The sequence below is a fragment of the Haliotis cracherodii genome, unplaced genomic scaffold (genome assembly GCF_022045235.1).
Source record: "Haliotis cracherodii isolate W230 unplaced genomic scaffold, xgHalCrac1.p SCAF_15, whole genome shotgun sequence".
Classification (NCBI taxonomy): domain Eukaryota; kingdom Metazoa; phylum Mollusca; class Gastropoda; order Lepetellida; family Haliotidae; genus Haliotis; species Haliotis cracherodii.
This window is the reverse complement of record NW_027266270.1, coordinates 30,980,191-31,110,560: the sequence shown is the minus strand read 5'-3', so window position 1 is coordinate 31,110,560 and position 130,370 is coordinate 30,980,191. Positions and strand designations below refer to the sequence as shown.

At 40.1% G+C, this 130,370-nt stretch overlaps 2 protein-coding genes across 2 annotated transcripts; one reads left to right on the top strand and one right to left on the bottom strand.

Moving 5' to 3' along the window:
• Positions 1-42,993: 42,993 nt before the first annotated feature.
• Positions 42,994-96,857, top strand: LOC139462046 (N-acetylglucosamine-6-sulfatase-like). The gene is made up of 12 exons (XM_071243548.1): positions 42,994-43,140; positions 44,524-44,583; positions 64,032-64,235; positions 65,277-65,342; positions 65,746-65,844; positions 69,817-69,990; positions 71,209-71,291; positions 72,592-72,710; positions 73,406-73,509; positions 74,178-74,390; positions 75,958-76,113; positions 96,693-96,857. Exons 1-12 carry the CDS (start codon positions 42,994-42,996, stop codon positions 96,855-96,857), a joined length of 1,590 nt encoding a protein of 529 aa, XP_071099649.1.
• A 1,905-nt stretch (positions 96,858-98,762) lies between these two features.
• LOC139462045 (nitric oxide synthase 1-like) lies at positions 98,763-120,028 on the bottom strand. Its single transcript, XM_071243547.1, has 26 exons — positions 119,696-120,028; positions 118,716-118,858; positions 117,911-118,073; positions 116,983-117,074; positions 116,650-116,791; positions 114,678-114,817; positions 114,072-114,246; positions 113,059-113,160; positions 112,172-112,366; positions 111,649-111,722; positions 110,293-110,425; positions 109,871-109,975; positions 109,428-109,477; positions 108,625-108,702; positions 107,712-107,886; positions 106,821-106,965; positions 106,588-106,666; positions 105,761-105,954; positions 104,209-104,378; positions 103,472-103,682; positions 103,238-103,319; positions 101,610-101,743; positions 100,941-101,098; positions 100,435-100,626; positions 99,311-99,478; positions 98,763-98,819 (listed from the first exon to the last, which is right to left on the bottom strand). Exons 1-26 carry the CDS (start codon positions 120,026-120,028, stop codon positions 98,763-98,765), a joined length of 3,690 nt encoding a protein of 1,229 aa, XP_071099648.1.
• Between the last annotated feature and the right edge of the window lie 10,342 nt (positions 120,029-130,370).

The following is a 130,370-nucleotide window of genomic DNA, read 5'->3' as shown; positions in this document are numbered from 1 at the left end:
AATCATTCATTATGAATAGTAAAACATTAATAGAATTTATCGGGCATAAATCGAGGTTCTGCATTGGGTTGCCACTGATTTTGACATGTGATGAATTAGGGTGCATAAAAAAGCTACAATGATTTTTTTTATTGAAACCAGGAAGATCCGTGTAGTTATATAATGATCATATTTTTCCAAGCATAATCCTCACTGACAGTGAATGGTCTTTATTTTTAACCCAAGTAATAAAACTGCAAAAAGTACATCACTTGTTAACCAGTTATTTACAACATGATACAGTAATTTGTGTCTGAGTGGGGTATATGTCTTAAACTTAGACATGGTGTCTCAGATTAGTCTTGTTGTCCGGACCAGTCCAATCAGACTCGCACCCACGCACGCTGGCACGCACGCACGCACGCGCGCACATACACTCGCTTACGTACAATAATCTCGAACGCGACGTGAAACTCCATTCTCCACACCTCACCTATATCGGCGATTAACAATTGGCATGAGTTGATATGTTTTCACCTGGCGGACTCTTTCAGGAATCAGTCCGGAATAGTACAAGCAGCCACACAAACACACACACACGTTCATGCAGGTCGCTATATAAGTGCAATAATCTTGGACGCGACGTTAAACTTCATGAAGGCGAGCCTCGTGTTTCTTAATGTTCCCTAATGTGGGCTGATGCTGTATGTCGAGTTGACATGATTCATCGAATTGTTCACAAGTATAAACAAAACATCCTGGAGCTAAGAAGCCGGACCAGTGCTTAGTAAAGGCGTGTCGCCTTGCATAATCAAAAATGTGCTTCAATGCGTGCTGCGTAATTCGGCTGCATAGTCATTTGCTCCTTAAGTAGTTGTTTAATAAATAGCCTTTTGAATAACAAACCTGATGTTGTAGTCTCACCCCACCCCATCACACGCAATCACTACCACCTCCAGCTAAATCTATAACTGTCTGTGGAAACAGTCCTACAAATAATATGTACACAACATGGACTACATACACACTTTTAATCATTAACCCATCCCTCGCTCTTTCACAAGTGTTTTATCCTAACCTGGGAACGGGTTTCTAACGTGTGTCAACCATGCATTTCAACAAAAGTCTTTTAAATACCATTGATATGTTGTAGATACGTGGCACAAAATAGTTTTTACTGCAGTGTGTTCTGTGCTGATTAATACATGAAAACAACAATGTGTGCCACGTGTTAGTCTTAGTCGTGACGCATCAGCTTCAGACTCATGGGTTTTTCTTTGCAACACCTGGAGTTGCAGGTATGTCGACTCGGTCTTGTCATTTGTGTCAGACTGCCTCCGTGGTCTAGTGGTAGAGCGCCCACCTTGAGAGCGGAGGTCCGGGGTTTGATCCCCGGCTGCTTCATACCAAAAGACGTTAAAAGATGGTACTTGTTGTTACCCTGTCTGGTGCTCGGCATTAAGGGGCTAAAACAGTGACTGGTCGGCTCGGAGTCAGTATACTGTCTGAATGGGGTATTCATATTAAATTGCAGCATGGTATCGCAGTGAGCTAGCACTATCAATCAGCATCAGTCCGGACGCACGCACGCACGCACGCACGCTATAATGGTGGTCGGTTAGCCTAGTGGTTAAAGCGTTTGCTCGTCACGCCGAAGACCCGGGTTCGATTCCCGACATGGGTACAATGTGTGGAGCCCATTCTGGTGTCCCCCGTCGTGATATTGCTGGAATATTGGTAAAAGCGGCGTAAAACCATACTCACTCACTCACTTCGCTATAAAAGTGCAATAATCTTGGACGCGACGTTAAACCCCCTTTTCACTTCACCTCACCTCATTTGTGTCACTTCGTTTCACGAACTGTAATACGAACTTCATCTCTCGATCGCCCTTCATCCGCAAGCCGTACCATCGCCCCGTCCCAGCCGTACCAGGATCACATGATCATGTACTGGATCCCTGATTTATTTTGGTTTTCCCCAAAGTATTCAACATCTTAGAGCTGTGGACTTTCCTATCACTTTAAGATGACACCGAGTGATATATATAGCTGAAAAACTGTTCACAGCGGCATTAAGCCACGCTTACTCCTTCAATATTGGGCATTTAATCGCCCCTTATATAAACAGTGTACTCTTGTATCTCGGGCCTACATCAGAGATGTTAAAAGGCTATGCACAACTGGATGCTAAAAATATTGCTGAAATCAATAAGTATATTCAAAAAGCCATTATAAGATTATATATACAAAATATTGAAAACTAATTATGCCACGATTGTAGGAATTACATCAATTTAAAAGAAACACGGTATAAAACGAGTCATATTTACTGGCAGGTTGAGTTTAATACCGCTTTGAAACAATGTTTCATTTAGGCCGTGTCTGCTCAATGTGAGAGCAAAGCATGACGTGATGAAAATTCGTTTCTGCTTTTGGTGAAACCCACAAACACGGGTATAGAGCTGAAAATAATGAAGATATTGTTTAAGGCGAATCTGGGATTCGACCCCAGGACCACTGGTGCCTGACACAACTACGTGACGCAACTCGTCTTGGGCCACAGGGCCACACAGAGAGTGCAGTGGTATATTATGATGCGTGTTAGTTTCCGCCTAACGAATCTGGTCTCACAATACCTTTTCAACGTTTCATTCACGTTAAGTTCGCCGTTCATATGGGTAAATATGCATACATAAAAAGATATCTTCTTGCTTGTCGAGGCTACTCAAAAGCACTCCATTGTATGCATAGCCCGACGCTGACTCACATACCGATATAGCTGTTCTACATGGTGGCCACATGTGGTTAGCTACGTTTGTCCTCAATAATTGAATGATTGCATCCGGAGAAATGACATCATCTTACCACTGTTTACTGAACACACTGCGACGTCATGCATAGATTAGCATATCATTATTAACATCAGGATTCTCAGGAATGAGAAAGTTTATAATGTTATGTGAGAAAGCGCACCCTCAAACAATTAAACCAGCTATGAATTATTGAAGACGTTTAAGTGTTTATGTATGTTCCGAAATACATTTTGATCACAATGTTCAGGGGAACAGAGAGTGTGTTCTTTAAGTGATTCACATTTAACCAGAGATGAATTTCATTATTTATTTAAATGTCCAAACTTACGTAATTCATCCTTTAAAGGCTACAGGGGGCACGGGTGGCCCAGTCGTCTGAGGCGCCGCGGTTCGCTGTGCAGAGTTACGTCTCGTGGACACGCCAGAAACCTTTCATAGTGGGTTCGAATCCCGGTTCGCCCCGATTATGTTTCTAGGTTTGTCAGCACCATACCCGTGCTCGTGGGTTAACTAAATTATCAAAACCGTATTTACCGAAAAGATAAACCTAAATTTATAATGTATAATTAATATTCTACGTATATTAGAAATCAAAACCGTTTTCCCCCGGGGATAGACCTACAGAGTATAATATAATACCTCATTGGAAACCAAAACCGTATTCTCCGAGGTATAAAACCTACAACATATAATATCATACGTAATTGGAAATCAAAACTTGAAAATGTTATGCTACTTGGCCATGGTTACCCAATCACACAATCAGTCTTTTCATTGAACATGTACCACACACAGGTGGAAATGCCATCTGTGTTGTCGAACACATAGGTGAGGTAAAATGCAAGATTATTGCACTTAAATAGCGACGTGCATGTACGTGTGTGTGTGTGTGTGTGTGTGTGTCTGCTTGTACTAGTCCGGACTGATGCCGATTTATAGTGCTAGCCAACTGAGATACCATGTTGCAGTTTAACATGAATACCCCACTCAGACACAGTATACTGTCGACCCGACCCGTCCCGTCCTTGTTTTAGCCGACCACCAGACAGGGTAACAACAAGTACCATCTTTTAACGTCTTTTGGTATGACGTGGCCCGGGATCGAACCCTGGACCTTCCGCTCTCCAGGTGGACGCTGTACCACTAGACCACGGTGACGGCCCGAACACATAGCCAAAACAGGCAGTTCATAACAGTAAACACAAAATAAGGCATATCATACACGTTTACCAATTTAGTTTGACACGGATGTATGATGCCGACAAACCTTTGGCGATTAAAGGACGAATCTGGGATTCGAACCCGCGATCATCGGATCGTGGCATGTCTAAGGGACGCAACTCTACACAACGAATGTCTATGTCCTAGACAGACGACTGAGCTACTCCTGTCACATGTTTGGCCAAGAAGTCAATTGGACAGGCAATACCCGACTCATCAACCATACAAGAAGGGGAGTTATTTGAAACAAATAAAAACTACTCGTTTTAGAATCTCCCAAAACAAGTACATTAAAAGAGGCCTACCAATGAATGTATCTTGGTGACAAATGAATTCATGATCGGTGTGTATCACTTGACCCACCGCCTCAGGCAATAACGATAAACACTTTCAGTCTGATGTGACTCACATGAACTGGTGGCAAAACAATGTTATATCTGGGTCGATTTCTATTAGACTTTAGACTTTGGGGTTAAAGCGGTCGCTCGTCACGTCGAAGGTCACGGCTCCATTGCATTAGGCGAGGACTATATCTGGTGTTCCCCGCTGCAATTTTGCTAATAGCGGCGTAAAACCAAACTCAATCAATCATTTTAAAGGAGAAAATAACTACTTAATTGTGTTTGTTTCATTACGCAACTCGACTGTTGTGAATCGGATGTTATTTAACGCCGTAACTTAAGTCAATCTCTCGCCATTAAGAAGCGTCGACAACGAGAACAAGGATTAAATGCAAATCGCCAAAGATACGGCGCCCCACATCAAAACAAAAAGTGAATTAATTCCAATTTTACGTCAGATCTCGTTTTGATGACGAGTGCATGAGGACGCTTCGTTGCGTGACGTCATACGACGTCATCTATCGAGAGTCGCTGCGCGTTGGACATTGAGAGAAATACTTCAAATATACTTTTATGAAAAACACTTTATACTGTAAGTGATTTCTGTGATATGACTCGACAATAAAGACTAACTAGGGGAGAGTTAATAAGCACAGCACGGTTGGATGCACATTAACCGTCTTCGTTTTTCAATGTACATTCTGATTTAGTCATCTGTATTGAAAGGAACATTGTATATTTATTATTTATTATATGTGTTATATTCCAGTTATATGACGGAGGCCTGTAAATAACCAAGCCTTGACCAGACTGGTGTTTGATATTATGATCAACGTTTACGCCGTCGGGACAAAATGACATGAAATAAACCAAGTCATGGAACCTGGCAAACCAGTCCATTCAGTGGCGTCTTACCAGGAGCAAAGGTTGCTGGGTACCAAGTCTAATCAGGGTCACTCTAGGGAACTTGCAATGGCTTGTTAACAATTTCACACTTGACACATACTCCTAAGACGATCGTCTCAGTATCATACGTGGAGATATGTACTTGGCAAATGTACAAAGTACAAGATGACGTTGTTTTTGTTCACACGCGCACTTGTCTGTATCAACGTCGACACATTGTAAACTGCGGGATTATCATTCCTGAATCACTCCGCCACATCAATGACATGACATTCAGGCGGTGAAGCCGCTGAACTGCAGAGGTCATTGTTGCCAAAACATAGGAATATGTTGTTACGTTGGGGCCTTCTTTATCAGGCTGACACATCAACTCTGGAATTAACAGACCATTTGTTACAATGTCAAAGCGTCGGCTTGTTAGTTTATGTTTCTTAAGAAATCGGTGAACGCAATGTACATTTCCGCCTACTGTTTGAAGTTTGAAGTCCTTATGTTAGAGATGCCGTTGTCCTTACGTTAGAGGAACCGTTGTGTCCCTTGACCTAATGTTAAAGATAACATTGTGTCCGTTGTCCTTATGTTAGAGGCACCGTAGTCCTTATGTTAGAGATACCGTTGTCCTTACGTTAGAAGTACCGTTGTGTCCCTTGCCCTAATGTTAAAGATAACATTGTGTCCGTTGTCCTTATGTTAGGGGTAACATTGTGTCCGTTGTAATGTCAGAGGTAACATCGTGCCCGTTGTCCTAATGTCAGAGGTAACATCGTGTCCGTTGTCCTAATGTCAGAGGTAACATCGTGTCCGTTGTCCTATTGTCAGAGGTAACATCGTGTCTGTTGTCCTTATGTCAGAGGTAACATCGTGTCTGTTGTCCTAATGTCACAGGTAACATTGTGTCCGTTGTCCTAATATCAGAGGCGCCGTTGTGTCCGTTGTCCTAAGGTACCGTTGTGTTCGTTGTCCTAATGTAACATGTACCGTTGTCCTAATGTTAGAGGTACCGTGGGGGCACGGGTGGCCCAGTCGTCTAAGGCGCCGCGATTCGCTGTGCAGAGTTGCGTCCCTTGGGCACGCCAGAAACCTATGATTGTGGGTTCGAATCCCGGTTCGCCCCGATTATGTTTCTAGGTTTGTCAGACCTCCATCACTTCGGGCTTTCATCCCTCCTTTAACTGACACGATATAATTTGAATACAGTTAAAGCGGCGTTGAACTCAACTCACTCAAACAGGAAGTTAGATATATTTTCAGACAAATAAGCATTCAAGCAACATCGACTACAGATCCTTTCCACAATGATTAACACCTAAATGATAAAACAACCCCCTTGAGGAAATGTACTCCACGTAAAGGTTAAAAGTTTGAAAGTTATAGATAGAAAGCAATAACTAGTTAAATGTACATCTTTTTCTGTTTAGTGTACGCCTCATTTATAACAATTCCCTCTACATCTGATGGTGACAATCTACATCTGTACGTGATGGTGACAGTCTACTTCTGTATGTGATGGTGACAGTCTACCTCTGTATATGATGGTGACAGTCTACATCTGTATGTGATGGTGACAGTCTACTTCTGTATGTGATGGTGACAGTCTACTTCTGTATGTGATGGTGACAGTCTACCTCTGTATGTGATGGTGACAGTCTACTTCTGTATGTGATGGTGACAGTCTACGTCTGTATGTGATGGTGACAGTCTACTTCTGTATGTGATGGTGACAGTCTACCTCTGTATGTGATGGTGACAGTCTACCTCTGTATGTGATGGTGACAGTCTACTTCTGTATGTGATGGTGACAGTCTACTTCTGTATGTGATGGTGACAGTCTACCTCTGTATGTGATGGTGACAGTCTACCTCTGTATGTGATGGTGACAGTCTACTTCTGTATATGATGGTGACAGTCTACCTCTGTATGTGATGGCGACAGTCTACCTCTGTATGTGATGGTCACAGTCTACCTCTGTATGTGATGGTGACAGTCTACTTCTGTATATGATGGTGACAGTCTACCTCTGTATGTGATGGTCAGTCTACGTCTGTATGTGATGGACACAGTAATCGACGACGTGGCGATGTGACGACGCGGCGACGTGCCAAATGAGGTAGAAGAGGACTCTTCTACACTGCTGGTGGCGCCAATGCTGGTGCTATGTTGCCCACTGAAGACGTTCCTGGCGATGACGTGGAGTGAGAATGGGTACTCGGTGTGGCCTGTGACAGTGGAGGTGTTTGCTCGTCAAACGTCGACGCACGGTGTCCGCACTGATGTTTCGCCGGTGTGTCCCCATGGTCTGTCGAGCAGTTTCCGCAGCAGTAACAAAGCGATCTTGAAGATGCTGTCGCACAATCTGATGATCCTGACGTCGGGTGGTGACCTCTGATCTTCCACTACGTGGTCAGTCATCTGTAGTGTTGGTGGTCAGGTACCGTTGCTGGATCCTGTATATGGTCCTTACGTGGACTTGAAATGCATTTGCTACTTGCCGGGCGGTTTGTCCAGCTTGCAATCGTCCAAAGGTTTGGTGTCGCTGATTTCTTGTCAATCGTGGCATGTGGTAGCAATTCAATAACGAATGAATGTTATCCGATCTGGGTGGATTTTTATAGGGCAAGAAATGGGGGAACGCATGTGCATTTCAATTTGCACAGAACTCACGTGCATCGGGTTACCATGGCCGTTGCCGTGATGCGTTTGGGAGATCGGTTTTATTGTCATCTGCTTTGTTTTTTTATTATCCAAATTCATTTTCCTGGACAAGGTAATGTTAAATTTTAGAAACTTTGACAAAAATTAACCAGATATTTAAATGGCAACTTTTTATGCAATGTTACTTGGGGTGACGTTTCTTTTGCGGTTCAGTAGCGACGTGAGGATTGTCAGAATATGCGGGAAAGACCAAACACAACCCACCTGTTCGAATTGTCGGACATTTCCGAGGTCGGATTCTAATTAGGGAGCCATCATTATTAAAATTTGGGTAAATATGTATAAAGCTTGTACTTTTTATCAGCCCGTGGTCGCTGTTTATCGTACAATAAAACACTGCAGGGAGAATATACCATCAATGCGCACAAGCTTTTATTCTGTCACGTGAATCATGCGGACGTGACCGGAGTCCACATTTTGCTGAGTCAAGTGTCAGGGTTGATGACGTGTCTACATTGGAGACATTTTAAAGAATACTGAACAGGTCAACATGATCCTATCGCATTTAAACCGGATACCTCATTTGTTTGTACCTGAAGCTAAAAGTAAATATATGACGGGTTTGTTTATAATTGCGCACCCTTATGTGCAAAGACGGAACAGCAGCTTCAGACATCAGAACTGTCAAAGAATTTTACAAACTGTCCGTTTCGCCTGATGAAGGAGTAAGCATTTACTCCGAAACGTTGTGTTCTCATAATAATGAAGTTGACATCCAGAAATTCTCTCCCTTTATATTTATTGTTTTAAACTTTGATGTTGATGAATCATTTTTCTTGATCCTCTTATTAAAAAGCCAATTTCCTGATGTTTGGGGTGGTGTTGGTATTAATGTGTGCCTAGTCTGGAAATGTGTGGAAATGGTGTAGACATACACACATTTACATCGGTGTCTATACTCGTCCATTATCCTGGCAGGTGTGTTAAGCCATATAATTAGGAGCAGGAAGTCACGATACAAATCAAATTAATGATGTTTACATGATTCTGCACAAATTGGTGTAATGATGACAGTTTACAATTCAAACTTTATTTCAAACGTTCGAAATGGAACATTTTCCTTAAATTTCCAGATACAGATATTATTAATAGGAAATTGTACAATTTAAAATGTTTGAAGCACGTTTTGCATATATCAGATTAGATAAGACTGGCACATTTTCGTTTGAAATATTTAGAGAAATACAGGCCGAACCAATAAGCTCCCTATCGTGACTATATACAGGCAACATGGAGAAGATAAAGCCTGAGTTTATTTGTAACATTATCACGGTGAACCATTTGACGAACAAATATTACCACAGATAGACAGAAATAGTTTATAAGTGTCAGAAATCAGGTAAAATATAATATACAGTAGACAAGTTGCCTTAAATGTCAAATAACATCAAGCCATGTATTGGTTTAAGAGACATTGAAATCTCTCAACAGCAAATAAAAATATAATATATAGTTTGTTTGTAACTTTATCACAGTGAACCATTTGACGCAGAAATATTTTGACATAAACGTTGTGCGTTAAATGCAAGTAAACACGAACATTTAAGTGCTTAGTTTTATGAACAACTCAAATATATTCTTAGATAACATTTAACGAGCTTCTTGCTGGTACTTTAACCTTCATAAATTAGTTTTGCCTCAATTATAAGTTAATCATCATAAACGTATGGTCAGTGAAAGATTCAATGAATTAGTTACAGTTTTAGTGAGTGAGTGAGCTTGGTTTTGCGCCGCTTTAAGCAATATTCGAGCAATATCACGACCGGGGACACAAGAAATGGGCTTCACTCATTGAAAACATGTCGGGAATCGAACCCGGTTCCTCGGCGTGACGAGCGAACTATTTAACCACTAGGTTACAGTATTGAATTAGTATTGTAAACCTATAGAAAGTGTGTTCTGTGTTGTGATTGGCTAATTTGGGTCACATGACCAAATGTCAAAGGGTGAAAATATGATTTGCATTCCCTGAAGCAAGCGACCGAATCACTGTGTAGGAAATGGAGATTACTACACGAGTGTATGTCAGAAACTATTGATCTTACAACGAGTTGTTTCAAAACGTATCTAACGAGCGAAAGCTTTCGGGTCTCGAGATGAATTCCAAGATGCAAATGCTCGATAAAATCACGGAAATAGACACACACATAGTATTTATCTTCTAAATATATATACATATGTATGTGCACTACCTACAATACACAACACAAATGAAAAATCACTGGATTGTCAGGTCCAGACTCGATTATTTTACATAGCTGGAATATTGCTGAGTGCGGCGTTAAACAACAAATAAACAAACAAACGATTTCACGCCCCACTACTCCTCTTCATGAACGTGTACATTTTGTGACAGTCACGAAGTTAAGGATGAAAATCACTTTTTGATCAGTTGTGAAATGTATTCAAATATCAGATGTCATCAAATCAGATTTTCTATTACGAAGGCTACCTGAGCGCATACATTGATTTACGAAGGGTGTTCATTTAAGATTTCCCCTGACCCACTTCCGATGAACCTAGTGGAATGAAACTTGGCATAGGTATTAGTCTTTCTCCACATAGGAACCACCAAGAGTTACACACTTCTCCCATCGTTTTATGCAACTATGGATACCTCGCTTGTAAAAGCCCTAATTTTGCGTCTCAAACCAGGACTTGACTTCAGAAATCAGTGCTTCATCAACTGTGAAACGTTTTCCCTTCAAAAATGACTTCACGGTTGGAAAGAGGTGGAGGTCAGATGGTGCAACGTCAGGAGAGTAAGGGGGATGTGGAAGGATTTCATAGCCACGTGACCGCGCTTCTGTCTGGGCAACATGAGAGTTGTGTACTGGAGCATTGTCTTGCAGGAGACGGACACCCTTGGTCAGCATGCCACGCGTCTGAAGCTTGATAGCGTCCGCAATTGCCGCAGCAGTGAAGCATAATAAGCTCCTGTAATTGTGGTACCCTTTGCCAAGAAATCCATCATCACTACTCCGTTGTGATCCCAAAACACCGTGAGCAGAGGGCTGGACACGTGCCTTCTTTGGGGGTGGTGACTCCACATGCTTCCATTGCATCGACTGAACTTTAGTCTCAGGATCGTAGTTTGCCTGTTTTTTTTTGGCACATGTCCAAAAGATCCTTTGAGCAATTTACTCGTTCCTGCTTTTGGAAATGTGTGAGCAGCCTGGGACTCCATCGTGCAGACACCTTATGCATGTTCAAATTGTCATGGATGATTTTTACCACAGATCCTACACTGATTTTGACATCTTGTGCTAACTGGCGAACAGTTATACGTCGGTCTGCCAAAATGGCGGTCTCCACTTGATGGATAGTGTCCTCATCAATGGCTGAATGGGGGCGACCAGGAATGGCAGCTGTTCCCACAGATGTCCGACCACACTTGAATTGGTGATGCCAGTGTTTAACAATGTCATATGATGGGGCATCTTCCCCATAAGTTGCTTTCATTTCATCGAAAGTTTCTTTTGGTGTGCAACCTTTCAAATATAAAAACCTAATCACTTCTCGGTATTCTACTAGCTCCATTGTCACACCCTACTCGATCATAACACCTGTAAAAGATTAATATTTCGGTGCTTCAAATTCAGACATAACCCATAGATACATGTATCATTACACATGTGAAATTTCAACCAAATATGATAACCCTAAGTGGTTAAGGGAAATCTTTAATGAACACCCCTCGTACATCACGATTTATTTTATCATTATTATTTTTTACAATGCATGTGTCCATACCCGTGAAGATTCCGGGGTAGAATAGCAACCCATGCTTGCCGTAAAAGGCGACTATGCTTGTCAGAAAAGGCGACTGACGGGATCGGGCTGTCAGGCTCGCTGACTTGGTTGATGCATGTCATTGATCCCAATTGCGTGGATCGATGCTCATGATATTAATCACTGGATTGTCTGGTCCAGACTCGATTATTTACAGACCGCCGTCGTATAGCTGGAATATTGCTGAGTGCGGCGTTAAACAACAAACCAACCAACCAAACATATACTAATACACACTCAAACTGGCAAAGTGTATCTATATAGCTAGTCCGTCATGGGAGACACTTTCGGAGTGAATGTAAGTGTCTATACACATGCCTTGCTGTATGCTTGCTGCGTTCAGGTATTTCGATACGCATTATTACTATCATAGGGCGGTATTATTGGCATTCAATGACATCGTACTTAAATCATTAAGATGCTACCTCTTTTTCAGGTGATTATTTGCAGTCAATTCGTGTCCCACGCCCAGGGATGACACCAGAGTTTTTTGTGTTTACGTAGGAGAGTATATCGAGTTCTCTTTGAAATGCATAGAATATACGTGACCCCTAAATTTTATATTTGCCCAGTATTTTTCCTTTAGGGTTAATTTTATATATAACCAGAAACCTTTGGAATTTAAAGAATACTTCAGTTGTTTGCGTGACATGGCGTACATGTACATGACAAGTTGACTCTCTGTATACACAAGTAGTATAGTAGTTAAGTAGTTGTTAGAGTAGTATTCGTAATCCTGGACAAGTAGCTGTGTTGTAATGAGACAAGATGAGACCCACGTTATACTGAAATGTCCTCTATATGATGATCTGAGACATGCCATGGAATGTACTGCATATGAGATGAATGAAAGTTATTATGATTTAAATGATGTTGATGAACTATGTTATTTGTTCTCCTCTATTGATTTAGTAATTATTGTTGCCAAAACCACTCATGCAATACTCGAACGCAGGCGTCGTCTTTTATATACAGTAGCACATAGTAATATTTTTATTTTCAGATTAATTATGTTGTATTTATTTAAGATTTAGTCTCTCATAATTCCAAAAGGAATGGTGTGTGTGTATATTTTAAAATGTTTTATCTATGTATTTATGTATGCTTGTACACGCAGTGAGACGTAAATAAAATATCTGTCTGTCTGTCTGTAGTAGTAGCGGATGTGGTAGTGGACGTCATAGTTGTTGATTATTTGTTTGGTGTAAAGTAGATTTCGTTGTTGTAATAGTATGATGTCGTGGTCGTTGTTGTAGTTGTACTGGTAGTTGTAATTATTGTAATAGTATCAGTTGTGATTTAGGCGCATTGGGAACCAAGACGGTCTATTTGACACTAATCAATATGAGTAACATAACCACTAACATCTCTCACTAGATGACCCTCCCAGTTTTAATCAGTTCAATAGTTAGGTGGATTATAAGAATACGTCCAAGGAAGCGGGATATAAGGGATTTATTCTCCCGCTCAGAATGTATTTCCTTCCCAGGCGGGATACATTATGAGTTGGAGCAGGATCAGGATCAGGAGGGGTACATGGGGTTTTATGAGTCCAGCGTTAGGTTTTATACCACGAGCCGGAATTTATCTTACCAACATGTTTTAATGTGACATTGTAAAAGAATTAACACAAATTCAAAATTGATAGAAAACAGCTGATCGATTGAGCTGAGTTAACTTTGCTATGTCACGTGACTTCCATTGACTCGTAAAAAGCGTGCGCCTTTTTGCTTTGAAGTGAGTATAAGGAATTTAATCTGCCTCTCAGAAATCCACGCGGCTGTATTGCTCGTGGCGGGGTATAAGAGATTTATTACCCCGCTGAGAAATGTATTACCCTCCAAGGCGGGTTGCACAGTATTTTTATCAAGATCCCATGGTCCTCCAAGGCGGGTTACACAGTGTTTTATCAAGATCACATGGACCAATTAGATAGCATTATTCTGACATGGAGGTATGATAAAGTATTTTATCAAGATCACGTGAACTAGTCAGACCTCATCATGAAGGAGACTGATATATAATTCATTATAAGTTGTTACAGTGGATTTGTATCAAAGCATGACCTCAGCAGCAGTTTCATTATCATTTCTCATTTTTCATCACTATTTGATAACATTTTTTATTACTTTAAAATAATCCTCTAATTCAAATATTTGTTTAATTTACCTAAAAGAATACCATACAGTAGAATTAACCAATCCTCCCTGTCTATAAGATACATAATTATCCCACAATCGCTGTCTTTGTATAGGTTTGTTAGATTTGTTTATTGTTTAACGCCGCACTCAGCAATATTCCAGCTATATGACGGCGGTCTGTAAATAATCGAGTCTGGACCAGAGAATCCAGTGATTAATATCATGAGTATCGATCAACGCAATTGGGATCGATGACATGCATGAACAAAGTCAGCGAGTCTGACCACCCGATCCCGTTAGTCGCCTCTTACGACAAGCAGAGTCACCTTTTACGGCAAGCATGGGTTGCTGAAGACCTATTCTTCACGGGTTAACACTGACAGGTAATAGCAATGGAAACGGCAATGGACAAATGGATAAATGGACAAAAGGACAAATGGCCAGCTAGATAATTAGCACAGACAATAATCAAAGCAATAAGTCCTAAGCACTGGGAAGATAGGATCCCTGGTCATAGTTCATGGCTTATAACATTTATTCACCTGATGAAGGAGTAAGTATATACTCCGAAACGTTGTGTTCCTCATAATACAGAAGTTGACATCCATAAACTCTCTTTCTTAGCTTATATGTAATTATGACAATTTAATGATTCGAGACACATACATTTCATAACTACACGGTAATTATACTTAGCCTTTGTAATTAAATGTTCATTCAGGCAAAGGTTTTCCCGAAGCTTTTACATCGCTATCAAACAACATATACACCTGCGCTCTGAAATGTGTTCTTGTTGCACCTAAACATGAAGGACTGAGACAAATGTAATATTTGGGATTATTGTGTATTGATGAGTGAGTGAGTTGGGTTTTAACCCCGAAATTTAACAGTATTAGACGTTTATCACTTTGGTGAAACATACGACACGGGTATGGTGCTGACAAACCTAGATACAGAATCGCGGCGAGCGGAATTCGAACCCACGATCATAGGTTTCTGGCATGCCCAAGGGACTCAAATCTGCTCCGTGAAGTGCGGAGCCTTAGACGGCTGGGCCACCCGTGTCCCCAATAACCTTTCAAGACAAATTATATGATCTATGTTGGGTGGAAAGAACTTGACGACTTCTAATATCATATGATGTAAAAAACGCAATTTAAAACTGAACAACATCGTTTGAAACCTCTTTTGCTAAAAAAATACAATATGGTTTTACTCGAATAAGATGCTCATCGCATCCTCTTAAGATTGTTTGTTTGTTGTTTAACGCTATATAACGGCGGTCTGTAAATAATCGATTCTGGACCAGACAATCCAGTGATTGACATCATGAGCATCGATCCACGCAATTTGGATCGATGACATGCTTCAACCAAGTCAGCGAGCCTGACAACAGTCACGATCCCGTTAGTCGCCTTGTACTACAAGCACAGTCGCCTTTTACGGCAAACATGGGTTGCCGAAGACCTATTCTACCCCGGAATCTTCACGGGTCTAGGATGAACAGGGAAGATACACACTTATATTAAAAGAACATAGGGTGTAAGGAAGAGAATTTATGGATGTCAACTTCTTTATTATGAGGAACACAACGTTTCTGAGTATATACTTACCCCTTCATCACTCACCTGATGAAGGAGTAAGTGTATACTCCGAAACGTTGCGTTCCTCATAATAAAGAAGTTGACATCCATAAATTCTCTTCTCAATGCCTTTCAAAGATTTGAACATAGAGTTTGTAAATTGTGCAATAAGCATCAAATAGAAAGTGAGTACCTTATTTTATTTGTATGTCCTGTATACGATCATTTGCGTAATGAATATTTATTGTCATATGTCTACAAGCACCAAATATTTTCAATTTTTGTAATAATGACTTCCTAAAACATAAAAAAAGCGTGTGACATCATATATATTTCCTGCAATGAATGATAGAAAAAAGTATGTTCAAGGATTAATTATTGATGAGCATGTAACATTTCCATGCAATCTGTACTATATTTTTTGTTTGTTTGACGCCGCTCTCAACATTATTCCCGCTATATGACGGCGGTCTGTAAATAACTGAGTCTGGCCAGACAATCCAGTGATAGATATCATAAGCATATATATTTCCGCTGAACATTTTCCCAATTACCGCGGTACGTATGTGGAATAACCGCAGTGTGTTTGTGGAATTAGCGTATCATCCCGTCATATGCTTTCGTTCGTAATCTGTTTTCGGTCAACCATTTTGAATTGACATTCTCGCGATACGCGACGAGATATCACGTTACCACCAAGTCAGTGAAAACCGAAAGAACTCAGTTTATCGCTCAGACTGACAATATCCTGCGATTCAAGTTCACCACGGTAAGCAGATACAAGCATTGGAAGACATTACCTTTTACACGTGTGTATACTAATGCCAAAATATTTAGTCTGAAAAAATGTAATGTTTTACATAATAATTGGTTGAAAATTCCAATGGAACCACTCGTCCGCATGTTTATGCTCAGCAGTAAAAAAATCACATTTTATTACGTGAAGCGGCGCATGGGTCACAAGTATTATTAAGCATGGAAAGTTAGCTGGATTATCTGGTATTTTTGTAAAATTACAAAATGCGCGATTTAAAGAGAAATGTGGGGAATCGAAGCCGGGCTTATGGCGTGACAAGCGAACGCTTTAACCATTAGGCAACCCCACCTCCCCGCGTCACAAAGAACAGGCATCACACAGTGAACTTAGGTGGGGAATCGGCCCCGTCTCCTTCGTGTCGAGCAAATGATGTATACCTATCCACAAGATTTCCCCGCAACCCAGAAATAAAAAGGTAACAACCATGTCACTGCCAAAACAGCTTCATTAAAAAGAATAATATATATCCGTTCTTTGTGATGTTTGTGTTGTGTTGTTTGTTTGTTGTTTAACGCCGCACTCAGAAATAATCCGCAGAATGTATTCCATCTAAAATTGTCACTATTCGACCAAATGACAAACGATGGTTTGATCCACATTTAAGAAAGGAGTGTAGGGTACGTTATAGGTTACGAAAGAAATCAAAAAGAAGTAATAAGGAGACAGATATTATAGCATACAAAAACAACGCAATACAGTCAACAGCATGAAAAGTTTTGCGAAAGAAAAGTTATATTCTAACATCGATGAATTTCTTTCGGAACTATACATAGTGAATAAACAATCATATTGGAAATTACTAAGATATGTCGTCAAAAACTCTGGAACATCTACGAGCATCCCCCCGTTAAGGAAACAAGATACCGATGACTGTCCCACTATATTTTCAGATTTAGAAAAATCACTCATTAGTTGTATTGGTAAAGTGTTTGAGAGAGTTGTATTCAAGCATCTTTATAACTACTTTCATGACAATAAATTGTTATATAAATACCAGTCGGGCTTTCAAAACGGCTATCCACTGTCCATCAATTAATTGAATTGTATAATCAAATTTGTATATCTTTAGATAATAGACAAAAATATTGCATGTTTTTTTGCGATGTGTCAAAAGCATTTGATCGTGTCTGGCATAGAGGGCTTATGTACAAATTAGAAATGTATGGTATAAAAGGGAATTTACTTGAATGGCTGTCTAGTTACATAAGCAATCGTACTCAATCAGTGTTTGTAAGCGGGGCTCTATCCAAGCCAAGGATTTTGAAGGATGGCGTTCCACAGGGATCGCTGTTAGGTCCCTTTTTATTCATTGTATTTGTTAACGACATTGCTGATGAATTAGATTGCATAACAAGACTCTTTGCTGACGATACAGCACTCGGCTTTTCTACACCAGACAATCAACTTGTTGAATCAACTCTAAATTTAAATCTGAGCAAGCTGTGTAACTGGGCAAAACGCTGGTTAATTAAATGTAAAGTTAAGAATGTTCAAAATCATAGACATTTGGGTATAACGTTTGCATCAAACGGAAAATGGTCCTGTCACGTAGATAACATAATTAAGTCAACATCAAAAATTATAAATTCAATGAGAAAATTAAAATTCATATTGAACAGAAATACATTAAATAAAGTATATACAATCTTCATAAGACCCCATTTCGAATATGCGTGTGAAGTGTGGGATGGGTGTAATATAGAATTATCAACTCAGTTAGAAAATCTCCAAATAGAAGCTGCCAGAGTAGTTACTGGGCTCCCAAAGTATACTTCGCACACACATCTGTATTATGAAACAGGATGGGAAACGTTAATAGAACGAAGAAGGAAACTAAGCTATGTTTGTTCTTCAAAATACAAAGTAATATTGCCCCAACTTACCTTAGACATTGTACCAACCACTGTTGGTTCAAATATATCATATAATTTAAGAAATTCAGACAATATTGAGATTCCATACACTAGATTAAAACACTCAACGTGTTCTTTTATTCCATCAACTGTAAGGTTATGGAACACTATTCCTGCAGCAGGTAGAAATTGTACATCTATATCCCAATTCAAGACACACATACAAAGAGAGCAAGTCATTGCACCTCCATATTTTTCCTATGGTGTCAGAAAGTTGAATATTTATCATACTCGATTAAGATACATGAAAAGCCAGTTAAATTATGATTTATACAGAATAGAGATAAAATGTGATCCAATATGTCAATGTGGTGATCCATGTGAAAACGCATATCATTATTTATTAAAGTGTCCATTGTACGTCCACCAAAGAAAAACTATGTTAATAATAATTAGGGACATTTTACAGAACGCCGTGAACAAAAATGTTAAATTAGATTTAAATTTGATGTTAAACGGAAATGAATGTTTGTCCATTATCGAAAATCAACACATCTTTAAAGCAGTGCAAATGTTTATAAGTCATAAACAAAGAGATTTGGGTAACACTTTAATGTACATATACTAGTCTCTCTCTTTTGTACATTTCTTGTTATCTTTACACTCATCTTCGTTTCTGTTTTCCTTGTTTATGATTTACTGTACAAGCTTTGTAAATACCATGGAGAGGGAGTCCTAAGTTGGATAACTTGTTCCCAATACATTTCAATCTGAATAAAATATGTTTAAATCAATAATCCAGAGTTGTGACGGCGGTCTGTAAATAATGGGGGGCACAGGTGGCCCAGTCGTCTGAGGCGACGCGATTCGCTGTACAGAGTGTTAATCAATTTATTCAGCCTAAACAAACAGACAAAAAGAACGGCGGAGCTCATCGATTGTGCTCATTTGGAAATACCCCTGGGCCCCATTCCACAAAGAGATCTTAGTTGATTGTAACTCACTATGTATGCGATCTTAAATTTTTGTTACGATCAGCCGCCCGTTCCACAAAGCAATCTTAACTAAGAGAGTTGTAAGTTAAGATCAAAATGCTAAGTTGCTTCGGACCAACTTAGGATTGCTAAAATCGATCTTAAATATTGTACCATAACGACAAAGATGGCGACTTTTATTATGGTGTGCAAGGAAATACGTCGTCTGCTAAACATGACCAAGGTAGGCCACTCTAAGGGAAACTGTCGTATCTTCATGGCTGAAGATTCCGATCTTTGTTAAGATCGGCTACTTAAGAATTTGTAAAGTAACAATCGCCCTAAGATCGCTTTGTGGAACGGTTGTAAACTTTAGCTAAGACAATTTTAAAATTGACGTAAGTCTCTAAGATCGATTGTAGTTATGATCGCTTTTCGGAACGAGGCCCTGATTGTTATAGTTTAAAAAAAGTATCAATGCAGTGAAAGCATTTTCGGATTTCGGATTGCGTCGATAATGCGATTACTACTCCCTTGTTGTCATCCACGTTTTCTGGTATAACCCTACACTTGTGTATTTGTCGTCATTCACTTGATGCTCAGTTAATGAATTTATTACAGGTATAATTAGTGGAAGCTTCACATTTGGCATTTATTGTGTCTGGGGTAATTATTCAATCTAAATCCAGGTTTGAAGTGAGGTGAAATGTATGTTATGTAATATGCACATGGCAGCCCAGCAAGAGATGGATGATCAGTTGATTTACTTTATTTTGTAAATCAGCGGATCGTTCGTCGTCATCAAAGGATTAACAGAAAATACATTGATTGATTAATCACTGTTATCTTTCACGGTTGATATATCAAAAGTGAGTGTTTATATGTCTAGGTTTACTAAAACAAAGGGAATACACTCATATCCTTGCGTGAAGTGCCGATGTAAAAACAACATATTTTGTTCAAAGGGGTTAACTTATAATACGTTGATACGTTGTCATAATTATACAGATGGGCATATTTTTAGTCAATTTGTAAAATAACTGAATATTCAGGCGTTTAATAAATTTCCTAAGTGAAAATTGTGCACATTTTGACTGTAAAAATATAAACACGATAAAATAAGCAATGCTCAGGAGAAATATTTACTTTGTGTTGTCAAAATAGTGTAAACGAAAATCGCACAATAACCGAGCAAGTGACTTATCAAAACTTCGTCACCATTACCGATGCTACTCACAAAGATACCGACATTTCCTTATTATTTCCAAAACTGTATTTCATTTTGTTGATCAATGTGACCATACGCCCTTATACTATCAATAAAAGTGACAAGTAAGCTTACGAATTGCGCAGCAGAGGTTGCGAACTAGTCTAGGTTTCTGCTATTTTATCCGGGTACTCACGGGAAAAAACAATAACAAAGGCAACAGCCAGTCCCGGGGAATTTCTTTAGATCAGTGCCCCTTTAAGTTTTATCAATCTAAACAAGGCTATAGATCACCAATAACCAAAGCTAGATCACCTTACCGGGGACCATAAGTACCACTGCTTCCTGCAGGAGACCCCAGCAGGGTTATTGTCACTAGTGGTTGTACGTTATGCTACTCAACAAAATACTGCGTGAATAAGTGTCAGTACAGGGATATGATCATTTATCATATAATGGGTAGGTTTCTCGGCAGGATAAAGCCAACGGATAAAAATGATATCTTTTGGGGTCATATGCGGATAGAGATGCAAATATCAAAGGTCAAGTAGGGACTTCTTTCAGTGTTTATAAACAAACATGGCGTCGCCCTTGTCATTCGGCGATCGAGTCAGAATTAACCATCGGGAATCCGGATAAACTACAGGGATAATTGCTATCATTATCAAAAGAATAATCTAATATACCGAAAATGAGAGTCTAACTGTGACGTAGCCTAGGTACTTTAAAAGTTTTGGCAACTTTGGAGATATAAATTTCGAAACAATTTAGCCAAGCCGGATCAGTAGCCATATCTGTGCTTGTAGACCTCTGCGGCTTGAAACCTTTTCCACAAATTAAAATAGCTGGATTTGGCCGAAATATGTTTGAATTTTTACCTTGTTTCATTTTGTCGCTCTGTGTACATCTGACTGCACTTTTTAGCGGTATGACAGGACAACGTCTGAACGTGGCCGTGACGTCTCATAGACTAGTGCTAGAGTAGATTCCCTTTGGCAAAGAGCAGTTAGTCTAGCGGACAGACCGATGGATTGCCGCGAAAGGCAAGTAAAAACAATTGATATTTTGCGTATATGTTGCTTCGCCACTGTATAAGAAACAGATTTCAGTTGGAACTATATTGGCTACTGTCACTTTCCGACTGACACATCACTTACCCTGTGACGTAATAAATATTAATGCGCGCATTCCATGAAAACTCGCAATGTTTCAGTAAAGTTTGTGAGAGAGGGAAAACGATTTTCAAGCACAGCATTAAAGAATGACTTTATATGATTAATATCACGCGTGTTTGGGGAATGGTAAATATCCTGTATTAGGAATAAACACTATGTATTTAGCTCGCCAAGGCTCGCTAAATACAATGTTTATTCCTAATGCAGGATATTTACCATCCCCAAACACACTTGCGTGATAACCTCTATTTCTGAGGCCAATGTCGGGGAGAGATATAGTGTTTTATAAATACAGAACAGGCGCACCTTTCTTTGTGTTCCCTATTCTTGGGCAATGCCGAATGTTTTGTATGTGTGATTCATCATTGAAGGTATATAATTAAACATATGGTTACTTTAAAATATTACGGTAAACATTGCGACCATTGCACATTAACTTTCGTAAGTTTTCTTCATACGAACATTAATCCTCTTCAAAAGAAGAAATAGGGAAACATTTTATTTGAATTAAGATGACTCTGAAACGTATATGATAATACCTAATCATATATACAGAAACGCAAAAACAATTCAGATGGAGAAGAAACGTTAGCCAGTGTCATAATGATATTTATACCACCCAATTTTGTATAATATTGACACTGCTATTTCGGAATGGAAACAATTAAGATTAGCGTTCTAAAACATATCTTACAAAGTATCCGGAGATGTGTTATCTACATGTTTTTTCAAAATGTAAGTTAAATATATTTTACCCTCAATGTAAGAGCAATGTAATGTCACTGTTATGAGACGAATATTTTCATTTAAACATATTTACCCCACAGTGAATAAAAGTGACAATTTCACATTAACAATACTCTGCGCAGTTTACACGGGCAACACTGCTGCCAGCCGCCGACCGTATTACATCAACATTTACAAACCACTCACTAAGTACTGATCACATATTTACCCTTCCGCCAACCTTCAGCCAACCTTCAGCCAACCATAAAGAATTATGCCTTCATAAAGGAGGAAAAGTTGCTGTGTGTTTGTGGTCTTTTCAAAGTGTTTGACACTTGAATTTACCTAGAATGACTGAAGCAGACATTCATCTAATTGTACACACAGTAATCAGCTTTTGTGCGATAGAAGAATATATCATGCTCTTGTTCTAAATATTGGACTCACCAAGGGTGCACATTACGTCCCCATCTATTAAGTATGTTTGAACAAAAAAGTTCAAACATAGCGCATTACAGAATGGAAGAGGCGTTTACATCTTCAGGTCTACGCTGGCTGTGTGCACTGGTGGTTCAGCCAACACTACTGCACTGGCTGACATTATGAGTAAAAATAGTTGGTTGTACAATACATTCCCTTTATAGGTTCAGTTTAGCGATTCGTTGTATCGTGTCCAGGTCCGAATCATTTGGTTCGCGTGAAAGAAGTATAAATGTTATACTGTTAAATCAATACACAGTGTATCTTATGCACATAAGTAGGATAACAATATAATTACACGAGCTAACCATTTCAATTAAGAAGGAGAAGAACTTTTATTTACATGAAGGCCTCGGGCCCATATACAATTACAGTTCACAATATACCAATTGTTCACAGATGCAACGTTAAAGTAACGTGATACATGACTTATGTCATAATTGAATTGTACTACTTGTTCTTTTTGCATAAGCGTAATATAGGAAACGTGATAAACTATTTAAGACTGCTTCATTGTTATTACACAAAATAGATTTGAAATAGTTCAAGCCAGGATATCAGCAAAGTTTTGCCGGTAAGTATTCTTTTCCGAGATCATTATAACAAGAACAAATAAGTAAAAAATGAAATTCATCCTCTATACCATTATTACAGACTGGACATATTCGAAGAGACTTTTCTATCGACAGATATCTGCCTTCATCATTCTTCAATTTTAAAAGACCTGCTCTCAATCTTACAATAATGTTTCTAAATTTTCTTTCATACAAAACTGAAAGATATTTTTCAGGTTCTAAAAGACTTTTAAACTATAAATGATATCTTGAACTTGAGTTTAAGACTGATCTCCAGTTTTGGTAAAACATGTTTAAACAAGTATCCTTAAGTCGTAGAAATGAAAGCTGGTTTCCAACTGTTTGCGATATCCATACAAAACCAAAGCCATGAAAAAAAAGAAGTAAACGAATGTTAGAAGCCCGTGTATGGCGTCCACAGTTATCTAAATACAATAACATATTATAAGCCTTTTTTGACATCTGTCTTCATTCATACGAATTAATTTAAGCCAAAACATAAGTGTTCTAACATAGGAGTTGATGTACAGTGGGAAGCGACCCGTTTCCCCGTAGATTATAGCATTTGGGGTTTGTTGTCCTACTTGCAGGAATTCCTTACAGGCTAATAGATGAACTTTTTCCAATTTGTCATATTGCTGAAATCCCCACACTTCAGAGCCATATAAAAGTATAGGTACGTTGTATTTGCGAATCAAATTTTATATCTTAAAGAACACTGACTTTGAAATAAGATCAATTTTACTTAAAGTTGCAATCAGTTCGACCAAAGCTCTTTTTGCTCTTAGTGCTAGATCATATATACTATTACTGAATTTTCCTGATGAATAAAAAGGTAAAGCAAAATATTTGTAGCTTGACACTACCTCAACCTTTCCCCCTCTATAATACCAAATATCCTTTTTTGAAAGCACCCCACCTCGTCTGAATACAACAACTTTTGTTTTTTCCAGATTTACCGTCAAATTCCATATTTCTAAGTGGGTTTCTAGAATATTTAACTGAGTCTGTAGCCCCGTGACACTATCTGATGTTAAAATAACATCGTCGGCAAATAACAATAACAGTATCTCTATTAAATCAGGGAATAACTGTACACCATGCTTTTCATTAGAAATAACTTCATTTGGTAATTCGCTTATGAAAAGTGAAAACAGTAATGGACTCAAAATACACCCTTGTCGTAGACCTATAGGGCAGTCAAAATAATCTGTGAAACCTTGATCACATTTTACACACGATTTATCACTTTTATATAAACTTCTTAAAGCTTTTAACATTTTACTACTTATACCATAAGACATTAAGAGATTCCACAACTTACTACGGTTAACAAAATCAAAAGCCTTTCTAAAATCTACAAATGCCGCATAAAGTTATGATTTCTTTTTACATAAACATTTCTGAATAATAGCATACAGAGTAAATATGTGGTCAGTGGTTGCATAACCCTTTCTGAAACTGGCCAGTGTTTCAGGTATTCTGTTCTTGATGTTTGCCACATATAGTTATTCGTTTACTTAAGACGTGTAAACTTTAGCTATAACACCGAGAAGTGAAATACCACGATAGTTCTCAGGATTACTTTTCTCTCCTTTTTCATGAACACGAATGATAAAAGCTTTTGACCAAACATCGGGAAAAACACCAGACTCAAATATTCTATCAAATAACACATTCAGAAAGGGCATGACAGCATTTTCAGAGACTTTTAACATTTCAATTACCACATCATCTATACCTGAAGCTTTGCCATCTTTCAAATGAGATATAACATTATGTATCTCTTCACCTGTTTTAGTGGAGTCCAATATATACTCTTCCACATTGTTTACCACATTAGCACAGTTGGGTTCTAAATTTACTTCGTTGTCTACGTTCGATGAGGAGACATTCTGATCACAAAAGATATCAGCATTGAATACATTGCTAAAATGGTTAAACCAAGTATCACTGCTTATATAATTTTGTTTACACGGCTTAGATATACCTCAGAGAAGTTTCCAAAACTGTTTTTGATTGGATATAACTGCTGTCAACGCCTTCGCAGTCTTTGTCTTAAATTCAAATTTTGACTTTCGGCAGACAAATTTATATCAATTCCTCAAAGTACAGTATTGTCTTCTGAATAAGTTTGATTTATATCTCCGAAATAGTCTAAGATGTTTCTTAGCTTTACGCTTAGCTATCCTACACTTATAACTGTAAAATCCATTTCTAACATTTTTAGGGTGAACTATTTTTTTCATACAACTTGCAGCATCTAGCAAAGTGGAAACAAACATATCAAGAGCTGAATTGTTGTTGACATTAACGCTAGCTATGATATTAGCAGAAGTTGCAAAATAGATAATTTAAGGTTTTCAACAAATGTATTGACATTATCCACATTCCACTGGTATTCGGAAGATCTACATTCTGTTGAATCATCTACTTTTACAGTACTAATGGGTGGCCTGTTAAGATATAGCAACAAGGGCATATGTTTTGAATCTAGCCTCTGTTCGACTGTGAAGCGAGTGAAGTATTCAAAAAGAGCAGTAGAGGCAATAAAATACACAACAGCACCACAACCTTGCTCAGATACACAAGTAAATTCACCCTGCTCATCCCCCTTGAACCTCCCATTAAGACATACATGTTGAATGCGAAGCAAAAGATCTAACAACTCTTTACCAAATCTATTCATAAATGTATCCTTTGAAGATCTCTCCCCGACATGCACAGGTGCCTCCTCGGGGAATACACTTGTTTCCTCATCATTACACGGCTCAGGGGGATTATTGTTATTACCAGAATGTGCATTTAAATCACCACATATCAGTACGTGAAAATCTAACAGTTCAGATGAATGTTCAGTCAACCACTGTTCCAGTTGTTCAAAACTTGTTCTTTTTCCTAAGGTATCATAGTAGTTTGATCCATATGGCGGTATGTACATTCCAAATAAAAGAACATCTTTATCCCAACCGAATAGGCATTTAGGCATAATTAAGACCGGAGATCCATGGAGATTCGGGGTAGAATAGATCTTCAGCAACCCATGCTTGTCGTAAAAGGCGACTAACGGAACCGGGTGGTCAGGCTCGCTGACTTGATTGATGCATGTCATCGATCCCACATTGCGAGAGTCGATGCTCATGGTATCAATCACTGGATTGTCTGACTCGATTATTTACAGACCACAGTCATATAGCTGGAATATTACTGAGTGAGGCATAAAACAGCAAACCAACCAACCAACCAACCACTTACCGGGCAAGCTGCTACTAGATAATATGACGTAAAAATTGGACATTTTGTGAGAGAAAGTCATGAGAAAGAAAGGTTAACAACATGTACACCTACGCCAGTTATTTCTCCGAGGTATTGCTTCAATGGTGATTCGGACCAATTGATCCTATTTTTTAAAGTTTTCATAGTGTTATTTTTTCAGAGGAATTTACTTCAAAATGTACCGTGGGGAAGGGAGAAGTATCATGTGAATATAGGTTTAATCTCTCATTGTTTAAAGGGGATCAGCGGATCCTTTTAACAGTATTACAGTTGTATCACGGCGTGTCAGCTTGGTTTGGGAGGGACACAACTGGAAGCAGCTAGAATCGTTACTGGGCTAACAAAATATATCCCGAGCATCATAATATTTCGAAACTGGTTGGGAACCTTGCCAAGCTCGTAGAAGGAAACGAAAACTCTGTCTTTCACGTGCCATATATTTTACAACATAGCCCCCATCTTACTTAGAAGACATTTGACCAAATTCGGTTGCTTCCAAAAACTATTTCCCTTAGAAATTCTGAAAATATCATAATTCCCCCAAACAAGACTAAAACCTATCTGCTGTTAAGCTCTGTAGCGATATACCGTTAAGGGAAAGAACTTGCAATTGATAAACATAACACTTCAAAACACCTATGGATCTAAATCATCCCATGTCCCAATCATACTTCTCTTTTGAACAGAAAAAACATAATAAGATACATACGGAGCCAAGACATATGCATTTGTTTAGTCAGTTAAATTATAATGTATGTAGACTAGGAATTAAGGCCACATGTGAATGTTTGTGTGGTAGTAAATGTGAAAATGCATAGTTACAATTCTTTCTTTGAGTTTGAATGAAGAAAGAGACATTGTACTTGATATAAGCATAATAAGAATACACCCGCTGATCTCAATTTGATTTGAATGGAAGTGGGGATATACAATAACAAGAAAATACAACAAATTTCAATCATGTACAGATTTATATATGTAATACAAAGGAATCTATGTAAACTATATTGTTCTCACTGTTCATTTAACTCATATTCCTTTTCCCCTACAGTTGTGTTCACGTACAGTACAACAAGTAAATCAATGGAGTAAATATCTTGGAGAAGGCGTTGAAGAACCTGTAACCAATCCTATTTACTTTTTGTGAAGAAAATGTACTTAACACAAAGCCCACTATTAAAGACACACCAACACCCATACACACATCGTATGCTTAAAAAAGCCCATTTATATAGATGTATACAGTGATTCTTTCATATAATATCATACAATCGTGATCCAACTGATTAAATAGCTTCCTTCCCTCAGTTTTGGAGAGATTGAGTGACTAATACTTTTACTTTTCATCGGCAATGAGATGAAAAACAAACAAAATAATATAAATGACCTTAGAGCTATTATTGATGGCCTCTTTCTTGCAAGAAGTAAAATAATCTTACCGTAGAGATCTGTTGGTGAAAGTGCGCTTCTTGCAGGGAACAGCAAATATATTTTCACAGACCATAACCGTGGTATAATGGCTGGAGTGCCTGAGGGGATGGAATATCGGGGGTTAGACGATCAAATGGCCGCATCATTCCAAAATACGTCAAATAGTGATAATATCAAGTGTTATCCTGCCCCACTGGTAGCAGCGTTTTGTAGGCTCTACTGCGGCTTTGAATGCTTTAAGCCTGATCAAACAACTTTTGAGCAAGAGTCGTTTGAAAGAAAGAGCATGTTCGATAGCAACTCAGAAGTTGTGAATGTAGACACCAAAGGGCGGAGAAGCTGGAATGTTGCTCGACATAGAAGGGAAAGTTGACGTAGTCTCTCTTGTGATACAGTCTTGTGAATAGTTTATTGTAACTATGAACCTTTATGCATAAGGTTTCACTGGTCTCTATTTTTAGTTTAGGTCGGTAAATCACTGAAGGGAATTGACTATTTGACCATTATTGAACGATATCAGATCATCGATATACCTGAAGCTAAACTTCTTGGCCAGTTTCCCTTGCTTTGATTTTGTTAATCCGAGCAGAACTTCCGATTCATAAAAAACAGCTCAGCAAAGAGCAGAGCACAATTAGTGCCCCTGGGGATGCCTTCTTAAAAGCCTAAATGTCCTATCCCCAAATTTCACATGGAAGTTATCACTTAGGAAGTTCAAAAATATTGTTTTCTCAATAAACTTCAAATGAAATTTAGGGGGCACGGGTGGCCCAGTCGTCTATGGCGCCGCGATTCGCTGTGCAGAGTTGCGTCTCTTGCGGTTCGAATGCCGGTTCGCCCCGATTATGTTTCTAGGTTTGTCAGCACCATACCCGTGCTCGTGGGTTTCACCGAATTGGTAAACGTCTGAGACCTGCATCACTTCGGGCTTTCCTCCCACATTAAGCTGACACGCCGCGATATGACTGGAATACTGTTAAAAGCGGCGTTAAACCCAACTCACTCACTCACTCAAATGAAATTTCATGTTTCACAAATTGTGCTGAACCTTTGAAGATAGACTTGTCTATCATTAGTCACCACGTTTAGTGAATCAAGGACTGAAGTATTCCTTAAGTACGTCGTCGGGGATAGTAGTGTACAGTTGAAAAATCAAATATCTGAACTTTTAGAGAACTTGGTTTTTGTCTCATAATCGAAGCACGCAAGCAAATTCTTTCGTGTATCTATGCTAATGATATCAATCACCGTATTGTCTGTATTTACAGACCGCCGTCATATAGCTGGAATATTGCTGAGTGCGGCGTAAACAACAAACAAGCAAGCATGGTACGATCAACATGTACTTAAGTAACTCGATGGAATCGCTCCATAAATGTACTTATACACAATCATTCTTTCGTTAAGTTATTTCTGTGCAATTTACAAGATACCATCAGAAAATGTTATTAAGTGATGCCTTCCCACGACTGCCACGGGGAAATAAATTTGGAATAAAAGGTAAAGTAAACAGCAAGTTATACAAAATGTGGATAATGGTGAAAGCTCCAGTTATCAATAAGCCAATTACTACACTAACTGTAATGGTGATTCTGGCGATTTCAGTTCATGGACCTTTTACCGTGGTTATAAGAGCGTTGAGCTTTAAGGGCGACCAAGCGGAACAGTAAACACAAAGGAAAAAGTTTTAAAAGAACATTTTAAGAGCTTTAATAAAGGTTACATTACCGATTCTAAAAATGAATGTGATATTATACATATGGCTAATATAACAAATATAAGGAATATAAAGAATAATAATGCATGTGAAGTTATCAATAAATATATAATCGCTGATTAAAATGTTTTATTATTTAACCTCATATTAGCAGCGGGCGTTTTCCCCGACAGCTGGACTGTTTCCAAAGATATATAAAAATAAAGGTGGCTGTCTACAACTATAGGGGCATAATCCTGATAAGTTGTGATGCAAATTTGTTCACAAATAGTTTGTGTTTTTCAGAATTGTGTGTAATTATTTACGGTAAATGGAAAATTTCTTTCGCTTGATATAAAATATGTCTAAGGTATTTTGTGTTAAGAGTGCAAATATTAACTCATATTTTGTCCTTTGTACTATAAGAGTAAGTCAAGGGGGAACCTTTCTTCTACGTTTATTTATCAATGATATGGAATAGTATACGTATAGATTTACACGCAGATGTGAAGGAATATAATTAAGATCAAAATCAATGGATATTGAAACAGATGAATTTCTTCTACTAAAAGTTTTACTTTGCGCAGTTGGCAATATATCACTTGCAATGACAGGAATATAGTTAGTTAAATTTGTTTATGTAAAAATGCAAATATTTGAGAACCTATTTATGTTAGGGGAATTTTTAGAACAAAAGCATTAAAAAATACTGATCTCAAAGCGAATCTGGTATCTCCCTAAAATAATTAAGCCTCAGGTTTTGCCCAAAGACATATAAAATTATTGTTCACTGGTCATGCTGAAAATAAGGTCAGTGTTTTTCAGGGATTTGAAAACAAGATTCGCCCTGATTACGACCCTTGGTCTGTCAGCACCACATTCAATGTGGTAATTTACAGAAAGCTTTAGATACTTTTGGAAATTATTGTCAAGCATGGAAGCTAAAAGTCAATATAAATAAAACAAAGGTTGTGATATTTTCAAAAGGATACGCAAGGAAAAGACTTAAGTTTACACTGCAACGTTGTGAGATTGAGACTGTTAAACAGTATCTCTACTTGGGTGTGTTATTTTCAGGCAATGTGAGGTTTTGTAGCGCTATCAAGTCCCTTAGTGACCAAGCAAGTAGAGCCATGTTTGCAGTTTTTGAACTCATTCGACAACTGGAAATCCCAGTTGATTGTCAGCTGACGATGTTTGATAACTTAATCCTACCAATATTGTTGTATGGCTCTGAAGTTTGGGGCTTTGAGAGTAGAGAGAGTACATGTAAGATATTGTAAATATATCCTAACGTTAAGCAAACAAACCCATATTATATGGTCTATGATAGACATACAATTAGTTTAACAGTCAAAATTAGAATAATATCGTACTGGTGTAAATTAATTACTACAAGGAAATCTCTCCACCAACTTTATATTCTATTATGCTGTCGATGACGTTTAACAGTGAAACCGTCTCCTTTCCGCTAATAAATATGGCAAAGGAAATCCCTCAAGAAACCAGTTTGTATTATATATGGTTATCACAAACTGTACCAAATACATTATGGGTAAAAGAACAAGTTAAGCTCATTTTAGAACCATATTTATTATCACTCCCCTACAATCCGCACTTGGCTAACTCGGTTAAGAACAACAAATCACAGGCTAGCAATTGAAACTGGAAGATAGAAATAATGTACATAGAAATGACAGACTGTGCTCACTTTGTAATACTGCAATTAGGGATGAATTTCACTTTGAATTATGTTAAGTTGTAATGAATTACAGTTTCTCCCAAAATCTTTATTACCCAACTATTTTTGTAAATATCCAACTATAGACAAATATACCTCATGAATTGTCAATATCGGCCATTACTTATAAAGTTTTGTAAATACATTTATATCAAAAGTGGATTGTCCATACAAAAATATATATGAGAGTCAGATTATTTATTATGATGAATGTGTGTATATTTATCAATAATGTTGATTGTTATCTCAATGTGTTCCAGTCAAAATATACATATTCGCTGCCACATGTATGTTAGTACACCGATGTATATATTCAGTACCATATATATTCCACCGTGTATATATTATTTGTATTGGATTCACAGTAAAATACATGTTCTCTACATCACTGAGTTTTTTATGAGAAATAACCACTGCTCTGTTCTGTTCTGTTCTTGTAAACTTTCAGGACCATAATAGCAACAGGACTTCAGTAGATATAAGTCACTCACCTTGATAAAACGGAAACAATGTTCAATCGGCGTTAAGTCCCAACTCATTAAGGTTGATCAGGAGAACAATGAAGCAGAAAAACTCCAAGCGGTGTCCATGGCAAAGGATGTTAGAGGTGTTTAAAACAAGTGTCACCTGCTTGAACTGCAGAGGTGGTTGTGTCGTGCAAAGGTTTTGTCGGTTAAGAAATCCCTACAATTGAATAGCCTCCATAAGTACACGCTAACTCCACCCTCAATGAGTATGACAAACACGTGTCCTTTATACACATGTTCTTGAGGAGTTATAGGTATGGTCCTTTCGCCTACATTACCTTTTGGCCTTCGCAAAACAGAACATACCTTGCAGGAACAGCATTTTTTATCAGGCACGGTATATTTCATGAACCTCATTGACTTTTTTTTATGGTATTACATATTTTGAAAAAACGTCATATCATTTACGAAGAGGAGCTGATGCTTGAAATAGGTTGTAACTCAATTACGGACTAAAAAGACACCAAAATATGAAGTTGATCTGGGTTTTACTCGTGAAGGCAACTTTTTAGTTTCAGGTATCCGCAGGAACCAGATTCGCGGTACTCTTAAATGTTTCTCGTTGTTCCACTTGTGTTTGTTTAAGGGATTATGGTCGAGGTGTGGTGTGAAAAACTAACATACGTTCATCAGTGTTAGCTGCGTGTCCAAAACCTGATCCATGTTCATTTAGAACTAATTACTTCCTTCACGTAGCCTTTATAATAACATTAACATATATATTAGATAAATTCTTGGCTTAAATCATGTGTATCATTTCGAGATTTCTTCACACACCCGAGGTTGCAGTTTTTTTTGTAATGGCGGTTTCATGTATACGATCGGCAAGATAAAGGAGAGGTTTTTTGTAATAGACATACATTACGAAAGAGAAATCGTGACTACCGTTGGTTGGTTGGTTTGTTGTTTCACACCGCACTCAGCAATATCCCAGCTATATTTATTAAATATATTATGTGCCAAATTCATGGTTTGGATCCAGTGTGGTGAATTTTCATTTTTGCATATCATTTAAAGGGCAAGTTCACACGGAAATGAACCATTTTTTTTTGGTACTTTTTCCACATTAAAAGTGTTAACATAGAAGTGTCATAGACAAAAATATAAAAACATCATATTTGATAAACATATTTTTTGCACTAAAACGATTTATATTTTTCACATTTACCAAGTGTTCTATTTCCATAACAAAAACACCATGGCTTATGCCCCTTGCAATATGACGTCATTGGTGCCAATTGATAAACATTATGACGTCATCAGGCTTTGTTAGAGCCGCTTCACGTGGTGTATGTACAGTTTTGTGATTCTAGCATCTCAGATGCCAGCCAGAATTGTGTTATGCTGAGTCACCCTGCGCCGGACTGTGTCGTAGACCATGTTGTTTTACCGCAAACTGGTCCTTGATATCTTTTGCGTTGAGAATAGACAGGGACCCAGTTGAATTGGCACCAATTACGTCATAATCTAAGGGGGATAACTCAGGCCTATTTCGCTCGTAAAACGAAGGCCTCATAACGGCATATCACTTTCACACTATTATGAGCTTCCTACTTTCACTGTGAAAAAAAATGAGTGTATATTTGCAAACACAGATACTAACTAATTCTAAAATTGCGTTTTGTTTAGAAAAAGAAAGAAAGTGATTTTTGCGTGTACACTTCCCCTTTAAGGACTACATAAAACAACGGAAATGAAATATAACCAGGAAAATATATTTAACGCTATTGTCTACTTTTAATACGACCCTACCAATGTTATTCACCTCTCATTGTTTAAGTCAATTGGGCAGGGGATACATTCACGGGAAGGCGACTAGCCACCAGTCTACTATGATGTTACACCCGATAAAAAGTCGCCTTCATGCGAATGAACCACTTGATGATATGTATTTAGCGTTCATAGTTTGCTAAGTGATGGTTAGATAAATACCAATACGCCTTATCCCTCATTCCGCGTTCACTATTTGTTCATGTATGTCCTTTTGATTGCTCTCAAATCGCGACTGTTTCTTTCACGTTGCCCCACTTTATCAACTTTGGATTATCAAAATAAGTTCACCCAAGCGTGAGACAAGTGGGAGACTCCTCGAGGTTATTTTAAAAGAAATATATTTGCATTCATGAATTTTATGTTAAAATTACATTTTTGATTACCTTGACAAAAGTGACAGTTTATTCAGTATGTAAGAGCCCGCATCAGGCAAACCAGATGGAGGTGATGTGCAAAATGCAAGACGGCGCATGTGCATTCTACTCGTTGAAAAGAGAACGTCACAGACGGCTCGGCCTTTTCAACCATCATCAGGCCAAGAGGCTGGCGGCAGGGAATTGTTAATAGGATTAAAGAGTGATGTATTTAGGTCGTGTAGTGTGTGGTCTGTCAATGTATTTAGTTCATTCTGATATAATTGATGGAATTGCAGTATCCAGCTAGGCGTGATGTTGGAGCCTCTGTAAGGGTACAGATGTTCAAACCCATGTTCCGGAACAGGTAGCCGAGGAGCAGGCAATTGCTGTCATTGTGAGGTAATTAATGTGTGTTCATTGACTTTGAATGTACATGTACATGCGTGTTTACGCACGAGTGCAGTTAATTTTCGTCTGTATGTATATGGGTTTGAAGTCGGTTGCGTGTGTGTGCGCGGGAGCTAGCGCTGGCTTGTGGTATTTAATGATATGGGGTGTTGATTTGTTCGTTGGTTTCTGTTTCAGAAACACCCATTTCCTGTGATCCGATAGTTACGTTTAGAGCTGGTGTTTGCTTGAATGTGAGCTGCTGGTGTTCGGGACTGAATCCCGGTGTTTTGGAGATTATGCTCCTGTTCTGAATGAACATTGTTTTGTGTTTATTGACGACTGTGTGGCATGTTAACGAGGCCAGTGTGCCTGGTTATATTGAAGTATGTTCATATGTGTATTTTAACATGCAAGGCATATCTGTTTAGTTCTATGTGGCCCCGAAAATAAGTTCATGCTAATTCACAGACTGTCACAAGTTTAATATTTGCCTGAAAGTTCGTTTCAGTGCTCTTCACATGTTGTGATGCAGAGACGGTTTACTGTAAGAATATTTTGATTACATGTTATTTTCTTGACTCGAGAGGACCTAGTCAAATGGAAGAGACATGACATTCGTTGTTCAGTAGTCTGTAAAACGGAAAACCTCATCACATTGTAACTCATATGGCCAGGTAGTGTAAACTGTCACCAAAAAATTACATTTGTGTACACATTGCTAAATTATAGGTTGCATAACGGGCATGTACCGACGTAGGCGTATCGGGTTCGTCTTCCTTAATTGCCACCTTCAGAATTTGATTTGCAGCTGCCATAATTACTTGTAATATTCACCTCGCACTTGAAGACGCAGGCATGGCGGGTACATCATCCGGCTAGCAAACAAATATCTGTTGTATATTTCCAGGTATCTCCAACGCCTATGTCACCGTAGTTCCAGGAACCCAAACACATCGCGTAGTTAGATTTGTATTGTATACAATAAATAAAATATGTTGTTCCTGAGTACCAGTCACAAGTTGTGACAATTTGTTTTCCTTAAATATTTATAAACAGGAAACATTGCCTCAGATGCTTGAAGCACTAAGGTCTTACAAGCCGTGGACCAGTTTAGTCTTGAGGACATTAATAGTCCCAAATAGTTGTAATAACTAGCAATTTTTAAATGTACATCACCATACATACATTTTTCATGCATCGATACAATTCTACCAATTCTAAAAACAGTAACATTGTTTTTTTTCAATGTTTAATTCTAAACCCAACTTAATACAGAAGGGCTGCAATACAATAAGCTGTTTCTGCAAGCCTACCACAAAGGACACCAGAGCAACATTCCACACAACACAACGTTTCTGAGTGTATACTAATTCCTTAAAAAAATATGTCCTTAAAAGTTCTGAAACTATCTCAATTCCCCAAACAAGACTAAAACCTAAACATGATTCTTTTTCCTATCCGCTGTCAAGCTGTGTAGCGATATATACTGAACCAAATTAAAAACTTCACAATCCTAAAATTTTAACATTTTGACCAGTTATCATTGTGGGCCCTTATTGTGTATTTAAACAGTAATGGTCGCGTATTGTCTTCAGATAACACCCGTTTTTGTGCAGGTGAATCGATCAAAATCATGTGCACAGCACTATAGTGGCAAAAGTGTTTTTTCACGTGCAACTGGTCACGTGGCCATAATACCGCACGTGTTTTCAACCATACTTGTTAGCAGTCATTAACAAAAAAAGAAAAAGCACAAGAAAACAAAATTCTTTACGGCCATTTGTCATGCCACGCCTTTCAAATGTGCAACGTGAACGTGCCATCGGCATGTTGCAGACGGGAACGTCCGTAGCTGAAGCAATCTAATTAAAGTCAGATCTTAGTTCTCGCTACCGCTAAACAAAGATCTGAGGACATTCCATTAGGGGTCACGTCATACCGACCTTGCGCGAACTTTGACCGACCAATGGAATGACCAATCAGAAGGCAGCTTTCTCGTAGCTTTACCGCACTAATTTCAAATTGGCGACTACGCTTCGAAACATATTTTGACAAATTCTCGATTAAAAATTTAAAACCTGAACAAGAGAACATTCTGGAATTGCTAATAGATGGTCTAGATTGGGTAGAATCAGTCGTTTAAGCCCGTAACTATCGTTCGGAATACCCGGTGTTAAAGTTTTCGAGGATGCATCACATTCCGACTGTCACTTTTATGATCTGGTAAGCGACGCTCTGATTGGTCGGATGAAAGGTCGTTCTGACGTGACCCCTACTGGGATATCCTAAGATCTTTGTTTAGCGATAGCGAGAACTAAGGTCTGATTTTAATGAGATTGTAGCTGAAGTCGCAAGGACGATGGGTTGTAGTCGACGGACTGTTTATGATTTACAGACGCGTCTACAGCAAACGGTGTACCACCGCTGATCGCCCTCGGCCAGGTCGACCATGTGACGTCACATGCAGAGGATCGTCAGATTGTCTTACATCACCTCCGTAACCGATTTTTGACGGCTACATCAACCAGAAATAAACTGTTTAGGGGTAGACTGAGTGCGCAAACTGTTCGAAACCGTCTGAGAACTGCTCACCTTCAAGCACGACGGCCATACTGCGGGCCGATTCTAACTCAATTACACAGACGTCAACGTCAATTGTGGGCACAGCGACACTTACGATGGACTCAGAGGAATTGGAATCAAGTCGTCTTCAGTGATGAATCCCGATTTGATCTTCGATTTGCTGATGGTAGGGCGAGGGTGTGGAGGCGCCGTCATGAACATTACGCCCAGTGTTGTGTACAGGAAGTTGACAGATTTCGAGGCGGAAGTGTCATGGTGTGGGGTGCTTTCTGTGGCAATGCGCGTTCCAGGCTTCTTGTCATCCGTGGCAACCTCAACGCTGCTGCTTACCGCGACCAGGTACTGGCACCAGAACTGGTTTGATCTTCAAACACGACAATGCCAGACCCCACACAGCAATTTTGACAAGGAATTTCCTTCAGAATACGGGAGTCAACGTCATGGACTGGCTGTCAAGGTCTCCCGACCTCAATCCCACGAACACGTCTGGGATGCTCTTGGCAGAAGTCTGCGCACTCTCCAGAACCAACCACAGAATTTGCAAGATCTTGGCACCATTTTGCAGCAACAATGGCGTCGTCTTCCCAATCACGTGTTCACAAGCATCACAAGGTCCATGCGGAGGCGTTGTGTGGCAGTTGTCAACGCACATGGTGGCCATACACCCTACTGAACTTGTGTGCTATCAGATTCTCGTGCTTGGGACTTATAATTTCAACTGTTGATGTTATTACCGAATACCGTAGGTGCTTGGAACAAATTATGGTTACCGCCGTTAATGAAAATCCTTCTTTAAAAATTACCTTCTCTGATACAATTGTCCGTTGACAAGATAGACAAATTTTTTATGGATAACAACTTCTTTAATACTGTAAAAGGCGACGTTTCGGTATAGATCCTTATACCGTTGTCAAGCAAGACTGAATGATGGACATAGTGCAGAATATATATAGCAAGTGGATGATTAACAATAGAGGATTAACAGTAACAACAAGGGCATGTTAATCCTCTATTGTTAATCATCCACTTGCTATATATATTCTGCACTAATTCCCCCAAACGAGACTAAAACCTAAACATGATTCTTTTCATATCTGCTATTAAACTGTGTTGCGTTATACCTTTTAGGGAGGGAAGTTGCAATTATCATTAAACATAACACTTCAAAACACTTATAGATCTAAATCATCCCATGTCCCAATCATACTTCTCTTTTGAACAGAGAAAACATAAAACTCAAGACATGAGTTTAGTCGGTTAAATTAAGATGTATGTACACTAGGAATTAAGGCCACATGTGAATGTTTGTGTGGTAGTAAATGTGAAAATGCATACAATTCTTTCTTTGAGTTGAATGAAGAAAGAGACACTGCATAATAAGAATACACCCGCTGATCTCAATTTGATGTAAATAGAAATGGGGATATACAATTACAAGAAAATATAACAAATTTCATTCATGTACAGATTTATATATGTAATACAAAGGAATCTATGTAAACTATATTGTTCTCACTGTTCATTTAACTTTCATATTCCTTTTTTCCCTACAGTTGTGTTCATGTACAGTACAACATGTAAACCAATGGAGTAAATATCTTGGGGAAGGCGTCCTAAGTTAACGAACTTGTAACCAATCCTACTTACATTTAGTACTGACTACTAAATGACTTTATCCCGCGTATCCAAACCATCGGCTAATTACGTCCGTAACCCAATCACCCCCGGGTCACCACTCGGCACCGTGCCCGGGGAATAATCCCGCGCAAGCATCATCCCGCCTTTGTTTACAGTCCATCATTCGCGGCAACGGTAGCATTTTGGTATACACAATTAGCAGTTTAGTAGCCCACAAGTATCTGCACACCCTCGGCCATTTAACCCAATCTCATCTTCTGTTTTTATTATAGGCACGGGCATCCACGGCTCGGTGGCCCGTGCCTCTCCTTGGCATATCGCGGGATAATTACTTTTTGTGAAGAAAATGTGCTTAACACAAAGCCCACTATTAAAGACACACCAACACATACATACACATCGTCTGCTTAAAAAACCCCATTTATATAGATGTATACTGTGATTCTTTCATATAATATCATACAATCGTGATCAAACTGATTAAATAGCTTCCTTCCCTCAGTTTTGGAGAGAGTGAGTGACTAATACTTTTACTTTTCATCGGCAATGAGATGAAAAACAAACAAAATAATATGAATGGCCTTAGAGCTATTATTGATGGCCTCTTTCAATGCGTAAAATAATCGAGCCGTAGAGATCGATTGTGGAAGTGGGCTCCTTGCAAGGAGCAGCAAATATATTTTCACAGACCATCTCCGTGTCTGGAGTGTCTGAGGGGATGGAATGTCGGTGGTTAGACGATCCCATGGCCGCATCATTCCAAAATACGTCAAATAGTGATGATATCAAGTGTTATCCTGCCCCACTGGTAGCAACGTTTTGTAGTCTTTACTCATCTCTGATCAAACAACTTTTGAGCAAGAGTCGTTTGAAAGAAAGAGCATGTTCGATAAAACCTCAAAAGTTTTGAAATGTGGAGTTGCTGAAATGTTGATCGACTTAAACGGTAACCCAGTCGTCGGAGGTGCCACGATTCGCTGTGCAGAGTTGCGTCCCTTGGGCACGCCAGAAACCTATGATTGTGGGTTCGAATCCCGATTATGTTTCTAGGTTTGTCGTCACCATGCCCGTGCTCGTGGGTTTAACCGATGTTACAAACGTCTGAGACTTCAATCACTTCGGGCTTTCCTCCCACTTCAAGCTGACACGCGGTGATATAACTGGAATAATATTAAAAGCGGCGTTAAACCCAACTCACTCACTCACTCTCAATAAACGAAAATAACATTTGCTTTCATGTTTCACAAATTGTACGAAACCTTTAACGATGGAGACGCGTATATTAAGACACGTTTCTTAAGACCGAGAACATTTGAGTTTAATTACCTTTAATAATGTAATTGGTTTCTCAATAGTAGTTAACGTGGACAATAAAAATTGTTAAAATGTTTCAAATCTACATTAAAACTTATTACCTTTACAAATGTAATACAACATGCGCTTGGGCTTCTGTAGACCATGAATGAATACATCATTGACTTTAGTCGGCTCTATTTATGTAACGTAAACAATTATCATACTAATTATTCAAACGTGCCTTTAAATATACTTTAACCCAGCTACGGTTCACTGAACGTCAAAATAAGATCACGTAGGTTTTAGTGTTTAGAGTATTAGACACGATGTGTATACTTAGTTATTTAAAGGCTTTTAAATACAGGGACAAGTTATTAAATATTCCATTTACAAGATACCCGAGATAATGTTAAGAAATATATGCCTTTCTACGACTGCCATGGGAAAGTAAATTGGGCATAAGAGGTTCATGCTGTTTTACAAATTAAATGTCGAGAATGGTTACAGGATACCTTAAAACTGCACTATTTTGTATCTATAATGGTGATTCGGACGAGTTGTGTTTATGTACCTGTTGTCGTGGTTATTTGATTGGGACGTACTTTAAACGGAACAGAATTGTGCAAAGCGTGCAAACAGCTTTTGGTTTGAGAGAGAGTGAAATGCTGCACAAGTATTTACATGCCAGAAATCAACCAAGAAAATTAAATATACACAAGATAAAAGCATCTTCTGAAACACCTTCTGAACTAATCAAATATCCTGAAAAGCACAACATATGTTTGCAAAAGAAGTTTGATTGTCTGGCACTAAACGTTGCTCGTTCTTTTTGGAAAATGCTGAAAATGACAAATGCAGATCCTAAATGTAAGCCGTCTCTAAATGATTTGTTTGAACGTTTTAAGAAACTTATAGCACCATAAATAGGCGTCAGACCAGACTAGTACAAGCAGCCACACACACACGCACACGTGCATGCACGTGCAATATAAGTGCAATAATCTTAGACGCGACGTTAAATCCAATTCCACCTCACCTCATAATAAGCCAAATGTGTTAACATTATACAGTCCGTTTAAAAGTACAAAAGTGTGTGTGTCAAACAAATTAATTAACTTTAATTTAATCACAATGCAAACCTCTCTCTCTCTCTCTCTCTCTCTCTCTCTCTCTCTCTCTCTCTCTCTCTCTCTCTCTCTCTCTCCTCTCTCTCTCTCATACACACGGCGAAGAAGAAAGTAGTTTTCTCTTTTCTCAGCAACTTCAAAGTTTAATTTCTTGGCTGCCAGGGTACTTTTTCTTTTTTTATTGTCCCTTGGTTTGTCAGCACCAAATCAAATGGGGTAATCGTCTACGACCTAAATACAAACACAGGCACCGGTTGATATAAGTCGAATTATGTGTGATAAACGCTATCGATTCCCTCACTTACCTTGATTTAGCTGGAAGACTGTCCAAGGCGGCGTTTAGTCCAAACTCATTAAAGGTTGACCAGGAGAACAATGAAATAGAAGCGGTGTCCATGTTATGGTGTTTTAGAACTAATTGTCACCTGCTTGAACTGCAGAGATAGTTGTGTCGAGCTCAGGTTTGTCACAAATTCCTACCAATGCACTATAGGCTCTATAGTACATGCTAACTCTACCATCAATGAGTATGAATAAATATCTCTCCTTTATGCAGATGTTCTTGAGGAGTTATTTGTATGGATCGTTGCCTACAGTGCATTTTGACCTTCTCAAAGGAGAACACACGATGCAGGAGGATCTTTCATTTGCCTTCACCACTCACATTGAATATATTTATGGAATTCACGTTTTGAAAACACGGCAAGACATTTGATAAGTGTAGCTGGTGCGTTGAAATCGGTTGTCACTTGTTTGTGCACTGAAAGTATGAACTTAAGGATAGGTATTTAGTTCATAGTTAGTTAATTGATGGTTAGACAAATACCAGCTCGGAATATAACAAAACAGGCGCCTGTCGGAAAAGGCGATAATAGTTTTGTTAGTTTGTTGTTTTAAGCCGCACTCAGCAATAGTCCAGCTCTATGGCGTCGGTCTGTAAATAATCAAGCCTGGACAAGACAATCCAGTGATTGATATTATGAGCATCGATCCATGCAATTGGGATCGATGACATTCTTCGACCAAGTCAGCGAGCCTAGGGATCGAGTGGCAAGGTTCTGTAACTGGATATCGTAACTCATCCCTCATTCCCTTCAATCACTGGTTGCCTGGTCCAGACTCCATCATTTTAAGACCGCACTGATGTGGATGGTAATTGCTCGTTGAGGCGGTAAGCATCATAAACCTTCGCCTTCATTTAACTGCCATTATTATGAAAACAAGGAGTGGTCGGCTCGGAGTCCGTACACTGTGTCTGAGTGAGGTATTCAAGTTAAAATGCGGCTAGGTATCTCAGTGGGCTAGCACTATAAGTCGTCATCAGTCCGGACTTGTACAAGCACACACACACACACACACACACACACACACACACACACACACACACACACACACACACACACACACACACACACACACACACACACACACACACACACACACACCGAACCCCTTGGGGAATTCTGGTTAGATTGGGTCCATTGCAACAAATATGTTTGTCGTAAGAGGCGACTTAATGGATAGGGTGGTCAGGCTTGGTGACTTAGTTGATGGTGTGTCAACGTAATCTGACGGCGTGCATCGTTGTGCGTAAAATGAATCACTAAATTGTCTGGCCCAGACTGATTATTTACAGGCAGGTGTCATAAATTGGAGATTGTGGCGTTAAACAATACACAAACAAAGCGGCTTGCCACAAAAGAACGTGACAGGAAATACTTTAAAAATCTTTGTATATTCTCCGTGATCAGAATGACCTCGAAACGGGTCAGTCTTATCTCCAAGTTCCAGTGACATAGATACCGATCAGTAATCTAGATAGAAACATTCCAGTTGTTGACTCCAGGTCATCTAAGGTAGACATGGAACCACTGCTCACAGACATGTCAGTCCCGGGGATCCTGGGGGCCCTTGTTCTACTGGGTGTGGTGACCCCTCTACACGCCTCTGTGCTCCCCAACATCGTGTTCATCCTAACCGATGACCAGGATGTAGAACTCAATGGACAGGTAAAGCTACCCCCGACACTGTCAGATCATTGATGATCATTATAAGGAAAGTGAGTCTGTGACTCACTGTGGCTTTTTAGTGGGCGCACGGGCTTGTGTTTTGACATTCCATCTGCACTTGGTCATTGTTAAAGTGGATAGATGAAAATATATACCAGGTTTATGTGGAAGGGTAAAGATCCGGGTTGTCGTAAGAGGCGAATATATGTTTGTCGTTAGAGGCGACAAACGAGATCAGGTGGTCAGGTTCGCTGACTTCGTTGATGTATGTCATCGTATGAATGTCATCGTATCTCAGTTGCGTGGGACCCATGAAGATCCGGGTTAGAATAGGTCTTCAGCAACCCATGCTTTCCTTCAAAGGCGACTATGCTTGTCGTAAGAACCGACTAACGAGATGGGGTGGTCAGGCTTACTGACTTCGTTGATGTATGTCATCGCATGCATGTCATCGTATCTCAATTGCGTGGGACCCGTGAAGATCCGGGTTAGAATAGGTCTTCAGCAAGCCATGCTTTCCTTAAAAGGCGACTATGCTTGTCGGGTGGTCAGGCTCGCTGACTTGGTTGATGCATGTCATCGTATCCCAATTGGGTGGGTCGATGCTCATGATGCCAATCACTGGACTGTCTGGTCCAGACTCGATTATTTACAGACCGCCGTCATTTAGCTGGAATATTACTGAGTGCGGCGTCAAGCAACAACAAACAAACAAACAAACAAACAAACTTCAGCAGTCCATGCTTGTAGAAAGAGACGACTAGTAGGATCGGTTGGTCAAACTCGCTGACTTGGTTAATCGATGCATGTCATAGTATCCCAATTGCGTAGATCGATGCGCTTTTAGGAATATTCCAACCAAATCAAGGTGCGAAACACCAGAAATTGGCTTCGCACATTGTACTCATGTGGGGATTCGAACCCGTGTCTGCAGCGTGACGAGTCAACGCTTTAACCACTAGGCTACCCACTGCCCTCATGTCATAGGGATGTTATGGTAGTTACCAACACCGTTACTTCAATTCCCAGATTCTTGAATGATTAGTTGTGTGAATATACATGTGTGCGTAGGTTTGGCCAAGTGACAAATGCACTACATGCCCTAAAACAAAAGCCGTGATATAACTGAAAGTATGTTCACAACAGAGCTGAAATCAACTCACTCTTAAAATGGCTTAAAGCGCTTTGAACTGAACTTCATTTACTTGTAAATCACGGCGTGTCAGCTTGATGTGAGAGGAAAGCCCGAAGTGATGCAGATTGAACATGAAACCCAAGATCTCAGGTGTTGACACCAGACAAACTTGTGGCACGCCTTAGAACTGCAACTCTACTCAGCGAAATGCCGCAAAAAATTATTATTTTGTGAATATTTTTATTCAGGATCCTATCGTCAAAACACGAGAACTGATCGCTGCCAGAGGCATGACATTCACACACATGGTGAGAAACCTTGACTTATACATTTTCCAATTGTGAAACCCCGTTTTTCTCGAACATTCAGTCCGGAATACCCCCCCCCCCCCCCCCCCCAAAACACACACACACCCTCCCGTCCCCTATCGTACGACTACTGTTATCTGCGTCTCTGTGTCGTGTCACTGTTGTCAACATTTTTTTTTCTGAAATACTGTTTAAAGTAGTGTTTATCGAAACTCACGCATTAATAAGTGAAACTTTATAATACCCTTCGCATGTTTTCACGTTGAGATTTCTGGCAAGTGAGAGTGAGTTGGGGCGAACGTCGCATTGATCAGTAATTCCGTTACATTACGGCGTCTGGGTATTATGTGGGCGGGAATCCCAAAGTTATACATGTCTTGAACCGGGCTTCAAACCGATAATCACAGGTATCTGGCACACCTATGGGACGCAACTTGACGCGGTGCCTTTGAAATCATATAATTGTGTACATTTTATCACTTGGAATTTGAATTCTTGATGAACACTAGGCTAATTTGATTACGGCTGTGTTACGGTGTGTAAGAATTTGAGAACTTTGTACTGTATTTAAGGGAAAATAGAGGACGCCACTGTAAACACGAAAACATCAATTATTGGTATATGGCCATTGGACGAAAATGCAATCTTTGAAATTGAATTGATTAGAAAGCGTCGAAAATTGCAGAGATGTAGAGGTGGGGGGCATTGTCAAGGAATGCTTGCCGTAAAAGGCGACTACGCTTTTAAAAGTCGACTAACGGATCGGGTGGTGGGGCTCACTGACTTGGTTGGTTCATGTCATCGTATCCCAGTTGCGTGGATCGATGCTCATAATGTCAATCACTTGATTGTCAGGTCCATTATGCAAGCTTCTGATATCAAACATGTATTACAAGGATATTGACTTTTTCATGGATGCTATTTATGAGATGAAGTTTGCGGTTTCTACAAACGTAAGGATTATTTTTGCAATTTGACTTGTAGAATATGTTCCTGGTGAACACACAACTTGCTTTTACATGTGTTTGAGACGGGTGGTGTAGGGTACGCTCACCCTTTCCTGAACATCTGGTGAAGTTTACACGATATAAGGCTTTTCCATTGGACGGGAGGTCGGTCACATGACCACTGAAGTGTATGAACGACACATCTTGAACTTAGCGTTTTAGCATACATTGGGATAAGTCAAAAAATTTGATAGCATGCCCTTCAAGGATTTTCTCGCTGCAACACATCCGAGAGACAAAGACAAACAAAGAAAAGCGCATCCAATCTATAGTATTATCGACTCGACCCGTGTCTAGGCTGTAGTGGGCGGTAGGGTAGCCTGGTGGTTAAAGCGTTCGCTCGTCACGCCGAAGACCCGGGTTCGATTCCCGACATGGGTACAATGTGTGAAGCCCATTTCTGGTGTCCCCCGCCGTGATATTGCTGGAATATTGCTAAAAGCGGCGTAAAACCATACTCACTCACTCACTCAGTCTAGGCTGTAGTGACAGTCTACAGCAATTTATGAATTTACCTCAGTAACTATTTGACACATCTTTACAATCACCTTTCAATGATCGACCAACTGATCATTGATGACTAACACAGGTTCATTAACACCTTCGGAAATATCCCCCGTCAAGTTAATCGTGTCGGCCATTTTTACGTCTTGTACTTGATGTAAAATGTATTACGACGCGCTATCATTTTGACTAACTTACTGAGATAGTTCTTAACAGACGTTTGTCATCTAATGAGGATATATTTGAATACATTTGTTGCACTGAAACTTCAAAAGTTGTTCCTGTAATGCACATTGATCATACATACACTGATGTCACCTCTCGTTTTGAGGAACTATTTTATTCCGCGATACAGCTGGTTGTTGTATGGCCTTGTCAGTGTAAGCATGAAGTCACACGTACTAGGCCTAAATATGATTGTGTATAAATCTAGGTCTACAACTTTTGAGGTAAAAAATATGCGACTTCAGTGGAGTATGTATCTTCATAGAGTGAGGGCCAAACACGAAGGTTCATACTCCGATGAACTCTCACAAAGTGAAAGCCAGTTCTTAAATCATTTCACATGAAATGTACATGTGGCACAAGTCCTGTATCAAAGGACAAGGTTAGGTAAGAGTCCTTCTTAGCCAACAAGAACTTCATAATTTAAGTAATTAGCTAAATCTTTAGAAATTAACAAAAACAGTTATCAGATATGTTCATATCAGAATGAGAACTAGACATGATTCATTTGAATGCATAGAAAAGCGACACTGTTGGCCTTATAACTCTAAGTCTATATGCAAGGCTGAAAATATGTCGAAAACGCTGATGTTTGAGGTTTTCAGAAATCTTTGTTTATGTTTGAACAAAAGCAAGTGTTTTACCAACCTGATTTTCTGAGAAGATGTAGATAAAAACAACACATGGTAAACTAATAATCTTCGGCCATACACTTGCTTATAGCTTTTGAAGATGGAAGTTTGAATTTTCTTACCACCATCTTGCCATACTTGAAAATGCAATCGTAAACATAAATTGTCCCTAAAACTATTTTTTTTTTATTCTTCAGACCTTAGAAAAACAAAAGAAATTGCCTGCCACAAAAAATTACATTATTGCGAGGTGTATTTCTTTTTAGAAAAATAGGCTTTAAATGGTTTTAAATGGTTTTGAATAAAAAAAAATATATCTGGTTTTACAGTTGAAGATGAATAATATTTAATCTCAAAGAAACATCCCAGGCCCCATTTCAGATAACAAATGGCTGGTCCCTTAAGTAATGGAAACCACACATCAGACATGTCGAAAAACACATAATTGTAAATAAGCAATAAACACTAACCTTATTAGGGACGAACAAAACAAAGACAGTAACTAAACATACATTGATTTCTTATATCTGTGGACAGCTTCATAACATCTAAAATAAAGTTCCTGAAATCTCAGCACTTAAAATGGATTCAATCCTATAACACTACAAAAGAAATAACAGTGTACCGTCTCTGTTTTCACCTGACATAAGAAGAGAAGATAACTGTTTATTTTTTGTTTGTGTTCCCTGCTTTTTATTATCTGTTACTCTTCCCACATTGAGTTACAAAGTGGTACACTGCTATGTCTGTTCGTATTTCAAGTGTTAAGCACAATCTAACCCTGCCTCAGTAAATGTTGATTGAACCAAATCAACACTGAATCTATTACAGTACACATCAACAACTTCATGTATTATTGATTATAATATGGTCCATAATGAGAAAGTTTCATGTAGAAATACATTATTCACGAATAATAATTTGAACTATAGAAATCTCATTAAAATCAGATCTTTTACATTGAAACGATACCTCTCTGCGTAATGATCTGAGTACACTCCAAAAACAGGCCACGTCATGCTTATGATATAGTCGGAATCGTACATGGAGTATGCTTTTAGCAATGTGAGTGAAATAATTACCATAACTTGTTTCCACATACTGAATCACATGCTTTCGAAAAGATGAGCAAAATAGCGTCATTCTACCATAACATTGATGCTTGCTTGATTCTGATTGGTTAAAAAGAGGTTTACGTTTTGATACGGAAACCCCTTCCGAATATATTAAGCCTTTTCACAAAAAAAAACGTGCGTCTAAATACATAGATAGCCTAGATTTCGATTCATAAATAAGCGCTAGGCTCCAAATTAAAATGAAGAGGTATCTACTCTACAGTGAGACTACATCAAATTTCAAAACACAGTAGGTTCATCTCCTAAAAAACAGCCTAAAAAAACCATTATCTGTCGTAGAAATCGTGTTTGCTCCTCATCAGTTTTGTCAACTGAATCCGACCAAGATACCAGATCTGTAGTCAAAACAAAGATTTTACGGAATAAAGTGGAAAGTTGTAATGCCCCGATAATTATTGACATTATTGGATCCTTTTGTGTGAAGAGGGACAGTAATACTAGCGTCCAAAAACTGTATTGGATAATAGTTCCAGTCAGGGAAGAACGTAATCTAGAGAACGTTCAAAGATTTCTGAAATTAATCCGTCCATGCTCGAACTTTCCATGTATCAAAAATTGAACACGTGATAATAATTCATCTTTTGATATTGTAAAATCTAAAACATCCGTCGTTAAAGTATTATCAATAGTATTAATACTTTCAATTCCGTCTTGATACACCCTTACAAAGATTCCTTTCTGTCAGAGAAATTCTGTCTTGATGCATTGTGACACAGGTAAAATTGATACATCCCAACAGATTTATTCTTCATAAATCCCCCAAAAGGTTCATTCTTGATCCAATCTATTAAAATTCATTATTGACACATTGTAACAATGTTCTTCTTGATACATTCTAATACAGGTTCCTGTTTTACACATTCTAACAAAGGTTCCTTCTTCATAATTCTGACAGAGGTTTCTTTTTCATACATTCCAATGAAGGTTTATTCTTTATACATTCTACGTAACAGGCGACTATGACTGCCGACTAACTAGATCGGGTGGTCAGACTCGCTAACTTGGTTCTTTATGCATAATATTCAACAAAAGCTCCTTCTTGATACATTCCAGCAAAGGTTCCTTCTTGTTATATTCTAGCAAAGGCTCCTTCTTGAACATTCTAACAAAGTGTCTTCTCGATACATTCTAGCAAAGGCTCCTTCTCGATACATTCTAGCAAAGGCTCCTTCTTGATATATTCTAGCAAAGGTTACTTCTTGATACGTTCTAACAAAGGTTACTTTTTGATACATTCTAAAAAAGGTTCTTCTTGATACATCCAAGCAAAGGTTCCTCTTGATACATTCTAACAAGGGTTCCTTCTTGATACAATCTAACAAAGGTTCCTTCTTGATAAATTCCTGCAATGGTTCCTTCTTGATACATCCAAACAAAGGTTCTTCTTGATACATCCAAACAAAGGTTCCTCTTGATACATCCAAACAAAGGTTCCTCTTGATACATCCAAACAAAGGTTCCTCTTGATACATCCAAACAAAGGTTCCTCTTGATACATCCTAACAAAGGTTCCTCTTGATACATCCAAACAAAGGTTCCTCTTGATACATCCAAACAACAGTTCCTCTTGATACACCCAAACAAAGGTTCTTCTTGATACATCCTAACAAAGGTTCCTCTTGATACATCCAAACAACAGTTCCTCTTGATACATCCAAACAAAGGTTCCTCTTGATACATCCAAACAAAGGTTCCTCTTGATACATCCAAACAAAGGTTCCTCTTGATACATCCAAACAAAGGTTCCTCTTGATACATCCAAACAACAGTTCCTCTTGATACATCCAAACAAAGGTTCCTCTTGATACATCCTAACAAAGGTTCCTCTTGATACATCCAAACAACAGTTCCTCTTGATACATCCAAACAACAGTTCCTCTTGATACATCCAAACAAAGGTTCCTCTTGATACATCCAAACAAAGGTTCCTCTCGATACATCCAAACAAAGGTTCCCTTTGATACATCCAAACAAAGGTTCCTCTTGATACATCCAAACAAAGGTTCTTCTTGATACATCCAAACAAGGCTTCTCCTTGTTACATCCTAACAAAGGTTCGTCTTGACACATCCTAACAAAGGTTCTTCTTGATACATCCAAACAAGGGTTCTTCTTGTTACATCCTAACAAAGGTTCGTCTTGACACATCCTAACAAAGGTTCCTTCTGATACATTCTAACAAAGGTTCCTTCTGATACATTCTAGCAAAGGCTCCTTCTTGATATATTCTAGCAAAGGTTACTTCTTGATACGTTCTAACAAAGGTTACTTTTTGATACATTCTAAAAAAGGTTCTTCTTGATACATCCAAGCAAAGGTTCCTCTTGATACATTCTAACAAGGGTTCCTTCTTGATACATTCTAACAAAGGTTCCTTCTTGATAAATTCCTGCAATGGTTCCTTCTTGATACATCCAAACAAAGGTTCCTCTTGATACATCCAAACAAAGGTTCCTCTTGATACATCCTAACAAAGGTTCCTCTTGATACATCCAAACAAAGGTTCCTCTTGATACATCCAAACAAAGGTTCCTCTTGATACATCCAAACAAAGGTTCCTCTTGATACATCCAAACAAAGGTTCCTCTTGATACATCCAAACAAAGGTTCCTCTTGATACATCCAAACAAAGGTTCCTCTTGATACATCCAAACAAGGGTTCTTCTTGTTACATCCTAACAAAGGTTCGTCTTGACACATCCTAACAAAGGTTCTTCTTGATACATCCAAACAAGGGTTCTTCTTGTTACATCCTAACAAAGGTTCGTCTTGACACATCCTAACAAAGGTTCCTTCTGATACATTCTAACAAAGGTTCCTTCTGATACATTCTAACAAAGAGTCCTTCTTGATACATTCCAGCAAAATTTCCTTCTTGATAAATTTTAACAAAGGTTCCTTTTTGATACATTCTAACAAATGTTCAATCCTTGATACAATCCATTTTTTGTGTAGATCCTCTTTCGTGTTCGAAGGGCGGCATGTAGACAGGTTTTTCCAGTTTCTGCAGCACTTTTGCTGGGGCCAAAATGTTCTGGATCAAGTTGACAACGTGTGGATCGACTCCATTGCAGAATATGCAGAATATGCGATCGCATAGGAAATATATGTGTAGAAGACTGTTGGCCATGGGAAAGGTTCAGACTGGAAACACTTTGTGAATCATAGCCACAGAACCAACACTCTCCTTGAAGGCTGGCATTGTAAGCTGAACTCACTCACATTCTGTCACTCAAATGTGTACGGATTTGTGAGGTAAATGAAGAGAGAGCAACCCAAGACAGATTCGACTCAGCAGCGTGGACATGAACGAAGAAAGAAGAAGTAGGTAGCTGTAGACAACAGACTGAGGCGATTGGAAGACAACTTGATCCATGACAATCATCGACTGCTTGGTGATTGGGAACAGACATTGATTCAAGATGACTAAGGGTAAACATAAGCTTGACGTGGGAGGAAAGCCCGGAGTGATGTTGGTCGGAGACGTTTACCACTTTGGTGAAAGCCACGAACACGGATGTGGTGCTGACAAACCTAGAAACATAATCGGGCGAACAGGGATTCGAACCCACAATCGTAGGTTTCTTGACCAGTCAATCCAATTATTGAAATTGTGAACAACGACCCACGCCATCGGGGTACACGCAATGAACCAAATCAACAAGCCTGACCACCAGATCCATTTTGTAGCCTGTTTCGACCAGCATACAATACAGGGTAAAAGTCTTTTACTTTATTTCTCAACATTTCCGTAGAAAATTCCGAGTTTGATAAAATTCCTGCATAGCTACCCAAACACGACGCAGAACACCTGCGAATTATCCGCGAATATTTAGGCTAGGACATCTAGGCAAGAAGCATTAGCGAAAGAGTCAGAATTTCTGCTGGGATTGTCACAATATTTACATGGGAATTTGGCAAAGATGTTTAACTTAAACTTAAGTTATATCGATGATCTGATATCGTTAGATATTGGTCAAATAGCCAGTTTCCTTCCACTGATTTAGCAACCGAAGCTAGAAGTTTTCCCTCACATTTAGTTTTCTGCATAAAGATTCAGAGTAACAAAAAACTATCCATGAGACTGTATGGCAAGAGGGATGACTTCAACTTTCCAATAGTCAACTTCCCCTTTATGTTGAACAATATCCCACGGGGGCACGGGTGGCCCAGTCGTCTAAGGCGCCGCGATTCGCTGTGCAGAGTTGCGTTCCGTGGGCACGCCAGAAACATATGATTGTGGGTTTGAATCCTGGTTCGCCCCGGGTATGTTTCTAGGTTTATCGGCACCAGACTCGATTATTTACAGACCACCGCAATAAACCTGGAATATTGCTAAGTGCGGCGTTAAACAACAAACAAATAAAACTAAACATCAGTTTATTTTTAAAGCTAACGTACAAGCCAAAAGAAACGATGTGGGTTGATCTTTATTCAAATATTCATGTCGAAATAAATATTAACAACTTTATTAGGGTAGGAATATTTTACAAACTGGTGTTTTAGGCTAATTTAATTAAGGAGTATATCAATAACCATTGTCATGACAAAAACACACTTTAGTTACAAGAACATTAAATGTTATAAGCTCTTCTACTTCTGTCTCCTTACAATCCTTAGTTCATTGATTAGTTTCACGCCACCTGTCCCAACCTCACCTATAAACCCATTTTCCGGTACCGGTATTGTTCAATTTTACATTTTCGCGGAATCGATCGATACTCACAAAACACCTAATTGAGATCATAAGACAGTAAATTAGTTATTTAGAACTCGGTGGATTATTCACAAAGTTAACTTTTTTTTTGGCCTTTTGGTGTTGGTTGCTGGAAATCCCAACGGTGTTAAATCTGAAGGATGAACGATTAACAAATACAAGATAATTAAATGCCACAGTATTCATATTAGGCATAATGTTCAGATAAACATATATGATATCACAGTGTTTTAGAAATAAATATTTGACGTGGACAAAGCTTATGAGTTTTTGCCGACATATATATCAATATCTTGAAACGAACAAAGAAAATGTGTTCATGTTATTTGATTGTAATTATTTATAAAACAGGACATCGATACAGTGCGTCAAAGTTACACCACCAAAGTTTGAGTGCAGAGAAGTTCTTTCAATGATATTCAAATCTGGGACCTGAAAGAAAGCTTGCAAAACCAACTTGAGTGTGTGATGCAGGGAGACCTCCACGAAGCTGCATGTATTAATTTGTCACAAAAGCTGCATGAAAATGTTGCTTTCAGGAGACTTTTCACAAATCAAAATGTCGAATTTATTTTCGTAATAACAAATCTTTTTTCCGTTATAACGAATTTCTTTTCGTGTCTTTTCCATATTTCAATTTTTGACCCGAATAAGCTTTCGTATCCAACATCTAATTGTGAGGCCTTCATGATTCACCGAGCTCTATGTTAATTATAGACACTACGGTCGTTGTGTGGGAAATATATCTAGTCCTATAAACTATGGCGCATATTATGTGTTTTCATTTATATGGGTCCAGCTGACTAATTGGTCTAATGGGCTGAGACAAATGGTAATGTGCTGATTGTCGGTTTGGGGGTTATCCTCCATGACCCATCATATGTTGGAATCATGTAAAGTGACAATGTTACGGTGTCAATGAAATATCAAACAGCAGATACTTACTAAAATGTTAAATTAAGAAGGTACTATGAAAATAACAAATAGATAAAACAAAGTTAATCTTAACTCATAAACAAAGGTGAATAGTATGAAAGTGAGTGTAGCTCCTGCAGCGATAAAGTGAATGGGTTGTTATCGGGTCCATGTGTTTTTTGTATAGGCGAGTCCTAAATCATGGCGACTCTTAATAATAGTCGTGCGATGTTGCATTACAAAGTGGATTTTATATCCAGTCATGGTACACTTGAATCAGAATTAACATAATCATACCTTCAGATCGTGAGAACTCTATATATTCAACAATGGCCATGGACACTCATATTTCACTAACCAGCAGAGCATGCTACCATCGCATCTATAACATCAGTAAAGTCCGCCACCTACTTGATACTCCAACAGTTAAATTGTTGATGCAATGTCTTGTGACCTCCAAACTGGATTACTGCAATGCATTGTATGCTAATCTTCCCATGAAAGCCATATCAAAGCTACAACGCATTCAGAACTCTGCGGCTAGATGCATCTCTAAAGTTCCAAGATACAATCACATCAGTCCTGTCCTCAAAGCACTGCACTGGCTTCCAGTCTCCTTTCGTATAAACTATAAGATATGTATCATCACTCACGACTGCCTCAACAATAGCGACTATCCAGACTATCTCAAAGATCTTATATCTCTGTACACTCAGTTGTTGGTTAAGTTTTATTTTATCACATATCACTGGCAACCAATTAAGATCGTCAGTATGTTTTATTCTGTTACTTCTAGGTGAGGAGAAATGGGGTTTAACGTCGCGTCCAGATTTTTGAACTTATATAGCGACGTGCAAGCACGTGTGTGGGTGTGTGTGGCTGCTTGTACTAGCCCGGACTGATGCCGATTTATAGTGCTAGCCCACTGAGATATCATGCCGCAGTTTAACATGAATACCCCACTCAGACACAGTATACTGACTCCGAGCCGACCAGTCCTTGCTTTAACCCTTTAATGCCGAGCGTCAGACAGGGTAACAACAAGTACCATCTTTTAACGTCTTTTGATCTGTTACTTCTATGAGAAGCACCATGACTAACACTTGCCCTGAATGTTTGAACACGTGAAAAATCGCCATTTAAAAACAAAAACAAATGCAAGTGACACGAGAGGTGGAATCTGATTGGTCAATAGGAGGGACACAGCAGGGACGTAAAACGTTATAGCCATTTTGAGCCACGACAAGGGTGTAAAATGGACCTTGCCTCGGGAAGATGACTAAGACACTAAAACACTTAGACTAGAACACTCCACAAACAGACGCATATGGCCACAACACCTTATCAGACAAGATGAAATCTATTTACAAACACATACAACTTAGTAAAACATACACTAACCAATTAGGAAACATACAACTTGATGGATAACAACTTCAGGTTTATTTGTATTTGGCGACGCTTCAATGTAGATTTTTACACACATTTGATAAGTGTAGCTGGTGCGTTGAAATCGGTTGTCACTTGTTTGTGCACTGAAAGTATGAACTTAAGGATAGGTATTTAGTTCATAGTTAGTTAAATGATGGTTAGACAAATACCAGCTCGGAATATAACAAAACAGGCGCCTGTCGGAAAAGGCGATAATAGTTTTGTTAGTTTGTTGTTTAACGCCGCACTCAGCAATAGTCCAGCTCTATGGCGTCGGTCTGTAAATAATCAAGCCTGGACAAGACAATCCAGTGATTGATATTATGAGCATCGATCCATGCAATTGGGATCGATGACATTCTTCGACCAAGTCAGCGAGCCTAGGGATCGAGTGGCAAGGTTCTGTAACTGGATATCGTAACTCATCCCTCATTCCCTTCAATCACTGGTTGCCTGGTCCAGACTCCATCATTTTAAGTCCGCACTGATGTGGATGGTAATTGCTCGGTGAGGCGGTAAGCAACATAAACCTTCGCCTTCATTTAACTGCGGCTTGGTATCTCAGTGGGCTAGCACTATAAATCGTCATCAGTCCGGACTTGTACAAGCAGACACACACACACACACACACACACACACACACACACACACACACACACACACACACACACACACACACACACACACACACACATATACATATAAACTATAAGGGGAGAATGAAAATGACAAAGTTCTGTTTGTTTTCAGCCAGGTAGATGTTCGGGTGGAGAGATATCACAGCTACTGAAGTACATCTTCAAAATAACAAACATCCTGAATACATGACACTTTTTTATGGGTAGCAACTTTTTTATTCTTTGTACGACGTTTTAGATCCACGTCTTGCTCCTTCATCATGTGAATAAAAAAGTGTCATGTATTCATGTTCTCCCAACTTCTAATTGCCTATTGAAGTCTTCAGCTAACATCCTGTTATTTGGTAAAACATTCTTGAAAAATATATAAAGTTCAGCATTTCGTTTAACAATTTCTACAACCTGTCAGTCCTACAACGGAGGATGTCATGTTGACAAAAATGAAATGTCGCGGGGATTTCCGAGAAATGACTTGTCGCGTTGATTTCCGAGAAATGACTTGTCGCGGGGATCTCAAGCAATGACTTGTCACGTCGGTTTCCACGAAATTACCTGGTTGAGTTCAAGCAGTACTAGTTTACAACGGATTTGAAATTTAAGGTAGTCTAACAATGGATTAGATATTTTTTTATTTTATACATTTGAAATTCATTTAATTGTGCACATTGAAATGTTTTATGTGATTTATTTTAATTCTGGGCCGTCTAGTCATTTGGACGCACTTTATGATATTGGCAAAAACAGGAAAGTATTGACAGATTTATTTCATACCCAAAACATATCATCATACAGGAAGCTAAGTCATCAGTTATAACCTTGTATCCTGGCAGAAGTGACCAATACTAACCACAAAAAGAAACTGCTTTGTTAAAATTCTTTCTAAATTTGAAAATATAACACAAATGAAAATTGTACATGTAGTGAGTGAGTTGGGTTTAACGCCGCTTTCAACAGAATTACTGTCATTTCATGGCGTGTCAGCTTAATGTGGGAGGAAAGCCCGAAGTAATGCAGGTCTCGGACGTTTACCACTTCGGTGAAACCCACGAGCACGGGTATGGTGCTGTCAAATTGTACATGTAAACTTTACTAGGTGGATATTGAGATCACAGGAAGCTAAGACGGCAGGACATGTTTAATGTCCATGACATTGACATTACGAGTCCAAATGCCGGGCAGGGGTCAAGCATCAATGTCACAACCTCAATGCCCACCGTGAGCAGCGACAACAGCAGTACATAGTCGAAGCACAGAGCCTATCAAATGGGCATGGAAGACTTGTGGAATGGCTTGCCATATTCTCTTCTGCTGCCAAATCACGAGCGTTATCTGGCGGATTTGGTACACGGCGTAGACATCGTCCCATTTCATCCCACACATGCTCTATAGGGGAAAGATCCGGTGAACTTGCAGGCCAAGGAAGTACTTGAACATTGTTCTGTTGAACAAAAGTCATAGCAATTCTAGCCGCGTGAGGACGGGCATGATCCTCTTCGAATGTCAATTCTGGGCCATGACGTTGAAGAAATGGAATTGGCACTGGTCCGAGAGTTCGATCCCTGTAGCCCACACCTGTCAAATTGCCCTGAACAACAACTAATGGGGTTGTCTGACGCGCACTTTTCCCACCCCAAATCATCACGGCACACCTAAAGCGATTCCCCTCCATGACACAGACTTGAGCATAAGGCTCACTAGGACATCTTTAGACACGTTGACGTCCGTCACTATGGGAAATGTTAAATCTGTTAATGTCTCCCACCACATTTACGGTTTTGTCGATGACTTTGCGTCAGGATAGGTAGTATGGCGTAGCGACGTGGTGGTATCCCGTAATGACGTAAGCGGTTCCTCAGTGTGTTGGGGTGGATACGCCGAAGTCCTGGAATGGTCTGAGCAGTGGTCACTGCAGTCTGTAACCTGTGCCGGAGAAAGGTCACCCGTATCCATTTGTCCTGTCTTGGCGTTGTGACCCGTGGACGTCCTGCACGTGCGCAATCGGCAACCTCATTATTATTCTGATGACGTCTCAACAGTGCTGAAATGATGTTTCGGTGGCAATGGAAATGCGCAGCCACCTGACGTTGAGACTGTCCCCCACGGACCATCCCAATAGCCTCGTGACGTTGTGCAGTCTTAAGTCGTGGAATAATCTTGGACGCGACGTTAAACCCCATTTCACCTCACCTCACCTTAAGTCGTAGCATGATGTGCGGTTCATTAAACAAAAAAAATTTAGGCTTCCCAAATCAACAGCAGTTTTTGACATTCATGTGTTCCACGCAGTTTATCGAGATGCACATGCACAAACGTGTTGTATGTGTCTTTGCCAAAACCACTGACGTCGCGAAACGTTGCACACGCATGTGATTCAATTCATTTAATTAATTACTGTGTTTACATCTGTACTTGTGTATACATGTATTGCCAATATATAGTTTAATTTCCTTGCGCACAGTTTTGTGGGTAGTATATATTCTGAAAAGGGTGTGTTAAAGTGTCTATGCACTGAAGACAATTGACAGACATAACACATTAATTACAAAAGAAAACCAGGTATGTTGCTGTCTTATTAGCCATCGGCCTTATCCTTATTTAATTAGATAGCATTACCATGGCCCTCGGGGTGAGAAACTATACCCTTAATAAAGCAGTCTGTGGGGACATGGTGTGGATATCCCCCTCTGTCCGTCAATGGGGAATTGTTACTCGACTCTTTATGCGCCTCCGTAACCTACACCAAGGACGCTTAGCACATCTGGGCAACCAGAACACAACGTAATGTATTTTTGAGGATACACCGGAAATTAGAAACACTCGGCATGACGCACATAGCCTCCAACGACAACAGATACGGCAGTAAACATGTGTCATCGGAAGTGCAATGCAGAATGTTTGGAGAATTTAAAGAAGAGTCGGGACAGCAGTGGAATTAACGAACAGCAAGCGTGGGACAGGTGGCAATAAATTAAGAACTTACAGCACCATTAAGGATAATTACAGTGTTGAAGCATATGTACACAAAAGCCTCCCTAGAACTCTAAGAAGCGCCCTGTCAAGGTTTAGATGTGGTGTAGCACCGATGAGAGTTGATACCGGACGCTATACCAATACACCTCTTCAACAGAGAACCTGCCCGTGTTGTACGGATGAAATAGAAGATAAAAGGGATGTTTTATTAAATTGTCCACACTATGAAGGTCTTGGGGTTTATCTTATTTCCAAATGTAGTTACATATGTTCTGATTTTGATAGTTTTGTGATTTACAGAAAGTAGGTTTTATACTGTCCAGCCCAGAATTGATTTTTACAATTGCCAAGACATGCAAGAATATATTAACAACCAGATTGGATGCTCTTTTTTTATCAGTGTCATATAGTCTCTCATAACTCTTTTGTAGTGGCTCGTTACTTTATATATTAAGATATTTTTAAAGAGTTTATTTCCAATATATTATAAATGTAACGAGGTGAGACTCAAATAAATGATCGGTCTGTCTGTCTGCCTGTTACGAGCTGGGTCCATAAAACATTAAATTCGTTAGCAATATGTTTTGCGAATTAGTTTTTCTGGTGACAATGAACAGTATTCCCGTTATATCACTATCTCAGCTTGGTGTGGGAGGAAAGCCCGAAAGCAAACATGGACGTGTATCGCTTTAATTTTTAATGAGAAAAAACATAATCTGGCAATCTGGGATTCGAACCCGAGAGCCTAAGTTTCTGGCATGTATAAGGGAGGTAATGTGTTTCTGTTACACGGGTCCATCAGACAAATTTGTCGGACTTTGACACACGGGTATTGTGCTGATTGCAGGTTTATTTCTTATCCTCCATTACATATCATATGTAACAACAATTGACAATTTTTCCAAACAATGAAATATCAAACTGCATACATTTCCCAAACGTTATACACTATGAAAAAAAAAATAATAACAAAAACAAAGTAAATCTTACCTCATAAACAAAGGTGAATATTATGAAAGTGCAGCTAGATCTTGCAGTGATGGGTTTTTCATCGGCTTCACATGTACATAAACGCAAGTCATCTGTCTATTACACTCAGAGACCCCTCTGTTTTAATGCCAACTGATAACAGCGCCTTAAGAATTATATTTATTGGACAAAACCTTTTTCGTTACCTCACTGTTATAAATTTATCACAATTTATCTAATATATTCGTGTATTTAGCGACAGGCGCTTTGGAAAACATTTTTTGACGCTTGTCGTGTATGACTCAGCGCACAAAAATGTCGATCGTTATTCCATTTGATTCACTAACGATCCGGCTGAAACTTCCTTGGTCTAAATTAGATGAAAATACATTTGACATACCACCATGAAGATCCGGGTTGAATTGGTCCTCATCAATCCTTGCTTGTCTTAAGAACTGAAATACATGTGTTTTCTATAAACTTGTCTCGTGGGGAAATATGGCAAGACGATGTCAAACTTCTCTCATGCGGTGAGGTTAATCCCAACCATATGCCATAAACCACTGCCACATCAGCCATTAAGTATTCCCAGGTGGGCGTTGGTTCACTAGGAATTATATTTCTCTGTACATTTGAATGGGCAATCTTTGAAAGTTTTCATAACACATGTACACATTTTGATCAGGGTAGCGCAAGCGTAATTTAACTATAGTTCAGGGCAAAAGCTATACTTTATAAAACTACAGATAGGGGTAGACCAAACGTATTATTTTATTTACAACCTTATTGTTATAAGTGAAAATAGTTACGTTTTGAAGACTTGATACATCAGTTGAAGCCATCCAAAAAAATATATCACTATATTACATAATAATTACAGGATACAAAGCCCGCCCCCCTTTCATATCAAGTTTATGTCCCAAGAGGAATAATTTTGTTTTGTCCCGAGCTCAAGTCCACGAGGAACATAAACGTGATATGAAAGGGGGACAAGTATTGTATCCTATTTCTTACCCATCCCGTTAAAAAATGTAAAACACCCCAAACACCATTTTTGCGTTTTCTGCATATGAAGCGACATCCAGAGTGATACAAGCGCTTGGTGAATGGAATGTCGACCGTAAAACCTATTTAAGAAAATCCTTGCGTGCAGAAGAAATACCCTAGATTAATGTATTAAAAGAACAACGATGATAACATTTTGAAATCAAATAACTGTTTACTGAACATTTTATGTTCATGTGTATAAGTTTATACAAATTAAAAAATATTTTCTAAATATAACTAAGTATGGTTTTAACAGTTTGAAAATCTATTGCCCGTTATTTCTTCCTGGTAGCCGTCTCGCCACAGTTCAGTCGACAGAAACCTAGCTGGTGGTCATGGAGTGAGAAAAGCGCGCCCGTTTGAATTAGCAATAACAAGAACATGACAAGATAATAACTGGAGTTAACAGCAGTATGTAGGAAACTCGTTTTGAACGGCATTGTTGTTTGTGCCCAATTCTCATTCGAAAACGAATCACTCATACATGCGGCAAATAGGTTGTCGGCACATTGCGAACATGAGCGTGATCTGAATTCACGCTAATGTTGAAAACATCACCATATATTGCACCAGAAAACACAGTGCCAGCAATTTTCAAACTTGAAGAGTTGGAGTCTTGTTTACATGTGAGTTGGACCCACAACGGATCGTAGAGGGAATCCACATAAACTCCCATACCCCCTAAATATAAGTAGAGAAAAGGAGCGTCACTCGCCATCTTTACGGTTTTGTATACATCCAGAAACGCTTATTGTCATACACACCTCTGACCGCATATTTATAGGCAACTCATTTTCTACACATGTACAAGCCATCTAGATGTTCCTTACTTACCAAAACATAAAAATTGTATTTCGCCAGCTGGGTAAATGTTGCGAATGTCGAGCGGAAGTAGATTTCAGACTACTGCAAACACCAAGAAATCAGTTTTCAGGATTTCTGTCGCGAAATTGTCATTCTGTAATGACTAGTATCAGCCAGCATTCCATATTTGTGGAGAGAGCGCTAGCGTATTTTAGAAAACACAATCATCTCACATGGCGGAGTGAGTGCGTGAGTATGGCTTTACGCCGCTTTTAGCAATATTCCAGCAATATCACGGCGGGGGACACCAGAAATGGGCTTCACACATTGTACCCATGTCGGGAATCGAACCCGAGTCTTCGGCATGACGATCAAACGCTTTAACCACTAGGCTCCCCGAACGCCCCTTTACACTGCGGAACATACACATATAAAGACCAGCCAGTGTTGTGGCGTTCCCATCCCACTCCCATCTTGGTAAAGTGACACGTCAAGTCATCGCTGAAAAGGGAACACGACATCCAATCATGACACCAGGAGTCCGAGAAAAAGGGAAGCATGTAATACCCAAATGGAACCGTTGGTGGCATGTGGCCAAACTGTTTTCGCCCATTGGCGAACTATGTTAATAATGCTATAAATTAGTTGAATTAAGTTAAAAACAAGTTGAATTATGTGTCATGATACATGAAGACACACCTTTATGTATTTGCAAAAAACCCCACCCAACATGACTGTTGAGCAAATGAAACTTTGCTGTGTGTGTGTGTGTGTGTGTGTGTGTGTGTGTGTCTATGTGTCACCAAGCTTGACCACCCTATCTATTAAGTCGCCTCTTACGACAAACATATTGGTTACAATGGACCCAATCTAACAAGAATTCCCCAAGGGGTTCGGTGTGTGTGTGTGTGTGTGTGTGTGTGTGTGTGTGTGTGTGTGTGTGCATATTATCCTGTATAGCTTTGTCTTCTCATATATATTCATGTAATTTTTCACTTCTACGAAGACCATAAATAGTGTCTAATGGGGCAGTCATTTGCCAGAATTCATGGAAAACAGACTTCCAGCGAGAATTTCACTGGTCGATGTTGTATGATGTGCTGATGCGTCCTGCGTTTGGCCTGCATAGAATATACCAAGGCCTTTGACAGTGGTGTTAACCAGGGGTTGCTTTTCTTTGATAAATCACATTTAAGCATTCAATATTAATTCCGGTAGATTAAATTTTTAAAAATCATTTTAAATCATCAACAAGTTTTTAACACTGTGTTAATTTTGAAGAAATGATTTCTTACGTCACTGTATGTAATATTCAAATCTTACAACGGTTATAAATAATCAGGTCTTGACCAGGTAATCCAATTGGTTGACTGCAAGAGAAACGTTTCAAGCCGGCGGGGCAAATGCTTGACACACAATCAACCAGGTCACACATTGAGGGTTTCTATTTGCTGCCATGTTTAAGGATGCTCCGGGTTAGAATTGGTCTTCAGCAACCCATGCTTGTCGTAAGTGGCGAGTAACGGGATCGAGTGGTCAGGCTCGCTGACTTAGTTGATGCATGTCATCGCATCCCAATTGCGTAGATCGATGCTCGTGATGTCAATCACTGGCTTGTCTGGTTCAGACTCGATTATTTCCAGACCGCCGTCATATAGCTGGAATATTGCTGAGTGCGGCGTTAAAGAACAAACAAACGCACATTGTACCCACCCGATTCTCATTTTAGTCGACTTCTGTTCGCATGTAGAAAGTTTGTTTGTTTTGATTGTTTGTAGCTTTACGCAATCGGCCTTTAAATAATTAAGTCTGCGACAGCTATATCACGGCGGCCTCTTATAGTGGCGGGTGGTCAGACAGTGGTTGCTATGATGAGCAAAAGACCATCAGTCGGTCACGATGACACGCAACCGCCGACCCTTACCCCATGACCCAATTTAGTCTCTTCTTCCGAGGGGGTACGGATGGCCCAATCGTCTAAGGCTGCGATTCGCGGTGCAGAGTTGCGTCCCTTGGGCACGCCAGAAACCTATGATTGTGGGCTCGAATCCCGGTTCGCCCTATTATGTTTCTAGGTTTGGCAGCACCATACCCGTGCTCGAGGGTTTCACCGAAGTGGTAAACGTCTGAGACCTGCATCACTTCGGGCTTTCCTCTCACATTAAGCTGACACGCCGCGATATAACTGGAATACTGTAAAAAGGGGCGTTAAACCTAACTCACTCACTCACTCTTCTTCCGATCAGCAATGGAGAGCTGAAGACCTAATCTAACCTAGGCCCCCACGGGGTGCAAGCAGCAAGTATAACGCCCACTGGGGCAGTGGGGTAGCCTATGACCCGGGTTCCATTCTCCTCATGGGTACAATGTGTGAAGCCAATTTCTGGTGTCCCCATGGAATATTGCTAAAAGCGGCGTAAAACCTTACTCACGCACTATAATGTTCACTTCAGTATGTGTCGAGTCCGCTGTGTTGTCCCAGTCGATCCAGCATCCTGACCGGCAAATACGTCCACAACCATCACGGCATCAACAACTCCGTCTCCGGCGGCTGCAGCAGCCCCGAATGGCAGCAGATGAATGAGGCTGCGGCGTTCCCGGTGTATCTGAAGAAGCAGGGCTACAACACCTTCTTTGCCGGCAAATATCTTAATCAGGTAGTTTTACTCGGGTGTTTCCATTGCGTAGACCACGTACAGGTGAACACCCCGTTGATCCGGGCCTAATTAATGCACAGTTTAACACCTCGTTGATCCGGACCTAATTGATGGTCAGGCTAACACCTCGTTGATCCGGACCTAATTAATGCACAGTTTAACACCTCGTTGATCCGGACCTAATTAATGCACAGTTTAACACCTCGTTGAACCGGACCTAATTAATGCACAGTTTAACACCTCGTTGATCCGGACCTAATTAATGCACAGTTTAACACCTCGTTGATCCGGACCTAATTAATGTACAGGCTAACACCTCGTTGATCCGGACCTAATTAATGCACAGTTTAACACCCCGTTGATCTGGACCTAATTAATGTACAGGCTAACACCTCGTTGATCCGGACCTAATTATTGACAGATTAACACCCCGTTGATCCGGACCTAATTAATGCACAGTTTATAACCCCGTTCATCCGGACCTAATTAATGCACAGATTATCACCTCGTTGATCCGGACCTAATTGATGTACAGTTTAACACCCCATTGATCCGGACCTAATTAATGCACAGATTAACACCCCGTTGATCCGGACCCAATTAATGCACAGATTAACACCCCGTTGATCCGGACCTAATTGATGTACAGTTTAACACCCCGTTGATCCGGACCTAATTGATGTACAGTTTAACACCCCGTTGATCCCGACCTATTTATCATACAGAATCACTTCCCTTTCATCCCGACCTAATTGATGTAAGGTTATTATGTACAAGTGATTTACAGGTGTGCAGTCATTTTATTCGACAAAATCAACTTTTCCTTTCTTTAAGAAACCAGTGCACTAAATAACACCCCACAACATCCCTTTTTAACTTGAACATTTACGGCAAAGCGTAAGTACATGGAAATGAAATACGAAAAAGAGCCTACTTGTTAAAGATGATGTTGGTGATGTACTTCTGGTGGCTGACCTCATTTTTTCCTTACCCTGTCAGAGCGTGAGACGCATTGGATGACCGAGTTAATCTCTGTTTCAGTACGGCTTCCAGCAGACTGGAGGGGTGAAACACGTGCCCCCGGGCTGGGACTGGTGGGTAGGACTGGTATGTCAACATCACTTAATTGTCTTTGTGACGGACCATTAAGAGACCATTTATTATAGTTTTTGAAAGGGGTGGTTATTATTGTTTTGAAAGGGGAGCCACATCTTTTCTTCCACTGCACAATTTTATCAGAACATCCAGGAAAAGTATTTTATCTCTTCCAATAGTAGTATCAGAACCACCCCTAACACACACCCAGATTATATTAATGGTAGTCCTTAAGGGAATTCAATGGGCTCGGTGGCTATGGGGTATAAGTCAGTCACTATGCAGGACTGCTCCCCGCCACTATCTGCTGGTTATGAGTTCGAATTCAACATCTGTAAACCGATCTGACCAACTCACTCACTTATGTCTTCCCTTAAACATCACGCTCGAGTATCCACTTACTTCCTGTCTCAAGGTCGGCAACTCCGTCTACTACAACTATACCCTCTCCATCAACGGTACAGCTGAGAAACACGGCGAAGTCTACGAGAGAGACTACTTGACAGACGTCATTGTGAGTAACATGTATGCTTATCTATGCTCCACGGACGTCATTGTGAGTAATACGTATGCTTATCTATGCTCCACGGACGTCACTGTGAGTAACACGTATGCTTATCTATGCTCCACGGATGTCACTGTGAGTAACATATATGCTTATATATGCTCCACGGACGTCACTGAGAGTAACACGTATAGTTATCTATCCTTCACGGACGTCATTGTGAGTAACACGTATAGTTATCTATCCTTCACGGACGTCACTGTGAGTAACACGTATAGTTATCTATGCTCCACGGACGTCACTGTGAGTAACACGTATGCTTATCTATGCTCCACGGACGTCACTGTGAGTAACACGTATGCTTATCTATGCTCCACGGATGTCACTGTGAGTAACACATATGCTTATCTATGCACCACGGACCTCATTGTGAGTAACACGTATAGTTATCCATGCTCCACGGACGTCACTGTGAGTAACACGTATGCTTATCTATGCTCCACGGACGTCATTGTGAGTAACACGTATAGTTATCTATCCTTCACGGACGTCACTGTGAGTAACACGTATGTTTATCCATGCTCCACGGACGTCACTGTGAGTAACACGTATGCTTACATATGCTCCACGGACGTCACTGTGAGTAACACGTATGCTTATCTATGCTCCACGGACGTCATTGTGAGCAACACATATGCTTATCTATGCACCATGAACGTCACTGAGAGTAACACATATGCTTATCCATGCTCCACGGACGTCACTGTGAGTTACACATATGCTTATCTATGCTCCACGGACGTCACTGTGAATAACACATATGCTTATCTATGCTCCACGGACGTCATTGTGAGTAACACGTATGCTTATCTATGCACCACGGACGTCACTGAGAGTAACACATATGCTTATCTATGCTCCAAGAACGTCACTGAGAGTAACACATATGTTTATCTATGCTCCACGGACGTCACTGTAGGTAACACATATGCTTATCTATGCTCCAAGGACGTCACTGTGAGTAACACATATGTTTATCTATGCTCCACGGACGTCATTGTGAGTAACACGTATGCTTATCTATGCACCACGGACGTCACTGAGAGTAACACATATGCTTATCTATGCTCCAAGAACGTCACTGAGAGTAACACATATGTTTATCTATGCTCCACGGACGTCACTGTAGGTAACACATATGCTTATCTATGCTCCAAGGACGTCACTGTGAGTAACACATATGTTTATCTATGCTCCACGGACGTCACTGAGAGTAACACATATGCTTATCCATGTTCCACGGACGTCACTGAGAGTAACACATATGTTTATCTATGTTCCACGGACGTCACTGAGAGTAACACATATGCTTATCTATGCTCCAAGGACGTCACTGAGAGTAACACATATGTTTATCTATGCTCCACGGACGTCACTGAGAGTAACACATATAGTTATCTATGCTCCACGGACGTCACTGTAGGTAACACATATGCTTATCTATGCTCCACGGACGTCACTGTAGGTAACACATATGCTTATCTATGCTCCACGGACGTCACTGAGAGTAACACATATGTTTATTTATGCTCCACGGACGTCACTGAGAGTGACACATATGTTTATCTATGTTTCACGGACGTCACTGAGAGTGACACATATGTTTATCTATGCTCCACGGACGTCACTGTTAATAGCCCCACGATCTGGAATCTCGCAAGTTTGGTTGTAGACGTTGTAACAATGACGTGCAATGTTGAAAACTAAGACACCATGTCTGTGTAATTAGTTTATCCTTACTGCTAGATTTACATACATCACCCGATATGAACAGGCATACTTTCTTCCAAACAATCCTGTTCCGTCAAGCACTTAAAGTTTCCTATGAACTAAACTGCTAAAAGAAAGTATTCAACCATGTTTGATGGTGGCTAACAATGAAATAAACAAGACATGGCTATTCGATGGTGTATTCGATAAGGGTATCGTACCTATGTTTTGGATCTGGCAGGGTTTCGACGACTGTTTCAGGCTAGTAACGTTTCGATAACGTTTGTAATATTTAAGTCAAATCCAAGAACTATCATCATCATCATCATCATCATCATATCACGGTATCACGTGCCTCGCGTACTTTATATTATTCTCGATACATATGTTTGGGGACAAGACATTTGCTGAGCGTCAAATATTTATGTGACTTTAAGACAACGACATGACGAAAGAGTGCAATTTATTATTAAGATTAAATATTCATCAGTACCATTGAGTAAACACGTGATGTTATTTGTAAAATTGGTACAATACTAAGCGTATCGTGTATCGCATTGTTTTGTTTCATATCGCGGTTCTCAGCTGAATCCACTTTATCGTGAAGTTAGATACGTGGACACAACTGACCATCTCTTAACTCAACTCAAGCAGTCCAATCTATCAACTGTCCGTTTGAGTCACTATTTCATATATTTTCGTTGACCGTATCTGACCAGTACGTATGAAAAGCGAAACTGAATAAATTGATGTCCATTTTATGTTACACGAGGTCAATATTTGTCAAAATGTACAAGTAAATACTTATATTTACAGATCTATAGTTCAGCCCAAAGTCCTACAAATATCTCTAGTTGTGCGTTTCATGCATGGCACTACATAATAATATTTGAAGTAACACGCAATTCTATGCCCTTCACTGTGTACTATAGAACCGTGGGTGGTATCTTGAATAGAATGAGTCAATCCGTGAGTCTTGTATTGTGGACACCTGTTTAGTAGCAATATAAACAGGGTCCGGCCCGTCGAGACAAGGCACATCCCCGCCACACGAATCACACTCGAACAAACAAAGACATAACACTGGAGCAGCTCACACGATAAAAACCCCTTCATTCCTTAGGTCCCGCAGATCACAACCAAAATTGGCAGCGGAGCAACTCCAACATTGGTTTTCGAACTGGCCACAATATTTCTTGATTTTGGTTGGTTTGATGTTTAACGCCGCACTCAGCAATATTCCAGCTATATGACGGCGGTCTGTAAATAATCGAGTCTGGACCAGACAATCCAGTGATTAATATCATGAGCATCAATCCACGCAATTGGGATTGATGACATGCATCAACCAAGTCAGCGAGCCTGACCACCCGATCCCGTTAGTCGCCTTTTACGACAAGCAAAGTCACCTTTTACGGCAAGCATGGGTTGCTGGAGACCTATTCTACCCCGGAATCTTCACGGGTCTCATTAGGGATGAGGAAAGATCTTTCTCGAAGGTGATCTCGTTTAAGATAAAAATTTCCCGTTAATTTTCATTGTGAAAATTTATATGCCTTGAGCTGTTATCCACTGTTTTAAGCTGTACCAAACCTGAAAATGTGATTTTGTCTGTTGAAATGTTTGCAAGCATGTTAACCCTGAAAGTTCCAAGGAATTGAGATTTTTTATGTGATAAGACATGGAACTTTTGAGTCGGGGGAATGCCTGATGCTCTGCAATGTTTGTTTGTGTGTTGTTCAACGACTCACTCATTACGACGGCGGTCCGGAAATAATTGAGCCTGAGCCAGACAATCCAGTGATTGACATCATGATCATCGTTCTACACAATTGAGATACGCTGACAAGCTTCAGCCAAGTCAGCGAGTCCGGACACTAGAATCGTTCGTCGTGGGCTGCTGTAGATTAATTCTGACCCGGATGATCTTCACGGGCCTTACACAACAATGACTGCTATATCAGCTGTAATACGGGTGCTGGCCAAACATATCTTAATTGACATGATGATGAAGTGGATGAGTATGGTTTTACGCCGCTTTTAGCAATATTCCAGCAATATCACGGCGGGGGACGCCAGAAATGGGCTTCACACATTGTACCCATGTCGGGAATCGAACCCGGGTCTTCGGCGTGACGAGCCAACGCTTTAACCACTAGGCTACCCGAACGCCCTCATTGACATAAAGTTGAACGATAAATTTCATTTCAGCATAGACGGGGTCTAGAGTTTCTGGAGATGCAGTCCCGAGACAGCCCCTCCCCCTTCTTCATGATGCTCTCGACCCCCGCCTGCCACGACCCCTTCACCCCCGCGCCTCAGTACAACAGCACCTTCAGTGACGCCAGGGCACCGAGGGGTGGTTCATTCAACCTTCACGCTGAGGTGACAACTTTTGTCAAAACACTTGACCCATGCGACGAAAGCGACATTAGCGCTAAGACTATCGTTACTCCCATCCTTCAACATAGGCTTACGGAAGTCGTAGTGCTAAGATTGCTTTGTGAAAACTAGGTTCAATCAAACGAAAAGGCGTATTAGTCGAATATAATACACCACGCAACTTTTCAAAAGGATAGTGACTACAGGAGGCTACATTTGACGAGTTACACGGAAGCGAATTAAATTTTACACCGCTAACGAAATATTTCCGCCGTGCGATGGCGGGAATCGTTTTATATTCTGCATTGTTTTTTTTTCCTGCACTAAGCACACATCCACTATTTTCACGGTGGCTTGAATAATATCCGGGTCTGGGCCAGACGATGTAATGAGCATCGAAGCCATAATTCGGGTACAGTGTCATACAATAATCCAAGTCACCAAGCTTGAGCACTCGATCCATTTAGTAGCCTCGTACGACGAACACAGGGTGCTGAGAACCAATGGTAGCCCATGACACCTCAGGTGTATTTGTGATTGAGCCTATGCCACTGGGTTCTTCTCAGTCCTTGAAGGGGGCGCGGGTGGCCAAGTCGTCTAAGCGCCGCGATTCGCTGCGCAGAATTGCGTCCCTTGGGCACGCCAGAAACCTATGAATTGGTTCGAATCCCGGTTCGCCCCGATTATGTTTCTAGGTTTGTCAGCACCATACCCGTGCTCGTGGGTTTCACCGAAGTGGTAAACGTCTGAGACCTGCATCACTTCGGACTTTCCTCCCACACTAAGCTGACACGCCGCGATATAACTGGAATACTGTTAAGCGGCGTTAAACCCAACTCACTCACTCACTCACTCACTCACACACTCAGTCCTTGAAGAGCGCCACATATATGCTTGCTTACAGCCTTTATTCGAGACAAGCGTATTTTTAGCCTATCTTCAAAGAAATTATTTTGTGGTTTGTTTAAAAAAATATATTCTCAATGCGTCACGGTCAAGGATCAGATAAAACATTCTGGAATTTTGGAATGAACATTTCCTTCCATTCATGTCCCTATATAAATATGTAATAATTATTAATCTCATACGTAAACGAGACTTATTCATTTTTCGTGTATTTTGGACAAACCATTTTATTCAGAAATATGTTTTATCAAGGGTTTATAGGATCCACTCCAAATACATCCCCATCGTAATGCTGAATAGTATATGTCGTTTCAGGACAAACACTGGTTGATTAAACAAGCGCTCAGCCCGATGCCAGATGACACGATTGAGTACATCGACACGACATTCAGAAACAGGTGGATACAGATTCTATTTTCTATGTCCGCGGTAATATTGTTGTGAGCTGTTGCCTCAATATTAACGAGGTACATGGGTGTCTTTGTCGTCAAAGACGCGGGAGTACCCTTGCAGAGTTGCGTCCCTTAGGCATGTCAGAATCCTATTAATAATCTAAGACTCGCAAATTAATTTCTTGCTTTGTCAGTACCATGCGCGTGCTTGTGTTTTTCACCAAAAGTATCGGTCACGGTTGGAAGAACATGGTGCTTTACGTAATTTAACTCACACCCGCAAAGTATACTTGTAGATATATTTTTCTGTGCTAGGGGCCCACGTGGCATTAGTCTCATCGAATGGTTGTTCAGAGTTGGCCACTTTAGCCTTGTTAGGATCCGCCTTGTAATGGTTCGAATCCCATATTGCATCTGATTACGACCCATGGTCTGCATTGGGTTTCTCAAGCTGATGGTCACTTGAGGCATTCCCCAAACACTGAACTGACGGGGGATGGAATATCATTTAGAGCGGCGTTAAAACAAACCCACACATTGATTCAAGGTCATTGTGTGTAAGGGTGCATTACGTTGGTGTATATTTATTTGCATATCAACCTACTTTGAGAGAAATGTTGAACACCCGTAAAGATCCGGGTTAAAATAGGTCTTCAGCAACCCATATTTGTCGTAAAAGGCGACTATGCTTGTAAGAGGCGACTAACGGGATCGGGTGGTCAGGCTCGCAGACTTGATTGATGCATGTCATAGCATCCCAGTTGCGTGGATCGATGCTCATAGTGTCAATCACTGGATTGTCTTTCCAGAAAGAAATCTGACAAACTTTAGAAGATGCCATCAAATTGCTAATTTCTAATGGAAATTAGTAAGTCCAAGTATGATGCTGATAAACTTAGAAACACAATCAGGGCGAATCTGGGATTTGAACCCGCCTTCCTCGGTTTCTGGCAGGCTGCTCTGCAAGTGAGACGGCTTGGCCGAACGTCAATGCATCCACACCATGACATAGATACGAAAGATTGGTTGGTTGGTTGGTTGGTTGTTTAACGCCGCACTCAGCAATATTCCAGCTATATGACGGTGGTCTGTAAATAATCGAATCTGGACCAGACAATCCAGTGATTAATATCAGTTTGGATCGATGACATGCATCAACCAAGTCAGCGAGCCTGACCACGCGATCCCGTTAGTCGCCTGGCATAGTCGCCTTTTACGGCAAGCATGGGTTGCTGAAGACCTATTCTACCACGGATCTTCATGGGTCACTTTTTACAAAACGCCCCCGCCCCCGCTGTTGTTGCAGATGGCGCACTCTGCAGTCCGTAGACGACATGGTGGAGGGCGTGGTCAAGACGCTGGACACCAAGGGGATGCTGGACAACACCTACATCTTTTTCTCCTCCGACAACGGCTTCCATTTGGGTAACCATGACAACGTATACGTATTCATCCATGACAACATATATACCCGATCTCGAGGGGCATATGATGTGATGTACCCTGTATGTGAGCGTATGTACCTCAAGTCGTCATTCTTGACAGGCCGGAATATATGTCCGCAGTGTCACGGAGTTAGCAAAACTCTTTACAATTGTCTTGAGTAACGAACAATACAACGACAGACGACGGAAACGAACCGAGTTACTTCCCTTTTCCCAATGCATTTGGATAAGCATCGGTTCATTTCAGAAACTCAACGATGCTTTTGCGAAATAAACGAGTTACCTGAGATGTGTTCCGATTGGTTTCCCAGCAGATTAGGGGCGGTCGGGTAGCCTAGTGGTTAAAGCGTTCGCTCGTCAAGCCAAAGACCCGGGTTCGATTCCCGACATGGATACAATGTGTGAAGCCCATTTCTGGTGACCCCCGCCGTGATATTGCTGGAATATTGCTAAAAGCGGCGTAAAAACATGCTCACTCATACTCACTCCCAGCAGAGTATATGAATTCTGTATCCCGACTGTGAAACTAACTGCCCGCCCCTTACCAGTCAGAAGCTACTATTATAATGTAAGGTAAGATATATTATATGAGTCCATAACGTATAACGTATAAATGTGGTATTGTGAAAACTGTAGTATCAAAAGGTTGACAGGATTCTAGAATTTATTTAACAGGACAGTTCTCCATGCCGTACGACAAACGACAGGCGTACGAGTTCGACGTCAAAGTTCCTCTGATGGTTCGAGGGCCTGGAATCTCAAAGGACGTCGTAATTTCCGTGGGTTTTCTTTCGTTTCATACACAATGCCATTTTGAAGGTTCCCATTATCTTTTATTTATTCGATATAAACGTAGTTGGGTAATTACTAATTTAATGCACTTGTTTGTTTTTATATTAAGAAAGCAATATTTTACTTTCTTACTCTTTTCGCAAACACTGGTGTCATCGCTGATTTTCAGAGATCCATTCATATAATTGTCACCGCTATTTTGCTTCTCATGCTCAATGGAATCTGTTTCAGCGGATATTCCAGAATGGTTAGTCACTAGCGTTGACGTTTTATATTTACTCGTTTCTCTGCATTGTTATCTACTCAGTTGCCACGTTTAAATGTGAGTGACTGAAAAGCAACAGCCGGTATTTTCCAGCTGTATTGCATCCACCTGTGAATACCAGAGTTTGGACCAGAGAAACCAGTGACTAGGAGCATGAGCATCGCGTATACTTTTACATAAGCATATCTTTGAACATGATTACCATACACTGATCTGATCTTGTAGAGAGCTGTGTGGTTTAACAACATACAATTCGTATACTGTTACATAGATTTTATCAGGGCCAAATTGTTCAAGGGAAGCTCTGACGTTTGGTGTTTTGATTTGTGGATACTGTCTTTTATGAAAAATGAATCTTGATGAATAAATTGATTTTTTTCCAACGCGTAGGATTCAGTTCTGAACATCGACCTCGCCCCCACATTTTTGGAACTGGCAGGTGCCACGCCTCCAGCTTCGATGGATGGTATGTCCCTGTTGCCAATCCTCAATGGCACCAAGGACCCCAGAGTCCCCTTTCGAGTCCAGTTCCTGACAGAGCACTCAGGGGTGGGGTCGGACTCTGTACCCAACTGTCCCCAGTACAACGGCCAGGGAATGATGGTTTGTAAATGGATACCATGTATTAGCTGATGTGGAAACATCGAAATTGAAAGTGTTAGAATCTTGCGTTCGCTTCAGCGAATCTATAACGAATCCTAATTTTGCTGATTACCGAATCATCGCGAAGGAAAATGTTTCTTTAACCAGTTGTGAATGGGTACTCGGTAGGATGACACTGTTAACCTTCTACAGACAGACAGACAGCTCACAGACAGCTTGGGTTGTATACTCCAAAGGAAGCTGAGAATGAAAACTGAGTTCACACTGATCCGTTGACCGGGGTAATACTAATGTAATAACGGGGTAATACTAGTGAATGTAGTGCCATGAGCTTTCACTTTAGTGGAATGGCACATTATGAGTGTTCTTATTACTGCTATTAGTAGCAGTAGGCAATTTTAAATGCTGATGTGACTTAATAAACGTTGCGAACACCGTATTATCGGTCGTAAAACGTTTATAGAAAGTGGGGGCGGTCGGGTAGCCTAGTGGTTAAAGCGTTCGCTCGTCACGCCGTAGACCCGGGTTCGATTCCCATGGGTACATTGTGTGAAGCCCATTTCTGGTGTCCCCCGCCGTGATATTGTTGGAATACTGTTAAAGCCGGCGTAAAACCATACTCACCTCACTCTCTCACTTATAGAAAGTATGGCAAAATAGTTTAAATAGAAAACAGGATGAATAGTGGCTGCATTAACTGCAACATGGAAATCATCAATTAAGATACAAACAATGAAATTGCACGACGTTTTGCTGTTTATTTGTTTGTTTGTTGTTTAACGCCGCACTCAGCAATATTCCAGCTATATGTCGACGGTCTGTAAATAATCGAGTCTAGACCAAACAATCCAGTTATTGACATCATGAGCATCGATCCTCGCAATTGGGATACGATGACATGCATCAACCAAGTCAGCAAGCTGACGCTTTACTATCAAACGCCAATCTATATACAAGTTGTATATAAATAGATATTGAGAGCAATGTCATCTGTGAATGTTTACACCCCACTCTATCGTGTATTATTGGAACGAAAACATAAATGTGATCGACAGTTATAAGGCGAAACGGGCTCGACGTCTCGGCATATATTTGCATCCAGTACATTTAACCTAGTCTCTTTCTCCTGTCTTTATTGCATAATGTGTATCGCGATATTCGTGCAATGAAACGTTGACGTTGTGACGTTCCAAACATTATCGATCTGAATAATATAACTTATTTAGTCGACCACGCAATTGTCAAGTCAAATATTTGAACGCTTTCAATTTTAACCGCAATGTAACGAATTGACTGTTACCTCCCGTAAGATATGGTTAATTTAAATCCTTTGATAAATAATTAGACGAGTGAAGCATTTAAAGAATAATTTTATTTATTAATTTAATCAGATGATTTATGAATACGGAGTGTATCCATGTATTTGTCATTTTAAGGAAAGGATATTATAGCTTGCTTATTCAAAGCTCATATTTTGTGTTAGCTTTCGTTTATTAAATAATTTATATTTATAAAATTGATCAAATGAAATATTAATCGGTTATAATATGTGAGGTGTGTTTTGCAGGTCTGCAAGATGCACTGCGTATGTCAGGACTCCCGCAACAACACTCACACCTGCCTTAGGTACAGGAGCAACAGCGTCGACTACAAATACTGCGAGTTTGAGGACGACGATGTAAGTACTGATGACTCCCCGACTGAGGTAACCATGGAAACAAAGGTGAAAGGTTTAATTATTGATATTTGCTTTTTATTAACTGTCACTCTTTTATGTAGTCATTATTCTATTATTGTATTCTTTTTGTTTTGTTTAAAGTTTGTTCTGTTACCTACAAAATTAAATTTCCCCATTTGGATGATCCACACAGTTTTCTTCATAAACATTTCTGTTCAGCGACCAGTTTTATTTTGTTTGTAAAATCTGAACAAAAATTTGATCCATTGTCTTATTATTTAAATAGAATGTGTCTATACATCTGGGACTTTTCAATATAACCAGGGTAATCAGTGACTCAACAACATAATCTATGATATAACAACATTATATGGCTTAAAAATGTTATTGATATGGTCTCTCGATTAAAATGTCTCTGAACTTATGTTTTGTTCGAAGGCCACCCTTGGTGTATTCCTCAAATGTCTTGAGAAAGTCCTTTGTCGTGGACGTATATGATCTGACAGTGTTTTCCTGCGTCAACTTTCTAGGACGAATTCTAAACATGCTCACCTGTTTCACGAACACCCGGTGTCATTTATATTTTGCAAAGCTTCGTGATTACAGGATTTCACGATGCCTGGATAATCTTTTCCTTCATGATTGGATTTTGTTACATTTTATTAAAGAGCGTTATAAGCTGGCGGTTATATTGCAGTAAGCTAACCATATTATTGTGTGCCTATACAGGAAGCAATATATAAGGGAACCTCTGCCATTTCAGCTATCAGAACGAGTAACAGTTGCTGAACGCGGAAATAAACTCGCTCAAGCACTCCGTCCATTGTGACATATCCTGGGGCATTGCCTAAAAGTCGGGCCGGGCCGGGCCAAGACGGGCCAAAGTGTTACTGGCTAATTACTTCATTATCGGCGATCATATCTTCATATAATTGATGCAACATACACAAATGACATTAATGAACAATCACCAAACAAAAACGTGCACCATAAATAAGTAATTCGGAGTAAATCGCTTGACAACCAGAAAGTGGAGCAGTGTGTAAGCGTCGCTGATCTTGGTAACATGTAAAAGAGCAATCGTTAAACGAAGTAAGATTTGAAACGTATCAATACTTCTAGCTATCGTGATACAAATTTCCATCTGTGAGCATAGTGTTTATATTTATAGGAACGTTCAATATATAAGTAAATACCACTTTATAATGTCACTGATCGTCGTATTTAAAGCAGACACGTTGGTTAAAGTAGACCTCTTCTCCCTATACTCTCAACAGTCACACAGGTGTTCGGTCCGACTTGGCCAGGGCGGTCAAAATCAACTTTAAACTCACATATGTATCATCAAATGGATTCACATCTATAAACTAGTATAATATCTACTACCTAAATACCACTTTATAGTGTCTCAGATCACTGTACTTAAAGAAAACAAGGTGCTCAAAGTGAAGCATTGTTACTGTATTTTCTTTAGAAAATCTATTTCAGAAGTGTTCGGTCCGACTTGGCCCGGGCTGTCAAAATCACCTTAAACCTCACAGATGTATCATCAAATGGATTCACATCTTTAGATAAGTATTATATCTGCCTATATACCACTTTATAGTGTCTCAGATCGCTGTACTTAAAGAAAACAAGGTGCTCAAAGTGAAGCCCTTTTTCCCCTACATTCTCAACATAGTCTCTATCAGAAGTGTTTGGCTTGTGTTGGGTCCGACTTGGCCCGGGCGGTCAAAATCAACTTTAAACACACAGACGTATCTTCAAATGTGTTTACATCTATAAACTAGTATAATATCTACCTAAATACCACTTTATAGTGTCTCAGATCTCTGTACTTAAAGAAAACAAGGTGCTCAAAGTGAAGCATTTTTACAGTATTTTCTTTAGAAAATCTATGTCAGAAGTGTTCGGTCCGACTTGGCCCGGGCGGTCAAAATCAACTTTAAACACACAGATGTATCTTCAAATGTGTTTACATCTATAGATTAATGTTATATCTACCTATATATCACTTTATAATGTCACGGTACATCGTATTTAAAGAAAACAAGGTGCTCAAAGTGAAGCATTTTCACTGTATTTTCTTAAGAAAATCTATGTCAGAAGTGTTGGGTCCGACTTGGCCCGGGCTGTCAAAATCAACTTAAACCTCACAGATGTATCATCAAAAGGATTCACATCTTTAGATTAGTATTATATCTGCCTATATACCACTTTATTATGTCACGGTACATCGTGTTTAAAGAAAACAAGGTACTCAAAGTGAAGAATTTTTACTGTATTTTCTTAAGAAGATTTCTGTCAGAAGTGTTCGGTCCGACTTGGCCCGGGCTGTCAAACTCAACTTAAACCTCACAGTTCTATCTTTAAATGTGTTTACACCTATAGACTAGTGTTATATCTACCTAAATACCACTTTATAGTGTCTCAGAACGCTGTAATTAAAGAAAACAAGAGGCTCAAAGTGAAGCCCTTTTCCCTCTACATTCTCAACATAGTCTCTATCAGAAGTGTTTGGCTTGTGTTGGGTCCGACTTGGCCCGGGCGGTCAAAATCAGCTTTAAACACACAGATGTATCTTCAAATGGATTCACATCTTTAGATTGGTATTATATCTACCTATATACCACTTTATTAAGTCACGGTACATCGTATTTAAAGAAAACAAGGTGCTCAAAGTGAAGCATTTTTACTGTATTTTCTTAAGAAAATCTCTGTCAGAAGTGTTCGGTCCGACTTGGCCCGGGCTGTCAAAATCAACTTAATCCTCACAGATGTATCATCAAATGGATTCACATCTTTAGATTAGTATTATATCTACCTACTTCATTATGTCACGGTACATCGTATTTAAAGAAAACAAGGTGCTCAAAGTGGAGCATTTTTACTGTATTTTCTTAAGAAATTCTATGTCAGAAGTGTTCGCGTATTTTTGTGCTTAAGTCACTTGGACATTGTTTAGCTTCATGAACTCTTCATAAGAAACATGTCAGACAGCTTTGACATCATTGATGACTTAGTCTTATGAGATGTGTAAACCTTAGGGGAAATGAGCTCAAGTAAATACAGAAACAGAGGGTCTAAAATTGCCACAGTGTTAGGCCCGAAAGTCTATTTAGGATTTAAATTGTGATTAAGGAAGTAGAGGGTAGAGAGAGAACAAGATAAAAAATCTTAACAAAACCTACCTGCCAAACAAGTGCTAGTTCGTTCGTATCCGTAATCCGTCACAAACTGTGATGAACGCATAGTGTGTTCGATGAAGGAAATACAGCCCTTCAGATCTTTGTTTACTGAATACACCTTGACCCATGTTCAGTGATATAATTTATAAGATATTGAAGCTACATGGCCACCCTTAGTTTCTTGGACATGTCCTGGCTACACTTCAAGGTTTCGTGCTCAACAAATATATATGAATGTATATGATGTCTCATCTTAATGTACTTTAATAATGCAATTCGACAAAGAAGATGTTCAGATGCCTCGACAACATTTTTCACACATGAATGACTTCAATCTTGGCTCTCAACTAGTACAGGTAAACATGGCTGTTAGTGCTCATGTGTGTCAGGTTGCCCCAACCTCGCCGTCGTATCTGTACTCAAAACAAGTGCATAGTCTAAACTAGACTACATATGCATTTCTTCAGCCGTTTCAATAATGCAGTGCGCTGTCACAGCATGCTGCGTAGGTCTGTACAGCACAATGTATTTTATTAGTAATTGGTCGATCCTTCATAAATCATATTTTTGCCATTCATTTCACATATGCCTCGGTAGAATTGAGGTAGGGGAAGGACTTCTGGTCAGATAACAAGGTATTCAGATATCCAGAAACTCGTTTATCCGGACAACATTTTAGAAAAAGCAATTGTCCGGATAAGCGAGGTTCGACTGTATAGCGCGTGATACATGACAAAACAGATGTGTTAGGACCTGATTCGCACTTGCTGAAGGGATACTAATGGACCCTGATCATAATACATTGGTTGCTTATTATAATTATTATTATTATTATTATTATTAAACATATTGTATTGTCCAAAAAGACAAAGGGATACGGAACAAGTGCAGCACTTATTACCACCTTCTCCATATATACAGTTATACATAATATTGCATAATGAAAATTAACAATTAAAAGTTGAAGCATCACATTGTGGAAACATAGTGCGCAATATAAATTTATATACAGTGCTCATATGAAGGATATGTACAATGTGCTGGAAAGTGAAGACAGTGTGCATCTCATACATATGCTAATATTATACATGTTAGTGTTGTATATAGATTTAACAATATTAATGATTAACAGTTTGGAAACAATGATATACTAGCTACTGAATCTGTTAGTCGTTTCTATAAATTTGTGTACAGACAAGAATATTTTTGTATTCAGGAAAACATCTAAGTTTGGATCACAAAAAAGAATACTATTTAGAGTTTTTTGTCCTCCAAGATTATCGATAGCTGTCAGTAATGTCTCCCTAATATCATATAAGGTACATTGGAAGAAGAAATGGAATGAAGTTTCACAAGGAGCTCCGCATTTACAGGAAATAGTATCAGATAATTAACACGAAACAGGTTGGAATTTAGTGTGCTACAATTGTGTCTCAATCTAGTGTGCAATATGTTTGTAGATCTCTCACCGCAATTACAGTGCATAGGTGGTGATGTATGCTGCTCAGATGCGACAGCTTTAAAATAAGATATTGACGGACTATCCCTGATTCCTGATGATAGATTATTCCATTGGCCTAATGTATCTATAATATAAGACCTTTTCAACGTAGATGTCCGTGCAAATGGAACTACAAAATCATGGCGGTTTCTGAGATTATAACTGACCTTCTGTGACACAGCTGGTGGTATAAGATCAGTTACATATGAAGGACATGGCTTATTTATTATTTTATACATAGTTACAAGTTTGTTGACGTTTCTTCTATACGCTTATATATATATATGTATCCACGTCACACACACCTAGAACAAGTACACTTATTTGAATACTACTAATATTATATGAATGTTACTGAGCAGTCAGTTAGAGTTTATATCTTTGCGCTTAATCAGCAACATTAAGCCTTTCACGTATATTACAACTTTGTAAATTAACTTTCCTTTCCAGAAATACCATAGCATGGCGACAGAGATGAACTTCTACCCCCAGACATGTGTCATTGACTAAAATCTGCATTGTTAATTTGGTATCAAGTGATAGCCTTCACCTGGAAGGAATTTATATTTGTATTATTTCAATTTTTCTTTTCATATATATCCCTCTGAATTTTGGGTTTTGAAATAGCATGTCGCAGAAATAACTCCTGTTGGACCCTTAGACTTGCAAGAATACTCTAATCATTGGCCGAAACATGCCCCATTTGTGCTTCTTGCTTTGTCAGACCAAACCCATACTGTTGAATTTCTCAAAAGCTTTAAAACGGTTAAAGCTATTTTTGGAAGTATAAATGGGTTCATTGGTGACTACCACAGAAGTAGCAAATGGAGTTATATCCGATGAAATTCTCTGTTTTGACTTGTGCTAATCGGGTTTAACAACTAACTTGCCTTTGCGTGTGTTTGTTCCACCGGTGGTGCAGGATACGCTCACCTCTATGCAAACACCTGTTATCCTCACTGTTTGATAGTAGTTTATACACGTAAGTATGTACTTTGCAAGTCTATGCTTATCATTCCCTCTACTCCTACCAAAGGCTCTAATTGTGGCTAACTGTTACATATTCTTCACGAATACTGTAAATCATGAAACGTGTAACCAAATTAATGCGAGTTTAGACCGCAGGCTAGATTAACATCTAGTTTCTGAAATGAACATATTTTACAAAAATAAATACAATTGTTTGATTATATTGATAAAATATATAACTGCAGTAATCTAGTCTTGCCAAATATGATTGACTTGCATCGGCTGTATTGGATATATTTGTTTCAGGAACTGTATGACAGGCCTAAAATGCGTCACGAAAGTAATGCGATTAACTTTGTTTTTGACCTGTAAAAGCTAACCAGCAAACGAAAACACGCCGTTGTTTACAATGAACGCATGTCTAAACAAACATCTTTTTTTATATACTTAAGTTGAAGTATCACGATGGACAGTGCATACAACTGTTTGGCAAACAATATCAAGCAATATTTTAGATTCAGAATCAACATACCATGACATAACAGAAACATATATATTAAATTGTATATATTCATATTTGCCGCTATTCACGATACATTTATTTTACCGTCACTGTTTAAAACTACTCTGAACTACTTGTATGTATAGATCATCTTATTTGTAAACAGTAGGCGGACGTATTATATATCTAACAGTCTGCTGAAATCTTCTATTTCTTTATTATGTAAAATGCTGTCAACATGAATAAATGCCAATTATTTCTAACACTCCAAATATAGTTGTCATAATGAACATAGTTTTAAAGTATATTTGTCACATGCAATAATACTGTCCGGTATTATTAGTAATATTTTCAATATCAACCACATATTGTGTGAATCCAGTAAAAAGGAACTGAGTAAAGCAGTGGTAAAATCTATCCATATATACAAAATTGTATATTTTTGGATATACCATATATACAATATTGTATATTTTTGGATATACCATATATACAAATTGTATATTTTGTATATATCGGAATTTTCCCTTGTGATACTTTCACTGGCCACTGACAAAGATTAGCAGTATTAGAATAAGAAACTAAATTAAATCCAGTATGACGTGATGATGTGTAAGCATACCTCCTTTTGCATCCTGCGTATCATTCAACCTGTCGGATCGACTTGTCCCGGGTGGTTAATAATCTTAAACATCACGACTGTAAAACAAAGTTACTTACTTACTTACTTACTTTGGAGATTTAACGTGCGCTTTCCGACTGATGGGTATTTCGCACAAGGGCCCGGCCAGGCCATTTAATGTGTTTCCGAAAGGTGCGAAAGTGGTGTTTGCAACCCAAGAGGGGGCTTTGGGGGTTGCTTATATAGATAGATATTTTGGAGATTTTACGAGCGCTTCAACCCCCGGACTATTTTGCACTCGGGGCAGACGGTTTTTATAAAATATAAAATAGTGGGAATAATAATAAACGTCTAGCCCAAAAAACTGTAAGTGAGGGGGGATAAAGTAATGAGAAGAGAGGTTGAGGTTTTAGTGGCCGTAGAGAGCCGAAGAGGGATGAAAAAGTCCTATATTAACCAAGTTTTATTGGGGTGTAGTAACTAAGATAGGTAGAGTGACAGAAGTAATCAGTTAAGCTGATGTGTAACTATTAATAATGAAATAAAAAATAAATTAAAATAAATTATAAGGTGGATATAGGTAGGTAACCTAAGTTAAAAACAGGGGCCTAGCGCGGGGGGTGGGTTGTGGGGGCAAGGCTGTGTGTCGACGTGATTGGCAGTGGGCTTGTTGTTGTTGGCTATGGGTGGGTGGCTGGTTAAACGGCTATATTATTTTAATGAATGGAAATGTGGGTTTGTGGCGCGGACGTCGGAGTAGACAATCCGCGCTACGGGTTGGGGCGCGGACGTCATTGTAGACAATCTGTTATAGAATTTTGAGGCGCGGACGTCGTAGAGGACGGTCCGCGCTGAGAATTTCGATCCCGATCCGAATCTGGAGTTTTGCTGTGAATATGGAGTTACTTGCTAATTTTGTTTGGGAGGGTCTAAATTCTTTCTATTAAGTTGGTGTCCTTGAGAAAGGTGGCTATTTGTAGGTAGGTGGCTGGTGGGTTACCGGGTTTAAATAGCATTGTAATATTGTTTTTGTATCTGGGTGGTAGAGAGTTGTATAGTGTTAACTGTTGTTGTTCATATTTGCTGCAGGTGGTGAATATGTGTTTTATGTCTTCTATGGTATTGCAGTGAATGCAGTTTGGGCTTGTATGTCTGTTTTGCTTGAATAGTGTTGCATTTAAATTAGTTTGATTGATTTGTATTCTGTTTAGAGTTTTGTCTGCTAGGATGGAGTTTGTATAGTTTTTGCATTTTGATCCATTGAGACTTACATTTTTGGATGTTATTGTTGAAGTTTTGTTGTATTATATTGTGTGTTATTAGTGTTTTTATCTCGGCTTTGCTTGTATGAAATTGTAGAGTGGGTATTTGGTCAGTTGTAGCTATTTTTGCTGTTTGATCTGCGATTTCGTTTCCTGGTATGCCTGTATGGCTGGGTATCCATACTAATGTTATTGTTTTATTTGCTGTTTTGAGTTTTTTTGTGGGTGTTTATTATTTGTTTGATTAAGTCGGGTCTGGATTTGGAGAATTTGTCTGCAATTTGTTTTATTGAGTTTAATGAATCAGAGATAATGATGATTTTGTTATGGTTTGTTGTTTCTGCATGGTTGTAAGCTTGGAGAATGGCTAAAAGCTCTGCTGTGTTTGTATGTGTGTAGTTTGCATATTGGTATTGTGCTTGGTGTGGGTTGTGTTGTATGGACACCCAGCCCTGATTTTTTGTTATTACTGTTATAGGATGTATCTGTGTAGATGTGTGTATGTTCCGGCCAGTTGTCATGGATATAGTTGAGTGATATTGTTCCTTTTTCTATGTTTGTGAGTTTGTTTTGCTTGTTGAATATTTTGGTTAGGGATGTGTCTATTTCGGGGGGGGGGGGGGGGGGGGGGTCAAGAATGTATGAGTTGTCTGGGGGCGAGTGAGTTGTATGTTCTAGGTTGTATGTTCTAATGAGATTTTGCAGATGTGTTATGAAGGGTGCTATGTTTGTCTTGTTTTTGAACTTTTTTAGGGTAGCTGGTCTTGAGTTTTTGTATTTATGGAGTATTTCTTTGTAGATAGGGTTATGTTGTGTCCCAGCCCAGTAACTAAGTATAGATTGGTGGCGTTTGAGTTGTATTGATGTAATGCCTGTGATGATTTGTAGGGTATTTACGGAGGTGCCATTTCTAGTCCCCAGGGCTTTCTTGAGGGCTTTATATTGTACTGAATTGAGCTTTTTTTCAGTTTATCTGTTAAAGAGTGGAGAACCGGAGCGGCATAATCCATTTTTGCTTGGATAAGAGTTTTGTATATGTTTAATAGTGTTTGTTTGTCAGCTCCCCAGTGAGATTGATTGATAGATTGATATCTTTTTGGCAGGAGTTGACCACGTTATTGATGTGGGGAGCCCTTGTAAGGTGTTGGTCAAATGTGAATCCTAGGAATTTTGCTTCTTTTTGAAATTTAATATTTTCTTTATGAAGTGTAAGTTTGGGTGTTAAATTTGTCATAAAGGGTTTTTTGAAAACAATGCCGATGGTTTTTTTGGTGTTAATTTTGAACCCACATTGGGAAGACCAGTTTTCTAGTTTCGAGAGAGTTGGTTTGATTCTTGTTTCAATTTGTTTTATGGATGTTGATGACGACCAAAATGATATATCATCAGCGAATTTTGCTGTAGTAGTATTTTTTGGGGTAGATGGGAATATGTCATCAATCATTAGATAAAATAGGGTGGGGGACAAGATACATCCCTGGGGGGTGCCGTTTTCAAGAATGTGAGGGTCTGATAGGGTGTTGTTTGACTTTACTCTTATGTTTCTGTTATTTAAGAAAGAGTGAATGAAATTTAGAATTCTTCCATCAATGGCTTTATCTAAAAGTTTTTGAATTAGGCCTTGTTGCCAAACCATATCGAACGCTTTTGAAAAATCTATAAAAATGGCCACAGTATATTGTTTTTGTGCTTGGGCTGTCCTAACATCATGTTCTAAATTTAAAATGTGATCTAGGGTCTGTCTGTTTGCTGTAAAACCGCTCTGGTCCTCTTTTATAAGGCTATTGTTTTGTATTTTATGCTTTAGTCTGTTGTTTATTACTGTTTCCAAGATTTTACATAGGTGAGATGTGAGGGAGATGGGTCGATAAGAATCAGGGTCATTTGGGGATTTCCCTGGTTTTAGAATTGGCACCACTAATGCATTTTTCCATGTTTTGGGGAGGTGGCCAGAAGTCCAAATTTGATTATATAGTTGAAGTATTAGTTTTTGAATTTTGATGGGGACATGATTGAGAATTTTATAACTTATGTTGTCTATTCCTGTGGCTGGGGCTGTGTTTTTACTTTTTAAGGCGGTTTGAAGTTCGTGGATGTTAATGAGTTTATTTATAGCAAGATGTGAGAGTGGTGATCTGGTTTGAAATGCAGGTTGGGTGTTTATAGTGTCTTGTATGTGTTTGGAGTGATTGGCGGAGCTGCTGACGGCCGAGAGATGGGCAGCCATGGCATAAGCCTTTTCTTTGTCTGTTTTAAGTAAGGGAAAATTGGGCATGTTGAAAGATTTGGTATTGCCTTTTATTGCTTTAAGTTTTTTCCATAGAATTTTTGAATTTTGTTTGCCCATCTTCAAGGTTGATGTAAAAGTTTGCCAGTGGGTTCTTTTGGCTGCCTTTATCAGTTCTTTGGTAAGATTTCTTTGTTTATGGGCCAAATGGAGTTTAGTTCGATCATGTTTCGCCTTGTTGAGAGCTTTTTTTTTTTGTTTCCTAGATTGTATTATTTCAGGGCTCCACCATGGTACTGTATTATGTGTGGGATTTATTTTGGTTGTGGGAATGCATTTAATGGATATATTGTATAGTGTGTTGCTGAGGTTTGTATTGAAGATGTCGATGTCAGTATTGTGTATGTTATGTGTGTCTATTTTATTGCATAATGTGGCGAATTCCTGCCAGTCAGCTTTAGTAAAGTTGAATTTAGTTTGTTTAGAGCAATCAGAGGTGGGGTTGGGGTCAGATGGGGATTTGTCGGGGAGGATGTTAATAGAGATTTTTATGGGGAAGTGATCTCTGCCCCATGTGTCATTGTGTGGGTCCCATGTGAGCTTTTGGAAGAGTTGGGGGTTGGTAATGGATAAGTCCACTGCAGTGGGAGATTGTAGATGGGTAGTAGGGAATCTAGTGGCTCTGTTATCGTTTAAGCATATGAGGTTTTTGGTGTCTAACCTTTCTAAAATAAGTTTTCCAAATTTATCCTGATAATTTTTAGTGCCCCGCAGTGGGTGGTATGCATTAAAGTCTCCTAGAATGAGGGTGTTTGGGCCTATGAATTTGGAAAGAGTTTCTAAATCTTCAGGGTTAAACGGTTTGGTTTTGGTGTGATAACAGTTAATTACAGTTATTTTAGTGTCATTAATAGTGATGTTAGCCGCCAGGACTTCTAGGTTAGGAGTTGGGATAGATAGTTCTTTGTACTGGATGGTGTTTTTGATAAACAGACCTAGTCCTCCATGAGGGGGGCCTGGTTTGTTGGGGGGTCTGGGGGGTTGCTTATATACTTACTTACTTACTTACTTTGGAGATTTAACGTGCGCTTTCCGACTGACGCGTATTTCGCACACGGGCCCGGCCAGGCCATTTAATGTGTTTCCGAAAGGGGCGAGGGTGGTCTGTGCAACCCAAGAGGGGGCTTTAGGGGTTGCTTATATAGAAATTGGGAATTTTGAGATTTGGAATAGATGCCGATGGGGTTGGGGAGGAGAACTAAGGGAGCTGGGTATGGTGGATGATTGTTTGTTTTTGTGATTTTGATTTGGTAGGTTATTATGGTTTTAGATGCGTTTTATTAGTTCCGTTTTTATTAAGAATACGCCTAAGGCCTTGAAGTTTTCTAGTTTATTTTGTGGGTTTAGTATTGCTTCTAGAGTGAGAGCCTTGTTTAGATTGAGGGTGGTTTGTAATGCGGTTCGATGTGTTAGGTAGTGTGTGCAGTGGATGAGTGCGTGTTCTGGGGTTTCTGGTTGTTTGCAGTGTGGGCAGTTACCTGTAGTGTGTTTTTTAAATTTTTTTAGGTGGTTATTTAGGTTGGTGTGTCCTGTTTGGAGTTTAGTGATTACTCTGTCGATTTTTTTGGATGGATGGAGAATTTTTGGTTTGGTTAGTGGTTTGCTGAGCACTCTTTTGATTTGGCTATTTGAGTTTAGATATAGGTTATGCCATTTTTTTGTGATTTTTTGTTTGTTTACACTTTTAATTTCTGATTTTGAGATGGGTAAGTTTAAGCTTATTTCTGGGATTTTGAGGGATAGTTTAGCTGCTTTATCGGCGTTTTCATTACCGTATATTCCTACGTGGGCGGGTATCCACAAGAAGGTTATTTGTTTGCCTGCTTTTGTTAGGTCGTTGGAGCTTTTAAGTATTTGATTTATTAATTTAGGTCGGTTTTTGGTATTTTTGTTTTGGAGGGCTTGTAGTCCACTTAGGGAGTCAGTAAGTATTAGGATTTTTTGGTTGTTTTTGGATTCTTGATTGTGGAGGGCTGAGGCCATGCCCATTAGTTCGGCCGTGAATATTGATTGGTTATTTGGGAGTCGGAAGGATTGTGTGGTTTTAGTTGGTTGTGTGGTATGGACTCCGAAACCCGTGTGTTTGGAGGTCGGATCTGAGGATCCGTCCGTGTAAATGTGACACCAATTTGGCCAATTTTTGTGTATGTATGCTAGTGTGGTAGTTTTAGCTATGTTTGGGTCGGTTTGTTTATTTATTTGGCTAGCTAGTGTTGTGTCTATTTTGGGTATTTTAAGTTTAGGGGTGAAGATATTTGATTGTTTGCAGTTTTGTTTAAGATTTTTAATTTGGTGTTCATTTAGGTAGTTTGTTATTCTTTGGGATATTGGGGTAAGTAAGGGGTGTTTACGAGCTAGAGCTTGGTTTTTAGGGCTGATGTTTTGGTTTATTAAGTTTTGGATGAGAGGGTTTGATTGGGACGCGGCCCAGAAATTTAAGCTTAGCTGTTCCCTGCGTAGACTTAGTGGCATTTCTCCTGTTAAGGCCTGAAGTGAGGTGTAGGAGGTGCCATGTTGGGTGCGTGTAATGAGTTTGAGAGCCTGATATTGTATTGAGTCAAGTTTTTTAGATAGAGAGTTGTTTAGGGTGTTGTATATGGCGCAGCCGTAGTCTAGTTTTGATCTAATTAGGGATATGTAGAGAGAGAGGAGAGTATCTTTGGAGGCTCCCCAGTTAGAGCCAGTTAGGCATCTTAGGGTGTTTAGGTCTTTACTGCATTTAGTTGTTAGGTTTTGGATGTGAGCATCCCAGGTGAGATGTTCATCGAAAATAAGTCCTAAGAATTTGGTTTGTTTTTGAAATTTGATTGTTTGATTGTTTAGCTGGAGGATTGGGGAGGCGGGTTTCATGTTTTTATGTTTGAATACTATTCCTGTTGTTTTTTCTGAGTTAAGGGAGAAGCCCCATTTGTCAGCCCATTGTTGTATTTTATTAAGAGATTTTTGGAGTAGATTTTTGGCCATTTTCATGCTTTTAGTGCGGATCCAGATGGCTCCATCATCCGCGAATTTTGATGTGTTTACTTTAGGGGATAGACCCTCGAATAGATCGTTTATCATTATATTGAAGAGGGTGGGGCTGAGGATACTGCCCTGTGGAGTGCCATTTTCTAGGGGACATTGGTCCGATAGAGTTTGGTCTATACACACGGTTATTTTACGATTGTTTAGGAAGTCCTGGATGTAGTTTATTATCTGACCTTTGAGTCCTATTTTTTTAAGTTTTTGTATTAGCCCATCGTGCCATACCATGTCGAAAGCTTTAGAGAAGTCTAAGAAGATGCCTGTGGTATATTGTTTATTTAGTTGTCCTGTCTTAATATCTTGTTCTAGTCGGGCGAGGTTATCTAGGGTTGAGCGGCCAGGAGTGAAACCGCTTTGATCTGGGTTTATGGTGTTATTTTGGGTTAAGTAATGTTGTAATCTATTTTTAGCCATTGATTCCATTACTTTACATAAGTTTGAAGTTAGGGATATTGGTCTATATGAGTTAGCTTGATTAGCTGGTTTATTAGGTTTAGGGATTGGTATGACTAGGGCCTGTTTCCAGGGAGTAGGAACCTGTCCGTTTAGGTAGATGAGATTGTATAGTTTGAGTAGTGCCTGGAGCAGTTTTAGGGGGAGTTTTTTAATTATTTGGTAAGAGGTTAGGTCTAATCCTGGGGCTGTGCCCTTTTTCCTGTTTTGGATTACGTAGAGGAGCTCCTCCATTGTGTAGGGTTGATTTATTTCTAGATTGTTATTGTTTGGTTCTTTTGTGGGTTTGTTTTCTGTTTTAAGTTTATCTTGGAATTTTTGGCTGAAGTTGCTGTTACTGCTAACGGCCGAAAAGTGGTTGGCGAGATTATTTGCTTTTTGGGCGGGGTTGGTTGAGTTGTTAATGTTAGGGTTTTTTTTATGTCGTTTTAAGCCTCTAATGGCGTGGATTTTGCGCCAGACCGTTCTGGCATCTGTACGGTTATTTATACCTTCGCAGAATTTTTTCCAGTCTCTACTTTTGGCTATTTGGACTAGTTTTTGAACCTGGTGGTTTAGTTCGTGGGCTATGTTTAAATATTTGTAGTCGCGTTTTGCTTTATTGAAGGCTGATTTACGTTTTCGTCTAGTCTGTTCTATTTCCTCATTCCACCATGGTACCGTCGGTTTGCCTGTCTTAGATGTTTTGAAGGGGATGGAGGTTTTGGCTGCGTTTATTATATAGTCTGTTAGGTTTTTACAATAGGTTTCTGGATCATTATTTTCTATTTCGTTTAAGTTAGCTTCGTTGCAGATATCTTGGAATTGGTCCCAGTTAGCTTTGTTGTAATGGAATTTTGGTTCTTGGTTTTCTGTTTGGATTGGTACGTTTGTATTTCCTATGGTTATGTTTATGGGGAAGTGGTCGCTACCTAGCGGGACGTCGTGTACTTCCCATTGAGTGCTTTGGGCTAGATCTGCGGTGCATATGGTTAGGTCGATAGCCGACATTTTTTTGTTTATCTTATCGTACCTCGTGGGTTGGTTGCTATTAAGGAGTACTAGGTCGTTTGTTTCTATCCATTCGGAGATTAATTTGCCATGATTATCTATTTTATCATCTATGCTCCATGTAGGATGGTGAGCGTTAAAGTCTCCTAGGAATATAGTAGATTTATCGCTTATTTTGAGTAGTTTGTTTAGATCCTCAGGTTGGACTTTTTGTTCCGCCCAGTGGTAAATATTTATGATGTTTATGTTTCGGTGATTTAATGTGATTTTAATGCCGTTGGCTTCTAGGTTTGGCGTGTCTATTTTTATTTCTTCGTAATTTATATCTTCCCTGATAAATATGATTAGTCCTCCTGCGGCTCTTCTTGTTTTCGGTTTAGCTCTGTCAGTTCTAACTGAGTTGTAGTTAGGTAGTGTGAATTTCGATTTTTTTGAGAATTTGGTTTCCTGTATACAAGCAATGTGAGGGCCTTTATTTAGTTTAAATTTAGTTTTTAGTTCATGGCCGTGGGAGGTGAGTCCGTTGGCGTTCCACTGAAAAATATTTAGTCCTTCCATTATTGGTTTCGGGTGATTGGTGATTTAGTTTTTAGTTTTTATTTTATTCGGTGAGTTCTTTTAGATGGAGGTTAAAGAGGAAGAAGGGAAGATCGGTTAATTTTAGATTGAAAGCTACTTTGTGGAAGGATTCCATACTAGCTTTTGGTGAGTTTTGACTATGCATATATGCTAGGAGTAAGGTGAGGTTATTTAGGTTTGGGGTGTTGGCTGGTTGGGAAGTTTGGTTTGTTTTAGTTGGAGTAGTGTCTATTGTTTCCTCAGTAGTGGAGAAATCTTCGCCGTGGGTTGGATTAGGTTTAGCTGGTTGAGTTTCCATGGGGGAGGCATGTGATGTGGAGGGTTGTGAAGGTGTTGGCGGGATGGGTGTAGCTGATGTTTTCTTAGTGTTTGTGTTTTGTTGTTGTGCTTGCTTGTGGGAGAGCGTTGTTGCCATATGGGCTGTAGGGTGCTTGGATGAGGGTCGTGTTGTGGTGGTCATTTTGAGGTTTGTTTTGCATGCGGGGGTTGATGTTTTGGGAGGGTTCGTGGTTGGTTGAGTGGCTGCTTGTGTGTGTGAGGTGGGTGCGGTTTCTCGGTAGGGGTCCCAGACAGAGCTGTCGGTTATGGGTGTGGTGTTTGTTTGTGGGATGGTGTTTGGGTGTGGTGTAGGGAGGAGTGGTTTAGATGCAGGTGTAGCAAATTTTCGTGTTTGGATTTTAGCCGTTTCTATGTTTATGTGTTTGTTGGCCTGCTGGGTGAGTGTGTGTCTGTGTGGGCATTGGTTTGAAAGTGAGGTGTGTTGGGTGGATTTGCAGTGGATGCACCAGGGTGTGCATGTGCCTGGGCAGTCTGTTTGTGCGCATTTTTTACATTTAGTTTTAGGGTAGGTGCATTGGGAAGCAGTGTGGTTGTATTTGAGGCACTTTGAACATTGCTTAACCTGCTTTATATAGGGTTTGACTTCTAAGTTGGTGTGGGCTCCGAAGGATATGTGTTTGGGGGCTTCAGGGAATTTAGCGTTTTTTTTAAAGTTGATTATGACAATGGAGGTTGGGACCGTTTTTCCGTTTCTAGTTGAGGTTATTCTGCGCGTGCTGGTGATTAGGGGTTGAGGGTTTTGGTCTTGGTTTATGTTAGCTTCTAGAGAGTATAATTGTAAGTCCTCAGTTGTTTCCCTTGGGTTAACCCTAATTACGCCTCGTGTATATTGTTGCCAATTAGGTGTTTGTTTGATTACCGTGACGTGGAATATTTGAGTTATTTTATTTGCTGCGTTGTAAGATTCTCGGTTAGGAAAGATTATCTGGTATCCTTTGTTGGCTTTTTTAATATTGTTGTAATTTATTTTTTGTCTTTTGAACCAAAGTCCTATTTTGTCTGCCGAAAGTTCTAGTGAGAGAGTGGTGCCTGAGCCTGCTGAGAAGAAGTAGAGGGCGAAGGTGGTGAGGAAGGCGGCCGGGGAGGGTGTTGGCGATGGAGGTGGAGTGGATGTGTCGAGTTTGCGTTTTTTGGTGTTTTGTGGTGGCGAGTTAGCTGGTTTGGTTGGGGTGGTGTATGTCGTGTTTTCGCCATACTCGGTCGGGACGATGTTTTCGAGTGACCTCCCAGAAGTGTTGTGCGCTTCCGCAGGCGTGGGTGAGTAAGGAGCTGGAATGTCTGCGAGTGTGGCGTTGCGGGTGTCAGTCATATTGTTTGGGTGTTGTGTTGGAGAGCGTGTGTTGTGGTGAGTGGTGGTGGAGTGTTTTGGGGAGGTGAGTTGGTTTGTTGTTTTTACTTGGTGATTTGCGTTTAGGAGGCGGAGGAGGTTGCGGTGGTTATTTGTTGTTGGTTTTAGTAGGAGGGTTTGGGAAATGGATTATTTATTGAAGATTAAGTTTGATTCTGGAAGGCTGGGATAAGGTGAGACAAGTGGAAAGCGGGGATTAAGAGATATTTAGTCGAAGGAGTGGAGGTATGTGAGTGGTGGGCGTGGGTGGTGAGTAGGAAAGAGCGAGCGTTGTGTTTAGGAGAAGGGGGGATTAGGTGTTTTTTGCTTTTAGGAGTTGGGTCAAAGGGTGTGTTTGAGTGGTGGGCGTGGGTGTGAGTAGAAATGAGTGCGAGCTGTGTTAGGGAGATTGGGTAGGATAAGGTGTTGGTTATTTAGTGTTGTTGTTTTTTAAGGATTTACGGGTTTTATGATTAATTCGGTGAGAGTGATTTTAAGAGTATGTGAATAAGGATAACGTGATAATTACCGATGATGGAGTTTCCTTGGCTGGCTATCAGGCAATGCTCTGTGCTGGCTTGGGAAGTGTTGCTCGCTGGGAGTACAAACTGCAACTGATTGTCTGGCCAAGACTCGTTTATTTTCAAACCGCTGTCCTGTAGCTGGAACACTGCTAGGTTCGGCGTTAAACAACAAACAAACAAACGGTGAGAGTGATTGTAAGAGTATGTGAATAAGGCTGAAAGGATGACGTGATAATTACCGATGTTGGAGTTCTCCTTGGCTGGCTATCAGGCAATGCTCTGTGCTGGCTTGGGAGGTGTTGCTCGCTTGGGGTACAAACTGCAACTGCTTATATAAAAAAAGTTGCTAGATATATAGAGAACTTTAATTTATGGCGTCTTTTAACCATCACGACAATAATACTGAGTGGTCCAAGTCAGGTTCAGGAGAAGTGTGTTTTCACAGAACGAGCTGCTCGGAGATGCAGCACGTATTCTCGCGGTATGGCAGATTACAACTGTCTCAGATAATCCTGTTTTCCTAAACACACTCATAGATAATAGAAGCATTAAGCAGGGTTGAGGGAGAGGTTTATCCTGAAATGCAAAGTGTCTCACCTTACCTTCTCCAATTGTTACCCTGTGAGTATGATCCTTGAAAAAACCCACGACGGATTAGGTAAAAGCAAGGGATTTTCCGACCAGACACATACCATGAAAAAAGGGCTTCACTTTAAAGAGTATACTTCACTCCAACACATTTGGTGAAATTTTCTTGAGAAGATACAGTGAAAGTGCTCGACTTTAACAGACCAGTTTTCTTTGAGTTATCGTGCAACATTATTAGGTGTTATATAGGTAGATATAATACTAGTCATGTTGAGATTGTAGAGGAAAAAGGGCTTTACTTTGAACTCATGGTTTTCTTTAAATGCGATAAACTGTGACATTATAAAGTGGTATATAGGTAGATATAACATTAATCTATGGATGTAAACACATTTGAAGATAGGTCTGTGTGTTTAAAGTTGATTTTGACAGCCCGGGCCAAGTCGGACCCAACACTTCTGACAGAGATTTTCTTAAGAAAATACAGTAGAAATACTTACTTTGAGCCCCTTGTTTTCTTTAAATACGATGTACCGTGACATTATAAAGTGGTATATAGGTAGATATAACACTAATCTATAGATGTAAAGACATTTGAAGATACGTCTGTGTGTTTAAAGTTGATTTTGACAGCCGGGGCCAAGTCGGACCCAACACAAGCCAAACACTTCTGATAGAGACTATGTTGAGAATGTAGAGGGAAAAGGGCTTCACTTTGAGCCTCTTGTACAGCGTTCTGAGACACTATAAAGTGGTATTTAGGTAGATATAACACTAGTCTATAGATGTAAACACATTTAAAGATAGATCTGTGAGGTTTAAGTTGAGTTTGACAGCCCGGGCCAAGTCGGACCCAACACAAGCCAAACACTTCTGATAGAGAGAATATAGAGGGAAAAGGGCTTCACTTTTGAGCACCGTGTTTGCTACTGCAATATGAGACACTAAAGTGTTATATAGGTAGATATGATATTATAGTTAGTCTATAGATGTAAAGTATGTGTCCTATGACATTCGCGAATATCCACTTGCAGAAAACATCCTGTGTTGGTTTAACATGAATTAGTAAAGGTTAATTAGGTATGCCAACACGTTAATTAATGAAAGAAGAGTAGTCAAAACACTGTCATTTCGAATTCCTGCCCAGGACATCATACCCCTGCACGCTAAGGTCGGTGAGAAACCTTCTCATCAAAGTAAAGACACAGTCAAGACACTGACTTTTCGGTATGAACTCTCGGTATGTAGCTATAATTATCAGTTTATTACATTGCTGAAGATACATTTTGATTCAAACTCAATTAAATGAGCAAAACTATCCGTTTCTGGACATTTGAGATCTGCCTAGATATGCAAGTTTCGTTTTATTATTCTGCAATCCATTTTTAGCATTACCCGCTGGCCCGGCCCGGCCCGGCCCGACATTTCTTGGCCCGACTTTTAGGCAATCCCATATCCTGGCTACACGCATGTGCCAATAAACGTCGCAATATTTGGTTGGGTAAACGTAATAACCTTGAAGCATCAATTACGTCAACGGGGTGGATCTGATGATCTTGCAAAGGAATATAACCGGTCAACATTTCAGGTCCAATGGTCATCCTATCTGCCCAGTGCATTGGTCAGAACATATTGCTTTCCGGTATGACTACACACGTCCTCACAGAGCTCGTATTGGAATTCGACCGTCTGAGAAAGCAAGGTGTCACAATATTGTTCTGGTCAGCCAAATCTCCAGACATGTCACCGATTGAACACATTTTTGGTGTTCTGGTTCGCAATCGACGTCAGTGATCCCAGAGCAGTTCCCTGGGAAGGCGAAATGGCGAAAGATCAACGGGAGATAATCCGGCGTTTAGTTTCCAGTTTGCCCAGCAGATGTCGTGCCTGCATCGATGCACACGGGACATAGACCGAATAAGGACTTTACTAGGGCGATCATTTCAGAATATATTGAGGGGTTCAATTAAATATTGTGTCCTAGTATATTAAATATGTCATCGGTCTATATTTACCCCGACTGTTACAAAGTTTCCAGGAGGTGTATAACTTGAAGCAAGACCGGTATGAGCAGACGAATATAGTGCACCAAGCTAGCGATAGGCTAACGAATGTCAATATGTCCCCCGATTGTTTCAGAGTGTCCAGGAGGTGTATAACTTGAAGCAAGATCGGTATGAGCTGACGAACATAGTGCAACAAGCTAGCGATAGGCTAACAAATGTCATTATGTCCCCCGATTGTTTCAGAGATTCCAGGAGCCGTATAACTTGAAGCAAGAACGGTATGAGCTGACGAACACGATGCATCAAGCTAGCGAAGTGCTAACGAATGTCAATATGTCCCCCGATTGTTTCAGAGTGTCCAGGAGGTGTATAACTTGAAGCAAGATCGGTATGAGCTAACGAACATAGTGCAACAAGCTAGCGATAGGCTAACGAATGTCATTATGTCCCCTGATTGTTTCAGAGATTCCAGGAGCTGTATGACCTGAAACAAGACCGGTATGAGCTGACGAACATAGTCCACCAAGCAAGCCCTGAGATCCTTGCAGTCCTTAAAACGAACCTTAATGTGATGAAGATATGCACGGGAGATTCATGCCACGGTGCAAATTCACACCACATCAGATAATCCATTGGTCACCCATTTAACACAACACTGTTCAGTTTAACATACACTTGTGTTTCTTTTGTAATGGAAGATACCTGTAACAATAAATGAGAAAATTGCTTATTTCTATTATTTCAATAAAATAAGTTTTACATAGATCGTGTTTTACCGACTTTTCGTGTAAGGGACAGTGCGTAGTTTAACGCCGGTTTCAGCTCAACTACGTTTATATCACGGCGTGTCAACCTGATGTGGGAGGAAAGCCCCAAATGGTCTTGGACATATACCACTGTCTGAGTCGTAAAACCCCGCGGGCATGGGTATGGCGGTGACAAAACCAGAATCATAATCAAGTGGGATTCGAATCCATGATCTTGCATGTCACTTTGGACAGCGAATTGCGGTGCCTTTATACTATCAGTGCCACCTCATAGAACATGAGGTTGTCATCAAAATATTCAACCGATAACGTCTTAGAATGGAATTGGACACAAGCAAGCGGATGAAATGTGTTTAATACACCGTAGATAATGATGTGATAGAATCTTTTGGGGGATAAGTCAAAGTCTATCACATCATTAAGTTCGACTCAACCAATAGTTCGACTCATATCGGTAAGAATGGTGTAAAAACAATATAACACGAGTAGCACTTGGTAGTTTATTCCAATAATGAATCTTCAAGGTCGTTCAGGAACATATCGATTCGTGTTGGTGGTAAATGTTGTTAAATGATTTGAATAATATCGTTATTACAATATTAAGTTTTGATGTCTGACAAAATGTCGGATTTTTGTTCCACTTCGGACGTTTTGATTGGCCAGCCATGTTGTTTGATTGGTAGGTTGCGATATTTTAATTCTAACCCCAAAACAGTTTCCGATTGTTAAGATGATGTTCAAATTCCAGATGGTGATCAAATAGCATATATCGGAGTAGACTGTGAATAGTGGTGCGTGACCAACTCTACACTTCAAAAGACAATTCCTGATCCTGATTGAGCATTGTTTGCCGTAGCGATTACCATAGTCATGACCCATGACCGAACATAACTATTCATGGAAACATACATTTCATGGTAGTAATAAATATAAGGCCACAACAAAATGATTATTAGGTCATAGGGTGTTTGATGTTTGTCAAAAGTGGAAATAACTCAATGGTTTATTGTTTTTTCATGGTTTGTCAGCAGTTTCCAGGTTAATGCATGCATAGAGTACCTTTTGAACTAAACTTTATTCAATAATGCATTTATATCGAAATGTGTGCTTTTACCTAATGGGTACTTTGTGGATATGTTTCAGTGGAGGTAATTACATATCTAAATATATAATAATTACACATTTAATTTATTTAATTCTTAATTGTAAGAGGACATAATCAGTTTTTCGCGTTTTCAAATATTATTATCTTTAGCATCTTCGATTATCAATGTTCTCCATTCCATCTATGGTGAACATGGATGCGGAATATCGACACTGCATCATTTGCCTCAGATGGAAACATTCAAACTTCATCCTTAATCTCCTTCAAGACCGTACACTGTTCCATCAATTTCTACACTGGTCACCGAAAGACGTTTGGTCGAATTCACACTAATCTACAGTTCGATGTCCATTCTTACAGTTCAACAACACACAAAACATCAACCAACTCGAAGAGAGGTTCTATTCTTTTGACAATGCAGAGATCAGAAATTCTGCTGACGTCAGCATATGATACAGAAACTGGTTATAGTTGTCATCGAGCAGTTACGTTGGACGCAGCATACAAGTGTATATATCCAAAGAAGGTGATAGTATCCCGCCAGCCTTATATATGTTGTGATGGCCACTAAATCCCGAGATGTAATAGCACCGGCATTAGTTACCAGCACCGGATGAGAGCTTTAGTCTGGTAGGTTCGTCCAGTCGGTTGTCGTAAGGCGTCACGACGAGATTCTACTCCGGAACTTCCCGCTTCTTCCAAGCATCTTCTTCCGGTCCTAGATAAACGAAAGATTAAGAAATAAGACCATCCTCCTCATCCGTTTGGTATCTGCTGAGCATATTATTGCCAAAGACTTTAAAAACAAATATGTTCGCTGGACAAATACAAAATATGTCGCGAAACAGTAACCGAAAAATAATCCGAATCCGACAAATATCCCAAACAACAGTTTTTCATGTTTTATTATATTTAATAGAGAGAAATGAAATGAATATATTCTTATGGTTGACCTCAGAGTATATCCTCCCTATTGAAGGTAGCCAGCGAGTATTCATTCCATGCGCGGCTATTCCCAATACGAGACTGACACAGTCTTGCTACTTTTAGTGTCACAGTATTTTTCAACGCATATGTCTTACCTGGTAGTAATAATAGTGGTGTCGTGTGCAGAAAAGAAATTATTCTATTTTGAAGTATTTAGATCACGTGTTACATAAGTCCTTCCAGACCTTGTCTACCGGTCGATGACCTCCTTTAATAACGTACCGGTCTTAGGAAAGGGACAGCTTTTTCATGTCCTCCAAGAGACTTGCCCTGTTTCCGGGTCGCTGTCTCCTCTTTCCCGGCATGCTTTCCTTTGTCACGTGTGCTGTCGTTGACTTCTGTCTTCTTCTGCCCAGCGCCGAAAATGTCCTCGTGGTATCTGTTTTCATTCTGTAACACAGAAAATACCAGAATGCATCCTATAACCTGACATCGTTTTAGCTTCGTAAATTTGTTTCAATGTGTTCTCAGTTTGCGAAAATAGTCTTTGGCTTCTTGAAGTGTTAAACGTGACCTCAGTTTGCGAACATAGTTTGTGGCTGCTTCTAGTGTCTATATTTACCCTCAGTTGGCGAACATAGTTTGTGGCTGCTTCTACTGTCTACATTTACCATCAGTTGGCGAACGTAGTCTTTGGTTGCTTCTTGTGTGTATATCTACCCTCAGTTTGCGAACATAGTCTTCGGCTGATTCTAGTGTCTATATTTACCCTCAGTTTGCGAACATAGTCTTCGGCTGATTCTAGTGTGAAAATTTACCCTCAGTTTGAAAAAATAGTCTTTGGCTGCTTGTAGTGTCTATATTTACCCTCAGTTTGCGAACATAGTCTTCGGCTGATTCTAGTGTGAAAATTTACCCTCAGTTGGCGAACATAGTCTTTGGCTGCTTCTAGTGTGTATATTTACCCTCAGTTTGCGAACATAGTCTTTGGCTGCTTCTAGTGTCTACATTTACCCTCAGTTGGCGAACATAGTCTTTGGCTGCTTCTAGTGTCTACATTTACCCTCAGTTGGCGAACATAGTCTGTCGCTGCTTCGTGTGTCCATATTTACCCTCAGTTTGCGAACATAGTCTCTGGCTGCTTTTAGTGTGTATATTTACCCTCAGTTTGCGAACATAGTCTGTGGCTGCTTCTGGTGTGTATATTTACCCTCAGTTGGCGAACATAGTCTCTGGCTGCTTTTAGTGTGTATATTTACCCTCAGTTGGCGAACATAGTCTGTGGCTGCTTCTGGTGTGTATATTTACCCTCAGTTGGCGAACATAGTCTGTGGCTGCTTGTAGTGTGTATATTTACCCTCAGTTGGCGAACATAGTCTGTGGCTGCTTTAAGTGTGTATATTTACTCTCAGTTGGCGAACATAGTCTCTGGCTGCTTCCGGTGTCATCTTTCCATGTTCTCTCAGAATCCGCTCTAGCGTCTGCTTGACGTTATCGGCCATTTCGACATCGCCACAGATGTAGATGTGTCCGCCCACTTTGACCATTGTGTTGTAGACGTCCTTGGCGTGCTGCTGCAACATGTCCTGGACGTACATCTGTGGAGGAGATGGAATACTTGACTATCTGATGTGGAGGTACACATTCATAAAACATTTCGAGGACTTGAGATTAGACAGATGGGGGTCAGCCTTTGCAAAAACATCACAGCTTTACGCCATTGGGTCGATACCTTGCTTGCAATAACATAAAATGGGTGCTATGGATAGCTACTAATGTTTCTTGTGTTCATGTGTTGTGTATGTTAAGAAAAACGAAATTAGCGGTAATCACTAAGGTGAAGAAATCCGGCTAAGCGAGGATTTAGATTGACGTATAAAACAGGATGACATGACATTCTTCACATCCCTACCTTGGGTCTGCCTGGCTCACGGGACAAGGCCACATAGTAGTCCTTCAGCACTCTCTTGTTCTTCATGGCCGCCAACTCCGAGTCAAAGACGTGATCCTGGCTGGACGACCGGCAGCCGAAATACAACCGCATGTCACCCCAGCCTCGCCGATTGGCGCCTGGAGAGTAGAATATATAAATGTAAAGTCACAGAACATACAGGGAACACAACACCATGTTACCCTAACCTCGACGACTGGCGTCTGCAGAACAGAATATACACAAGTTCAGTCGCAGAACATACTGGGAAGACAACCCAGTGTCACCCCAAACTCGCCGACTGGCGTCTGAAAAGCAAAACAAATTTAGAAATACAAATCGCAAAAGATACAAAGTTTTAGTCATGTAACACACAACCTCATGTCTGCCTGGGGCTTTGAAAAACGACTATAACATACATGGACATGAAACCGGATTTGATTGGAGGGAGAACCAGGAAAGTAGCGTACATGTAAAAGGCGTATCTTCGGTTGTGACGATCCGTGTTCTATTTTGTCAGTCGGTTCGCTAAATCTCTGCCAGTGGAGTTGGCATAGATACTAGACGTTGTTTCAAGTGTGGCTTTTCCTCGGTTTGGTTTTCTTCAGAAAACTGATAAAGCAATCACAGAAAGTGCAGTAACGGACTCACTTGTCGGAGTATGCCCCCTGGCCATGTCCACCTGCCGCTGTTGCCAGAAGCTCCTGAAGGGGGCGATACCTGTTCCTGGCCCCACCATCATTACCGGCAGCGTCTTGTCCTCTGGTAGGCGGAAGTTGGGGGCGCTGTCGCAGAGAGAGGTGGATACAGATGTTTAAACTCATATATGCCTCCGTTGTCTTGATGGGATTCAACATTAATATTGCTGAACCCATGTGACATATTCTCGAAAACTCATACATGACGGTTTGGAAAGGAAGAACAGTGGACTGGAAATCTCAATTAAAATCAGATCTTAGTTCTCGCTACCGCTAAACAAAGATCTGAGGACATTCCATTACAGATCGACCTTGCACGAACTTTGACCGGCCAATGGAATGACCAATCAGAAGGAAGCTTCCTCGTGCTTTACGGCACTAATTTCAAATTGGCGACTACGCTTCGAAACATATTTGGACAAATTCTCGATTACAAATTTGAAACCTAAACAAAAGAACACTCTGGAATGGCTAATAGATGGTCTATATTGTATGTATTCAGTCGTTAAACCCGTAACTATCTTTCGGAATACCCCGTGTTAAAGTTTTCGAAATTGCATGATTAGAAATCACATTCCGACTGTCACTTTCATAATTTGGTAAGCGACGCTCTGATTGGTCGGATGAAAGGTCGTTCTGACGTGACCCCTAATGGGATGTCTTCAGATCTTTGTTTAGCGGTAGCGAGAACTAAGGTCTGATTTTAATTAGATTGAATGGACTGGATGATTGATTGTTTGTTGTTTAAGGCCGTACTCATCAATTTTCCAGCTATGTGACGGCGGTCTGTAAATCATCGAGTATGGACCAGACAATCCAGTGACTGTTATCATGAGCATCGATCAACGCAATTGGGATACGATGACATTGATCAACCAAGCCAGTGAGCCTTACCACCCGATCCCGTAAGTCGACTCTTACGACAAGCACAGTCGCCTTTTACGGCAAGCACGGGTTTCTGAAGACCAATTCACCAGATTTAGAAACATTATTACATGGTAATTTACATCTTAGTGATCGCTGGTCTGGACTGGATGAAGAAGTGACCCTTTTACATCAATTCATATTGGTGAGTTCTGGTTAAACATCGCTTTTTAACGGTATTTCAGTTATATCAGGACAAGTCCTAAATGTTAACAATTGTAAACCTACTTCCACGGTTATAATGCTAACCATGGATCATAATCATATGAAACCTGGATTCAAAGCAACGACCACCTTATCCTTTCCGCTGAGGGACAGAACTTTTGAAAGCAAGAAAGAGAGCCTTAAACCCATTGGGCGACCCATATGGCCATTAACACCCGAGACACCCGGCATAAAGGCATTTTCGCATTACCCATGTTTCATTTACCATTGGCAAACCTATAATATATATCAGTCCAAAAAATGGTTAAGTGCCGCTTTCTATGTTTTTCCATATAAGAACGTCCCTTTTGAATTTTATGACAAAACACATTTAATTTTGATTACGAAAAACATATTTATATTGAATTGTTTATATACGGAATATAATGGTGGGAGACTGTGGGAACGCTGAGTGGGTGCCTAAGTTTTGTCCAGGTGTATGTGACCACTCACGCTCTGATGGCACAGGGGATGATCTCTCCGATCTGGAGTCTGTTCAGCCATCCGGAACACACACCCTCATGATTTACGCCATCTGCAGATCAAGAATAGTTTTAATAGAGGATACGCCTTTGATATTTGAGTATTGTTTTATGCTGCATTAACACTGTTGGAGCTATTCGCGGCTGTTGGCATATGAAGTGTGAATGACATTTTACCAGTTGTCATGCATAGAACCATATTGACCTTGTGTCGTGTACTTGAGCACGGCGACAGTGGCATGGACCTCGTTGGGGTAGGCGTCGGGAGACGAGCTGATGCTGTAATAGCGCTGTTTCAGGAGAGGGAGCTGCGTGACCAGCAGTGAGCAGGGTACCCGGAGGGAGGGGAATTCCTCCAACACCCCTAGAAGGGTCGGCGTGTTCGTATCCCTCCACTCCTCGTAGACGCGGGTGTCCTTCAAACATGCAAAAAACAAATCTCAAGAAAAGAAGTCCATCATCACAGGGTAGTTGAGATGTAACTCCCTCAGAGGAATCCAGCCGTGTATATTTCTCAACAATATTGAAATAACACCATATGGGATCATAAAAACGGTCCGGTAAAACCTTGATGGGAACCGAAGCCAGACAAATTCACTGCGCATGGAAATATTCTTGATTCATGTACACACCAAATTTAATGTAATGATTCTGACCATTTTAGTAGATTTTCGTACATATCCCAGAGCACCCTCATTCCACTGCCACCACCTTATCAGCTCTACGCATCCCCTTTTAATTGACTTCCGTTAAAACTTGTGGATTCTGTTGCAGAATGCTCCTATTTGAACTTACACACAGCTCTGTTCAGGGACGATGTATTGCTCTACAATTTTGCTACATGACGTCAGATTGTTGCATTGTAACACCATCCATTGCTCACAAAGTCACAAACTCATAAGGTTACATCACCACATCAATAGGTTGGCAAAAGAGACTCACTGTGGTCAACAGGTCCAGTCTGTCCTTGTCCTGGTTCCCGCCTGCCAATGTGGACAACGCCTTCAGGAGATCCTGGGTTGGGGGCGTGGTCACGTCCAGGTAGCGGGTAAAGGCGGTTCTTAGAGAACACGACGGCAGTTTATCCCATACCATCCACTTCTCAGCGGAGCCTGGTAATCACATTTTTCCTTGTAAGCAGGTAACGTTTTTTGCTTCTAAGATATATGCTCGGTTCAACCTCTGCATAAATACAAACTGTTTTCAGTTATACCAACAGCGCAGTGAGGACCTAGGATAATGCCAATGCCAGAAGGTAATACGCATATTGCATATTCGAAGAGATGTCACACGCTAACGGAACTTTTTGCTATATCTTCCCACACCCACAGCCGTCAGGAGTATAACACATAACTTGAGTAGCACATGAAACTATACCTCTAAGTATATTGTATCAAATGTTAATTTTCAATTGCAAATATCTTAGGTAAGCAATAAATAAAAAAGAATGAACAGAACAGCGCTTACTCAGCACTCAAAGAATATTTCAACGTGCTTTGATTTTAAAAATATAATTTGATCCAAAGCTTCAAATATTTTTTAACTTTTTTTCTCAGAAATGTGTCATGTAAGTAATCAGAAACATTCTGACAATCTGCATACTGTTATTTGTTAACCAAGAGAATTAGTCAGAAATGCAGATAACTACCGCCGTCGTTGTGCGTGATTTTGAGTCAGTCATGGCGTCACACAGGACGGAAACGTTTACGATTTCTGTTGAATTTACTATATCATTGTAATGTATATATGTGAAAATCCCATAATTCGTGCAACGATACTCTTCCCGGGAATATTCTCAAACGCGCGATCGAGCCGATGTTTCCAACAAGTAGACAACAGTACCTCTAAAAATGCTACACAGTGTAGATAAAATCTGAATTTTGCTTTGTATACAGTTTTCCGACCAGTGTTCGTTTCCACACCTAATTCATTTCGCTTGATTTTATCTACACAATTTGGATTGGTGACAAAGACCATTTGTCTTTTGATTCATAAATATATGAGGAATTCAGGGATGCATGTATCGCAGCTGAGTTTGAAATATACGTGATCTAATAGGCGTTTCATAACCGGCATTTTGTAAACACAGTCCAAAATGGCGGAACGTACACTTCGGCGTTGGTGTATACGTATTTTTCCAAAACATTCTAAACGATACCAGGCTTATCGGCGACGTTTCAGAATTATCATTAGTAATTTGATGAAAAACAGATGCCCGTGATCATTAATATGCTATTTTTGAGATTTAATTCTTTGAGTAAATATTCGATATTTATATTTCTAAACACAAAGTATCACGCTGGCAGAGTTACTTGGCTGGCCGCAAGGAACTCTGGGTAGGAAGGTTGCAGAAAGAAGCATTGTGTCAGATTAGTTTAATTGATTTTAGTAACAATATATATATATATACATATAGATGGGTACAAACCCGACCATAATACTTACAATAGAAATGAATTTATTAAGCATTATATAAATATATGTTGCGGTATACCTTGGGCAGTTGTCTCCTCTTTCAGTATCTCTGTCCGCATAATCTTTCCGGCAGGGGGCGCATCGTGTAGGCGAGACAAGATGGCTTCCACCATTTCCGGTGAATTTGAGGGAAATATGGCAACGTGGTCGCCTGGGCTGTACTTCATGGCAGTGGAAGAATTGGTCCCAAGCCGGACCAGGATAGTTTGGCGCCTGGACGAAAGAAGCGGAGGTTACCGTATCCCCTTATCCGTCATTGTCCGCACATAGTTTATTATTGGGTTTTTATTCCGGTATATGGTCTTTGCTGGGGGCAACGGATCAATCCGTCGGTAAATCGTGCTAATAGACGCTATAGAATGTACTAGGCACTTCAACATATCCGTGTGGATACAAATAATAATTAAACCATTCCTAAAATCTGTATAGCAATACCTTCAATTTGTTATGAAATTTGAATAAGAACCCCCCAAAAAAACAAGATGGCGGCCCCCACAAAACACTTCGTGTTCTCGTGATATACGTTATCTTTTTATACCGTTTAATAGCAGACATCCAGCAATTACACAGAGAATGGATGACCAAACCAAACACGTGACCTTATTACGTCACGGAATTACCTTTCTGCACACGACACCAGTGTTGTACTTTCCTGTTATGACTTTTGTGAAGAAAAAAACAGAGATGAAAAAATGGCACGATAATGTGAACATCGTTTAGGAATTAATTGCGTGCGTATATATACACGTCGTACGGAATGCGAAGAGTCACTGTGTTGCGGAAGACAGTTGAAGTAGCAGCTACACTGTATGAAGGTAGGTGTGTGAGTGATTTGCTTCTACTTACGGCGACGTGGTGGACTGCAACTGCGTCCTCTCCAGCACCCTACAGGGCACGACTGTCTTCTGGTGAAGGCGGCCTAGAACTGGAAGATAATGCTAATAATGATAATGATGTTGATGTTGCTGAATATGATGACGATGATTCTTACTACACTAACGAGATTCGACTGTTCTACCTGTATACAAGCAGTGTTTCTGGACTAACAAGACGTTTCCGGATTGGTAAGGTTTTACTACCTGTACACAGGTCCCCCTCCTTTCCGTCAGGAAGTTCTGCTATACGGAATCTGTTTGGCGTCCACGTGCCGTCACTACTGGACAGGTCGCCGTCGAGGTTTGTGACGTCCATGTCACTGTCCACGTGGAACGCCTCCAGGGAGGCCTGCAGTTGTAGAAGCAGAAGGCTGATCTTTTTTCAGCAGATGGATAATGTTTGGTGACAGGTCTATGTAAACGTCGGACTTGTTGCATCATGGAACACCGTTATTAAGATAGTTTACTCCAATACGACGCCTCTGTCTGCGTGGAGAAATCGGACAGCCCCTTAATGGGGGGGGGGGGGGGGGGGGGGGGGGGAGGTCGTGTCAGATGGACTTTTTAATTGCCAGTCTGCGCTGAGACTAAATTCTTGGTACGAGTTAGCGAAACATTCAGACAAGCACATATGAATTCTGTATGACGAAAAATACTGAAACCAACAGCTCCAAATGTAAATAATATAGGCCACGCCATTAAATTGTTGTGGATAGTTTATACCAAATAGACAATATCTTTTAAGAGCGCATACTCCTAAAAGAGGGATCCCATTGAAGGATACTTTGTGTTCTATGTGTGGTTCTTTTCTTAAAAGTGAAATTTCCGAATTGAGGCGGTAAAGAATTTAGTTCGAGCAATTTGTGTCAGTCAGCATTTCAAAACTTTGGAAAAGGAAAACTCTCTGAAAGGATCAGTTATTTGAAAGAAACAGTTATTTGGAAACCCAAAACATATAATTTTTCAGAACAGCCATCATGTCCAGTGACTTCGTTGTGTTGTGTAAATCTAAGGACAGATGCTATATCCATAACTTTTTGGGACATATTACATTGTTAAGGCTAAATCTCAGCTAGAAATACCCAAAAGCCTTACCTTAAAGGCCTGCTGGGCCCAGGTCTTAAAGGAGTTCTCCTGCCTACTCAGTTCATCACCCTCTCCCGTCTCAAGGATCTTTTGACCTCCCAGGTCACTCAGCAGCGAGTCCAGGAAGTGACCGAAAGCGCAAAAATTGGGGTAGGCCCTGGATCCAAGTCCAAACACTCCGTACCTTAATAATAATGTATCTCAACTAACTTTAATTTCAACGGGAGGTACACGTGTTTACTTTACTTTTTAGGATAAATTGGCAAGAACTTGTCAGCGTCACATGTCTGTAGACTGACTTCATATTAGTATTTTCACCGTTAGTTTCCTCATCATTGTAAGATAATTCTAAACAAAAAGGATATCAAAAAATTAAAATAAGAGCCAATATTCCTGCATTCACAGCCATACATAATCGACACTGGGGCAGGCAGACAAGTGACTGACAGCATAAGCAAAAAACCGTTCCGTCGGGGTATGGTGCCAAACAATCACCCAAGTCACAATGACCGATCAACCGATCCACATTTGTCATATCTTACAAGAAGCATGAGGTAATAGGGACCTACAATGTATTTTGCATCAGAATGCTTTCGAGACCACTCGGTAGAGTGAATGCTGTTTTACGCCGCAGTCAGCAATATTGGAACTACATCACGGGGCCTCTGTATACACGAGTCGCGTCTGTTTGTTTGTTTGTTTGTTGTTTAACGCCGCACTCACCAATATTCCAGCTAAATAATCGAGTCTGGACCAGACAATCCAGTGATTAATATCATGAGCATTGATCCACGCAATTGGGATCGATGGCATGCATCAACCAAGTCAGCGAGCCTGACCACCCGATCCCGTTAGTCGCCTTTTACGACATGGTTTCGGTTTCCCCCGGAGCCAAGGGGACCCAAATAAAAAAAATACACACCTGATATTTTTTAGCGGTCCTGCCGACTTCCTCGAAGTGCTATTGGTGCTGGATTTCCCCGTGACTGTGGTCTTGCTTCTGTTCACGTGGGTAGAGTGAATAAATGAGTGAGCTTAGTTTAACACCACTTTTAACAGTATTTCAGCTTGGTGTGAGAGGTAAGTTCGAATTTATGCCGGTCTTACACAGTTACCACTTTAGTAAAACCCGCGAGCACGGATATGGTGCTGACAAACCAATAATCATAATCGGGGATTCGAACTCACGATTGTCGATCATGACACACCAGTGACCCAACTGTGTACAAATAAATGCACCTCCTCAGATGATTGACAAATGAATGAAATACTATCAGTTATTTGTACATATAATTCCATAAATAATACCTACACAACCATTTCCATAGTCATCAATACCCATGGAACGATTCCGACTATATCATAGCCACATTGTCACATGTGAAAAATTATCGGAGTACTCTTAAACAATCATCTTCAGTTTAATTGCGGTTGCAATATGTTGCTTTAAAGTTGGCCCTCTGGTAAACTTTGAAAGATGTAATCACATTGCCGTCTCTACTAGTGAGTGAGTGAGTATGGTTTTACGCCGCTTTTAGCAATATTCCAGCAATATCACGGCGGGGGACACCAGAAATGGGCTTCACACATTGTACCCATGTCGGGAATCGAACCCGGGTCTTCGGCGTGACGAGCGAACGCTTTAACCACTAGGCTACCCGACCGCCCCCCGTCTTTACTAAAATGAGGTGGTAGTTATTATGGTCTGGAAGTGGGGGTACTCACTTATTCACCGCTTCGGAGTGTCGCAGCTTTTCTAGGCTTTTTGCGAATGCCTAAAATAACAAAATAATCAATGGTTACATATATATAAGCTTATATAAGCCTTGAAACCTGATCACCGTGACAGGGGGGTTGTTATAAGATACATACATGTATTTCTTTACAAATCTCTCATGTGATCTCCGGGTCATTTCAGTCTTTTAATTACATGGTAAAACATTTCACAAACGTGAGATAAAATTATAATTGTGAGTACATTATATTTTCTTCTCTCCGTGTATGTGAACATACTTTAGTAATGAAAACAAATTTATTTAACAAATATTGGAAGGGAAATAGCCATATGCCCTTTTACTGAAAATTTCCTTTATCGGCCCTTCGAATAAGGAAACAACCTTAAATCTTATGATTAAAGATGGAAGCCTAACCTTGAAACCAATACCTACCTCGCCATTCTCCGGGCCGTCGCCGTTGCCGAAGGTGCTGGTGACGACGAGGATGAGGTCCTGCCGCTGCAGCTCAGTCAGGTCAATGTCCTCCATGCACACGACCTGTGGGTGAACGACGGAGACAACGGTTACTCCTGTGAAATGGACTGCTACTGACATTGGGGACACGTACAACTTCAGTTTGTTTATTGCCATTTCAGCAATATTAACATGGCTTCCATCACATGGGGCGGTGTCCAATTGTTTCGAAATAAATTCGATATATGTTACAGCAGATATCAGAACTAATTAACCTCAGGTCTATCATTTTATAACCGGTGCATAAGAAACGAGTATTTATATCATAATCTTACCCAGGTAGTAAACGCACGCTTGAATGTCTGACACAACCGTCTGTCGCCCTGACACTGTAATCTTACCCTGGTAGTAAAGGCGCGCTTGAATGTCTGACACAACCGCCTGGCGAATCGCTCTGATCTGCCGGTCTCTGTGGCGAACACGATGACACAGTTAATGTGGCTAGCCACTGCCTTGTCCTGAGATTGGGTCAGTCTGTGGACAGAGTGGTCATATTCTGAACCAAATATACCTAATGCCTCCTTTGTTTGGTTTGGCAAGAGTTGCTCCCTAACTTACTATGAAAAGTTGCGTCCCTTAAATCTCTCATACCATGCTGTAACTTCGTGCTTTCCTCCAACATTACGCTGACACTGCCTGATAAATTCTATTCAAAGCGACGTTAAACCAAACTCACTAACTCACTTGTGTGGTTTGATATTTACGACTGCTTCAAGTGTACTGAAATACCTAGTTCAAAGGGTCGATTTAGTGAGGAGTGAGTTGTGTTTAACGCCGTTTTTAACATTATTCCAGTTATATCGCCGCGTGTCAGCTTAATGTGGGAGGAAAGCCTGAAGTGATGCAGGTCTCAGACGTTTACCACTTCGGTGAAACCCACGAGCACGGGTATGGCGCTGACAAACCTATGAACATAATTGGGGCGAACCGGAATTCGAACCCACAATCATAAGGTTTCTGGCATGCCCACTCTGCACAGCGAATCGCGGCGCCTTAGACGACTGGGCCACCCGTGCCCCCAATTTAGTGAGGAGGGAAGTTTGGATAAAGCGATGTCAGCGAGGTGCAAAATGGAAACAGGCTGAACATGCTGTTTTGTGTTGCTTGCATTTTGAGGTCTCTGTCTATGAGCGAGATCCACATAAACTAAACGAACTTTCAAAATTAAATTTAGCATTCATTGTTACTTATCATCCATGACTGACTACCCAGGCACGTTGACTAGTTACAAAGGACCATGAACATTGATCAGATAACATGCTAAGGTTATATTATTGGAACAATGTTTCACATAAATTCACATGTTCACTTCACGGTCTTGCGTACTTGAAATCCTTGTGTGACTCTGCAGGTAAGGTATTATTTTATACACTGAACATGCATGATTAATTTATCTACATTTCTGGGCATGCCAACCCCCTCCTCCCCCGAATCCCGAATATCATCTAATTTTTCATACAATACAACTCACCAGAAATCTCAAAAGCCTTGAGAAAAGGGTGCGATTTCAAGTAAAATTACTGAAACATTATCGAAAAAAGTAATATATAAAGGAATCTTTTGCGTACATTAATTTTTTATATAAATGTTGAACTTGCATACCAAATACGATTTAAGATGAGTACCGCGTACCACATCGTTGAGTTCCGAATACCCTCGAAATAGACCCCGGAAGTTGCATTCTGGGACACACTCACCTCTTCCTGGTCGCCCGTAGGTACCTTTCTTCCAAGTCCTTGTTCTTCCAGACATGAACCTTCCACGCGTCCTCCTTGAATACACACATAGAGGTTAAACATATAGAGTTATAGCCGGGCGCACGCATGCACACACACATGCGCATATAGAAGGTTATACACTGGCTAGAGTTAAATAGGGACACACATACACATACACAAACACGTGCACACATGCGCGCACGCACACAAACACAGAGTCACACATACACGCACGCACACACGCACATATAGAGGCCATACACTGGATAGAGTTAGATAGGGACACACACTTACACATACACAAACACGTGCACACACGCGGGCACCCACACCAAATAGTCTATGCAGTGAGGGCGAGTAAAAATTGGATTCTAACAGATACCCGACAGGTATGGCGCGGACAAACCTAGGAAACACAATGGATGTCGGATTCGAACCCACGCAGCTGACACTCGCAACTTACAGTAAGAGGAATGCATTTGACTGTAACACGAATCACTACCTGGTATTCATAAGAAGGCTTGAGCTTGTAGACCGTCATCTCTTGGTGAAACACCTCCGTCTGACTCCCACTCATCGGGGGTACCACCCACACCCAGTCAGCGGGACACCCTCCTCGCTGGCGCTGCTCGTTATGGAGATGCTGGATGAAGGACTCGGACGCGGTGTGGTGGTCAACAATCGTCGCACCTGCTAACTGTCAACACACGTGGACGTAAATGACACTGGAATTTCGAAATGTATAGGACACAAACAACCCCATGAGAGACAGCTCCATTACTCCTGGCCAAGTGGTTTGGGTTTTTGTATGTCGTGGCTGCTATATATTGTAATAAAAAAGAGCACACTTATAACTCTGTGGTCATAACATGACTCTATTTATATATCCTGCCAAGAATAGTTAAGACCACTGCATTGAATAATTAAATATATATTTTACACTCCATGTACATATCTGCATCGTCCAAAGCCGGGAATGAAAGTGTTGGGTTATTGATCTGATTATGCGAAGCGCATTGATTAAAAACCAGTCTGTTAATAGTGAAGTGTAAAAATATAGAAAAAGAGAAGGCAGATCCTTTTTGGGCCCACAGGAAATGCAAAATTTGCGGAAAAAGTTGGAAAGACAATTATCAGACATGTTCAAATGGATGGAGCTTGCACATTTTGGACTTTTAACATGAAAATGTTTAAAATGAGTGAAAAGGCAAGAGTTTGAGAACTTCAAATGAAAATCAAAGTATGAGCAAGTCCGTGACCCGGGATGAATATTTTTTCATGTGCTTGTTCTGTTTTTATGTACATCTCATTGGCCCATGACTAGCGCGCAAATCTTCAAAATGCAAGGCATAATACACATAAATCATAAACTCTCAACATCACACGTACCTGGAAGCTATGCAGTACAGCAATGTTGACCTCCACAAGGACTCGGTCACGCCACAGAGAGGAGTTCGCCCCAGTGTTCAGACCCATCATAACTGCAACTTTCTGATATTGGCAAACAACGAGAAAATAAACCATTACTTTGCAATGACTGAAAATAATGGAAACATAAGTCAGCGATATCAGAACAAAACACTCGAGTCATTGTTTGTTTGTTTATTCCACACGGAAGTAATGAACGTTTACGAAATTGGTTGACGATAAAACCAAAGAACCGCACTTTGCTGACTTTAAATAATACATTCATAGAAGCAAAGGACGTTTCAAAGATATGAATCTGAAAATCGAAATATCTTCCCATACACGAAGCTTTTGCCATTGTTCTGGGGGCGTTTATCCTTTCGACGCCCTACATTAATATTGTGCCGAACAGCGTCATAAAAAACGAATCGTATTATATCGAACGGCGTCAAAAACAATGCTGGAAGAACTATATTGCTCTTGTATCGATTAGCGTCAGTGAAATACCTGCATGACGTACCCTTTATGATTTTGTACCCTTAAGCATCAGGGATATACCTGCGAGACATGCAACTATATTATATGGAACAGCGTCAGAGGAATACCTGATGGTTGAACTGTATATTTTGTATCGAACAGCGTCAGAAAATCCGTGCAAGACATGTACCTATACTATTGTATTATATAGAACAGCGTCAGAAAAATCCCTGCTGGGTGAACTGTAACTAATTTATATCGAACAGCGTCATGCCCTTATGATGTTTTCTTGTATCAAAAGGCGTCATAGAAATACCCGCAGAAGCTACATTTATGATATTGTATCGAACAATAAATTTGTAAAAGATGTGGGGACGTTCCTTAATGATGTTGCACATGTATCTAGCAGCAAAGTCCTTCTTGTGCCTACCTCAACAACGGTGTACCAAGCACCAAAGTCCTTCTTGTGCCTACCTCAACAGCGTTGTATCTAACACCAACGTCCTTCTTGTGCCTACCTCAACGACGTTGTACCTAGCTGCGTCACAGAAGTCCCTGGCCCCTATCTCCGTCCCCATGTACCAGCCGTTGAAGGGGGCTGCCGGGAACTCCAGACCCCCACAGTCGAACAACATCCCTGAGACAGCTGGGACCGCGAACCACTTTAACCCTAGTCCCTCAAACCACGGGTAGCTAGGTTTAAGCCAAACAATTAAGTAATCAATACCAATTTGATCCCTTTTGCGACTATTTTTGTATTATAGTATTTTTTTTATTAAAAAAAATATTTCCTCACACGTTATTCTTCCCAAAACAGGATAATACCTATTTAAGGAACAATCTGAATTAAAACTGAGTATTTATAACAAAATGATTAATATAAAAACGTTAATAAGATAAGATATAAGACCAACGTACAATGTCAATAAGTGTTTCAGAAATGTGATTGTAAATATTATGTCTAGGTGAAAAAGAAACATCTCAAAGACGTAAAATGATAACTGCAACATAATCTATATGAAATTAACTTTAACACAAACAAATATCTTTTAAGACAACCCCTTATTAATGTTTTATCTGTCACTCTATTTTTATCAATCAGAGAACATCAGTCTACTACACACTTAGGGTGTTTGATCTCCACCTCCAGCACAAGATCCCCGGGAAGGTCAAACAGGTCAGGGTCGCCGTCTCCAGCAGATAGTACAAGGGGAAGCACATCAAACATCCCGCCCCTGCCGCTCCACCCCAACGCTTCACACACCTGGAAATACACGGTAAGGCAACATGGTTAGGGTGGGGCAACATGGCTAGGGTAAGGCATCACACGATAAGGCACCATGGTTAGGGTACGGCAACACGGGTATAGCAAACAGGCTAGGGGAAGGCAGCACACGGTAAGGCAACATGGTTAGGTTACGGCAACACAGGGTAAGGCACCATGGTTAGGGTACGGCAACACAGGTAAAGCAAACAGGCTAGGGGAAGGCATCACACGATAAGGCAACATGGTTAGGGTATGGCAACACGGGTAAAGCAAACAGGCTAGGGGAAGGCAGCACACGGTAAGGCAACATGGTTAGGGTACGGCAACACGGGTAAAGCAAACAGGCTAGGGGAAGGCAACACAGGGTGAGGCAACATGGCTAAGGTGGGGCAACATGGCTAGGGTAAGGCAACATGGCTAGGGTAAGGCAACATGGCTAGGGTGAGGCAACATGGCTAGGGTAAGGCAACATGGCTAGGGTAAGGCAACATGGCTAGGGTGAGGCAGCACACGGTAAGGTAACGTGGCTGGGGAGTGGCAACTCGGCTAGGGTAAGGCAACATGGCTAGGGTAAGGCAACTCGGCTAGGGTAAGGCAACATGGCTAGGGTGAGGCAACATGGCTAAGGTGAGGCAACAAGGCTAGGGTAAGGCGACATGGCTAGGGTGGAGCAACATGGCTAGGGTGAGGCAACATGGCTAGCGTAAGACATCACACGATAAGGCAACAGGGCTGCGATAAGGCAACACACGGTAAGGTAACGTGGCTAAGGTGAGGCAACATGGCTAGGGTGAGGCAACATGGCTAGGGATAGGCAACATGGCTAGGGTGAGGCAACATGGCTAGGGTAAGGCAACATGGCTAGGGATAGGCAACATGGCTAGGGTAAGGTAACATGGCTAGGGTGAGGCAACATGGCTAGGGTAAGGCAACATGGCTAGGGTGGGGCAACATGGCTAGGGTGAGGCAACATGGCTAGCGTAAGGCATCACACGATAAGGCAACATGGCTAGGGTGAGGCAACATGGCTAGAGTAAGGCAGCACACGGTAAGGTAACGTGGCTGGGGAGGGGCAACTCGGCTAGGATGAGGCAACATGGCTAGGGTGAGGCAACATGGCTAGGGTAAGGCAACATGGCTAGGGTAAGGCAACATGGCTAGGGTGAGGCAACATGGCTAGGGTAAGGCAACATGGCTAGGGTAAGGCAACATGGCCAGGGTGAGGCAACATGGCTAGGATGAGGCAACATGGCTAGGGTAAGGCAACATGGCCAGGGTGAGGCAACATGGCTTGGGTGAGGCAACATGGCTAGGGTAAGTCAACACACGTTAAAGCGACATGGCTAGAATGAGGCATCATGGCTAGGGTAAGGCAACAGACGGTAAGGCAACATTGCTTGATAAAAGCAACATTGCTTGGTAGAAGCAACATGGCACGGGTAAGGCAACATGGCTAGGGAGAAGCAACATTGCTAGGGTGAGGCAACCTTGCTTGGGTAAATCAACACACGTTAAAGTAACAAGGCTTGGGAGAAGCAACATTGCTGGGGTGAGGCAACATGGCTCGGGTGAGGCAACATGGCTAGGGTAAATCAACACACGTTAAAGTAACAAGGCTTGGGAGAAGCAACATGGCTAGGGTGAGGCAACATGGCTAGGGTAAATCAATACACGTTAAAGTAGCAAGGCTAGGGAGAAGCAACATGGCTAGGGTGAGGCAACATGGCTAGGGTAAATCAACACACGTTAAAGTAACAAGGCTAGGGAGAAGCAACATGGCTAGGGTCAGGTAATACGCGGTATGGCAACAAGAGTAAACATAATCCAACCTCTGTGAACTCGACGTTGGCGGGATCGCCGACGACGCTACCGTCAGACTGGCGGTAACCTGCGTACCGGATCAGTTGAATGTTCCATACCCGAAAGTCCTCTCTCCCGGAAGTGCGCTGAGGAAACACAGTGATCGCAGACCTGAAAGTGATATTAGTGCCTGTAGATTGATGTTGCTTTTTTACTCTTCAGTCAGCACGATTCCAGCTAATTCAAGGCGTACCTTTAAATGCAAATCAGTAGTTTGTGCAACGTCACACAAAAGGTTGTGTTCAATCGTTGTTTTTCATTTCACTTTTGGTAGCAAATATAAGGGGCCGTAACGTAGTTACCTGATATTTCCCTTATTGGTGCAGTACTCAATGTGGGTGCACAGCGCTTCAAACATCTCCTGGGTCGTGGCTACGTGACGAGCATCAAACACCTTCAAACAACCAAATATATATCTGTAACATTATAACCGTGATTTGTAAGCAATCAAACTGGATTTAACAAATGATTGAGCTATTAGTTCGTTTTATCACCAAAAATGTCATTACGTTTGTTAGATTGGATTCCTGTTTAGGTTATGTCTCTGTAACTTGTCGTACGATGTCTCTGTATGCTTGTCGTATAATGCAAATAAAAAAGGATCTGGTGGTTATGTTTGGTGACTTGGCTGATTGATGTCTAGTGCTACCAACTCTTACAGACACACATAATGACATTGGTGACTCGTAAAGATCCGGGGGTAGAATAGGTCTTCACAAATCCATGCTTGCCATAAAAGGCAACTATGCTTGGCGTAAAAGGCGAACTAACGGGGTCGGGTGGCAAGGCTTCTTTGACTTGGTTAATGCATGTCATCGTATCCCAATTGCGAGGATTGATGCTCATGATGTCAATGACTGGATTGTCTGGGTCCAGAGTTGATTATCTACAGACCGCGGCGTTAAACAACAAACAAACAAACATGACAATGGTTGTCCTTGTACTATAAATTCCTCCTACAGCCACACATCCTGGCAAGTATTGTTCAAGTGCTTCCAATTCCTTCTACAGACACATATGCTAACAGTGATTGTTCTAATTTACCAATTCCTTCTACAGCCTCACATCCTGGCAGTTATTGTTCTGGTGCTACCACTTACTTTGACGGACACAAATCCTGATAATGACCGTTCTTTTAGCACCAACGCATTCGAATCATTCCTTCTACAGACACACGTCCTTGTAATAATCTTTCCTGTGTTATTTCCCGGACCCTGAATGACATATCACCTTCAGTTTTGACCACTGTATTCTTCCAATACATCGTGGCGCGTTCCTCCATGCTGTCTTCACACCGAAGGTCAGTTCTTCCAAGGTCAGATCATAGGTCCCGGATGTAGAAATGGCGTCTTCAACTTCCGCCCATCTAATTGTGTGATCCTCTGTGTCTGAGCTGATGAATACGGAAAACAAAACTTGGATTTCTTTAAAAACCTACAGGATTATATAAATCTACATGGGAACTCATTTACCAGTACCTCCTAAACACCATTCGGTCTTATGTTGGTTTTCAAATTAAATAATATATTTAATAAATATGTCGTTACATGTGATATTATATCATCATTTGAATACCAACTCCGTTAGTGCGGAGAATTACGATTTTCACTAATACGGATATTTGTTAATCGGTACGATTTTCGGTAATATGGCACCATCCACATAAACGAGGTTTTGTTGAAGGAGAGGCATAAATCTCGGGTAGATGACCTTTAAGATGTATACAAATACTGAATGATTTTCTCAACACTCATTTCAAAACAATTTCCAACTCAATCTCGTTCTGAAGGCATCCCGATTAACGGCACGTTGTCATATCAAACAGGACAGTTCAATACTGTTGGTTGTCGACAAAGATCGTATAATCAGCCATTGTTCTCTGTAATTTGAGTGTGTATTTTAGACAGGGTACAAAGTTGAACGACACGATAACACTGTAGGTCAACGCTGAAAGACACGAGAAAACTGAAGGTCAACGCTGAACGACGTCAGAAAAACGTAGGACAGCGTAGAGGTACCATCTCTGACCACATACCTTTTCAAAGAGGCGTAGTACTGGCCAATGAAGTCCTTGGCGTCCGTCAGAAGATTCTGCCTTGACCTCAGAGTCAGGGGATGCTTCATGCTGTCATTCATCATCACTGACCCCATGCATCGCATCTTTGAGCAGTCCACTGGCTGGCATGGAGAACAAAGTAATATGACATAAACAAATTTGGTTATAATAGCTGCACAGATGGACCAGTCGTCTAAGGAGGTGACACTTGTGCAGAGTTACGATTCATAGGCGTGTCATGGTCATGGGATCCAACCCTAGATTCGTCTTGATTATGTTTCCTTGTTTGCCAGCATCTTTCCCTTTGCCCTTTGTTTGCCTATGTTTGAACCTTTTTGTTCCAAAACCCTTTACCTTTTAGTATACCAAATATTTCGTTTGAAAATGTATTTTGTCAAAAGTTATGAACCCTTAAGCATGAAAGAGTCGATTTTACTGCCTCGGTCGCTGCATCTGAAACAGTAACATCGAACTCGACTCGCAATGAAACTAACACCTGTCCATTCAGGAATATGGCGTGTATAAATAACGACAGATACAGGGACGAGACAGTGCTGTCACAAATGAGTTTTGGGTTTTCTTAGTATCTACAACCACTATTACGAACACGATGGCCGTTATATACCTGGATTATTGCTGAGTGTTGCGTTAAATAACAAACAAGCAAACAAAATACATTTTGCTAAACATACTGCTATTTCCTATTATGTGAATATTAAATACTTAATACTCGTCACAGTGCTACAGTCACAGTGCTGCCAGTATTATAACTACCTAAAACGTGAAGATCCAGGTTAGAATTGGTCTCCATTCACCTATGATTGCGACTAACATGATTGGATGGTCAGACCTGTTGACGTGGTTGATGCATGTCATCGTATCCCACTTGTGTAGATTGATAGAGTCAAACAACTGGAATATTACTGGGGGAGGCGTTAAACAAGAAATAACAAATCTACCTGAAGCTGCTTCTTGTGCAGCGTGTCAGTTGTAGTCGATCCATCCAACCAGTTCCTCAATGATGTTACAGGACATGAACGCGGCGTCCCTGTTGCAACAGCACCAGACAAGCCTCCCTTCTTCCTGTTCCCCACCTTGAGTCCACTGTCCCTGACCACTTGCTTCTCAAGAGGGACCTTCAGTGTTCGATTTTGGGGGATCTTATTTTCGTTCCGGACACTATCAGATATGCAGTCTGAATCTCCTTTGTCCAGACGGAACCTTCGATTCCTATTTGGTTTCCTTTTGTTCCGGCCTCTACGGCACGAGTTACTTTTTCCTACTGGATCCATGTCAGCACGGACGTGGTGTACGTCAACGTAATGGATTTACGACGTTGTAATCGAGCTCTTCGACCGTCGTTGTACCGGACGCTGGGCTGCAAATTCGCCTACAGCAGACTGTTGGTCAGTTTCTGGTGGAGCACCGTCTGTTGGTGACAGCACAGAGGCAGGATGGGACGGTGCTAGCTATGCGAGTGACGGTAGCGTTAATATAGTCTCCTGGTACCATGACGTCACAAACTGGCCGCGTTCACTCATTAATATATGTATGAACGCAACATGGCTGCCTCAGGTGAACATATTCTCTTTATTTATCAATGTAGATTTAATCTCCATGAAACAGTTGTGATACATTTTTTGACATCGGAAAAGGTTATGGACACATCATTGTCGTTCAAATAGGTGTTAACGTTGTCTTGAGGTGGTGATATCAATCAACGCCACGTTTACAACCCCTTTTGCTGAGCTTCTATTGACTTTCAGTGACCGACTAGAAATCGAGCAATTATTATAATCCTCCTAACTGATTAACTGAATTAATATTTACTTATATAAAAGCGACAAATTCATTTCCATAATCATAAGAAATATGAATTAGTAGTAGTAGCAGCAGTAGCATCAGTAGTAGAAGTAGCAGTAGTAGTAGTAGAAGTAGAAGTAGAAGTAACAGTAGCAGTAGTGGTTGGGGTAGTAGTAGCAGTAGTGGTAGGGATAGTAGTAGTAGAAGTACTTGCAATAGTAGCAGTAGTGGTGGCAGATGTTGTAGTCGTAGTGGTAGTTGGAGTAGTTGTTTTGTTTGTTTGTTGTTTAACGCCGCACTCAACACTATTCCAGCTGTATGACGGCTGTCTGTAAATAATCAAGTCTGGTCCAGACATCCCAGTTATTGGCATAATGAGCATCGATCCACGCAATTGGGGTACGACGACATGCATCAATCAAGTAAGCGAGCCTGACCACCCGATCCCGTTAGTCGTCTCTCACGGATAGCATGGGCAGCTGAATACCCATTCAAAACATACTTGGTGAGGGAGAAATACTGTTTTAAATATTTCCATCGTAAGTGAGTGAGTATGGGTATACGCCGTTTTAAGCAATATTCCGGCAATATCACAGCGGGGAACATCAGAAATGGACTTCACACGTTGTACCAAATGGAGAATCGAACCTGTGCCTTCGGCGTGACGAGCGAACGCTTTAACCACTTGTCTAGCCCACTGACCTCCACCAAGAGTGAGTGGACAGTATTCCGGTTATATCACGGCGTCTCAGCTTAATGTGGGAGGAAACTCCGTTTTCCACTATAAATACCAACACACCCAACTGGGCACATCCTGAAACAAGTCCTGATACAATGTCAGTTGCCAAGGATGTCTTTTTTTGTGAATAACAGAGTATGCGTCATGACATACGACACGTGACACTTGAAAACTAATTTTTCATTGTCAATTATAATGAATCACGCGATGATTCCTGAGAAACATGTTTAGCCTATCCTCAGCTACAAAAAAAACCCATGCCATATACACGTAACCAGTGTTAACCGCCCTTGATTTGTACAATCAAAGCAATCTGTCACTAGAGGGCTCTACTTCTCCTAAAAGCTTTTGCCCACGCCTATGACCCATACATTTACAATCAACGTTACACGTGGGTTCTGAGCACCACGCGATATTTCGCCACCTATTACGTTACGTGTTTGAGTGAGTGAGTGAGTTTGGTTTTAACGCCGTATTTCAGTATTTCAGTGACATCACGGCGTTTCAGCTAGGCGTGGGAGGAGAGACCATTAATTTACCATTTCGGCGAATACACCGATTGCTTACCGTTTGTTATGGAATATCGTTTGGCTAAAACGTAGCATCAATTTGACATTTTAGCTAAAAAACTTGATAATGATGTGCTGTGTCGTGCGTTTTGTACACCACAGAATGAGTTGTTATCTCAAATAAAAAGCATCATTCTGTCGTCAGCAAAATTGTAAAATGCAGTATTTTAGTAATTTTCAACAACAACCTAAAAAGCTGTCTACGTTCACAACAGGTGTTGGGAAAATATATTCACAAAACTGTGTTTTTTCACGGTTAAAGCCGAAAACAGCTGTTGATGTTTCATTCAAATTCTTCAATCAATAGAAATTAACAAACAATAAACCACGTGTGAATATCTAATGTATCTATCCGGCACAGGTATACAACGCGAAGGCAAGCTGTCGAAATTCCATACCCTCAATCCCCACACGTAGGGACAGTATTTTCCAAATTTATGCATGCTAGGAAATGAAAGTGTATTCCGAGGTCCATATGACCAACGTTTAAAATTGACGTCTCAATTGGCCGTCAAATTCGCATTTGTTCCGCGGGTCCTGAAATAAAGAGCATTTAAGTGACTATGAACACATATATCGGAGGTGTGTACATATGGTCATCGTCTTCATGTATTTTGTAACGTGTGAAATAATTGTAAATGTTGTTCTTGGATTACACAGATTTCATTATCGTGTTTAGATTTATCCTATGTTTCCTACGCTTCTAAATAAATGGAGGATTACCATATTTACAAAAAATGGGTTGGTGATATAACTGCGTTATATTTAGTTGTATTTGCAAACTGCAGCCATTGAAACTAGGACATCATGCAGTGTATCGTTAAGTAATTCAAGACCGTGAGTTCAAATTAATTCATTACACGAGCCTTATCATTATCTCAGCTAATAATTACCAATCTAATATGATGTATCTTTTTACTGGTAGTGGGCATTTCCTCTGCCCAGAAGACATCTAATTTGTAACTACGCTGTAAAAAGCGTTTAATCCTTGTCCGACATTTTAAACGCGTTTTGATGCGTTGAATATGTTTGTGTTCTGACTTTGTTTGGAATCGTTTATATTGGATTATCAGAGCAAAATGATACAATAATCAAATATATTTAGTGTCTAAGACGATATCATCAAACAAGAATATTTGATTTATCACTAAAAACAATTAATTGGTCTTCCACAATGATCGACATTTCTCTTTCGCTTGATTTCATTACACAGCGATCAAATTTCGCTAAGACTGTGTGTGAGTTTGATGAAGAACGATTTTTACAACAGTAGAACTGATGTAAACGTACGTTCAAAACATTTGGAGATTTTTGGATGTTGAGATCCTGGCATGTGTTAGATAATGACATCACGTGTTTAGTTAAAACATACAAAGCCTCTGTTCCTTTGGGGCCTTAAACATGAATCATAAGCCCCTGCATTTTACCTAAACACATTTTACAGTGTAAACCTATGGAAATATATTTTTCTTTGTAGGAAAATTAAAGGGTAGATTTAGTATTGCTGAAAGTTTGTTTTTCAAGAATATCATGTGTAATGGATTATAATTATTATGACAAAAGTGATAATTACGATAACCGGAAGAGGGGAATCCTCAGTCATCATCATCGTCATCATCATTTATTGTATTCTGGCCATAGGCCCATATACATACAGTAACATTATATACATACAATTTTGTACATGTAGAAGTATAAACATACAGACTTATATGCACAGAGATGTGCACGTGTACAATTTTGTGAAAAATAAGTCGCAACACAACACAACAAGAAGAGATAAAAGCATTAATTTTTGATTAATGAAGGCAAATAACCTAAAGAATAATTAAACATTATTTGTACAAAGACGGTTGCGAAGTCGTAAACCATAATTAATGTATAGGATAGTATTCTTTTGTTGCTCGTTAGATATTTCATCAAAACGGAGAAGCTTGATAGTGTATTGATGTTTTGGGGTAAACCTTGGAAATATTTTGTTCTGAGCGATTCATAACATGGACAGATAAGCATAAAATGGTATTCGTTTTCAATAAATGTGGGGCAAAAAAGACAAAAACGCATATTTTTTTAAACTGAGGAAAAACGACCCGTATTACATACTAAATTGTTCAAACCTAATCTAAAACGTGTAAAACACACTCTAAGTTTTCTGTCTGTTATTTCTGTTAAGTACTGTTCTGGAGATAAGCAGGATTTAAATGTTTTATAAAGGTCGTATCTGAACTATTTTCCAATGTAGCTCTCCATTCTTGGATAAACATATCAGATGCAACTTGTTTAACTACACTAAGAAATGCTGTCTTATCCAAATCCATGAAGAAATAAAAGTTGTCTGATTTTAGTGACCCATGTTATATAACCAACATTGTCGCGGTATTTCAGCATTTCATAACATTTACGTGGAATACGATCAGGTGACATTTCTATAATCTTTAACCAATATTTTAGACCGCGTACATAAGAACAGAGATATAAGGGATGTCTTCCACATTCACCATACACCATACAATTTGGGGTAGATTTGCCAACATTTAAGAATCGTTTACAAGCAGTTAAGTGAATTTTTTCCAAGATGTGATATTTTTCGAGACCCCAAATCTCTGAACCATATAACAGAATTGGTTTAACTTGAGAATCAAAAAGTTTGAAGAAAACAGACGGGGAAGACACACCGAGTTTATCGTCGTTGACGAGGTGATTTAGTTTCAGATTAAAGATGCAAGAGGACCCCCCTTTCTAAAAACAACAGTTTTCGTTTTATCTGTATTAACAGTCAGTTTCCAGGAGATGGTATACTGAAACAATATGTCTATTTGTGTTTGAAGCCCATTAACAGTATCAGAAATAAGTATAACATCGTCTGCGAAAAGTAATATAAGCAATTCATACATATCTGGATAAAGTTGGACACCGTGTTTTCCGTTTTGTTGGATTTCAAGGGACAATTCGTTGATAAAGAAAGAGAAAAGGAGAGGGCTTAAAATGCAGCCTTGTTTCACACCGATAGGGCAATCAAAGTAATCAGTGACACCATTTTTGTGACGAACGCATGATTTGACATTTGCATATATAGATTTTAACATTTTATACATTTTACCCCCAACGCCCGTTTTTCTCAAACAATCCCAAAGTTTACAACGATTAACGCTATCAAAAGCTTTTTTGAAGTCTACAAATGCAACATACAGTTTTCGTTTCCGGCATCCAAGATATTTGTGTACAATAGAATAAAGTGTAAAAATATGGTCGATAGGTGAATATGATCGTCTGAAGCCTGCCTGATTTTCTGGAATTTTATCATAAACATTAGACCAGAGTGTTAAACGTGTTTAAAACTATAGCAAAAACTTTACCTAAAATACTTGTCAATGAAATTGTTCTATAATTATCAGGTTCGCTTGTATCACCCTTCTTAAATAGAGGAACAATGATAGATTTTGACCAAATTGACGGAAATATACCTTTGTTGAATATGTCGTTAAAGAGAGAATGCAAAAATGGAACAGTTATGTGTTTGGAACTCTTCAGCATATCCGCTAAGATATTGTCAGGGCCTGGAGATTTTCCAGGTTTAAGTCATCGATGACTATGTATATTGTATAATTGTATATTGTATATGTATAACTTACAGAGGCATCACCCTAATGTCTGTACCCTGCAAAATGTATTGCGATATACTCAATTGGTGGACGAGAAACGGATTCTGAAAGCAAAGGGGCTCTCTAGATCACCTATATAGTTTTCATAAGATATTAAACAATAGAAGAATCGCCAAACAATCTACGTTTACTTGTTTCATAGACATGAAGAAAGCATTTGATAACGTGAACCGTAATTGTCTTTGGTCCAAGCTGGAAGCTATGAGTGTACAAGTAAACACATTGAGTGCCATTCAGTCAATGTACGAGGATGTTCAGTGTGATGCGAGGGTTAATGGCTTACTGATGCCGTAGTTTAAAGTTCAAAATGGAGTTAAACAAGGATCTATATTGATGACCTTGGTATAGATATTGGTGATATGACTGTCTGATTTATGCTGATGATATAGTGCTTCCTCTTAAAGGAAGAGAGCCTTCAAAAGATGCTAGACAACACACATGAATGGTGTGTTTAATTCAAGATTAGAACCATATAGTTTCAACAATGCATTCCAGACCAGGTGACATGAGTTGTTCTCAAGCAAAGTTCACATGTGGCGACATTTCTTTGGACTACACTGCGCCTTACAAATATATCGGACTATCGGGGGTGTGTGTGGGGGTGGGGTGGGTGGGGTGGGGGGTGTGTGGGGTGGGGGGGGTGGGGTGGGGGGGGGGGGGGGGTTCGGTTCGGGGTGTGTGGGGTGTGTGTGTGTGTGTGACTTATGGCGTATTCACTGCCTTTAACTCAATTGTAAAACCGATTTTGACTTATTGGGGTCTGCTATTTGAGATCGTTATGGACAAGGAATTATGAATATGGTACAGAACAGCGCATTTCCCTGGGCGCCCCACAAACACATGCAACATTGCCACGAGAGGGGACATTGGCTGGATTTCATGTGTAGCATAACAGCGCCTGAAAGTGTATAGACTGTGGCTAAGACTACCTAATCTTCAAAAGACTGGACTTCCTAATATCGTTCACTAGTGGTCACCAAAACGTAAGCGTTCACAGACGACATTGACATGAAATCCACACTTCGCCGAAAAGAATGTTTATCTTAGATGAGCAGAAGTGGTTTACTAATTTATGGAACGATGAAGGTAATACCATAACTGGTAATAAATGACGTATTTTCAGACATATTCCCTGTATCAATATTCTCTATTATTGCATTCCAAATGTACACACATATGGTATTATCACGGAGTGTGTTGCGATGGGGAACTTGAGTGTCTAAAACGAGTGTTTGGGATATCACATTGTAATTGTTTCTTATATATTTATTACAGAGGATATTGCATATTATGTGCTGAATCCAATGAAAATATTCTTTAAATACACTTGAACTGACATTTTTACTGTCAACTGGCAGTAACCCGTAAGCAAATCCAATGTCGTGGTGCATTTTGAGACGTGTTTCTAAATTACATTCGCTTATTAATTAACAGCAATATTTATGTCATGTTTATTTCACGATTAGTCCTGATTACTTGGCCACAGTTTCATAATGTCGCAGGTGAAGTAAATGTTGTATAATACATATATAGTTTATAATTCATACATTTCACAATATAAATGAAGGCAATCGTTTGAAACAAACTCATAAGAGTACATGTGAGAAAAATAGTTTTCTTTCAGAAGTGACGATAACTCTAGTTGGTTTGTACAAGTTGTTTGTTTGTTGCAGCTATATAACGGCGGTCTGTATATAGTCGAGTTTGGACCATACAATCCGGTAATTGTAGTATCATGAGAATCGATCCACTGAGAGATTAATTTAAAATCATTCCTATCACCTTCAAATCCAGCATATTTTATAACATGTTGTTACGTGTGGGATGAACGGCAGGAGTTCCCGCTAATACCACGAATGACCATTACAAGAACCCCACAACAATCTCTGATGTTTAAAGCTAGATTTAATAATTAAAACCAAGATAAGTACATAACAATTCTCAGTTACTGGGCAAGGCACTCATATACAATGTTAATCTGTTCAGGCAAAGCAATATGGCAAATGTACAATATAGATAATAGTCACCTCAGATTCCTTGAGATCACATTCACAACGCATTCAATCTTACACAGTTCTTGTCCTATCTCACAGGTTCCAAACGTATAAAGCACTGTTCACAGGATAACAGGATAACGAGAAGCTGAACTGCCCTTGTTCAGTCATACCATATTTCACTATTTCCCCCTTTCCAATTCTATAAGATAACATTCCCTCATATAGTAATACAAATTTCCAAGTGAGCTATCTATCTACTTGAGCACACAAAAACAGACGGTTAATCGGCCAACACCAATCAATTGCGAAGCCAACTCAAACTCTAATCACCCCACAAGCACGCTTCTCCCCGTCAGACAGCTTGCTTAACTCAATCAAGCATGACACCGTCCACCCCAACTGGACCCACTCATAATAATGCATAATATAATCTACACTGTATTGTGCTTTGCTATCTGCTGCAATACTGAATTGTGAAGGGTCGTGTCCTACAGAAGTGGAAACTGTATTTGTCTTGCGTGACACAAAGACTTATGACTGTTTGAGAAGGTCGCCCTGAATATGCTCATCTCTGCACGCGAGACGTGCTCAACAACAACAACACATGAGATTATGTTTGACACCATGACATATTCCCTCGAAAGGTTAGAGTAAACATCACAATAGGCTGTATATCAGATCAACGCGATCCACGGTCTAAGCAACATTATGTTTGATACTGGCTTTTGCACTCTGTGTTGTTGCGATAGCGTCTTCCATTGCATGTGTGCATGTCATGTTTGGCTGATGATAAATAGGCTCAATAACATAGTCAGCGAGGTTGTCTGTCTTGTCAAAACTGGTTACGATAATGATTGTTACAAAGGAGGCTCCAAACAAAGATTAACGTCATTGGACAAGTACATTTTGAGACTAATTTCAGAGTGATTGAGCCTATGTAACCCCGGATCGATATTTTCAAGTGATATCCTGATCTATTTTGTATGGTGTTTTCAAATGTAATTCTTCTATTAGTCAATAACATGTATGAAAGTTTGTATTGTGCCAAATGTTGTGATAAGGTTTGATGTTTCTTTTTGGGAGAGGCCTTGATGTTTCTTCAGCATACGATTCACCACAATTGCATATAATGTAGTAAACTGCACCGCTGGGATCATCTGATGTTGTTGAAGGTCTACCGTTGGCTTTGAGAAAAAATGTTCTGGGTGGTTTTCCTGTTGGCTTTCAATGTTGGCTTGGTTTGATTTGATGACTGGCTGTACCTTTGCAGGACAGGCTGATGGCAAATGAAACAGTTTTCGTGACGTGGGGTCTTCTCTCTTGGGTGGGATTGATGGTCTGGTCTACTAGTCTGGTGGTGTAGTTGTCGAAGATTTTAAAGATATGTCGCAGTTGATGTAGATTGGTATTAAGGTGTTCTGGCGTGGAGCAGATGTTCTTGGCTCGTCGGGCCAGGATGGCTATTATACCTCTCTTGACTTGTGGAGGATGGTTTGATGAGTGGTGAAGTTACTGGTCAGTATAGGGGGGTTTGCGATACACGCCTGTCCGGAGTTGGTTGTGGACTTTCTGGAACGGTAGTTGGTTGTCACTTTAGTCATACATTTCTGAATATTTGTACGACAGTTAAGTCATAATGGTGCACATCTTCCATAGTTTTAGGGTCTCGGGTAAGAACGATTTTGCGAATTCGTGATGACATCTGGGTGTCTGAATATTGTCATTATATTTCTTAATACTGGGGTACCTAATTTTGAAACTCTTTCGGGAATAAGAAAATAATAATACTTCGAAGTTAAATTATTAATCATATTGTAAAACAGCAATAATTTAAAGTCTTGTCTTCTTTGAGGTAGTGGCTTAAAGTAAGTATCCTAATGTATCAAAACGTGACTAGTGCTTCTGACGGCCCCACAGATAGTTCTTAATACAGTAAACTACGGTTATAACGAACACGCTTATAACGAACTGACGGATATAACGAACTTACTTTTTGGTCCCGACTATTTGCTGTAGTTATGCTGTATATATATATGCTTATAACGAACTACGGTTATAACGAACTAAAATTAGTAGTCCCTTTGAGTTCGTTATAACCGTAGTTTACTGTACGTCTAAAAATATTTTTTTAAAGAATGGTTTCTCTTTCATTTGTACACTATAAGTTGTAGCAGTATCACGAATGGTACGTATGGTTTCATGCGTCCCTTGTTAGGTATTATATCACTCGCCACATGTTGTAATATGACATTGTAAAAGAATTAAAACAAACTCAACATTGATAGAAAACAGCTGCACGATTGAACTGACGTTAACTTGTGCTATGTCACTTGACCTTCATTGACTCGGAAAAAGCGTGCAGATTCGAAGAGGGGTAAAAGGTATGAGAAGTCCACATGCAGCTTATTTTCTTCGAGGCGGGGTATAAGGGATTTATTCTTCCTCTTAGGGATTTAGTTCCCCCACAGGCTGTATTTTATCAAGAGTGAGTGATTGAGTATGGTTTTACGCCGCTTTTAGCAATATTCTAACAATATCATGGCGGTGGACACCAGATATGCTATTGAAACATAAGTGGTTTTGGGGAGCGCAGGAATGTCTTCCATCAGAATATTAATCTTTAACAGGTTTGAATCCAAGCAATCGCCCCATGTACATGTATTCTTCTGATGCTTATATGGATCATGTATTCAGTGCAGGTCGTAAGAGTCGATTCATGAGGATCGAGTAGTCATTTTCTGCGAGCTGTCGTTTGTGTGTCGACGATGTGAGATATGAGGCGTTAAACAACAAACAAACAAAACACAAGGTATCTCTCTCTGGACAAGAAATACAACTTGCACTGGAGTAACATTTTCGCACCG

Excerpts from the sequence above, each read along its gene's own strand:
- LOC139462046 (XM_071243548.1), top strand. The coding sequence starts at position 42,994 with ATGGAACCACTGCTCACAGACATGTCAGTCCCGGGGATCCTGGGGGCC. Across the intron at positions 72,711-73,405 it reads CGACAACGGCTTCCATTTGG|GACAGTTCTCCATGCCGTAC; the intron begins GTAACCATGACA and ends TTTATTTAACAG. Across the intron at positions 74,391-75,957 it reads ACAACGGCCAGGGAATGATG|GTCTGCAAGATGCACTGCGT; the intron begins GTTTGTAAATGG and ends TGTGTTTTGCAG.
- LOC139462045 (XM_071243547.1), bottom strand. The coding sequence starts at position 120,028 with ATGGATCCAGTAGGAAAAAGTAACTCGTGCCGTAGAGGCCGGAACAAA. Across the intron at positions 114,818-116,649 it reads CCAACGTCGAGTTCACAGAG|GTGTGTGAAGCGTTGGGGTG; the intron begins GTTGGATTATGT and ends GTGTATTTCCAG. Across the intron at positions 107,887-108,624 it reads GGACCGCTAAAAAATATCAG|GTACGGAGTGTTTGGACTTG; the intron begins GTGTGTATTTTT and ends ATTATTATTAAG.